We start from the raw sequence: 144,179 nt of genomic DNA on the forward strand, positions 1-144,179 counted from the left end.
ACTTTTTCATTTATAGTGTTTATGATTGAGACGATTCTGAGATGATTAAAAAAACAAGGCAGCCATTTTAAAAAAGATTTCTTGTATAACATTAGGGAAGTCACTTAAGTTCCCTGTGACTCAGGTTCCCTATTTTTAAAATGAAAAGGCTAATCAGATTTTTTTTTTCTAAAGTTCCTGTCGGTATTAATGTTGTTATAATATAATTTTTTTCTGAAAGAATTCTAAAATTCCCTTGTGATTTAGTGAGAATCAAAACTGTTGTTATGATCCTGATGAAAGGACCTGATCAAAGGGAGGAATGGAAGGAGAATAAAGATAAATTGGGGATCAGGAGCAAGAACCAGAGAATATGTTAAGGGAATCAACCCAAATGCAAAAAAAGAGGATGTAATGAATTCCAATGAAGGTCTTGTATATCCCTGAGTTGAGAGAAAAGCCCTAAATTTGGAGACTAAAATCTAGGGGTTTGATTCTACCTTTAGGGTCTACTACTTGTGTCCTTCACTTTTCAGTTTTCTCCTGTGTCAAAGTTGACGATAGATGAGTTTGCTAAGATACTTTCCAGCTCTAAATCTGTGATGCTGTGATCCTATGAGCAGAGCCTTGGGAGCTGGGAATTAATCCAAGTTTAGAGAAGAGCAAAAAGATTGTGTTGAGATATGTTGCATGATTTCACATGTATAATTGACATAATATTGCTTGATTTTTAATGAGCTGAAAAGAGACTACAGGGGAAAAGATAATTTAAAACAATTTTTTAAAAAATTAAAAATATTTAAATAAAATGATTATTAGATAAAACAAATAGTAAATAAATAAAAGATTATTCTGGCTCAAAGGGAAAGCTTTTGGTGACAAACCATTCCATTTAAAGTTATGGGTTTGCTAGGTGGGAATAAATGGAGATGAGAGAAGGAAACAGACTACAGAAATCTTTAGATTCTAGTGGACGTGGTTGGATTTTATCCTGTAGCTAGTTCACTAGAGGCAGCCCGAAGGATCCGTAAAGAGAGACTGGGTTTATTTAAGATCATAATGGAGTTAAAAAAAAAACTGTAATAAGAGCACCTGGATTCAAAGCCTGCCTCTTAGGCTTACTACTTTATTACTTTTAGTAGTTATTTAATTTAATTAATTAATCCTTTAAACTCCAAAGTCTCATTTTTCTCATCTGTAAAATAAAGGGGTCATAGCAGGTCTTTGAGATCTTTTGTATTTCGAAGACTTTATGATGTCCTCCATATTCAGAACCCCTACCAAGTTCTTACTCTTTGAATTTTCCCAGTTAATTAAGAGTTTTAATTCACTGGGCTCAGGGTAATTTCCAATAGTGGAATAAACATTTTCCCTCAATTTCAAGCAAATGGTTTGTACAATCGGTTTGCTCGAATTGTCTTTTGGTTCAGGAGTCTACGGGGCTCTTAGGGAACTCGATGAATTTACCTAGCAAATACAAATAGCACATTTTGTACGTGGAATGAAGGGGGACAGAGGGGAGGAGGTCCGATGGGTATGCATGAGAAAGCATTCTCTTGCTCCTTCTGACCCTCTGACCCACTGAAAGCTAAAGAGGTGTTGGGAAATCATGTGAGGAGAGTTCTCATTTTTTTTCCCCAGAAAATAATGATCTCTTTGGGTTAAATGCCATGGGGCAGGTCAAGTGGTAAATGCAGGCAGCCATTTCTTTGTATCTGAGTTCTCAGCGGGGCAAAGAGAGTCCTTGTCTGTGTGAATCCAAAGCCAAGCATAGAAGTGTGTGGTGAGTGAAAATGGGTAAAGACCTCTAAGGAGTGATGAGGAGACCTGTTCCTCCTTTGATGTTTAAAATATACAATTATCTTACAGGAAAGCAAAAGTAAAACATTGGTTCTTTCTTCCCCACTGGATACTAATGATGCTCTAAAAGGGACTCGGGAATAAGTACTTGGGACTGAGAACTTGGGACCAAGCACTTACAGCTTATTATGTATGAGCTCAAGTCATTGGGGATGCTCCATATCGTGGATAGAGATCTTAGTTCTCTAGCTGGACAAAACTGTTAAAAGTTACCAATAGAATGCCTGGTATTGGGATGGAGAGCTGGTTTCTATTATTCTTATATATGGATTGATCTAACTTTCTTCCCAGAGAAGTTGAAGAACAAAGTGATTTGAATGCTATCCATAGAGCCAGGAAGACCCAAGTTCAAATCCTTTGTCAGAGCATTATTGTGTAACTTTGGGAAATTTTCCATGAGACTTTGAGAAATCTCTACCAGCCTTATCTGTGTAATAGGAATTGGAAGGACGTTATCTGTGAGAAACCAGTGAGATAATACCTATTTGTAACCATTAAGGTGCTTTAGAAATGCAATCAAATGGAAAGAGCCATCTGCATCCAGAGAGAATTGTGGGCACTAAATGTGGATCACAACATAGCATTTTTACTTTGGGTATTATTTGCTTGCTTTTTTCTGATTTTTTTCCCCCTTTTTGATCTGATTTTTCTTGTGTAGCATGATAAATGTGGAAATATATTTAGAAGGATTGATCCACATTGGATTACTTGCTATCTAAGGGAGGGGATGGAGGGAAGGGAAGGAGAAAAATTTGGAACACAAGGTTTTGCAAGGGTGAACATAGAAAACTATCTTGCATATATTTTGAATATAAAGAGCTATTATTAAAAAAAAAAAAGAAATGCCATCAAAGGGGCAGCTAGACAGTGCAATGGATAGAGCACTAGCTTTGGAGTCAGGAAGACTTGAGTTCAAATGTGACCTCAGACATAACATTCACTAGCTGTGTGATCCTGGGCAATTCTTTAACCTGATTGCCTCTCAAAAACAGGAAAAGAAATGCAATTGATTGTTATGGTTTTGAATGGAAACTAGGAGTTCATTAGAGAGTTTTCAGTGGAAGGAATCCCTTCTTCCAGTGAAGATGGGCATTTCTTCTGTAACTCAGAGTTGACTTTTACCCAGTGTGGCCCAAGTATTATGCCAGAGGCAAAGCTTCCAAACTGCATTATTTTATTGTGGTAACTGTTGTTGTCATTATATGCTTATTATTTCATTCTCATCTTTTGCCAATGGAGTTTACATAGAAAGCTCTTGGCAAATTGCTCTTATTCTTACTGTTCTATGAACCATTTTGTTGTTGTTCAGTTGTTTTAGGCATGTCTGACTCTCTATGATCCCATTTGGGTCCTTCTTGGCCAGAGGTACTAGAATGATTTGCCATTTCCTTCTCCAGCTCATTTTACAAATGAGGCAACTGAGGCAAACAGGGTTAAGTGACTCAGCCAGAGTCACACAGTTAATACGTGTCTCAGGCTGAATTGGAACTCATGAAGAGATGAGTCCTCCTGATACAAAGTCCACTATTCTATCCACTTTCACCACCCAGCTGCCTGTAAGGTTATTTATTATTCATTTTTTGTTGCAAGTCCGAGAGTCCTTGGCACAAAACATTATTCCTTCCTCTTCTGTGGACTATTGCACATGTATATAAATATTATTTTTGTAGTTGAATAAAAGTATTCCCTTTAAGGACCTCCTCTGCAGGTTCACTGAAAGCACCTTTATCATGATGAGAATGATATGTACTTCAGCTTGTCTCTGTATGATTGCAATCCCCTTGACCAGGTCTCTACATTACAAAAGTAATTCATTTCATTCAACTTGGCAGGACTATTTGAGATGGGCAACATTTTTTAAAAATGTTGTTCTTGAGTTTTTATGGATCAATTTTATGTTTGGGGTAATTGTGAGCAACAGTTTGGTCTCTGTTAATAGTCTGAGTCAAGACATTTCTTAATTGAATTTTCCAACATATTTTGAGATCTGTATTTGTAGTATAGAGATATAATTATCATCAGTCTGTCCATGAAAGACCTCAGATATGTAATTTTATATTTATATAAATACACATGTATACACATATAAGTGTGCCTGTATATGTTATAATATATAACTCTCTCTCTCTCTCTCTCTCTCTCTCTCTCTCTCTCTCTCTATATATATATATATATATATATATATATAATAACATAAAAAGAGAGAGTGCTCTGATATATAATCTCAGCCCCCAGATCATGCTGTACCTGGTTTTTCAGTAGGTGCTAAGTTTACACAGCCACCAGATAATGGGTTCAACCATCTTCCCCTTTTCCTGTCATAAACGAGGTCTGAGTTCCATAAGCACAACCCGTCTGTAGTTTCTGGTGGCAATAGTTTGATCCTGAATTGCTACAATAAATTCCTCTGTATATACAAGCAAATCCAACCATTTGATGCTTGTCAAAATACTGGTGGCTGAGTTCACGTGGGTATCGCCCATGAAGGACCTTTGAATTCCTTTCCTGTATCTCGGCTCTTTTATAACTTCCATCTGGAGGAAAGCCACTTGCATTCATACTTAACAAATCAAAGGCATGTACATGTGATCAGCTTTCATTATTACTTGTTGAAACGATCTGGTTATTCCAGATTTCTGTATTTTTAAAATCTATTTGTATACATTTTTTAATATTATAGGGATGTGCTTTTTCATGGTCAGCTTTGGGTGAATGGGGGATGTTTTGCTTCCTAATGTGGGGGGGGGATGTCACAGCTAAGGATCGGGGTTCTCTGAGTGTCCACAATCTCAAAACCACCCAAAGGCACTATTTTATAAGACATCATGGTCTAGGTACAAACTTTAGTGCTGAACTAGAATATCTTGGTGTGGTTGAAGTCACAAGAAATAGCATAGAGAATGCTTGAACTAAGTGGACTTGGAACTAAGTGGACAAACATCCAGTTTGTCCCCCACCTATTGCAAATGAAAAAGCCAGCAAATAGTGTTGTGCTCAAACACAGGGCAGGGTAGGAAGGACAAACCCTGGATTTCATGAGTGCCCAAGCTGGCACTTTGTCCAGGTCCAGAATTCCTTCCACTCAAGTCCCACCTGGGTCCCTTCTTAGCTGCGTGTGATCCTGGGCGTGTGCCGAGTCCCAGGCAGTTTACTAAGATTGGAAATTACAGATGGGCTGTGAGCCGTATCAGTTGAGGGACTTTCCATTTGGAAGGATAAGATTACAGGTCTTTGAGAGATTTATATGATGATGTTTACAACTGAGCCATGCAGCCAGGGTTTATGGAATAACCTTCCCCATGATTCCCCCCTTCAGAAGGATGCTTGCGATTTTCCAGATTAAGTCTGCCTCGGTGCAGAGGAGAGGAGGCTCAGACCATCCCAGGGGGTTAGTCACTGCTCTGGACAGGATAATTCCCCACGGGTCCCGAGAGTGGGAGAGAACTTCAGAGCGAAGGGCACAGACATCCACTCACACACACAACACAGAGAGGAGACCAGACCGTGTTTGTGATAGAGATAAAACCACTTTACTATTTAGAATAAAGGACACACTATAAAAAGTGAACATTATGCCACATGACCTTACAAGACAATATACATTCACGGAATATAAAATTCATAAATAACATGGAGGAAAACTGTAAACAGTGCTACAAAATTTAGCGACAAATACATTCCTTCCAGACAAGGTTTTCTCCTGGTGGTTTCCCTCCCGTAACATGAGGACGGCAGACTGGCTACACCGAAGGGCTGGAGACAGTTTAGATGCCCATGGGTGCCATTCGGAGGGCTTGATCAGTGCCAGAGAATCTACTCCCTCTATCTCGTTCTTTTTCTCTTGACCGAGGCAGGAGAGGGGGCTCTAATTGAGAAGCTTCTGTAAAGCAGAAACAGGGCTGGATCCAGCATCAGAGGACCTGGGTTTGAATCCCTGCTTTGTCACTTTGGGGCAATCACTGAACTTTCCTCTTCTGCAAAGAGAGGATTGGACAAGATGACCTTGAAGGCTCTTTCCAGCTCTCGATTTTAGGTCTGCTCAACTCCCCCATGGCTCTGTCTTTCATTGGGCCAAAGTCCTGCACAGGTTGACTCCTGTCTCCCTTTCAGCTACCCAGAGGACCTTTTCTTTTTTCAAGAAGTAGCCAGAAGCAAAGACTCTCGGGCACTACCCTACCTGACTCCACCTTCCACCCCTGCCAGAGCTGATGGTGTCCGTGAATGAGGTGGAGAGAACGGAGGGATGACAAATCATTCCAAAGAGGCGAGACTCTCGTGTCTGTTGGGAAGTATGTTTCCAATTGGCTGTTGGCTTCTAGCTCCCCTCCCCTGGTCCAATTGGTCCTTTCCCAAGAATCAGGGAAAGTGAACAAGATGAAGCTGTGGGGATCTTGCACTGATCATCTCCAGAACCGCCATGATCGTGGTTTGGCGTTGGAGAGGAGGGAAAAGGGACATCACCCGGCCAGGTAGGATGACCGCCTCTGAAATCAAATTCCTGATCTGGCGGGATTCTGGGTATTGCTAATGGGTAGGTTGGGAGTGAAAGAGAAGGCCAGGAGAGCCAACAAACTTCTGATGCTCCTGGGAGGAAAATAGCTCAATCCAGAGCCACCCTCCTCCAGATTTATTTTTACATCCATAGGACAATATCCCATGTTTTCACCAGTCATGCAACTCTTTTTAAAGTTTTTTCTGGCCTGGATTGTTCTCTTTTTACTCTCTTCCACCAGAAAAATTCTTGCCACCCAAGGGCATCCCCAAATCAAATGTCCCTTCTCCCATGGAAGCAAAGGGTTATTTGCTCTCTGATCCTCCACATTTTTTGCCAGTCTGGCTTTCTACACTTCAAATGTTTTACTTTTCAAAATATTAATGAAATTTGGTGGAATATGGGGGGAGGGGAAGTGTCTAGTTTTGCTTTGAAAAAAAATGTGCAGATATTACAACCTACATACAACACAGAACTTAGCAAAACAAAACAAAAAAATTAACAATAATTTGAAGTACTGAGATGTCTCAGCTACATAAATGACCTTGAATTAAACATTAAGTGAACAGATATAGTCAACAAAGCTGTAGCTTATAGCAAGCTTGATAATCACCCTTAGACATCACACAAGAGACTTTTTTTTTCTTTTCTTTTGTCAAGACCCCATTGTCTCTGCCCTGGTCTGAAGCTGTCAGAGAGAGGTGGGATCCCCCCTAGTATCGTCTCCGTCTTCCCTAGAGGCCATCCAGCATTTGCTTTTTTGTTTCTTTTAGGTCTTACTGAAGTTCTCCATTACCATGATCTTTTTGAGATCACCCATGATGGCCACCAAAAAGGTGACACTCGGGTCTCGAGGAAACTAGGATTCAGGATACCCCATTTCTAGTTTGGGGGGCTACACAAAAGCTAAATACTCTAGTTTGAGGTAACAAGAAGTCTTAATTATTCGTGGGCACGCTCTGTTGTTTCCAGCAGTATGGTTATCTCCTTATCTTGATGCTCTCCAGGTCAGAAAGACAATGGCAGGGGATTATTTCAAATGGGGTTAGGGGATATAAGTGTATGTACAGGCAGAAGCATCTTGTTGGTGATTTAAAATACAAAACAAAACCAGAAAGCAGAGCAGCTCTGTTTCCTAAAGTGGAATGAACTGAAGGTTCAAAATCATTTTGATAAATAATTATAATCTTAAAAAAAAAAAGAAAAAGAAAAACTTGTGTTAAATGTCACCACCCCCAAAACTCTGTAAAATGCACATCAACCATTTTCTCAGTATCTCCTATTTATCAACATTAAAACTTAAAATAATTTTATTTAATAAGAGAATTTATATTATAGTTTTCTTTAAAAAAAAATCAAAAGACAATAAAAAGCCCTTCAGCCAACAGCAAAAATCAACCTCTCTAGCCTCTAACACCACTTGCTAGGCTGTGGGGACGGGGAAGAAGCCCACCGTGGGTCCGGCAAAGGGAAACTGGGAAAGGGGAAGCTGTACAATCCAGCCCTTGCTAGAAACAATGAGGGGAGGGACATTCCGTTAAGTGAGGAAGGCAGATTCTGTTCTCCCCACCCCTACGTCTCCCATCTCATGGCCCCAGCTGCCATATTGAGGTTACAAGCTGGGGAGGAGAGATTCTAAAGGCTCTGGAGTTGAAAATTTTACTATCAAAAGCCAACAACTTGGAATGTCAGGGTTTCCATCTTGAAACAAAAAAAAGGCAGGGAGAAAGAGGATGTCAACAGCATTGAATGTAATTCTGTGTCCTGTAAAAAACTTAGCTTATAGCTCTGTGTGGCTATAGGTATATGTGCACCTAAATACATTCCCTCCCCTCCCTCTTTGAGCTGAAAGCTAATTGGGTAATGGTGTTCTCCAAGCAACATTCTAAAAGGACTCCAGCTAAGAGCTAAGGGGATAAAGTTCTTGAATGTACATGGCGAGCTCCCTGCCAAACAGAGATCACAGAGTTTCTAGGAGCCTTTCACCTGGTCGGCTGTAAAAGGCGGGCACGTTTCCTCCTGGCTCTGCCCTGATGAAACAGGGCAGTCTAGAAGGTGGGGGGTCTGCAAGGGGCTGGGGGCTCCCCCTCACTTCACGCTCCTTGGCGTGGCCATCGTACATGCAGACAAGCGTTCCAAGAGGCTATTGGGGCTTCCAATCCCATCTCCCCCCGTGCCTCGGGATTTGCTTGCTTCCTTGTTAATCTCGGCCCATCCCATCATCCCCTCCCTTCAGAAAATGCCTTGTCTGTATATAATTTGTGCACTGGGGAAAAAGAGGGAAGGAGCAAGGGGAAGGGACAGAAGGGATTACAATGCCCAACCGGGATAGTTTTTAGATTTTTGTTTTCCTAAAAAAATATAGATTATATAGACGCTGATAAAAGAAGTTTGCTCTCCTTGTTCATTTCTGGCAAGCCATCATAGATTTCCCCAGGTGGAAACAGGTGATGTCAAAGCCAAAAAGAAGGGGGGGAGGGAAATGTGATTAAAAATAAACTCAGTATGACGGCATAGATTTTTCCTTTTAAGTGTTCGAAGTGCTAAATCTGCGAGAAAACAGGCACTAATTTCATTGTCATCGTCTGGTAAGAGTTAGTGTCCGAAGGAAGCTCAGCCGGAAGAGGGAGGGGAGGGGGAAGGGGAGAGACGGCAGCTCAGGGGTCTGTGGCGTTGATGATTGTCTTGTCCGGGGGCGCCCAGCCCCTGTACCAGCTGCAGTAGCCCCCCTTCTGCCGGATGCAGGCGTAGTGCTTCGACTGGTACCCCGGGTAGCCGAAGTTAGAGAGCATGTCTGTCCAGAGACACTCGTTCTTGGAAGTCACGAAACAGGGCAAGTAATAGCACGACTTGATCTGAAATTACAGAGACGGGGGACAGGTGAGTCACGGGAAGAGCCCTCCATGAACCCAGCCATGTTGCAGATGCGGTCCAGTAGGTTCTGGACTCGGGTCTTCCTCAGCTGGCACCTTATACGGACCAGCATCCAAAGGGGGATCACTGGGTTATCTAGAGGAAGACGGGGGTCATCCTGACTCTGAATTTGTCTAGTCCTAAATCTGAAACACAAAGTGTAAATACAACCAAGAAATCCAAAAGGGAGACCCGAATTTTAGTCTCTGCTCTGTTATTTAGTAGCTGCTAAATCCAAATCCAAGTCTAGTCCTAAATCTGACACACAAAGTGTAAACACAACCAAGAAATCCATAAAGGAGACTCAAATTTTAGGCTCTGCTCTGACACTGATTGCTCTGAGGTCTCTCTCGTTCTTGGCAAATGGTTATTGAATCATCAATTGATCCTCGGTAAGTTATTCCCTGGGCCTCAGTTTCCTACTTTGTCAAATGAGGGGGTTGGAGACGTCCTCTGAGATTTCTTCCAGTTTGGGGTCTTTAACCCTATGACATCACAATCTTTCTGGACCTTGTTCTTCATCGGTAAAACGGGGATCTAAGATTTCTACTATTTCTACCATCTTCCCCCAAGGTAGTGCAGAAGCACTTTGTCAGAACTGAGACAGAAAGAGTATGATTTTCCTCTCCAGCTGGGTTCCTGCCTCTCCCTCACCCTTGGCAGGGGATGGACGGGGCTCTGACTCAGCTTTCAGGGCGAGCCCCAAACTCCTCCTGGGAAAGGGCCCCAGCCAAGGAGCCTAAAGGGCCCTTGTTTGCCTTGGGTTGCTGAGTGGGCATAAGATACATGGAAGGATAGGTAGGATTCTTTGTATTTGGCTGAGTTCTATTTTCCATCTGAGTATGTGTCAAATCCCGGCTTCCTCCCCCCAAACACAGATGTGCAGAGAGGGGAAACTGAGGCTCAAGAAGAAAGAACTTGCCTGAGATTATTCAGGCAACAGAGCTTTTTATTTTCAAAACATATGCATGGATAATTTTTTTTAACATTGACCCTTGTAAAACCTTGTGTTCCAAATTTTCCCCCCTCCCCTGGATGGCAAATAATCCAATATATCTAACCCATTTATTTCCCACATAAAGAAACCAAGATGTCAAAGTTAGCCCAAGTCACAGAGGTAAGTGAGACACAGCTCAGATGCAAATCCCGGTCCCCTGTCATCCTGTCCCCGCCTCTTACCTTGCAGTTGCAGCCCAGGTGGTAGCGATAATTGAGCCCCTTGCGCTGGGAGAGGGTGAGCCGGTCCCACCTCTCCACAAAGTTGCACAGACCCGTATACATCTTGCCGTCATATACGCGGCCTGGGGGAGGAGAAGGAATACAGGAGCATCACCTCTCTGGTCCCTGTAACCTGGCTGACGGTCCCCAATCAGTCACCAAGCATTTATGCAGCTTTACTAGCTCTAGACACTTTAACACTTTGGGGATAAAGAACCAAAAACAGCACTAGTTCCCCTGCCTAAGAGGGAATCAGTCACTTATCTCTGGGTCCATTGAATAAGGTAGCCTCTGATGTCTCTTATCAATACTACCCATGATCCCTTTAGGATCAGACAGTATTGGAGACTGGGGAAGTCAATTGAACTCTTTTTACAGAAAAGTAAACTGAGGTCCAGAGAGAGTGACCTGCTGAACATTACACAACCAAGTTTGTGAGACAGTATTCAAGCCCAGTGCCCTCTCTGCTGTCCTGCCTTGTCAGGAGCTATTTGGGGGTGAATGGTGGAATCATGGCCCAGTTATACTCCTGAGTGGGTCCTTCCTCCTTCTTTCTCTTCCCCCTGCAGGGGCTATAACCACTCACAGGGGACGGGGTGATCGCTCCTGAATCCGGGCCCTTACCTGTTATCAGATACTGGTATTTGTTGACTTCCAGCTTCAGCCCACAGAGGCTCTCTGAAGCTTCTGTGTGGATGTACTGCACGTGGGGCATCTTGCTGAAGCCCCTGTACATCTGTGGGGAAAGGAAAAGGGGGTGTTTGTTAGGTGGTAGGGAAACTTGGAGGAAAACAGAAATCTTTGGGGAGGGTGGAGTGAGGACGGATCTTTTCTTTTACTCTTTTTAAGGGTAAAAAAAACCCTATTACCTCTTTTGCTTTTTATGTCTCCCTTATTTCCAATACACCTCTGTCCCCTTCCCCTTAAGAGTCATCCCTTGTAATTACGAATTAAAGAGAGTAATTTAGGAAAACTGATCAATAGTGTTCCTCACCAATAGTCTCCCACCTTGGAAAAGAAAAAGGAACCTTCCCCCCCCACACACACTCCAAGTAGACATTAATTAATCTCTCATTTCTCTCTACTCTATTCCTTCTAACCCAGACCCAGAAAAAAGTAGTTTTAATCCATATTAAAATAGGTATTTTTCCTTGTTCAGTGCCCAACACTGAAATGAAACAAAAATATCCCAGGATTTTAAAAGACGGCATTCTTGGTGAGTCAATGGTATGTTCAAAAGATTGCCGAAATCTGAAGCTCCCTTGAGAAGACAGAGGAAATCCCAGCCAGATCCCATGGGAGTGTACATCTACAGCTACAGAGACCAACCTGTCCAACCCCCTCATTTTACAGAGGAGCACGCTGAGGTACACCTGAAATACTGGGTTCCATTTAAAAAACAATTTAAATGAGTTTTGCCAATACCTTTTGTTTGTATATTAACAGATTGGTCCAATAACCAACCCTTTCCCTTTCAAGCTAATGGACCTTCTAGTTATTTATAATACCTAGTTATTCCCCATCATTCCCTACAATTATGTGAATTCCTTGCTGGCTAAAATAATGTTTTTGTCTCTCCAAAGGCCACAAAGAGTAAGTATCCAAATGTTTTTTGAGAAAGAAAATAGGTACCCCACTTTAGGAAGGGTTTTGGTGACCCGGATAATGAATGGAGATCTTAAGAAAATGTGTTGGGAAGAATACTTTGAGGGAAAGGGGTAATTTTTAACTGGGCAAAGACAAGACTTGGGGTGAAAGGAAAGTTCTCTTCAAATGCATAGAAGTGGGATTCGTTTTTTTTTTTTTCCTGCTTGGTTCCAGAAAACAGAATTTGAAGCAATGGATAGAAGTAGCAGAGAGGCAAATTTCAGCTTAAAGTAGGAAAAATCATCCTAACAATGAGAGCTGTCCAAAAGTGGAATCAGCTGTGTGGGAGGTGTTGGGCTCTCCATCAGTAAAGGTCTTCGGATGCAGAGTGAGGAACCAGTGGTACATTAAGGGTATTCCTATTCAGGTCCTCCAATTCAGAATCATCACTTAGTGCCTTGTATCAGTAAGGACTTATTAAATCTTTCATTCATCTATCCAGTCTAGAAAAAAGATTACTTCATTAGGCCACAAGCACCAGCCCACAGCCACCACGCTTTTCAGGTTCCCACAGTAATCCAAAAGAGAGAACAGCTGGATTTGTCAAATTCCTGTCAACACTCGATGTCTCATGGAACATGCCGATTCTTCAGGGCTGAATCATTGAGTACGTAACTCTTGGGAGCTGACACAGTAGAATGGAGAGGCAAGTGAGACAGAAAACAAAGAATTTGGGGAGTAGCATCTGAAGGCCTTACCAGATAGATGGTCAAGAGCCATTTGGGGCATCCTGCCTTTTTTTACTTAATAGTATTTAAATTTCATCATGTATGTGTAAAAATAGTTTTCAACTTTCATCTTTGCAAGATTTTGAGCTTGAAATTTTTCTCCCTCCCCAAGACAACAAGCAATCTGATATAGATTATACATGGACAATCATGTTCAACATATTTCTTCATTAGTCATGGTAGGTCACCCTCTTTTTCTGATAAACTTAAAGCCCAGAAGAGGGCGGCCAGGAAAGTCTATTCCATATGGATGTTGAAGGAACTGAGTGAGCTCAGTTGTCCTTGAGAACCTGAAAGGGTGTTACTTTGAAGAGAGATTCCATTTGTTTTTTGGGAACTCCAGAGGGAAGAACATGGAGACTTTTTGACTCACTGTTCAATGTCCCAGAGGAAGATTTCACAAACTCAGCATTAGAAAACCATTCTCTAGTCTTAGGGATATAGTTATACTGTATATACTCCCCCAAGAAGCAAACAATTGGAATTGTGCTCCAAACCCAGGCCAACTAATTCTCCCCAATGTCTCCTTCACCTCCAGAAACTAGACAACCCCATCTTTAATTTAATTTAGGTTATAGAGAGGGTCTTTGGAGGTCATGGAGTCTAGCCTCTTCATTCTGAAGATGGCAGCCTCTGGGATTAAATGCCTTTTAAAGATCACAGATGCTGAAATGGATGTTGTTCTCCCTGTACCTAATATCCATCTAGTCCAGACGAGAAATGACTTTTCACCTATTTAATGAACCCCAGTTCATTATCCACTGAGGGGCAGAGGGAAGTCAGGAGGGCACTGGGGCCGCCGGGCCAAGTTCCCAAGGGCTGAGCTGAGGAGAGCACTATGGCCATTACCCAATCCCCTTCCCTTACAGCCCATGGTGGTCTCCAGTGAACTGTTGTTTATAATAGGACAACGTCTCTATTCTGGCTTTTCTGGCAAGAGCTATTAATTTGCTTATGCTAATTAATACAAACCAGACATCACCTCATGGGTGTCTCATCAAAAGCAGCTTCATGCTCCCTCTCTGTCTGCACTCGTGGTTTCCGTGCCAGAAAGTGGGCTGGAGGGGTTTGGTCTTGATAGAGGGTCCGGGGAACTGCAGCTTTGGGCTGCAATGACCCCTTTCTACTCCTTGGGAAACGTGGCCAAATCTTGACATGTCATTTCCATGTGACATGGAATATCATTATTATTATGGGGGAAAATAATAAACCTGTATTGCAAAGAATCAGGCAGGAGTCCTCTATTTAAGCTTTAGGACTTGGAACAAGTCAAGTCAAAATGATTTAAGTGCCGACTGTGCCCTCAAGGAGTACAGGAGCTGGCAGTAAAACCATGGACTTGTTGAATTCAGCTGAAATCTTTGAACCTCGGTTGTTTCATCTGTTAAATGGAGATGATGATAATAATGCTTCTTCAACCTAACAAAAGGATTGTATGTGGAAAGTGCTTTATAGACCCTAAGGTATTGCAAATTAAATGCCAAGGGGATGGATTAGTGGATCCTGGAGACAGAGAGGATAGTTTACAATAGTCCAAGTGAGAGAAGATGAAGTGGAGAAAAGGGGATGATCTGAGGGGTGCTGTAGATATGTGGGGTTAGAGAGCCCTTACCTCAAGGATGATGCTGAGGAGACTGGGAAGGATTGGAAGAGAAGTATTTTGAGGTCCTTAATTATAAATATATATGAATATATTTATAATTCTCTCATATGTATTTTATATGTTTACATATTTTTGCTTATATATTCACACATATATATAAAATCTCTAGCTAGAGAAAGAGGAAGATACATAGAATAAAAATACTGAGATAAAAATCAATCCCACATGCATTTATTAGGCACCTACTATGCGCCCCAGATTAAACAGATGAAAAGTCATTTCTTGTCTGGACTACAAAGACCAAAAAAATCATTCAACCTCTGCCTTCAAAGAGCTTACATTTTATCAGAAGAAGTAGGTCTTACCTACTCTCCAAGGGATATGTTTACAGAGTCCCTCTCTGCAAGGGTCCCAAGGGTAGGAAAACACAAGTAGTTACCAGCACCATTTTTTTTTAGATCAGGAAAATGAGGCTGAAAGGGACAGACCAAAGCTACATCTGGAATGGGTCCAACGATGGAGCCAGTATAGGATGGGGTAGATCCCTGGCACCTGAGGGGGGGCTGCCCAGAAGGAAGGTCAAACTTTGAAAGAGATTCATTCTTATAGATATTATATATTTATTATTTATTATAATTATATGTTTGCTCAAAGAAAAGGCTGAAGGAAGGAAGCCAGCACAGTTAGAGCCAAACAGATTAGCCCAGGGGGCCTTCCTGCCCAAGGTCAGGGTGAAATGCATGAGTCAGTGTCCTGCTCCTTGGGACAGCCCCACAGTCCAGCCTGGACACATTGTCCCACACGTGCAGCCCCTCCCACAACCAAAGGCCCAGGAGACTTTTCCAGAGAACAACAGCTCCCAGCAAAGGGGACCGTTTTCTCACGGTCTTTCTGGGAGAGATAAAGGCTTGGGCAGATTAGGGCTACACCTCCTGGCAGCCATCACTCTCACCTGCCCCACGAACCCTCGGATTGAGACACAACTAATCACCAGATTGGGTTTCACAGCCAACCTGATTCCCCCCAAATTCTTGACCCTTGCCACCGAGACATCATCTGCCCTTTCCAGGATATCTGATTACAGATATTTATGGCCACTGATTTAGAGTGAAAAGGTCCCCCCCAGGCCATCTAAACCAATTTTAAAGATGAAAACACAGAGAACAAGAGATGCTACATGACTAAAGGTCTGTAACTGGAAGAGACTCTGAGCATATAGACCAACACTATGATTTTTACAAATAGGGCAACTGAGACCCAGGGAAATTGTCACTGCCTCAAGGTCCCTCCCAGATGAAGTTTTGGAAGTGGAGAAATAGTCAGAACTAGCAAAAGGGAAGCAGCAAGACTAGAAGAGATTTTCATGGAGAAAATCTCTGCTATTTCTGCTTAGGGAGATATCAAGACCACCCTCCTGCTGGAAAATATAAAGTCCCATGTTCAGACTCCATTTAATCCTGCAGGGAGGGAGCCCTTCATCACCCTTCCTAACTCTGGGGCAGACTCACTAATCCAATGGAACAAAGCGATTGCAGACAGGGCCCAAGCTCCTGCCAACACCCACATGGGACTTGTCTTTCCTCTGACAATTTTTTTTTCTGATACACCCTTGGCAAAAGTCACAGAGGAAGTGCTAAGTGGCTGGTGAGTGGACTGCAGCCAAACTCTGTTCATTCCCTATTAATATGAGAAGGGACCTTTGAGGTCATTGAGACGAACCCCTTCATTTTACAAATAGGAAAACTGAGGCTCAGAAAGGCCACCCAAGTTGCAAGACTGTGAGTGGAAGTAGTAAGATTCAAACCTAAGGTATAGATTTAGTGCCGGAAGTCATTTAAGCCCACCTACTCATTTTCTAGATGGGGAGAAAGAGGCTTTCCCACAGTCACTTAGACCCTGGATGGTTCTCAGTCAGCTAATGCCAAATTATTTCATGCTCTTTAAATGATGGTGAAATAACTCAGGAGAAGAGCAGGTGGAAACAGGATGGGGAAGAGGAAGACAGATTTTCTTTCTCTGTTGGTTCCAAATTGAGCTTCTCTAATTTGAGGGCAGTAAAAACCTTGTTATGAGAAGCTTCTGGGATCAGGCATCTAGGATAAAGTTTGCAGATAATGTACAGAAGTCTATAAAAAATAGAGGATCTTCAATGCAGGGTCCCAAAGCTAGAGAATAATAACAACAGTTGAGGCTTAAAGAGCTACAAAACTTTTTGTAAGACTTACAAAGAGTTGAACAAAGTAACAAGGTTCCCTCCCACACTTTTCACAAAATGGTAAAGTTGGTCTTAAAACCCCAAAGAACTGGATTCAAATTCTGCTCTAGACATAGACTAATGTATGAGCTTGGGCAAGTCATTTAACCTCCAAATCATCTAAGCCAGGGCTTCTTAAACTCTTTCTCCTCATAACCCCTTTTTGCCGGAGAAATTTGTATGCCATCCCAGGTACACAGGAATACATCATAATATCCTGATCCCCAGACTCAGTTATGGAATCACATACCCACAGTTTTAGAAATTTTGGTCTAAGCACCTCTCCAAAACTGAGATACAGAACAGGTGCCTACCTGCATTGATAGAAAGAGTTTGCTCTTCTGGGAGTTCTCTGCCTATGAAATCATAGGTCCAGGGTCCATTAAGTTATCTCAGGTGAGCCTCGTTATAACTCTAGGAAGTTTTAACTTTTTAAGATAGGGAAACTGAGGCAATAGAATAAAGTAACTTGACCAAGACCACAAAGCTATGAAATAATTGATAGTACTCAATCCAGGGGTTCTTGTAAACTTTTAAAAGATTTACTTTTGTTAACTGTATTTTTGGGAGGGAGGAAATCTGGATTAAGTGACTTGCCAAGAGTCACACAGCTAGTGAATCTCTGAGGATGGATTTGGACTCCAGGACGGGTCCTCTATATCCACTGTGCCCCACACTAAATGTATTTTAAGAGAATTGGTAATCCTATATATTTTGTTTTATGCATTTAAAAGTGACTCTCTGAGAAAGGGGTACAGAGACCACCCAATTCACCAAAGATGCCCATGAAACAGATTAAGAACCTCTGGTTCTACCTCTTGATGAGAAGGTGTGAGCATTCCCTCCACCTATTCATTAATCGATTTAGTAACTTTCTGGGTAGAGTTCCAAAGTATTTTCCAGAATAGGAGACCACTTCACAGCTCCAACAGTGGGCTATTTTCCCCATAGTCCCTCCAACATTTGTTGTTTCCTTGTTTTTGTCAGTTTTTTCACTGTGATGCAGGTGTGGTCATCCACAAGTATTTATTAAGAGCCACCGTGCTAGGCTATAAAAGGGTACGCCCAGCAATCTCTGAGCCGAGACTTTCCAGGGAAGATTGAAAGCACTCGACGTATGCAATGAACTCTTTCTATTATTGCTCAGATTCACTCAAAGACCAACCCATTTCCATTTCTATATGTGGTGGGAAAAGAAGCATAAGTGTCTCCCCCATCCAGGTCTCCCGAGATCACCCTCGTCCCAGGGGTTTGGGGGAGCTTTGTCCCATTCCCAACAGTTCTGCTGCTGGCTCAGAAGCACCTCATAAAAAAAGGAGATTGTTATGGGGCGGGCATTTTCTGACACTCTGCTTTGTCTAATTCATTTCAGATTTGCTATGACCATTGCCAAGGCCTTTAAAAGGGGAGAGGCGGGAGCTCTCAGTTTGTTGTTTCCCAATTCCCCACACCAGCCCCCACACCGGCACTCCCTCATCACTGCCGCCTTCTACAAAGATATAAACTAGTCTCAAGACAGGGCTGTCCGGCCAAAGGAAGCAAGCCAGGGCGGATTTTCAACATTACATAACCGGAGGTCAATGGGTATGTCCAGAAATTCAAAAAATAAGATTTGAAGAGGCAGGTTATGTGAAATCTAAACATGAGGGGAGGGATACATTCCAGAAGGGCTCCTCACCACCCCGTGGTTGCATGGACACCAGGGCATTCACAAAGACCCAACAGAGAGAAAAGAGTAGTTCTGAAAATGGCTTGCCAGCCCCCCACATCTAAATCCTTCAAGATTTAGCCAGCTCAAAGCCCAGCTCTTCCTTCCTTCATTCACCAGCTACTTGTAAACCTCCATATGAAAGGGAAGAAAGGCCGGGATGAATGGAGGGCCTGCTTTGGGGTCAAGAATCCCTGGGTTCATTACTGGCTGTGTGACCACAAAGTTACCTAATCTCTTCATGTTCCCAGACAACTGTTCATGACTAGAAGCTACAGTGAACTTGCTGATTTGAAAGGGTAAAGGCGAGTTTTAAGCTCAAAGTTCCCTACAATGATGAAATCTGAGATCCAGAATAAAAAAAAGTTTGTGTTTGCATATACATCTATATAATAATCACAATTATTTATGACTATAAGCTGCAGAGAAGTTGTTGATTTGAAAGGGTAAAGGGGAGTTTTATGCTCGGAGCTCCCTACAATGATGAAATCTGAGCTCCAGAGTAAAAAATAATTATGTGAATGTTTGTGTATGCATCTATATAATAATAACAGCTAGCAGTTAGATAGGATTTTGAGGTTTGCAAAGTTTTGTTAATTCATTTAGCATGTAAAAGTTGCTGTCACAAAAGGAATTAAGACACAGACCCGGCCCTATAGGAAACTTGTAGCTGTCCACTGAATATTTATCAACAGAGTAAGACAATACTAGGTAACTCCCTCTTAAAATGAATCAGTGCATCAGTATTTAAAAGTAAGCCTCACCTTAGCTAAGACTATTCTGGAGGACTCGTGATAAACGCTGCCCTGAGAGAATGGATGTTCATTGATGGAAAATGATCTCACTCTCCTTTTTTTTTTTTTTCTTACAACATGGTTAGTATGAAAATGTTTCACATGATTTCACACTATGAATAATATATTGTTTGTCTTCTCAATGGGTAGAAGGGAAAGATTTGAAATTCAAAGAATTTAATTAATGTTAAAAATAAATCATTTAAAGAATAAACAAAGAAAAAATAAAAACTTAGTAAGCCAAGTATATAAAATGTGGAACAAAAGCCCCTTTATGGGCAAAATCTATTTTTTTTCCTTAATGTTCCCAGCATAGATAGGATCTGGAGCAGTGATTTTAGGAAAAAAGCTCTCTAAAAGTGAAGTTAGTCCGGCACCTTCTCTGACTTTTGGTCCCAGAGAGCTGTCTAGTGATCTAAGTATCAGTCAAGAAATGCAGCAGGACTCTCACTCAGTTCCGGACCCCCAAATCCCTCCCTCTAAAGCACCCAGCTTATCTGCAGTGAATTGCACCAAGTCACACAATTCATTAGCAGCTAAGCCAGAACTATGGATTCCCAGCTGAAAACTCTTTCCATGACACCACCCTACTCTCTCTTAGTTACTGAGCCATCACTCTGGACATTATCTCTACACCTCCAGTGGGATGGAGGGTTAGAGCTATAGGTGCTTGGAGACTGAGTATAAACCAAGGCCAGGGTCAGATGCCTCTCAGAGGGCCAACCCCACTCACCTTCATCTGCTTGATGGTGTATATCAGTGTCCCAAAGGGTCCCTCCTTCACCAGCTTCTTCCCGACCACTTTGGCACGGATCACTGGAGAACGAGAGAAAAACATAGAAAAGGCTATTTACTAGAGATTTCCAATGACAAGGAAATCGACTCCACACCCCACTAGTGAGTGTTTCAGGGTGAGGTCTCCAGCCCCAAGTTTCTCTGGAATTACATTTGTATTTTTGGAGCCAACTGGAAAGATGATTTTGTTTACATGAACAAAGATTCTGAAGGGAGTGAGGAGAAAGGGAAAACTGGCATTGTCCAAGAGTATTCCACAAATAAGTCATAGCTCAGCACCTTGGCTTTCTCCCTGGATAGTCATGTACCCTTGTAGCTCTGTTTACTGTTTTGAAAAAAAAAAATTGGATCTCAGTACCACTTATCCTTCCTATGAAGCAATGCCGCGTGGATCCCTCCCTGGCTTCTGAGCTATAGCACAATGAAAACCTTTTATGGGGTCATAGGTCTAGAGCTGAAAGAGACTCCAGGGATCACTGAGTCCAAACCCCTCATTTTGCAGAGAAGGAAACTGAGGTCCAAGAAGGAAGAATGATTCTGAGGTAGGCTTTGAATGCAGGGTCTCTGATTTCAAAAGTCAGTGCTTTTCCCATTATCACCAAAAGGGATTATAATATCTGTGGTGCTTTAAAGTATACAAAACTGCTTTTCTCATAACTGAAAACAGTATGGTATTGTGGGTAGGTAGACCTCTGGATGTGGTATCCAGAAGACCAGAGTTCCAATCCCATTTCAGACACTAGTTATGTGAGCTTAAGCAAATTCATTAGACTCTTTGTGCCTCAGTTTACTTATTTATGAAAAGAGGGAATTGGACTACAAAGTAGCCTCTGTGGCCCCTTACAGCGAGCTCTGTGACATTACTATTTATCTTCATTTCCTGTAGTATATAAAGTATTACTGTATACACTAGCAGATAAAGATAAATGGTAAAGTATTACTGTATACTCTAGGGGATAAAGATAAAAAGTAAAGTATTACTATATACTTTAGGAGATAAATAGTAAAGTATTACTGACCCATTTAATAGGTAGAAAAATAGAGATCCAGGAAAGGTAGAAGCTTTGTTCATAGTAGAGAGTATCATCTAGGACTCAAACTCTGACCTAATTCCATATGATCCCACTGACCCTTCTTTCTAGTATATCTTTTTTCTTTCCAATTTTGATGTTATTTTTAACCTCTTTCCTTTACTTCCCCTCCTCCCCCCATCCCAGCCCTTCACTCATTCCCTGCTGCAGCCGGGCGACGTCTTTACTCCCAGAATAAATACTCCTTCAAATAGAGCTGTCATGACATTCTCCTACTCAGCAGCCTCAAGAGGTTTCCTGTTACCTGTCATATCATATCTAAACTGACATTCAGACTTCCCATCAAGTTGGCCCCTCTGTTTATGTAGCAGTTAAAGGCTTACAAAGTGGTTTGCAGTAAGGAAGTACCGTGGTGCTTGCTGAATAATAGGTGCTGGACTTAGAGGCTAGAAACCCTAGTTCAAAGGGGGCTACCTATGTTATATTGGGCAAGATTAAACCTTGGTCTTTTCATCTGTCAGAGGAGAAGGGGGAACTACGTGGCCTTCAGAGTCCCTTCCAATTTTAGATCAATGATCCTCTAACCTCCCCCAGCCTCAGTTTCTCACAGGAGGAGGAAGTCCTGTCTCAGGCCTTTGATTTAAGCTTCTGAACAGCCTTCTGACTTTAGAGACATCACTTCCCTGTGGGGCTCAGTTTCTTGTAAGATGGAAATGTTTTGATATTCTGTGTACCTCACAGGGTTACCGTGAGAGTCGAGAAGGATTGTGTAAAGTATAAAGAGTAACCCAGATGCAAGCCGAGCTTATGATCCTCCCCACATGCTTTGCTAATGAGGGTAAGACTTCAGGGGCTCCAAGAAAGGAGGAGTTGGCATTAGCAGTGTCGACTTGGGCAAGTAGATAGTTTCAAGGTTGAGCTGGTCAGACCACCACCCAAGACCTCCTAAACCCACCCAAGTGACCATTGGAGCACTCTAACTCGGAGTCCACAAGGATTCATCTCTGAGACGTCTGGAAGACAAGGGAAGATTGCGACAGAAAGGATGGACTTTATCAGGAAAGCTTGGCAAGTAGGGAAAGAGAAGCTAAATTCTTTTTTTTGTTTGTTTGTGTGAGTTACAGAGACAGACATTACCATCACCCCTCCTCTTCATGTAGTACTTATAACAACCATTCAACAAGCAGCCACTAAGACTTTTATACATATAAGACAGAAAAGTGAATTCAAATCCTGTCTCTGATATTGAAGCATTGGTATGACCTTGGGTAAGAGCTTAATATCTCTGGGTCTCAGTTTCCTAATCTGTAAAAAATAAAGGTGTTGAAATAGATGGCATTTGAGGTTTCTTTCAGCTCTAGACTTATAATCTCTATGTCCTATCTGGGATTCAGTTTTCTTGTTACTACAACAAAAAAATCGAAATAGATACATTTTGCTGTCTTCAATTCTATGACCTAAGACTCAGTTTCCCCATCTGTAAAATGAAACATTAGGACTAGATGGCTCTAAAATTTCCTTCCAGCTTTCGAGCATATCCTCCAATTATATTATCTTTAAAAGCTCTTACACTCTCAGTTTCCCCTCTATAAAAAGGAGGAGCCATATCAGATGACCTATGATCCCCAATGTCCCTCCAAATACAACTTACTGTACTGGGAAAGGGGGTACGTGTGATCATACAGATTAGGAAAAGCCCCACCGATGATGGGAAAAAGCACAGCCTCAGGTTTTTCTTCCCTTGCTCCCAAATTCACAAAGCCCTTCCCCAAACAATGTTTTCTTGTTCTAGAAATATTCAATGCATCACAGTGGAGGAAACACTGGCTTTCAAGTCATGAGAAACCACACCTCTGTTACCTACTAGCTTTTTGGCCATGGCCAAACTATGCTGATTCTGTTTGTTCCCAAGGAAAGACTTGAACCCAGAGCTTTAGTTCCAGCTCTGTTTCCACTTACCCTACCACCTCTCAAATTGCTATAGAAATGACAAAAATTCTGAAGTCTAGGATCTTTTTTCTCCACCAATGGCCATTTCTATATGGACAAAGAGAGATGAGAAGTAAGTACCATCTCCCCCAAACAAAACCTATTCCTCCTTGACAATTCTTGCTCTCTGACCCAGTTGAACTGGTAGCTGGAATCCAGTTCTAGAAGTCACAGCTGGAAGGTTTCATATTTAATTGTTTTTCCTAGAATTGTATGGCAGTCCTGAGAGGAACTTTGAGGTCTTATTCTAATCAGTTCTGCTGTTCTTTTTTATGTCCAGTTTCTTGACCTGGCCACCCATGAGTTGTGTGACTCTCGATAAGTCACATCACTTTGCCTTCTTCCATCATGGGTTTCCTTGTCTCTAAAAATCTTCTTGCTTTGCAAGTGAGGGAACTGAAGCTTAATTAGAAATGCCTGATAGGAATGAAATTACAAGTCCAGTCTCTGGTCCTACCTACTATAATAATCATGATAATGCTAAACAATAATAGTTCTTTATAAATATCTCATTTGATTCTCACAACAACTCAGGGAGGTAGGTGCTATTTTATTTATTTATTTATTTATTTTTGTTGAGACAATTGGGGTTAAGTGACCTGCACACAGCTAGGAGGTATTAAGAGTCTAAGGCCAGATTTGAACTCGGGTCCTCCTGACTTAAGGTCTGGTGGTAGGTGCTATTTTAATCTCTACTTTCCAGGTAAAGAAACTGAGGCTCAATTAGAGAAGTACCTCAGCACACTGAAATGGATGTAAAATTTGGAGTCACTGGACAATAATTCAAACCCTGTCAAAGCCTTTTATCCGTCACTTTACTTTAGGACTTATTTTCCCTTGTCAACACAAAGGTAAAGTGTCATACATCTACTTAGTATCTAAGGCAGGATTTAAACACAATTCTAGCCAATTGGCTACCACATATTGTTACCTCCCCAAAAGAGTGTAAGCATCTCGAGGGCAGGGAAATTTTTCTTTTATCTTTATATCCATAGCCCCCAATACAGTGCCTAGTACAGAGTCCATCCATTGAATTAAGAGAACATGCTTTTTGAGGTTATCTTAGCCCAAAGCTCTCAGGTTAGCAAAATGGAAACTGAGGCTGTGAGATCCATTCCCTAATGGATTTAGAACTTGATCATCATCTAGCTACCAAGAGGCAGAGCTGGGCTATGAATCCCAGGGGGTCCTAATTCCAAACCCAGCTCCCCCTTCTGGTTCTCAGTCCCAGCAGGAAGGGGGAAGGGGAGGCATTTCTTTGGCACTCTCCCCCTCTATAAAATCATTACTTTATTGACTTTGAATCCCCATGTGGACTGCAGGCAGCCCAGGCTTTGAACAGAAATGGAATTCTGGTGGCAAAACAGAACCCCACTGCCAATGTGCCTATTAGTCTGTTTCCAGAGGTTTTCCACATGCTACGAATTAGCATATTCAAAGGGGATACAGACGCCCAATGAGGGGCTGCATCTCCCAGCTCCCCACTCTCCTCACCCCCATCTCCTGTCAATTGAATCCAGACCTCTTTTACTAGGACATATAATTAAATTCCCGTTTCTCCAGCAGTCTAGGAGGCTAAAAGGCCAACTACTCCAACCTCCCCAATGACAGCATTTCCCCTATATGAGGACCAGGTTTGAATCTAGCTCTGATTCCATGAAAATACGCTCATCTAAAAAAGATTAAAAAAAAGAAAAAAAATACACTCCTCTAAAAAAAAACTCCAGCTTTTCTTTATCTGCTCCTATGAAGAGCATTTCCACCATCTACGCTGTGAATTAATCATGCCTTCTTACTTTTTCTTTCATCCAGCATTTCCCCAATCTACCCCCTGCCTGAAATGTCCTTCATCCTCATTTCTCGCTCTTAATATCCTTCAAGATAGACCTCCAACACCACTTTCTATATGAAGTTACTCCCATATCCCATTCCCCTCCCCATAATCACCACTAAATAAACACACATTTATTATTATTATTTTAAACCTATTTATGCATGCTATCTCCCTAAGAAAAATACAGACTTTCTGAGGGCAGGCATCTTTTCCCTTTTGTTCCTGTATGCCCCACTCCTTGTACAGTAGGCACTGAACAAATATCAAGCACCAGAAAAACAAAGGCAAGAATAAGAAGCTATTTTCTTTGAGGAGTTAACTTCTCTTGGGGGGGAAGAACTATGAGGAACAGTTTTCCTCCTATAAGGAGGAAAACAGAGTTTTCTTCTGTGCCCCAAAAACCCCTGCTTAAATAAAACCAAGATTAACCTGCATTCAGATAATTGAAAGGTATTATAAGGAAGAGACTCAGTCTTCTTGAAGAATAGGGAAGACCAGAGTCCAGCTAGGTAAGATCACTTCCCAACAATGAGCTGTCCAGCAATGAAATAAGCTACCTTGAGATTCATAAATTACCCTCTTAGGGGCATAGCATTTAAAACTTAGATGCATAGCATTTAAAACTTAGATGTAGAAAGGACCTTAGGGTTCATCTTAGGCAACCTCTTCATTTGTAAAAGAGGAAATGGAGGTCTAGAGAGGTTTAATGACTTGTTAAATATATAGATTATGTATTGGGGATTTTGCTGAGGGTATTGGTGATCTAGAGAGCTTACAAGGTTCCTTTATGTCTACTTCTAAAAAGATGTCAGATTTTGCTATAGACTCACATGATAATACTCACCAGGGAATCCTATAGGTTAAAAAATAGGATAGCAATGACAGCTGTATCCAACCCCTTTGCAATGGTGGGAAGTCCACATTGCACAAGTTTTGAGACTCTTGTCAATATTTTGATCAGTTTTGCTGATTCCCCCCCTTTCATCTTTTAAAAAAATATTCCGTGTTTTATAATCTGTATCAGATTACTTATTATTCATAAGAAGGGAAGGAAGGATAGAATTTGGTACCAAAAAACTTAAGAACTAATGTTAAAGTTCGTTTTTAAATGAAATAGGGGGAAAATAAAATATCTAAGAAAATTTTTCAATTATATAGGATGACTCTCTTGGAAAAGAGAAAGGAATACTGTGATATGAAAAAGAAAAAATTATTTTTTAAAATTAGAATAGCATTTTTAAAAGGAAGGCAGTGGGACAGAGAATTTCATTTTTGCTTCTTTTGGAAAAAGCTGAAGATATCATTCACCAAAAATATTAAAGAGCCAGTGTTCTCATTTCTTCTCCTCTTTCCAGGCTTTTTTCCCTGAAATATCAAGGCCCTTGATTGTTTCCTACCTTTCTGGATCAGTTGGTGGGCTTAGGAGATGAAGAAATTCTCCTGCCAATCTCCCCTGGACCTGGACATACTTGTGTGTTTCTACCTACCAAGCCGTTCTTTGCCAGTAGACTTGGAAGCCCCCAGAAACCAAGAGTGCCATAGAGATTTCCTGGCTGTCTAATTTTTTAATAGCTTTTGTAGAGATGTTGGGCTAAAATGACTTGCATCTCTCCAGATTTTTTTCTTTTTTGTGTATTTGGGTTTATTTTTAGCTTCCTGAGTTTTCTTCTGTGCCCAAAAAAACCCTGTTTAAATAAAACCAAGATTAATATTTGTACTTAACGGAAAGAGTTCGTCAGTGAGGTTTTGAATTTCCACGCTTATCTTTTATATACGAAATGCGTATTAAATGCCGGTCTCAGTTTTGAGATCCACAAATAAAAAAAGAGAGGGGGGAGTGCACTGTGAAACTGACAAAAAGTTTTCCTGTTAAGCTTGGATGGGATATGGCAAAATGATTGGATTTTAAACCCGTAACTCTTGCTCATGCTTCCCTCTCTCCTTCCTTTCATTAGCCTGGGTTGTTCCCTAATTTTCTGCTAGAGGATGTTTCTTAATTACAAGCCTATGTGACCTTGAGCTTGTGCCTCAGTTTTCTCACTGGGAAAAAATGAGGAAACTGGACTAAAGAGCCTCTGATGGACCTTATAGCTCAAGATCTCTGATTCTAAGAAAAACAGGCAAGTGAAGACAGCCCCAGTGTTTTACGACCCTCCTCTACCTCCCCCTTCCCAGATGATGGATCTCACCTGTTGCCTTGACTCAGAAATAAATAATCAATTTAAAAATCCAATAAACAGCCTCTCCCCGCTAGTGGGCTCCCTGCAGTGTCCCTAAAGATTTAAGTTCCAGGGGTCAGCCATCTGCAGGGACAGACCGTTTCCAATTCTGGATTTGGCTTCCTCTCCTTTTCTTTTTCTATTTCTAAATTAGGACAATTCCTTGTACAAATTAGTGCAAATTTCAAGCATTTTCTAGTTCTTCAAGTCTTTTTCTTCCAAAATCAGTCAGTTAGCATGTTATTGAGTACATAAGTAATAGATATATGTCTATAGTATAAGGGGGGAAAAAAAAGGTGGGAACAAATGTAGCAAGAAAAGTAAATACAAAGTTAATAAGGGTAGAGAAGGGTAAAAGTGGGCCACTAATAACTTAAGGAATCTCGGAAGGCTTCAAGGAGAAAGTGGGACCTGACCTGAGTCTCTGAAGGAAATTACGGATTCCAGGAAGCCCTAAATTCACTCGGTAGATGCTTGCTGAACCGAATTAAATTATCTTCTGCAGACTAAAACGCCCTCGGTTCCTAGAACATCTATATGGCATGGTTTCAAATTGTCCTTAGCATCCCAGCTTTCCTCCCCTGGAAGCGGTCCAACTTGTCAAAGTCCCTCCTAAAATATGGTGCCCAGAACTGAGCCCGAGGCTCCAGATGTGGTCTGCAGGGCTGTGATCTCATTTAGTACTACGTAATAAAAAATGGTGGACCTATCACGAGGCATTAAGGCAATGCTGTGGGGTTAGAACTAAAGAAATGATCATTAGTTTAAGAAAAAATGATTTTTATATAAATGTATATGAAATTTATTTGTTAAATAAATTACATTATATTTGTTAAATATATATATTAATTTATATGAAATAAATTGCATTTATATTTATTAAATATATTTTGTATTTATGAAATCAATTGTATTTATATTTATTTATATTAAGTAAATTATTTAGTCATAGAAATAAGTGATTTATACCAGGTTATCCATTGAGGATCTGAGACAGGATCTTCCTAAATTAAAATCTAGCACTCTGTTACTACACTAGGCTCCCTCTCTGACCTAAGTTGCTCCCCTCGAAGAGCTTACATTCTCCTGGCAAGAAAGAATATGGACACAGATCAAAAGACCATAAAGCCAGGACTCAAAGGGATTTCAGAGACCAATTCCCCCCCAACTGTGTGTCCCAAGCCAGTTCCCTCTGTATATATTTTGCTATGTCATAAGAGCAGAAAGCTCATTTAATTCCAATCTAACTTGAAGAAAAGAAGAGAAAATGGAGGCTGATGTAGGAAAAGTGAGTTTCCCTACTACTTACGTAGTATCAGCACCCAGAATGCAGATGATGTGGCAGGGACAATTATTAACTGTACGATCCCAGACGAGTGTCTTCACTTCTGCCTCAGTTTCCTTAATTGTAAGATCCCCCAAATCAATAACACAACCCACCTCAGAAATTGTTAACATCAAATGAGGTATATTTCTTTTTTTTTTAAGTGCTTAGCACACAGTAAGCATTTAATAATTGCTTATTCCTTTCCCTTCTCCAGTATTCTTTCCACTGTAACTTTACCTTAACCATCTTTAAAGTTGCCCAGATTTCTAGAAAGCTGCTGACCCGCACTCGAGTTCAGTCAGACTCAGGAGATATATGTTTACTTTCCGAAGCTCCGATTTCATCAACAACGATCCGGCAGTAAGCATCGCGGGGTGCTTGAGCCATTCCCCACCCTGCTCCCCACCCCGGTCCCTCCCTGGGCTCCCATTACAGGCCTGAGAAATTTTATCCCACACAAGTGGTCACTGAAATAGCTGCATATTTTTAAACCACAGTCCCTTTGAAGCCCTGCCCAGAAAAACACACCGTGGGGACAAGAGTTTCTCAGAACTTGGGATTTCAGGTCCCGGGTCTCTCGGTGGGACCGGGGCCGCTGGCAACGTCTCGCATGCAATGTGGCGTTTTGATTTTCTTTTTTAAACATCGTGGGGCAGCCTGCTAAATGGAAGGGCCGACTGTGATAACTAAAGCTCGTTCCATGACATCCACCAGAGGCCTCTTCTTCCTAAATTATCTCCAAATTCTCAGATGCTCATATCAGAGTATCTGTTCTTAAAACATATATTAGGGGAAGGGCAAACAGATCTTCCTGGGGTCTTAGACTCAACAAGAAAGAATTTATTTAATATGGCTACCGACGAGACAAGGAGTGACATATTAATAACTTTTACCCATGAAATATGTTGTAATATATAATATGCATATATATATATGTGAATATGTATGACATAATAGCAAATATACAATTATATATTAATTATACCATTTATTAATCATATATAATTAGTTATATAATATACAATTAATAGAGTAATTATACAATTATACTAATTAATGTATTATTTTTAATATGTTATGATAGATTAAATAATGTAATCTGTAATTAAGTTTTCTTTCAACTTTTGTGAATCTAGCCAAGGTCACGGAACTTGAAGGTGGTGCTGTCTAGACAAGACACAGCTGCTCCTTCCCCCCCTGGTTTTTGTACCTGCCACATCTCCAGGCACCAACCCAAGGCACCACTCAGCATGGGTGCTCCCCCGGGGCAAGGGTAAAAAAAACAGATGAGACTGGGAAGCCTTTTACTTGAAAACACAAGATTCTAAGAAGCCTCAACAGTCACGGCTTGGGAGTCGAAAGGGAAATTAATCATCCAATCCTAGGATTTTTAATCTAGAGTCAGGATTCCCTCTCCCCATTTGGATAACATTAATACAACTGGCTTCCTATGTAATCCTATGTATTTTATTTATGCCTTTTTTTTTTTTTTGCTGGGCAATTGGGGTTAAGTGACTTGCCCAGGGTCACACAGCTAGGAAGTGTCAAGTATCTGAGACTAGATTTGAACTCGGGTCCTCCTGATTTCAGGGCTGGTGCTCTACCCACTGCCCTTATTTTATGCATTTAAAAACATTCTGAGAAGGTTTCTTCTTCAGAGCGCACACACAAATGGTAAAGAACCCCCCAATCTAATCCAAACTTCTCATTTTACAGTTAAGGTAAACTGAGGTCCAGAGGTATTAAATAATTGGACCAAGGAACCTCCAGATCTAAAGCCATAAGACATGGAGTGATTCTGAATGATTATGCTCTTACAGACAGTGTTGGAAAACTTGGGTACAAATTCTATCTCTCACAGTTCGCAGGTATAAATAACCAGAGGCTTTCCTTACTTCAGTTTTCTCATCTGCAAAATGAGGATGATTATCCCGATAGAGCCTCACAAAGCTTCTGTGACTCAAAAATGTAATAATGGACAGGCAACATTTTGGAAATTTGAAGACACCACATGCCATTTAATACGAGTGGTGTTTTCGTTCTAATGTAATTCAGGAACTTGGAAAAGCCCCAAGGTTCACTTCATGGCTGCACTGAGGCAGTCACAGCCCTAACCTGTGTGGACATGTAGGCTGTGCTCAGGCTTGCTAGAAGCCACGGCCAGAGGGATGGCCACTGTGCCCAAGGATCTGGTTACAGTTTCTAAAGGAGGGACAGCTCCGTCAATGGTTTGCGTGCGCTTGGCTCATACCACATTCCTGGAGGGAATCATCGTCCCATCAAGCCAATTCCCACGACACAAGACATCTGGAGAACATCTGTACTCAACGCCCATCACCACAGACTCATCCACCAGCTAGTGAGCTGCCAGGATAAATGGCCCAGTGGCCTAAGGAACTGTCCCGTGTGATATCAGAGCAAGAAGGGAGCCCACCTTTGTGATCCAGTCCAACCTCTTCACTCTGAGAACCAAAGTAAAGGTCAAAGCTAAGGTCGAAGGCCAAAATTGGAAACCGTGTATTCTCTTTTTTGTTATTATTATTAAAGCTTTTTATTAAAAAAAAACATGCATGGGTAATTTTCCAACATTGACCCTTGCAAAAACTTCTGTTCCAAATTATCCCCTCCTTCTCCCCACCCCTTCCCGTAGCTGGCAGGTAGTCCAATATATGTTCAATATGTTAAAATATATGTTAAATCCAACATATGTATACATAGTTATATCTTGCTGCCCAAGAAAAATTGGAATCCATGCATTTGCATCCTAAACAATAATAGGTAATAAGAAGAGATGTCCCAGATAAAGCCCTAGATTCCAAACCAGAAGATTTTGGCTCCTGGCTCTGCTGCCTATTTGTTTGACCTTAGCTATACCATTCTGTCACCTCAGGCTCTCATTTTCTTCATTGCAAGGTAAGTAAAGATGGACTAAGTTGAATTCGATGTAAGAAACCCTTAAGAAGTAATTACTGCCATGATCAAGGGCATATGCTGGATGCTTAAGGGTACCATGACTTGCAGAAGATTCCACTCTACAGGATGGAGGAGCGACCTTTTTCCATTCTAGCTCTATAATCCTGGTTGCCCTCCTTAAGCCCATTAGATCATCTCCTTTCCAAAGGTAACTCCTGTCACTTTGAGGATTTTAGCCTATCCCAATTCAATTAATTTCCCCCTTTCGACTTGAGTTCATAAGAATTATTTAATTATATATTAGTTATTGTACCGATTTATTTTATTTTTAGATGTTATTAATAAATCATAATTTATTACTAATAGATGCTATTTTTAAAAATAAGGGTACATGAAAAACCAAAGAAATGCCAGGAAGTGAATAACCAGAGAGGTTTTCTCTTGCCTACATCATGTGGCTTAGGCTAATAATAGCTAGCATTTATATAACACTTTAAGGTTTGCAAAGAATCTTTCCGTACATTATCTCGTCTCAGACTTGTAATAATTCTGTAAGATAAGCATTGATATTATCTCTATTTTAAAAATGAGAAAGTGAAGATTCAGAGCAGATAAATCCCATTGCTAATAAGTGGGCAGAACTTGAACTTGGATCTTCCTTACTCCAAGTATTAAACTTGGAGTAAAAAACAAAAACAAACAAACAACAACAACAACAACAACAAAAAAAACCCAATAAAAAAAGCTTTATCCACGGTCACCTAACTTCCACACACTGTCCTGGATGTAGAGAACAGCACTGATTCCAAGGGAACAAAGACGATATGATTGTTTTTAGCCATATTTACATTACAACTTAAAAAATTAGTAACAGTCATAAGCATAGAAAATGCACTTGGAAATATTTACAATGTGGCTATGGAGAAAAGGGATGGGAAAACTGTTAAACTCTACTATTGCCAATTCCCAGACTCTGAGGGACTTAAAACTCCCTGCTACCCCTAATGATACAGGAATAATGGCACACAATCAATTAGAACTCTCTTTGAAGTGAACACCTGGCGGGGGAGACTTTTTGTTTAATGATAGGGACTGATTTCTGACTATCTTAGACCCTATTGGGGGGAGGGGAGAATAACCTTCAGAACCAAATCCCACAAGCAATTAAGAAAGAAAAACCAGTCTCACCATTTATCATACCTTGATTTCAATCCAAAATGGGATTTCCCAGCTTAGTCACCCTCGTCTCCTAATGACTTTTGGCTGCTTCAAAAATCAAAATAAAATAAAATTCACCTTTCAAGGATGAAACTTTGCCACCAGTGGGTTGATCCAAAGAAAGTGCTAATTCCAATAGATTTGTGATGGAAAGAGCTATCCACATCCAGAGAGAGAGCTATGGAGACTGAATGTGGATCAAAGCAGTGTTTTCACCTTTTTTGGTTATTGTTTGCTTTCTATCTTTCTGTGTTGCTTCCTTGGATTTGTATTATTTGATTCTGGCTAAGACACAACCCCCAAAGCTCAGTTTCCTTATCTGAAAGGATTGGACTAGATGGCTTCTGGGACTCTTTCGGCTCTAGAGCTATGATTCTTTGATCCTTCTCTTTTAATTCCTTAGGTCTTTCCTGTATCATCCTCTCCATCATGTCTCGCAGAACTTCATCATACTGCAAGGTCAAATCTGGCTTTGGTATCATATCTCATCAGTATCTTTGGTACTTCCAGACTGGAGAGCAGAACAATTGCCCTCCTCCCAAATCTCAATTTAAAGAGGAGGGAGGCAGGCTAGCCTCTGCTTCATCTTTCACCTGCTGCACCCTTTTGGACTTCTCCATCGTGTCCCCAGGCTGAGCACCTTATCCCCACCTATTCCTCTGGTTTTTGTGTACATCTTTCCCCATTTGACTATGAATTCCTTGAGGGAAAGGATAGTCTTTGGGTTTTTTATATTTATATTATATACAATGTATTTTTATATTTATATTATGATATTTATGTATTACATATTATATTATGTATTATATAAATTTTTATATTTATATTTTGTTTATATTTTTATATTTATCTTTGGCTTTTATGTATATTTTATATTTGTACCCTCAATGCTTAGCACAGTACCTGGTGCATAGTGCCTGCTATAATATAATAAATGTTTATTGGCCGTTTATTGGTCAAATCCTTTAATCTCCCAAATCCTTGCTGTCCTTATAATGGGAGAGGGGTATTAAGACTAAGTTTCTTCCCAGCTCTAAATCCATAATCTTGTGTTCCTTCTTTTCAGATAGCTTGGATTCACTCCCAAAAGACAAGGGAGAGACATGTGGTGAGCACACAGAAGTTGCTGTGTGTCATAAATAAATCACACACAGAAAAAACCATAATCTAGGATTGGAAAAGGAATTGGGATGGCCAAATTGGTAGAGCGAGGGACAACCAAAAGATAGTTAACATTCTCTAATGGCATCCATACATCGTCAAGGGATCCAGAGAATTTTCTCTTCCATTCTTTTCTATCCCTACATGTCACTTATGGGAGTGTACATAGACAAGAATTTTACCACAGAGGCAGGGAAGGCCATCATCCTTCCACTAATGCACAGGTTCCATACTGTTACCATCATAGAGGCACAGGAGAAATAGTGAAGAAGAAACACTCCTCTTAAAATTGTCTCTATCTTGGATTGATTGAGAAACTAGGAATTGCCCACTCCACTAGAATGGCAAAAATGGATGCTCCTACTTCAAGACCTTGGGGACAATTCCAAATATCTGTATGGGTCCCAAAGTCATCTTCCCTTAAATTTCAAAATAAAAGGTCATTAATTGCTTTTTTTGTGAGGCAACTGGAGTTTAAGTGACTTGCTTAGGGTCACACTTATTAAGAATTTGAGGACACACTTGAACTCAGGTCCTCCTGATTCCAGAGCTGGTACTCTATCCACTGCACCATTTAGCAGTCTCCATCAACTGCTTTAAAAAAAGATTTTGGAAGTCCCTAAGAAAAGACTATCGGAGCACAGAAAATGGGTCTAGTCGAGTAGACTAGAATTACAAAGTCATCAAAGTTTTTTGCATCTCTTGGCCCAGCCTTCCATCCTCTGTATCATCAGGTGCTTCTACACTGAAGAGAAGGGGCTATAATGAGAAATGGGGAGGGTCCCCCTGACTAGATGTCTTCAGGCAAAGGCAGAATAGCCATTTTCAACTCCGTGGCTACTTCAAAGTCTGCTTCAAAGCTGTGTATCCTGGGAAAGTCACCCAAACCTGCTTTAGGCAATTGTCCAACACCCCCAGTTATTGAGCAGAGACTCATCTGCTTTGATAGAGGGGATTTTTCTCAAGAGAAATTCTACCCATGAAATCCCAAGCATCTGTAATAAAGGTGAGGAGTAACTCCCACAAACTTCTGTGCACCATTCTAGGTATGGTAAAGCATTGGGGTAGGGCTCATCCATAATGCTCTCTGAGATCCTTGGAACAGAAGGCAATTTTGGATCCTTTCTCTGTCGAGTGGTGTTTCTCAGGATTCCCTTGACAAATAGGATCCGGTAGGTATTCCATTTTCCCCAGATTCTGAGTCCACCCTGTTCAGATCTAGGAACATCACTCACCTCCCAGCCCCAGAGGTTCTGCTTTTCAAACAGAAGCCTATTCAATCCTTTCACTCGGGCGGTGTTTTTTCCCTTCATCCTCCCCTTGCCTTCTCAGCCCCTCCAAAAAATGAACCAAACAAGACCGTGCCCGACCACATGCCTGCAGGAGATCCCAGTATCTGCCTGTGCAGGCTCCGTTTTGTGCCAGCTGTAACTGGTCAGTGCGATTTGCAGGCAGGAAACACCTTGAAGGACGTGGCTGAGCAAAGCCAAAAGGTTTTCAACAGGGAATTCCTCCAACTCCTGTTTCTGTTCCAAACATCCTACCCACAAGCTTTAGGAATGAGCAGCAACTTTGGGAGAACAGTCAAAGGCAAAAGAATTACTTTTTTCCTTGGGTTTGGGTGAAGGGGTTTTAGTAAATAATAGTTAAACAGGTCAATGAATGAGTTGCTTTTCTGTAAAATGGGGAGATCGAAAGACAGGGTTTCTAAGGTCCCTTCCAGCTGAAGAGTTATAAACCTGTGACTGTAAATAAGGCAAGGATTACTTTCTCTGCCAGCCACCAAGGGGGATCATGGAATCACAGTATATAGCCTGAAAGAACCTCTTCATTGGTTATTTAGTTCTGTGCAAAATTTGTGTTCATGTTCTTCTTCCCCATTTCCCAGTAAATGTAAACTCCCAGAAAGCAAGGATTTGGAGGAGATGGGGTCTGCCTATTATATGTCCTTGCCACAGTGAAGAAATAAATATTTGGTGGATTGGATAAGACAGGGATTCTGAACTCTGCTTGGGTCCAGGATCCCTCCGGCAGTCTGGAGAAGCTTATGTGGACCCCATCTCGGAATCATGTTTGTAAATAATTGAAGGAAATGCTCAATGCCGAATGGATGCTAGTAAAAATAATTTTTCACCCTCCAAGTTCATCCAAGACCCCCTGAAATCTCTCTGGAGCAGTTTAAGAACCCCTAGAATAAGTCATTGAAATCTTCCTTCATGAAGTTGACAATCGAATAAGCTGAACCACAGTAGAATTAGTGGTTCAATCAATCCCAGACAGCATCCCAATATCTTTAGAGGGAGGGAGTGATGAGAAAACCCAGCATTTCTCAGAAATACTAACAATCGCATGAACTGACCCTTCAGAAAACCTCCCTTATCCTGACAAAACTACCACCGACAAACCAAAACAGGAAGTTTGGACAGCCCTAATGTCACAGATTGATAGATGGGTGTGAGCAAATCCCACTCGCTAAACCCTCTCGCCCTTCCTCTTGGGCTTTAGCTTTCTCCTGCCAAGCCAGAATGGATCTAACGGATCTCCCCTGTTTTCAGAAGCACCCAAAAGACGGGCTTTCCATCCAGCGAGAGGCAGAGCCAGGAACGAAACCAATTAGAGGCCGATTGGAACCGGGTGTAGTTTTTTTTTTTTTTTTTAATGAGATGAGGGTCTGGTGTGGTAGGCTACATTGCCTTAGGGACACCTACTGCCTGGCGGGAAGGAGACTGGCCTGGATCACCGGCCAAGTCAGGAGGTGACAATATGGAACAGAAATCAGCTCTTACAAAGAAAAGATGGTTCTCTCACTCTGTGTCTCTATTTTAATGAAGTGCCAATTGGGAACCAGCTGTGTAAAAAAGCTTTCCTCCATCCCATTTGGAAACAATTAGAGCTTTTGTTTCCCTAGTGGTCGGGGACAGGGAGCTGTGGCATGGTTTCTTTGAACTGGCCATGGCAGTGAAAAGGGGAATGCATGCAAAAGGTAGCATCAGTCTCACATCCAATAGGGCAGAGAGCATCCAGCTCAAGGTCTGCTTTTCTCCTGTCCTCGGAGTCATCAGTGAGAGGGGCTTGGTTCTCCTCACCTTATTTGTAGCACACACAAGACCACATGGAAATGGCAGAAATTTCAGCCAGCTCTCTCCCAGTTCCAAATTCAGGCTCAGAACCAAGCCAAGAAACAAGCTGGTGGTCTCCCCCTCGTCCTACCCTCCCTCCCTGGGGTGAAGGACTGGGACTGATTTATTCTGGTCAACCCATTTCCAAACTGACATTCCCATGTGTTTCTCTTCTTTCTCTCTTCCCTCCCTTCCTCCCAGACATTTCCTCCATCCATTGACCACTTTTCCAAGGTGGTGAGAGAAGTCCTTCCTGGACCCTGAGAGAAGATGAATTTCCTACATTATTCTATTCCCCAAACCAATAAGGCAGCTAAGTGGGGCAGCAGATAGCGTGCCAGGTCTAGAGTCAGTTCAAATCCAGCCTCAGACACTTGCTAGCTACTACATAACCTAGGGCAAGTCAAGTCATGTAACTCTATTTGCCTCAGTTTCCTGTCAAATAAAAAGCAAATCACTCCAGAATCTTTGCCAAGAAAACCCCAAATAAGATCACAAAGAGTCAGAACTAAAAAACAACCAAACAATAAACTAACATTTTCTTCACTTAAATCAATGATCCCAAAATGATTTTCCTAAAGCTTATGTAAGCTCCATATCTTCCTACTCATTAAACTCCAGGAATCTCCTCTTACCAACAGGATGAAATACAAATTCCTCTAACATTTAACCCTCTTTTTTTTCATTCCTCACCACATACTAGTATCTTTTTTAAAAATAGCTTTTTATTTTTCCAAATACATGCAAAGATAGTTTTCAACATTCACCTTTGTAAAACCTCGTGTTCCAAATTTTTCTCCCTCCCCTAGACAATAAGCAATCCCATATAGGTTAAACAACATGTGCAGCTCTTCTAAATACATTTCCATATTCATCATGCTATGCAAAAAAAAAAAAAAAAATCACACCAAAAGGGGGAAAAAACTAAGCAAATAAACGACCAAAAAAAAAAAAAAAAGGTGAAAATACTCTGCTTTGATCCACTTTCAGTCTCTGTTTTCTCTCTGGATGTGGATGGCACTTTCTGTCCCAAGTCTATTGGAATTGCCTTGAACCACCCCATTGTTGAAAAGAACCAAGTCCATCCCAGTTGATCATCACATAATCTTGTTGTTGATCACACTCTAGTATTCTTGCAAGTCCTTCCCACAAAACACTTTATTTAATGCTGGAAAACTCTTCTTCCTTATTTTCCCCAGCTTCCTTCACCTTCTACAGGAGACTTTTAGAGAGATGAAGTCATTTATGCTCCTTTAGATGACTTTCTAATTATGTGTTGTTGGGTTATTTTTTAGGAAAGTCTGACTCTCTGTGATCCCATTTTGGATTTTCTTGGCAAAGATACTAGAATGGTATGTTATGTCCAGCTTATTTTACAGATGAGGAAACTGAGGCAAATAGGATTAAGTAACTTTCTCAGGGTCACACAGCTAGTAAGTATCTGAGGTCAGATTATGACCCAGGAACAGGAGTCTTTCTGATGGATAATCTCTCCACCGTGCCACCTGTGTGGGCTTGGCCAAAACACTAGGTAGGTCTATTTTCTCTTCTGAAAATGATCAGATTGGACTGGATGACCTCTGAGACTCCATTCTAGCTCTAGACCTTTTGGACTTTATGGAGTTCATAGTATAGTAAAGTACTTGTCCCATAGAACCCCTGGTAACTTATAGTTACCCTATAGTGGACTCTATAGTGGACTTTATGGAGTCCCATAGAATTCCCATAGAATTAGTCCCATAGTCCCATAGAATTAGTTATTCAATCAGACAGCATCACAATGTATTTGAGGGGGAGAGTTGGGAGAAAAAAGTCACTCAAACACATCCCCATGCTATTTGGGCCTTAATTTCCCCATCTGAAAAAATAAATGGGTTTGACTAGAAAGTCTCTTTCCAACTTTCTCTACAAATGTAGGAGCCCACATCTCTACACTACTGCTTTTTCTCAAAGTCTCTTCAGTTCTGAAGTTCTCCGACTTGGTTCTGCCTCTGATTTCTAGAGTTTACCTAAAGGGTTAATTATGTATCACTAACTACCTATAGGACTGTGAGAGATGACTTCTTGAAGCCTCAGTTTCTTCATCTGTAAATGTAGATGGCCTCCTTCTTCCAGGTCTAAGTCTATGCTCCCAAGAGCACAATTCAAGCCTACTCTGCTCACAACCTGCAACTACTGAAAAACCCCTAAATGCTGGCAAGATGTCAAAATTCCTCCAACATCCTGTATCCTAATCCTGAGGATCTCCCAGAAGCATTTTTTGCTTAAATCAACAGATACAAAGAAAATTCAGTCCTTCCTAACCAGGGACTTGGGCTAAACGCCTCCAGCATTTGCAAGAGCCGACTTCCATCTGTGTCTGCTTTGATTCCCCTCCCAGAATCTCCTAGTTCTGGTTTCATCTGTCCATAGTAACAAGTCACCGAGCCTCATTTTAAGCTCCCACCATGTGCCAGGTACGATGGTGGATCCCATCATGAGTTCTCAGTTGTTTTTCTCCCCTCAGGGACAGCAGGGTTCCCTCCCCAATTGCTCTGTGTATAGATTTCAAGGAAACAGGGCAGGATGACAAATTCCACTCTGCTGAAGATGGTAGGCAGCTGTCAGCCTGATACAAGCCACATATTCGACTGAGGGGGGCTAGAGGGAGGACCGTATCTGCTTATACTGGACATGAGAGTAAGGCAATACCATACACAGCCTTAATGTCTTCTTGGCCAGAGACAGCTTCTTCTGACTCTGGAAGGCTCCTAAGCAGGGAAAAACCCACCAGATTAAAGAAATGAAATTTCCATAAATCAGAGATTAAGTTACGCACAAGTTTTGGAATGTCAATAAATGTCCCTCCAAAAGAGAAAGAAACCAGTAAGGATTTGGTATAGATCATAAGTCGAATGCTGAAAGGGAAGTCATTTTATTCAGTCCCCTCATTAAATAGACTAGGAAACTGAGAAGCAGAGAGATTAGCTACTTACTGGGTTGAACCCCAGACTTAAAGCTAGGAAGACCAAATTTCAAAGGCTGCCTCAGTTAACCATGAACTTGTGATCTGGAGCAGGTCACTTAACTCTCAGTTTATCTATGGTATTAGAACATTGGATTCCATGACTTAGAAGGAACTTTCTGGCTCTAAGTCTATGATTCTTCAAGACTTAGCTCATCCCCACCTACAAGGTAAATCTTAGAACTTTAGGAGAGGCGGCATGTACTGTTAGAAGAGCAATGATCCACTGGCAAGTGGATCTGAATATGAAGCTCTGTTTACTGCCTCTTAAGCTTTGTGGACCTTAATTCCTCATCTGAAAAATGTGGGAGCAAATTTGGAACCTATGGCCTCTATTTAGAGCTGACCCAAATCAATGACCCCATCATCTACCAAGATGCTTATCTGTCTCCTTTGATAATTTAAAAATTTCAAAAGAGAACACTGAATTCAAGAGATCATTAAATTTAGTACCTATGGGAAGAAATCATGCCCATTCCTACAAGAAGGAACCATCCCCATTTGACAGATGAAGAAACTAAGGATCCATTGGACAACAATATATGTTCTAATTCCTACATGGAGTCATCCTCATCTGACAGATGAAGAAACTAAGGGTCCAGCAGAGCATAATACATGTTCTAGTTTCTACGAGAGGAAATCATTCCCATTTAACAGATGAAGAAACAAAAGGTCCACTAGACTATAATACATGATCTAGTTCCTATAAGAAGTATCATTCCCATTTGACAGATGGAGAAACTAAGGATCTAGTAAACCCCAATACATGTTCTAGTTCTTTCAAGAAGAAATCATCCCCATTTGACAGATGAAGAAACTAAGAGTTCAAAGAATTGGCCTAGAGTCAAGAATGGCTATGAAATGATATAAGGAGGATCATAGTTCAGATTGTCTTTATCCAAATACACTATTCTTTCCAATGCACCCAGCAGGGATTTTTTGTTTTCCAATGGCTGCCCATCTATATCTTCCATTGAAACTAGACTTTGAATAGAAAAATTACAACTAAAAATTGGGGTACCATTGCTTTTTCAATAACATGTATCTTAGCCTAGCAAACAGAAGACCATCCTGGGGGGATAGAGAGGCTGCTTTGGGGTCCGGAAGACCAGGGGATCAATTCTTCCTTCTGAAATTGCCTGTGGGAGACTGCGGAAAAGTTACTTAAAATCTCAGCATCTCACACAATCCCTTAAATCACAGACATTCATGTGTATGGAAGTGGGAGAATTTCCATCCAGGATTTGATGAAATCCTAAATCTGAAACACTTCCCCTAACTGCATTTAATGCAATAACAATAGCTAAGATTTGTATTAAGGTTTGCAATAAGCTTGACATATATTATCACAGCAGCCTTGTAAAGTAAGATAACATTATTGCTCTGAATTTAAAGACTAGGAAATGGAGGTCCAGAAAGGCGCAAGACCTTGCTCAATGTCTCTCAGTTTCTATGTACCTCAGGAAGGATTTGAACTTGGATTTTCCTAATTCCAAATTTGGTGCTCTCCTCTCTCTGTACAGGGCCATTTTGAACAAGCCACATACCCAGAGAAGGGCATAAAGCAATGACAAAGAATGGTTCTCTTTCCACTCCCTCCTCCTCCCTCCTCCTTCTGCCTCATGCAATTCAAGTTTCTATTTCAAAGTTACAAGGCCTGAATAAATAACCAAGGACAGATGAACACATGGAAAGGCTTCCCCCTGTCCTTAATCACTGATGTAGTAAAATCAGAGGCAAAGGACTGGCCTGTAAAATCCAACAAGACATACCTGGCTCTCTCCTGATCGCCATGTGCTCTTTGTAATTTATAAAGATGTCTGGGCTCTACCAGGAAATCGTAGAGAATAGGGTCAGTGTGAGTCAAAATAGGCCTGCAGACTATTCTAAGTCTCCTGAGAAAGTGAGAACTTTCTCTGCTGGAAAGGGAAGGGACTCCCTAATCCGACCCGTCTTTCCCCAATATAACAAACCCATCAAGTGTACCAAACACTGGAGATACAGGAACAAAAAAACATCCTCAAGGAGATTATATTCTTCTGATATACTCATTCATCCAGTTGAAAAAGAAATTGCTTTGGAGAGTCTGAAGAGTAGGGGGACTTCAGACCCCTTAGTCCAACCCCCTTTTTCCCCAATACAAAAAAAAAAACATCAAAAATGTACCAAACACTGGAGATACAAGAACAAAAAAAACATCCTCAAGGAGATTATATTCTAGTGATGTATTCGTTCATCCAGTTGAAAAAGAAATTGCTGTGGAGAATGAGAATGTGGGTTTGAACCCCATTTACTACCTGCGTGGGCAAGACACTTTACCCCTCCTCAACTGAAAAAGAGGGGGCAGGATAGAGACCACTTCCAGAATTGATTTTTGATGTATCTCTAATGGAACGTATTCAGATTCATTTCTGTCCCCTCTCTCTACTCTGAAAAGCTGCCAAAGGTGTTGTTATTCACATCATGCTCTACTTTCATTTTAACAAATGGCAATCAAATGCTCAAGACACGCAAAGCACTAAGGGCTTGTTTCTCTGCCCCCCCCAAAAAAGGGGAGGACAAAGGCCATTGGAATATTAGTAGGAACTGCCCCCCCTTCCAACTGGATGATTCTCTTCAACATGAAGGACTATCCAATCTTGGACAGTCATCAGTGATGTCAGACTAGAATCAGTCTACCAAAATTTATTATTTTATTAATTTATTAATTAAATCAATTAAATTAATTAATACAATATCATTTACAAATAATATAATAGAAATAAAAATAATTAATATAAATAATGTACTAGGTAATGTCACAAGATAAAAAAAATATGATCCCCTTACAATCATCAGTAAACTAACTGAAGGTAATTTGGGACCCAGAGAGCTGACAAAATCAGGGAAAACTTCCTGGAGGAGGTGTGCTTTGAACAATTTTGAACACCCCCTGAAGGAGGTGTGCTTCGGAGATTCTAAGAGATGAAGGTGAAGAGACAGGGTTGTAAGCAACAGCCTGGAGCAAAGGCATGGAAATGAGAGATTTATCTCAACCTGTAACCATAATCATTAACTCAGCAAGCCTAAGGACCACGTGGGAAGGTTTATTTTAGAAGGAAAGCTATGAATCCCATCACAGCGGAGTTGTGGGGGGAACAGGAAGGCCATTTTGGCTGGAGCAGAGAGTTTAAGGCAATGGAGAACACGAAGGGTGAAAAGTTAGAGAGATTATTCGGAGCCCATTGGAAGGGACTTCTGAGATGATAAAATCAATCCCATCCCTGCTATTTTCCTACAGAGGGGCTTTCTGGAGTGTAAGTGACCTATTCAAAGTCATCCATCTGAAAAGTAGCAGTCAGGATTCAAATTCTGCCTTCACACCCAGCATTCTTTCCAATAGATGGGTCTGTCGGAGGCCATAAAGGCCCAGTGTCTGATGGCTGAAGGCTCTTTGAGTGACTCTATCATTTTTCCATTTGTGGCTATTTCTGCTTCTCCACCCGCTCTCTGTTCTCCCCTCCCCAGGACCCCTGCTGACCATTTGTAGGCAGTAGCTGACTTCTATCACATGACCAGTTATGTAAGGCACTTTGGCAGCTGAACCAAGCGAGTCTGGCTCACAGACAACTTGTTGGGCAGCCAAGTTGAGAAGACCCCCCCCTACATGCCTTTTCTCAGCTTTCCCATCCACCAAAAGCCCCCCAGGACTGTCCAGGGGCAGATGCTGGACGCTGGACACTCCTTCCAAGTCCAGGGATGTCCCTGCCCCCAGAAAGCAGAGGGGACAGGGCTCTAAGCAATCATCTGCCCATTTTACAAGGGAGGAAATGCAGACCCGAGAAGGGAGGGATTTGCTCCAATTGACGTAGCTGGTTAGTGGAAAAGAAGCCTCCAGGCTTCCAGTCCAACTTTCCAGCACATCCTGCAGTTTGCAAAATCCTTCAGGAGGAGAGGAAATCCCACTTTATGGGCAAGCAGCACAGTCCAGCTGCAGTAATGATAGGGTCCTGGGACCGGAGACCACAACAGCTGCTTAAAACGTCCTGAAAGGAACAGGGGGAAAAAAAAAAGATTGCTCAAAAGCATGAGAAAAGGATGCCGCAGGGCCAGCTTCCAACAGTCACTCAACAAACATTTATTAAGAACCTACTCTGTGCAAGACACTATGCTGAATTTGAGGAGTAAGCCAAAAAACAGAAGCCCTACCCTCAGGAATCTGATGGGGAAAATAACATGAAAATAACTATGTACATAAAAAATATAGTCAGCTAATAAGCATTTATTGAGCACCTACTATGTGCTAGGCCATTCCCTGCTACCCTATCCCAGGTGACTGATAAGGAAACTAAGGCACAGAGAAAGTGGTTTGGGTTTTTTGTTTTCTTTTTTGGAGGGGGGATAGGCGTCTTAATATTTTCAACAACTGCATTCAGTGGGCACTTAATAATTGCTGATTGATCCACTGACAAGATCACAAAGTACAAGGACAGGATTTGAACCTGGAACTTTGTGCGAGGGCCCACTAAGGGGTTACTCTTCAGTCTGGACAGTGGGAGTCAGGGAGGGCATGGATGGGGTGCTTGTCACCTTCCTGGTTAAGTACAAACAGATGGCAATGCTGATGTCACCAAGCTATGACACATGAGCTGGGGAGGGACCCAGGAGAAGATGCTTGAATCCCTCTCTTCCTAGACCAAAGCTTCCCCCTGCTCCAGGTGAGGGTGAGCAAGTGGGGCAAGTTGGAGTTGTGAGTCAGGAAAACCCAAGTTCAAATGCCCACAGGTGAGTCATAGCTCTCTTAAACCCCAACTTCCTCACCTCTAAAATAAAGAGAAGGATCACTTTTAGGGACTCCCTGGTCAAGGAGTTTAGTATCGAAGCCATCAAAGCTTCAAACTGCATGAAAAACATTTGGGACACCATCGTCCAACCACTGGCTTGGCAAACCTTAAAATGTCAGGCAGGATACAGGGGAAACAAAACACAGGAAAAGTTTATTTTTTGAAGTGTTATCGAACTAACAGTAATGATTACAAGATAGTTGAGTTCTAGTTCCACTAATTTCCTCCAATGGTGGACACGTTACTTTCCCTCTGTCTCATTTTCCTCAAATGGAAAAATCCTGGCTAACCCTGGGCAAATCATTTGACCACCAGACCTCAGTTTCCCCACCTATAAAATGGTAATAATAGAACTTTTCTCTTAATTGGGGTTTTTTGTGAGCATCAAATGAGAAAGCATAATCAAAGCACTTTTTATTTGCTAGCTGTTATTATTAGTAATAATAATTATCATATTATAATATCAATAATATTATATTATATATTATAATATGATATATAGATGTTATTATACATAATATATAATGTTATATATAATCTATATGATATATATCATAATATTTATTATTCTAAGTAATAATAAAAGATTAGCTAATCCCACCAATTAGGAGATCCCACTCAAATCTAAAATCCTAGGGACCTATGGCTCAGAAGCCAATGGAAGGGCAGCCGGCTCTCCAATCCTTTCTAACCCTACCCATGGGGCTCCCACTCCCTCCCTCTGCAGCCCAGTCATTGGCTACAGATGCTCCCTCCAGGAATGGCCCAAGTGCCGACTTCTGCTCACTTCAAATACTCTTGTTTTCTAAGAAAAGGGGGCAGAGACAAAGTCGGAGGAGAATTATCTTTCCTGGAGAGCACAAGACACGGAGGATTTCCTACATGTGAGTCATGTTTTGTGACTTCTGCTGGGCCAACCCTTAGGCTCCACCCCAACATGGAGCCAGCTCATGACTATAATTAGAGAAGGGTTTATTCAGCATTGACAGCTAAGTGACAGAGTGGATAGAGAGTGGAGGTAGGAAGACCCAAGTTAAAATGGATCTCGGACACTCGATGGCTATGGGACCACTGCCTGCCCAAGTTTCTTTATCTGTAATATTTGGATAATAATAGCACTTCCTGCAGGGTTCTCATGAGGCTCGCCATATAAATATTTGATGATGATGATGATGATGATGACGACTCACCAAAATTGAATTCAACAATTATTTATAAAGCTTATTCAGTGACTCAAAGGGGAAAAAAAAGCATAACCTACTCTTCTCCATAAACTATAGTGGCTCCCTATTGCCCTAGGATGAAATCTAAATTCTTCTGGCTTTTTAAAGCTCTTTACCACCTGGTTCCAGTGAGCCTCATATATTACTACCCTGTTTGTGCCCTAAGGACTAATAAAATCAGCCTTCCCTCTGTTTCCTTTGTACAGGGCTCCATCTCTCATACCTTAGTCCCAGATTTCATTCATGCCTGGAATGCCTGCCTCTCCTTCAAGATGCAATTCAAATACCACCTTTTATCTGAAAGTTTCTCCTGATCCCTCCAGCCTCAAGCACCCTGCCTACTTTTTATTTGTTCAATATTTATATCCACATGCTTTATCTTCCGACAGAACATATACATGTTTTATCTTCTGTGTCTAAATAGGGGAAGAATGAAAGAAAGGGAAAAGGGACAGAATTAAGCATATATAGATACATATATGTGTGTATATACATATGCATACATTTATATTTATACATATACATTTATATACATTCACATATACACATTTTATGCACACACACACACACACACACACACACACACACACATATATGGGAGCCAAATGATGGTGGGCTAAGAAATCGCCATTAAAGTTCTCTGAGCAGAAGGAGTGATGTGGTTAGACCTGTCCTTCAGGAAGATGATTTGGGAAGCATTGGGGATACATAGGAGAATGGGGAGGAAGGGATAAACGGAATAATGAGGGTTAGATTACAAATACCCAAGTTCTGTGACTATTGCTCACTTAGAACTCAATAAGCAAGATTTACTTTATCTATGATGACAAAAAGATAGTATCCATTGCTTGCTCTTTAGCTTAATTGGGCAGAAATTAAAGAATTAGAAGGAAAAATCACTTTAAAAGTTGTTTTGGCTTGTCTGCTCAAAGAACGGCTTTTACTTGAACTAGTCATTTTCCTCCATTCGCAACCACAAGAAACTCAACTTCAGAATTAGCAAATTCAAGTGAGAGAGAAATGGAAACAGAAACAGAGCATGATGAAAGAGCAGAACCTAGAATCAGGAAGACCGGGGCTTGAAGACCACCTCTGATTCAGGACAGCAGCTGGTGCGGTGGAAATAATAGGGACTTAAAAGTCCCAGCTCCCAGGTTTAAATCTTGCCACGGCCACCAACTACTTGTGTGACCCCAACAAATCCCTCCCTCTCTGTGGTCCCGAGAGTCTAAAATGAAGGGGTGCTCTTGTTATAGAGCAATGCACAAGGTCACAGATTGAGAACTGGAAGGTATTTCAGGGGTTAATCCAAATCCTTCCATTTTATAGGTCAACATTTAAGTGACTTTCCTAAGTCACACATGAAGAAGGTAAAATAATAATAATAATAATAATAACAACTAGAATTTGAACCCAAAACTTCTGACTCCAAATCTCCAAACCTAGGACTTCCAAACCTGGGGTTCCATTTCCACAGAACCGTAATCCCCCCTCCCTCAACCTGTTACAGCTATGTGACCATAGATAACTTACTGAGCCTTTATGCCTCCTTGGGCACACCTTTATTATTTACTATTTCTCAGACTGGCCTCTGACTTCATTAGTGCAGGAAACTCCAAGAAGAAGAAATCCCCTTTATCAAGATAGGCAAACATTTTATCTGCAACTTATACATTGTTTGAGATATCAAATGATTTATGGGAAGAGAGCAGGAGGCAAACCTTGAACCCAGAACTTCATGACCCCACCATACAATATATTCATTCTCATTCCTTCTCCTTCTTTGTCTCTATCTCCGTTTTCTCTGTCTCTCTCCTTCCCTTCCTTCCTTCTCTCTCTCTCTCTCTCCCTCTCTCCTCTTCCTCCCTCCTTCTCTCTGTCTCTCTCCCTCTATGTGTGTGTCTGTCCATCTGTGTGTCCATCTCCCCCCACCCCTTCTGTAAACATCCCTGGCTCCCCAAGATCCAGTACAAACCAGCAGTGAAACTTCTGCAGTCCCAGGCCTGTTCCTTCCTCCCTTTCTATCCCTCCTCTCTGACCGTTCTCCAATCCAGCGCCCGTGGGCTGACTTTCTATTCCTCTACCACAAACCCTCACCCCCACACTCCTGAGACTTTTGCCCGGCCCTAGTCCCAGGTCTGGGATGTTCTGGCCCCTCATCTTTGCCTCAGTCGTCCAGCTTCCTTCTAGACTTGGGGCAAAGCTCCCCTTCTTCAGGAGAGACGTGCTGTCTCCCCCACTGCTTCTCTCGGCCTCCCATTTCTCTGCACTACCTGCATCTTGTATTTCCACAGTTGTTTACTTGTGCATCTTAGAAGGAAAACTCCCAGAAGGCAGGAAGTTTACTTTTGCTTTCCTTTGTATCTCTCCTACCCCGCAGTGACGGTATACAGTAGGTATTCAATAAATGTCCGTTGACTGACTGTGTAAGTATGAACAGACCTAAGTTTATTATTTATTATTATTTAATGAATTGAAGCTTAAGTCTAAGATTAGCCTGGGAAGCTCACACTTCCATACCCAAACAGATCCAGTTGTTCATGATATTCCGAGCTTGGAAAGTGATATGTTTTCCATCCAAAGGGAGGAAAGGAAAATCATGCACAAGTCACAAAGAAGAAGAAAAGTAGAAGCCAAATGCAGCCCCTCCTGGGCCCTGAAGAATCTGTCCCCTCCCAGAAGCCCCAGGGCCCATAGAATCCCAGCCAGGGAGGCGCCCTGTGGGCCTGCTCCGCTGGCTTCCAGGCTTGGCTCGGGGGCTCCGGTTTCTCAGGCCAGCAGGTGGTGGTGGTGGGGCTGCTCAGTAAGCAGGGGGTGTGCCCAAGGGAGGGGTGGGCAAAGCGCCAGGCCAGCTTCTGCCCGAATTCTTTCCTGCCCTCCTCCCTGCCTTCCCCAGTTTCCAGAGGAAACCGAAGGGGCACCGAGGGAAAGCAGCGATGATGGAGGAGGGAAGCCTGCCCTGGGCCCCTGAAACTCCCCAGCTCGGAGCCCCCTGCCCACCTCACTGCTCCAAGACCTCGTGGTCATGGGAAAGTACCTTGGACAACCTGGACCCGGAACGTGACATGATGATGCGATGCCTCAGGGACCTGGGGCTTTGTCAGGGCACAAAGCTGGGGGTTTGAATCCTGTCGATTATTATTCATTTAATCTCTCATTTATTTCCTCATCTGTAAGATTCAATTTTTTTTTTAACTCAAGAGTCTTTTTCGCTCTAAATCTGTTTCTACAAATGCCTCTTGTTGCAGACCATTCAAAGAGTCACAGATTCAAGCATCCAAACTCCCTCATTTTAGAGGTCAGCATTTGGGTGACTTCCCCAGGGTCCCACGGGCAACAGGGGACAAGACTGGAATTTGAACTCGGGACTTCACAGATTCAAGGCTAGAAGAATCCAAACGCCTTTATTTTAAGGGTCAGTATTTCCCAGGGTCACAGGGGCAGCAGGGGGCAAGACCAGAATTTGAACTCAGGACTTCTGACCCCAGACCCCAAACCTAATTCTCTTTTCCCAGAAAAGATGCCTCCTTACTGTTGGCAGTGCCCACTCTTTAGTAAAAATGGAGCCTCTTGACCCTGGTGAAGGTGAAAACGAAGGTGATCAAGGACCCTTTCCTTCCCTTACAAAGGCATTAATCTGGGGAGACCGACCACAGGCTGCGTGGCTGGGGGTGGTCTGAGCAGCCTCAGAAGCCAATGCTGATGACCTAGCAATGAAATGGCAAGGCTCCGGACTCGGATATGGATTCAAATCCTCCCCCTGATCCTAAAAAGCTGGGTGATTCTGGAAGAGTCATTTGACCTGTGTCTGCCTCACTTTCCCCATTTTATTAAATGAGAAATTTTGACTTTGGTGGTCCCCTCATCGAGCTGGAAGGGACCTTTGAGCTCATGAGAGCCAATCTCATGATTTTACAAATGGGGAAACTGAGGCTCAGGGGGAAAGTGATTCGTTTCTACTAAGTATGAGCCTGTCCTTCAGGTTCCAAGTTTAAATTGAGGATGCTGGGATGCTACCCAACATACACGGTCAAGCCTTTTCTTTTAGTGTACAAATCCATCCTTCCCTAAGTAAAAAAGACAGGGAGGAAGGGTCTTTTCTTTTCCAAAACCCCCTGAAACTCCCCCAGATCGCTCCCCAACAGCTCTAAGAGCTGGTCCTCTCATTCTCTCTCCCCTTCCCTCCCATTCACCTATACTTAGTCTAGGGGCTGGTAACAAACTATTAATAGCCATGTCAGAGGAGAAGGAGGCAGGAAATAGGAAATTATAAAGGAGGGGGCCAGGAGAGGCACTGGAAGGAACGTAGGGGCCGAGACACCCCGCCGGCCTGGAATGCCTTCCCTCCCCAAGTGGTGAGCAGAGGTCAGGACACGTGACTGAAGAAAGCTTGACCGGGTCCAAGGGCCTGGTGACCGGCGGGCTGGCCCCAGTCCTCCTTACCTGGTGCTTTCCCCCCAAGGCCGGCTGTTTCTTCCTTTTTCTGCCTGGATGGAAGCCACTTCCATCCTGTGCCCTTCCTTCCCCGCTCCCATTCTGGCTCTGTTCTTCCCCACTCCCATTTTAACCCCCCCCCCAAATTACCCAGATACCCGGCAAAGGCTACGCCACAAACCCCCCTGCCGCTTTCCAGTGTGGAGCAACCTTTGGCTGTAAAATTAGACCCGTCCTGAAAAATCCATTAGCGGGTTTCTCATTGTCTCCACTTGCGCTTGTGAGGTTTGTTTGCTTATGCCATGGAAAAAAAAAAAAAAAAGGAAGTCACCAAAATGTCTGAGCAGAAAGGGAGATTGGCAGGTCCTCTCCATCAGTGGCCCTTACTGACCCAAGGTCATGCAGAGAGTCTGGGAAGGGTATGACTTGGAAGCCAGCATTCTGTCCCCTTACCCTTCTCGAGTTCACCATTAAAAAAATGGCCATTTAAAAAATTAAATTAAAATTAAAATTAAACAATTAAAAATAAATGGCCATTTAAAAAATTTGCCATTTAATCTCGACACTGTTGAGTTTCTTTAAGTCGTTCACAAGTATTAGTTCCCAGAAGGCCACATCCAGGTGTGGAGCCTACAGTTAGGAACCCAAAACACACCTTCCATTTACCTCCTAGGAGCAGACCATCCCTCCCGCTCCCCACAAAACACTTGGGATTTCTTTTGCATTCACCTTTCTGTCTCAAAGATCCCTCCTCCCCAATTTCTCCAATGCCATAATCAACACAATACATTCCCCTTAACCACAAATACTTAAGAGCATTTGGTATGAACAGGATCAGGTTAAATGTCTTTTTTTTTTCCCCTCCTGAGACAATTAGGGTTAAGTGACTTGCCCAGGGTCACACAGACAGAAAGTGTCAAGTGTCTGAGGCCAGATTTGAACTCAAGTCCTCCTGACTTCAGAGCTGGTGTTCTATCCACTGAGCCACCTAGCTGCTCCATCAGGATATTCTTTTTTTTGGACAAGGTAATTGGGATTAAGTGATATATATATCACTTGAGATATATATCACTGTGTGTATATATATATATATATATATACACACACACACACACACACACACACACACACATATATACACATATACATATATATGGGCCCTCCTGGCCGACAAACACCCCCTCCATCTGCCAGGTGCCTTGTGGCCCCTCCAGGAAGAAGCAGGAGAAGAGGATTTCCTGCAAACTGGATGGCTCCCCTTCCCACCCCTCCCATCCCATCCCTTGGACCTTTGTGCTATTTCTCTTAATAAGAGCTGGCACTTCTCTCAGCATTATTGGGAGATGGGAATGGACGCTCCCTGCGTCACCACGGGAAAGAATTTAAAATATTCAGGGTCAACTAATTAAAAGGGAAAAAAGCCCACTGGGCAGGAGTCCTACAGAGATTTGAAGCTGAGTTTCAAATAAGTAATGGTTCCAAAGGTGTTTTGATTTAAACTCACTTAAGTGACTAGTAGAAAGAGGGCTGGATTTTGAGTCAGGAATCATGGGCTAGAATTCTGACTTTTCTTCTTTATACCTTTGTGACCTTGGGAAATCTCCCGTTTCCTCATCTGCAAAATTTCTGAGTTGGACCAGCTGGTTTCTAAGGTGTCCCCTGCCCCGGTTCTAAATGAGGACCCCAATTTTTCTAGACTGTCTACGGTATATTCATTCTCTCTCCTTTTTTCATATGGCCTCTCTTTGTCCTGTTAATAGTAACTCTGAGCTATTCCCGGAAATGTTCTCCACTCTTTATCACAACATCTCAGAAGCTCAAAATATTGTTTGTGGAGGCCATGATCCGGGGAACAACGGTTAACTCATGAAGAACGGTTAACTCATTGGACGATTGGAATCATGGACCAAAAATCTGACAATGGGCTGAATCTAATACTAATTTTTAAAAAATTTAATCAGAAAAGGCCCAGATGGGTTCCAAACCTGTGTCCCTTTCCCTGCTTGGACCCGAGTTTCTTTCTCTGTGTAATGAGGCGGTTTGAACAAGATGGCCCCTCAGACCTTTCTCGGCTCCCCCGATAGGAAGACCACTATGACTTTCCATCTGTCGGTGGGCAGCGTAAAGACCTCCCCATTTGCACTCTCCATCCACGTCCCACGAGTGGAATTCAGCCATTAGCGTATATCACTCTGGGGTGACCTTGATTCTCCTAGGAGTCAGCGGCCTTGCCCAACCTCCTGTCCACTTGACAAATGAGAGGGCCCCCAAAGGAAGTTCAGTGGTCAATTCCATCGATCGCTAGAGAAAACCAAGTCCCATTAGAGCTTTTTGGTCCTTTCGGCTTCCCTTGCCAGTTAACTCATAACAATACAATGCACTCCACTAGCCTGCTGCTAATATGGGTGTGGGTGTGTATTTTTACAAAGGGGTAGAGGATCCATACCTGTGATTTCATAGATCGATGAAACACCCAACAAATGCTTACCTGGCTTAGTAATTTACATTTAGGGTTTTTTTTTGGTATTAATTTATATTTAAATTAGTATTTAGTAATTACAAATGCTTAGTAAATCATGGCCTTGAAAGGGTTGATAGAAAGGAAATAGTTTGAACCCAGTCTATAAAGTGAACCTTAGAAACCAAATGGTTCCACTCGGTCATTTTGCAGATGAGGAAACTGAGGTGAGATTTCCCAAGGTCACAAAGGTGTTCACTTCTTTATAATCTATAAAATTCAGCATGGGCTGAATGCTGTCCAAAACCCCTCTGGAATAAGTCATGCGATGATCCAGGGCTAATCAAACTGGACACACTAGAGCCTTAGTTTACCCATCTGGAAAACAGGGATGATTTTGCTTTCTCTATATAACTTATACGTCCATCATGTGGGAAATGCTTATATATGTTCCCAGGTCATCTAGAGAGCTGAACTGGACCAGTAAAGATTATGTCCTTACAAAGAAAGAAACTGATCCCCAAGGTAAGGAATAGACTTGTCCCACACCCCAGAAACCAGGTTTCAATTCCAGATCTAAAGCTTTTATCCCTGCAGTCTACAGCTTCCCCCACCAGGCTGCAGAAATGTGAGCTGTCCTTATGACAAATTAGCCCAAGGAGCCCCAGCATTCCAGCCACACCCCCATATCTCGCTCCTCAAGGGTGATAACAGAGTCTTTAAGCCCTGATGGAAGCTGACCATGAGCTCCCTCCAACCCCTCTTCTCTATTTTCATTAGGAGGCAGCAGGAACCATTAAGACTTTCCTCTGGCAGTTAAGCTATTTGACGACCGGTCCCCTCGTTTGGAGGGGGATTAAACTGAGGGCTGCGGTTAGGGAGGAGGGGGGGAATGGCTGTGTTATTTTTAAGGTCTCTGGTTCCGGAATGGCTAACAGACACTGCTACTCTGATAAGCAGAGTCTCAAGACAGACCGGCCGGATGGATTTCCCCTTTCCTTCCCTCCCGCAAGTCAGCCCACTTGCTGATATTTCACCCGATGAACTTTAACTTCAGCTCTCAGAGACCAGCCCCGACAAAAGCCAGGGGGTGATGGGCCTAGGAAGGCCCCAAGTGTCCAATCTGGCCCGCAAATGCCACAGTTGGGCAATCGGGTCTAATTGGACATCCATCAAAAAGGCTGAGGCTGCTAGTAAGTCATCCTCAAGGTCATTCATCCCAGTCACCAAGGAATCATAGATGGAGCCGAAGGCAATCTTAGAGCTAGAAGGAAACAGTCTCTTGATCCCCATCCATGTTCATTTTAATCCTGGCTCTATTATTCTTGAAATCTGCACTAGAATCAACGAGCCCCTAAAAGTTAAGTAATGTAAAGTTAGATGACTTTTATTCATATCCAAGGGGAGATTTGAACACCGTTTCCTTTGATTTTTTTCCCCCCATAGTACCACCTGCCCAGGTCTCTCTCCCTTTACTACTGAGTATTCTCTTATATTTGAGAAGTAAAGCAAGAGACCACCTTCTTCCTCTGCCACCTTGATAATTAATCCCCTCCCCATTTTACTTCTCAAATATACTCCCTTAATAGAAGGGAAACCGGGGACCGGATACGTTGGGAAAATCACCTGCTAAGAGAACAGAGTTCCAGCTCTCAGCTCCGTTATAAATAATGTAAAAGATTTTGAAAAAGTCAAACTTTCCCCCTCTCAGAACCTCAATTTCCCCATCAGCAAGACAAGATAATTTCAAAGGCTTTTTCCTCTAATAACTTAAGTCTATAAATTTCCTCTTTCCCAAAAGGAGAATAACAAAACCTGCCTAATTCTCTTCCTATTCTCTACCACACCTACAGGTAAAATGCCATGAGAATCAAAAGGATCTTTTCAAAGTGGAAAGCAAAAGATAATTTGGCATTCAGAGTTATTTAATTATCTTTGCCAGAGAAGTGGTTTAGAATTGAAAGAGATTATGGGAGATCATCCAGTCTCCTTCCCTCCAGAGAGATAGTAAAGCATTTAATCGAGACAGAACAGCAAAACAAATAACAGAAAAATCAAGTGGGAGCTTCATTCTCTATGCCCTGAAAACAAATAAACACCATTTCCCACAAAATCTTTTGCCCATTAGCCTGGTCACTTTATAGAGGAGGAAATTGAAGAATCAATGATCCCATGCTTCCAAATCTAGGGCACTTTCCCTTACATCCCATTGATCATGCAAGCCAGTTTTTTGGGGGATGGTGAACACCTTGAGACCCTCTATGCAGATTTCTATAGGGTGTTCCCAAAATTTCTGCTGTTTTTCAGTTATTAAAGCTAAAAGTCTCACTGGGTCTCAGTTTCATCATCTGGAAAATGGTGGAGCCAGGAAATAAAGTGATCTCTATACTCCCAGTCCTGAATCTATGATGTTCTGATTTTTGACACTCCTACATACTCCCAAAAAAATCTCTCCCTTTCTTCTCTTCTTTCTTACCTCTCCCCCGTCTGTCTCTGTCTCTGTCTCTGTCTCTCTCTCTCTCTCTCTCATCTCTCTCTCTCTCTCTCTCTCACACACACACACGCAAACACACACACACACACATACACACACACACACACACACCCCTCTCTATCCCTTCTATAGGCAACATGGTTTTGCAGGAAGCAAAGCAAAGAGCCCCTGGAGGTCTTCCCAGGACATGCAAACCCAAATGAAGTGAGCTTCTCACTGTAGGCCAGTATTTTCATGAGGTAATGGGGCGATCCAAGAGGTGCCTTTCTGCTCTGAGTCTTTCAGAAGTCTCCTTCAGAGACTGGTAAACATAGTTGCCCCTCCCTTCCCTAAAGAACATTCCCTGCTACATACAGAAGTCACTTTTCATGATAGGGAATTTGTCCATGAATGCAGTTTTCAAAACGTCAGTAAAGGGAATCACCCCCCTCTGTCTCTGGCTCTCTTTTTCTTCTCCCTCTCTTTCTTTTTCCCCTCTCTCTTTCTTCTTTCTCCTTTTTCCTCTCTCTCCCTCCTTTCTTTTTTTTTTCCTTTCTCTTTTTCCTCTCTGTTTATGTGTCTCTCCCCCTCCCTATTCTCACTCCCCTTCAATAGGGTAAGACTTGAGAGCAGAGGAGAAGAGAACAGAGGTCTTTACATGCACAGGAGCTGGGAGGCAGAAGGAATGAGAGAAAGAAGGAACTCGGGGCTAACAACATCTGGTCCTGCACATCTGGGCCTCTACTGGCACGGGGGCCTCTCTACACAGTCATTTCCTGAGAGGGATCTGGTGCAGTCTCTCCAAGCATAAACCGGATAGGAGAGAAAGCCATCTGACTCAGATTATGGGCAGCTTTGGGGAAGGGAGCTTGGGGAGGGGGAGTAGTCAAGTGGAGGATATTTTACTAAGGAAAGAAAAGGGGGGGAAGGGAATTTGAAGAAGGCCCAAACACTAACTAATCTTTAGTTCCTCCTAAGCTAATTAAGCCACTGTTAGAAGAGAGAGGGCCTGGTTACTCTCTCTTCAGAACAATACATTGAGAAAAAGCCACAAGTTAGTTACAGATATATACACAGAATTTAATAAAATATCTATTGGTAATGGAGAAAGTGAGCTCCTGTTCTGGTACTATAAGAGATAAAAACCACAAAGGAATATGACCAATTCTTCTTTTAAAATCACCTAATGAATGTTTTCCCTTTAGGAGACATAATTATAATGGACTCAGAATTGGAGGGACGGAAGGGAAGCTAGGTGGTAAAGTGGATGGAGCACTGGGATTGAAATCAGAAAGGCTCATCTTCCTGAATTCAAATCCACCCTCAAACACTTACTAGCTGTGTGATCCTGAGCAAGGCACTTAACCCTGTTTGCCTCAGTTTCTCATCTGTAAAATGGGCTGGAGAAGGAACCAGCAAGCTGTTCTAGTGATCTTGCCAAGAAAACCCCAAATGGGCTCACAAAGAGTCAGTCAAGATTGAAAGGACTAGAAAACAATAACAGAGTTGGAAGGAGCCTCAGGGACTGCCTAAATCAACTGGTACTTAAGCTAGGATCCTACTTTCCCCCCTCTCCCTGTCCCATCATCCTTAGCAAGGGATTAAGACATACCTTAATAAAATCCACAAACATCCATTATGTATGGGAATACAAATACAAAAGGAAAAAAAATCTTACCCTCAAGGAGCTTCCATTCTATCAGAGAAAATAAAAAATATATATATATTATTTTATATTTTTGTAGATATATACATATACAAAAATATATACATACTACAAAAATATATACACATATATGTATATATCTACAAAAATATAAAATATCACCTCCCCCCTTTTAGGACAGGTTTCTTTAATAATAAAGGACATTTCTGCCATTCTAAGAGAGTCTAAAATTTAACCTCTCTTTCTTCCCAATTAATCACCTTCCCTAACTAATGTTTAGATGCCATTATTAAATCATCATTAACAAAGGCAGGGAAAGAAAGACCAGAAGTAAAGGAGCCAGAGAGAAGGCTCTCCTAGCCCCATGATGGATTGTCCACAGAAACCAGTTAGATGAGGGAAAGCTCAAAGGAGGCTCCACTGCAGGAAACTATGCTTCCTTACAGCTGCCCCTGAAGGCCAAGTGGGATGGCCCCTGTTTGTTTTCTCAAACATGGTGGCCCGTTCCTTTTGTTCATTGGAAACTCCCAAATCAAACAAACCAAAATACAATAAAGGCCCCATCCACAGCTTATTAGATAGGGCATAATTTATCAGGAGAGGACTTTCCCCCCCAAGTGTCAACAAACCAATTGTCAAGAGTTCCTCCCAATGATTCTCCGTCAGGTCTCTACCCAAAGTAAATAGAAACAAACCTATAACTGGGATGCATTAAATAGAAACCCTTTTCTGCAACTTGTACTCTTACATCAGGATGTAAACTCCTTGAGATCGAGGGCCAAATTTTTGGAGGGAAAATGGGGCAGGAGGACTGTTTTTTGCTTCTCCCTTCTTAATACCCCATATTTGCAAACTTCTTTATCACTTGAGAAAGAAGGGGGAAATCTAGTTGTTGCTGTTATTTTTCTTCCGTGTCCAACTTTCTGCGACCCCATTTGGGATGCTCTTTGCAGAGATACTGCAGGGGTTTGCCATTTCCTTCTCCAGTCCATTTTACAGAAGAGGAAACTGAGGCACACAGGATCAAGTGGCTTGCCCAGGGTCACACAGTTAATAAGTGTCTGAGGCCGGATTTGAACTTGGAAAATGAGTTTTCCCGTCACCTGGCCCAGCAATCTGTGCACTATGGCGCCCTCTAGCTGCCTGGGGAATTTAAATAACTGAGGAGAACAGGTAACCTTGTGGGAACCTTCCATTTACATAGGGTATATTTTATGTTTGTTGAATTTATGAGTTTTGTCTCTCACAGAAGAATGGAACCTCCTTGAGGGAGTGTGTTCGTTCGTGTTCGTTCTCTCTCTCTCTCTCTCTCTCTCTCTCTCTCTCTCTCTCTCTCTATATATATATATATATATATATATATATGTTTGTTTTTTTTTCCATTATCCTTAATAAAGGATTGTTGATTGATTAGGCCAGACAGGCCAGGTTCCCCCACCTCTGGAGTCCTCAAAGTTCCACATCCTAGAAAAGAGACTTATTAAGCATAAAAAAGTTGGTTATAGAAATAAATATATATTTTGTTTGCTAAATTGTGCTAAGCCTATAGCATCTCTTCTTAGAAGAATTATATTAAATGTAGACAATAAAACTCAGGACTACACAAGGAAACCAATTTTATTGAAATAGATTCAAAATTTGTTTTAACCCAAGTTCATGAAGCCCCCCCCCCATTCTATGCCTGGGGTACGGGTGGGTGGGAAAGGACAATACTAAGCGAGGAACCCCTGACACCTTGGAGAAGACAGACGTCCTTGCAGTTAGAGTGCAGGATTCTGCATTCAAAACTCCCTTCAAGAAGACCCAAGTTGAAATTGCATGGGATAGACTCTTCCCACACTCCTCAAATCACTTAACCACTTTCACCTGTTTTATGATCTGTAAAATGGGATTCTTCATAATATTTGATTTGCCATGAGAGAAGAAATAGCCAGCGTACCATGCTTTGTCTCAGAAAGCTACGGAAATGCTAGCTATGATTATTATGGACAAAGAATCATGAATAACTGAAAATAAGCCCAATTAAACTTAAGTTCTTTGATGGCAAAGACCATCCATAATTTATATTTATGCCACTAGTTCTGAATACTATGACACACACACACACACACAGTAAATGCTTTTTAATGTGTGGGACCAAATGAAAGCCAGGGAGAGGAAGGAAGGAGACCTTCCTTGTGTCACATGCAGACAAGGATGTCAACAGCTGTCTCAGACCGGGAGAGAGTACTTGCTTTGGGGAGGAGCTAGTCAGGCAGGGATGCTAGATTTCTCTCTCCTATTTTTCTTTTAAATGAATGCATCAATCAGCAGCTGAGCACAACAGTTCCTGATGTTTCTGAAAAGCCAAAAACAAAAAAATCCCCGTCCCAGCCACTTTCCACGGTCACTCTAGCTTTATGTTCCCTAGAATTTGGCAAAGGGCACGTGCCCTGTATCCTGCCCACGAGGAGCACGGTATCGCAGCCTAGGACTTCTCTTTCCCGAGTTTCCTCATCTATAAAACAAAGTGCTCCGATTCACTAAATGATTCTGCCGACTCCCCAGGCAGCCATGCAAATGAAAAGGAGAGAGCTTAAATCTCATTTTTGTCACTGACACTGGAGGTACACAATGGATAGAATGTTAGGCTTGGAGTCAGGAAGACTCAAATTCAGGAATATTTCAGTCAAGTCTGACTCTGTGACCCCGTGTAGGGTTTTCTGGACAGAGATACTGGAGTGATTTGCCATTTCCTTTTCCGATTAATTTTACAGATGGGGAAATTGAGGCAAACAGGATCAAGCGACTTGCCGAGGGTCACACAGCTAGTCAGCATCTGAATTCGGGAAGATGAGTCTTCCCGACTCTATAAATGGTAGCTATTATTATCGGTATTGATTTTGCAGACACCCTATAGTCAAAAGCACCAGGCTTGGGAGGCATAAGTGCTGGTGTGAATCCTGGCTCTGCCCCTTACTTGGAGCAAATGGGAGATTAGGATCGACATCTGCCCAGCAGAGCTGTGAAAAGTGGGCGGGTTCTTTGTTTTCTGTTTCAGGTGAGACCTGGGATTTCAGAACTCCCAGCTGGGAAACTGCCTCCATTGACACAGATCACCAACTGGCCTACAATCCCTTCCTGCTCTCCTAGAGGGATCCGTCCCAAAGTGGGTCTTCTGGGCAGAGGGTGTATTTCGTGCTCATGTCCATGTGCTCACAAAGGGAACTTGGTTACCTCGACATGGTTCCTTTGAAAGAACTACCATCAGTGGTGCCCATGCTAGATGCACTGCTGTCCAGACAGCTAAGGGTCCTCTTACGGGGCAGTGAATGTCCATCCTCCTCCTCACTGAGGAATGAGGGTTCAGTATGTCTCTGTCTACCTTCTGAATTTCTGAAACTGGGTCCTTACTCACATATTTTGTCACATACAATAGGCTACCACATATAACACAAGAGAGACAGACAGGAAGAGAGAGAGAGAGAGAGAGACAAGAGAGGGAGAGAGAGAGAGAGACAAGAGAGGGAGAGAGAGAGAGAGACAAGAGAGGGAGAGAGAGAGAGAGAAGAGAGGGAGAGAGAGAGAGAGACAAGAGAGGGAAAGAGAGAGAGAAGAGAGAAGAGAGAGAGAGAGAGAGAGAGAGAGAGAGAGAGAGAGAGAGAGAGAGACAGACAAGACAGGGAGAGAGAGAGAGACAGAGACAGAGACAGACAAGAAGAGTAGAGAGAGAGAGAGAGAGAGAGAGAGAGAGAGAGAGAGAGAGAGAGACAGGGAGAGAGAGAGAGATGGAGAGAGATGGAGAGAGAGATGGAGAGAGAGATGGAGAGAGAGATGGAGAGAGAGATGGAGAGAGAGATGGAGAGAGATGGAGAGAGATGGAGAGAGAGACAGACAGACAGACAAGAGACAGGGAGAGAGAGAGAGAGAGAGAGAGAGATGGAGAGAGAGAGAAGAGAGAGAGGAAAGAGGAGAGAGGAGAGAGAGAAGAGAGAGACTAGAGAGAGAGAGAGATAAGAAAGAGACCGAGACAGAGAGGAAGCTGCAGCCCGGCCTCCCTTCTTGGGTCATTTTCTCCCCACGCCAGGCCACGAGTTGCTCCGGCAGGATCTGGCCTGCTGGGCTGGCTCCGTCCTTCCCGAGCCTCACCTGCTGCCCCCCTCCCCAGTCCCCACCCAGGCCCTTCCTCCAAGACTCGGAGGAGATGACTGGGAAGCGGAGGGGAGGGACCGGGAGCCCCCCTCCCCTGGCTGCCGCCCAGCCCTTTCTTTCCGCGGGGTGTTTTATAACCCGGCATGTAGTTTATTCTTCTCCCAAACACTGCGCTCTGGGTCCAGGGCCCGGAGTTGCCATAGAAACGCCTTTTAACTCCTGCTCCCCCAGAAGTTTCCATCTCCCCGTCCCTTCCCTGCCAAGCTGGCTGCGGGAGCCTCACCTGCGGCCCCGAGCGTCGCCCGGCCGGGGGAGGGGCTCCGAGGGGGCTCTGAGGGGGCTTCCCGAACCCTCCAAGGGAGAGCGGCCCAGCCCCTGCCCCGAGGGATAAGCGGCCGGAGCCCGCCAAGCGGGGGGGAGGGGGCACTGGTGAGAGATGTGAGGAAGCCTCGGAGGAAGCAGAGAAGTGGGGGTCCCGCGCCCCGCAGCCAGACGTTTGAGCCGCCCCCCACCCCGCTAGTGCTCCCCAAGAGTGCGAAGAGATGAACCCCGGGAGAAGCGCTGCAGGGACTGCGGCCGGGGGACGGCTTCGGCACCGGGACCCGAGGGGCGGCGCCTTTGGGAGGGGGGGAGTTTTCCCCTTGGCCACTGTTAGCTGAAACACGGAGGCGGCGGATTAGATGGATGGAGACAGTGGAGAGCGATGATGATGGCGGGAGGTTTAGGTCACAAGGCTTGGGTGCGAGTTCTGCTCCCAAGAAATATGTGTGTGTACCCATATGTGGGGGGGAGTCGGTGGGTGTGTATGCGTGTCTGGGGGGGATCTGGGTGTCCGTCTGTCTGTCTGGGGGGGGCACGTCTCTAGCTGTGCGAGATCTCTCGGATCCCAGGATCCTGGATCGCTCCTGAAGCCCCGTAAGCCCGTGATTGGATGGATCCTCTTATCTCCAAGAATCTCCAGAGCATCCTGGTGCTGTCCCGTTTGGCGCCAGGCCCCTGGGTTAAACCCTGCTCCTTGCCATTAGTGCCCGTGTGGCTCTGGAACAGACTCTCCCTCCTGAGCCTCCAGTGCGGTTCATATAAATCAGGGGGAAGGAGATAGAGTGGGGTCCAAAGGCCCGATTTCTAATCCTGCCTCTAGCAAGTCACTGGGGGAGGGGGAAAGGGAGTTTGTCGGCTGGAAAAGGGTCTGGGACGCCGGTCCCCACTCTCAGGCCATCATCCTATGACAACAAGAGCTTCTATTGTATCAACGGAAAGATCAAACGAGATAAAGAAAGTCTCTGCAAATCCCCTCATGGCTCTTAGGATGTCCCAGGGTCCCCCTTTGCATAAAGGGCCAACTCTACCGATAGTCACTGGGGAGTTTAAGCTTCCTTCCAGGGAGTGGTTTATCGTTGCCATTCAAACCACGGTTAAAGAGTTTCCCAGAAGCCCCCGCGGAGCGGTGGAGGTAGCCGAGGGCCGAAGAAACTCCCATGGGAAGCTAGATCCACCTGCTGCTTGAGGCCAGACCCAGGGCTTCCCACTGGAACCCAAACTGCCCCTTTGCGATCTCTCCCGTATACTGGCCTCCGTTTCTCCTCGGCCGGACCTCCCGGGGTCTTTCAAAAGTCCAGAAGCAAAGGATTGGGGGCGGGAAACATTCTTTTTTAAATTAAAATAAATAAAAGAAACAAATAAATAAATAAGCAAGCAAACTCCCCATTTTTAGCCCCTAAGGGATTCGGGAAGCCTAATTCCCTAATTTCTTCCTCACTAACATCAGTTGGGCTTCTCTCCATTTTACAAACCACGGGCACCTCCCCACGTACACACACACACACACACAATCTCCTCTTATGTTAAGAGGTCTTGGGAGTGGCGCCGATTCCTCTGGAAGCTAGGAGGAAGGAAGAGAGTCCCTGGTGGTTTGATTTCCCTGCCAAAAAGGATCTGACGAATGATCTGGTACCTGGAGACCAGAGTACAAATCCTGCCTCCGCTAGAACCCTGGAACAAGCCCCTTGCCTCAGTTTCCCCACCTGTAAAATGAATAGGTAGAGCTAAATGGCCCCCTAGAACGCCTCTGCCTCCGATCTAGCAAGAATTTAATAAAGACAGTCCTGGAAATACAAAATAAATAAAAATTCACTCCCCACTCACAGGGAATTGACATTCTATCCGATCACAAGAACCTGGATTTAAAGCTGAAAAAAAAATAAAGGCTGCAGAGGCCATCGGATCCAACTCCCTCCATTTTACAGAGGGAGAAACGGAGGCAAGGGGCGCGCAGACCCGCCTAAGGTCACACAGAGCCGCGAGCCTGCTTACCCTTGGCGCCGGGGAGCGTCAGTCTGGGGCCCCATGATGCCGGCGGCCGCTCTGCCAGAGCCGGGACCAGCCCACTCGTGGGCCGCCCCCCGCCACGCCGGCTCCGGGCAGGAAGCGCACCGGGAGTCTCTCTCCCCCGCTCCCTCCAGCCGCACAGCCCCTCTCTTCGGAAGCGAGGCCGGGAGAGAAGGGGTCGGGCGAGGCCCCGGGCTGCGGCTTCTCGGGCTCGGGACCCCTTGGCGAGATGCCCTTAGCCAGGACCTTTAACCCCGCGGGAGCCCGGCCCGCTGGGCCACAGACAGTACAATAACCCGGTTTCCGACGGCACTTATAAGGGGGTTGGGGGGGGCACTCACGCCATTTGGCCCTCGAAGCGCTTGGAAGCCAGGGGCCGCGATGGGGGATTATTAGTAGTAGTAGTAGTATTCATCTCCCCACTTGCTAGATGGGGAAACTGAGGCTCGGGTGGCCACGCCCCCTTCTGCGCCCCGCCCACCGTGACGCTGCCGGAGACTTTCGCGATTCCCCAGCGGCCGGTGACTCCCGAAGTCCGCCCGCTGCAGAGCGCCGGGACGCGGCCCTCCCCCCGGAAGCGGGGTCCCCCCCCCCCGGCCCCGCGCTCCCGCCGCTCGAAGTTTGGGGAACTCTCCCCGTCTCCCCGCGGGGGGCACTTCCCAGGCGGCAGCGGGGCCCGGGAGGGGGGCCGCAAGTGCCAGCGCTCGGGGCCCGCCCCCGCGCTCCCTCCCGCCCCGCTCTCCGTCCCCCGCGCTCTGAGGGAGAGCGGCGCCCCCCCCCCTCGGCCCCGCCCCCCCCCCCCCCCGGCCCGGGCCGCGGCGGAGGCTGGGAGCCCGCCCGCAGGGGGAGCACTCACCGATGTCCGAGTTGCAGAAGGCGTCCTGAGGGTGGCTCGGGGAACAAGTGCACGCGTCCGCCCCCAGGTCCCTCAGGCTCCAGCTGCAGAGAAGCACCACGAGACCGAGCCACGGGCTCATCGCTGCCGCCGGGTTCCCAACGGGCTGCGGCCGGGGCGCGGGCTGGGGCTGCCCCTGCGGCGGCTGCTGCTGCGGACGCTCCCGCCTTCCCTTCTGCCGCCAAGTTGCTCGCAAACTTCTCCCCACGCTGCGGGGCCGCGGGCCGGGCCGGGGGGAGAGCGGGCCGGGGGGAGAGCGAGCGGGAGAACGAGCGAGCGCCGGGGCTCTCTGGGCTGAGACTCCCGCCGCGTCCGTCCCGAGGCTCCGGGGCCGCCGGCCCGGCCTCCGCCTTATATAGCCCGCCAGGCTCCGCGAGCCCCCCTCCGGCGGCCCGAGGCCCGCCCCCCCCGACCAATCGGCGCGCCGCATTACCTCATCGCCCCCCCGCGGGAGAGGGGGCGGGGCCCCGGGGACGCTTCCGAGCCTTTTAGGGAGTGCGGGAGCGCGCTGGCTGCCGGCGGGGGCCCGAGCGAGCCCCGCTCTCCCTCCCGCGCCGGGCCCCCCCTCCGCCGCCCCCGGCGGCCCCCGGGGAGCGCGAGAAGCGGCTGCCGTCCCCGCCTTCTCCGGGGGCGCGGCCGGGCCCTCACCTGCGGCGGCCCCGCAGGGGAGCGGGAGGGGCGCTCGGGAACCTCCGCCTTACGGCCAGGACCGGACCCTAGCCCCGAGCCGGAAGGGACCCTCCCTCAGTTTAAAGAGCAGGAAACCGAGTTGCCCGCTGATTTCTCACCCCCCCCCCCCCTCCAAAACAAGCTCCCGCCTCAGCCTGGGACGGCGAGTGCGCCCTCAGGGTGCGGAGTCGGGAAGAGCCGAGTTCAGATCCCGCCTCGGACGCTTGCGTCCGTCTCCCGGAGCTCGGCTCCCCTCGTCTGCGGAAGGGGGGGGGGGGTCGGGAAGGCAACGGCAAAGCGCTTCAGAGAGCCCCCAGTGGGGTCAGGGAGACTCGGACAGGAAGGAAAACGGCGAAAGGAAAATTAGCGACAGCAACAGCGCCTATTTCCAAGCACGGCGCCGCCGAAAGTCTGTGATGGCTTTTGCAAACTTCAGTTACTTAAAGGCTACTCAAGCGACAAGCATCTACCTAGCATCTACTACCTAGCGGCCTCTGCGTCACAGAGACAAAAAATCATGTGTTTGTGAAATCAAACCCTGCCCCCCCCCCCCCCCCGCTCGCCTTTTTTAATGATACGCAGACACACAACCAGACCCCAAAGATGCTCGCAGAGATGCTAGGTTCCCAGAAGGAAAGGGCCCACCTTTTACAAAAGAGGAAACGGAGGCACTAGCTGGCGTGCCCACTCCCGGTTTGCCGTCAGCTCAGATCTCATCAATCAGCCAAGCTTTGGTCAAGTCCTTGGTGACGGCGAACGTACGCACGTTCAGGCAAAGTACAAACCAAGCAAGCACAAAGCGACCTTGGATTGAGGAAGCAGGAGGAGACGCTTCCTTTTAGGATGAAGGAAACATTTGGTGTCACGACCAAGGAGGAACGATTTCTGGGCGTGAGAGACTTCATAGATGGGCGTCTGGAAGAGATCTTAAAGACCACCCAGGCCCACTCTTGTGATTTGCAGTCCAGGATTAGTGATTGACTTACCCAACATCATACATGGAACAAGGATTTGCTTCAACATTCACTCCTGGGTCCAGTTCTGCGTTTTAGGGGAAATAGATTTTAAACGGGGAAAATAACTCAAAAACAGGGTAGAGAACCTCGTCAAACTAGACCCAGGTCTTCCTCTCTTGTTGAAGAATTAAAAGAGAATTTAATTCATCATTACAGTCACCGGCAAATGACAGGAGACCTGGAATTGGAATCACTTGACAGGCTCTAATACTATGTTCTTTAGTGCATTATTTCTGCGGGTCACAGTTGCCTTATTTGAAAAATGAGAGGATTGAGCTGATCTTATAGCATCCCTTCTAACTCTGACACTCTGTGAACCCAAATCTGGTTTCACATAGACCTTACACCGAGTGAACCAGCCAAGCTCCATTCAGGATGGAAGATAGATCAGCTGGTCCCAGCTAATGAGGAAAAACTAGAGGTTCAGCATCTGATTAGGATGGGGAAGGTCTGTATCTTTCCATTCCCTTGCTCCTTTGGGAAATGACACAAACTTCTTCTGGATGAAGAAATTACTAGAGAAATGATTCCTTCATACCCTTCCTTCCTCCCTTCAAAGGGAAAAAAAATCTTCAAAAAAAACTTTTTTTTGTCCTATTCCTGAATTATTCATCTGTGTGACCTTGAAAAAAATCATCTCATCTCCCTGGGACTCACTTTGCTTATCTGTACGCAGTGTCCCTTTAGGCTACCCCCAACTTTCAGGTGGATTCTCTAGGTCATGGTTACCCCATGTTCTAGAGACTCTGTAGGTCTGTACTCCTAAATCTATGGGAGCTCATGAGCCCTCACTGATATGCTGCATTTCAGTAGTCAGCCAAAAGACACATTTAGTTCAAAACAAAGACGTTTATTTAAATAAGACAGTAGAGCATTACTATCCCCCCCAAAAAATTTGGGGGGACTCTCTGTGGTCCCATTTTGTCTTTTCTTGACAAAAATCTTAGAGTGATTTTCCATTTCCTTCTCTAGCTCTTTCTACAGATGAGGAAACGGAGACAAAACTGAGTCCCTGCATATGGTAGTTATTTAATCAATGCTACTTGATAGACTGAAAAAAATATTATCATCATCATCATTAATATCATTAGAAAAGAAGTATGGTACACTGGAAAGTATGTCATATTTGGAGTCAAAGGCCTTGGGTTCGATTCCTGATAGCTTAGTGATTTGAGGAAATCATTTAATCTCTTTGAGCTTCTGTATCCTTCTCTGCAAAATAAAGGGGTTGCTCAGCTTCTAAGGTCCCTTCCAGCTCCAAATCTATGACCTCTCCATCTCTCCATCCCAGAAGTGTGAAATCTTGAGGAAAAAAAACCCAGAAAATTTCAAAAAATCAATTTCTGTTCATTTTTGGGATCCTCTTTTCATTCCTGATTTATTTATTTATTTATTTCCCCCAGAGGCAATTGGGGTTAAGTGACTTGCCCAGGGTCACACAGCTAGGAAGTGTCAAGTGCCTGAATTCAGATTTGAACTCAGGTCCTCCTGACTTCAGGGCTGGTGCTAATTTATTTACTTTTAATGGAGGGAGGGAGAATAAGTATGTTTCCGGAGTAATTTTTATTTGTTCTTCCTCTTCCTCCAAAGTTGCTTCTTATCCAAAGTTTAGCTTAACTCCAGCTAGAATCCAGTTAATTTGCCTTCCATAGCAGAGTTTATCACCTAATTATTCTCTGGTGAGTTCATATATTTTTCTTTCCCCAAAGAAATTGAAAACACTTTGAAGAGAGGAATTAGGGCAGTTGTGAATTTTGTGTTTCCCATAGAACTCCAAACAATGTTCTAGCCATATGTGTGTATATATATATAAGCATATGTATGTATATACATATGTACAAATGCACACATATATACACATACTGCAGAGCCCATCCATGTATTTATGTGAACATGCATATACTTGTGTGTATGTGTGTATATATGTATGGGGCAGCTAGGTGGCGCAATGAATAGAATAGAGTGGAATCAGAAAGACATCATTTTGAGTTGAAAGAGGCCCTTAGATTTCTGTTAGACTTAAGACACTTAACCCTGTTTGCCTGGAGAAAAAAATGGCAAATCACCCCAGTATCTTTGTCAAAAAAACCCCAAATGGTCATGAAAAGTCAGACAATTAAACTATATATATATATATATATATATATATATATATATATTTATTTTTAAGTATATTTACACATATACACACTTGTATATGTATGTGTCAGTATATACACATGTATATGAATGTGTATGTGAAGGCATACAGTTGTATATACATATGTGTGCAAATGCATACAGTTATACATACATATGCGTGCGGATGCATAGAGTTGTACATACATATGCGTGCAGATGCATACAGTTGTACATACATATGCGCGTGGATGCATACAGTTGTACATACATATATGCGCGGATGCATACAGTTGTACATACATATGTGCGTGGATGAATACAGTTGTACATACATATGTGCACAGATGCATACAGTTGTACATACATGTGTGTGTGGATGCATACAGTTGTATATACAGATGTGTGTGGATGAATACAGTTGTATGTACTGAATGGTACAGATACACACGTATGTGTGTGATATGTTTCAGTATTACAGAAGCAGATGGATTAAGAGTCAGCCCAGACACGGATTCAAATCCCACCACCTACTCTCTACTATACCACCCAGCTCTTCATGAATAAAACATCAATAAGCATTTATTTCTTCATCTATAAAAAAAGGCAGGGTTTGGAAAATAAGCTTCCTCACAGTTATAAAAAGTGCTATAAGTCCTTGAAGAATAATAGCCCAGATATTAATATAAATGCCAGTCACTCTCATTCCTGAAACCAGAGCTTCCTGCAGATGTGTGCATTCCCTGTCTGGAAGCAGATCTGACCCCTGTCCATCCTAGTAAATGGTTTTTAACGAGCACCTCAGACAACAGACATAGTACCTGTTACTGGGCCTCGACCACTCAGAGCCACGATAAACCTTTTCAGAGCTTGTGTTCCGCTGGCTATTGACTTTTTAAAAAACCCACGATCACCTTCGTGTCAAGAAGAATCCGAGCAGAAGGTCTTTAATAGATGTTTTTGTATACAGCAGCAGTCCAATAAATGCTTAACAAAGCTCAGCCATGAAGAAGAAATAGGAGGGAAAATGTATCTCTTTCCCTTCTTTACAGGGGTGGATTACCATTGGCGTGGAACATGACATGTATTATCAGACAGCAAATTAGATTTGCATTTTTCCTTCCTTGTTTCTTCAATAATAACAATAGCAAGCATTTATATGAGCTTTCAGGTTTGCAAAGCGCTTTAGAAACACTTTATTTGATTCTCATAGCAATTTTTTGAGGTAGAAAATAAGCACTTATATAGCACCTACTATATACCAGGCACTATGCAAAGTTGTGGGGCTACAAAAAGGGGGGAGGGCAAAAGATAGTCTCTGCCCTTAAGGAATTCCCAGGCTAAGGGGGGAAGGTTGCAACCACGTACAAAGTTGCTCAGGCTCTGAGGAAATGCTTGTCGAATGAACCAAATCAATACTTGGATGAATGGCCCAAGATTGTGGGAGGCTGATCTTTCTACATTTGAGGTCACAGCAGAATTTGCAAGGTTTTAAAGGCTAATCCACTTAGTGCAAATCTCTTAAGTGATTTGTCACCCCCTTCCCATTTATTCCTTTCTTCTTTATCTGACAATCTTGCCCAGAAGACAAAATGAAAACTTGACAGTTTTTCCAAGGAACAACCTGGCTTGGAAGATAAGTCTCAGGCAGGTGATTTCTGCTGGAGATAACTTCAGGGCTGTAATTTAAGTAGTGGGGTTCCTGAAAGAAAGCCTCCGATTTAAGGCCACCTCTTAATTATGCAATCTGGGGTGTAATCTGATTGCTTTGCCACTAAAAGGTAATGAAAATGTATTTCCTGTTATTTTTGTTCTCTTTGTGACCTAAGGGGAGAGGGAGGAGGAGAGGGGGTGAAGAGAAAGGGAGGAAAGGAAGGAGGGAAGAAGGGAGAGGGAGGGAGGGAGGATGGGAGAGACAGAGAGGGAGAAGGAGAGAGAGACAGAAAGGGAGGGAGAGAGACAGAGAGGGAGGGAGACAGAGACAGAGGAGAAAGGAGATACAGAACAGAGACAGTGACAAAGAGAAGGAGAGATAAAAAGAGAGAGGGAGGCAGAGAGAGACAGAGACAAATACACACCCAGAGTCAGAAAAGAGAGATAGAAACAGAAAAGAGAGACAGACAGAGAGAGAGAGAGAGAGAGAGAGAGAGAGAGAGAGAGAAGGCAGAGACACAGAGAGAGGGAAAAGTTCTCAAGAATTCAAACTTCTCAACTAGAAAGTTATCTATAATATCTACAATACTAAAGAACCAGGTTCACAACCCCCTTTAAACATGTACTAGCTGTGGCACTCTAGACAATTTCCTTAACCTCTTGCAGCCTCAGTTTCCTCATTTGTAAAACAGCGATTAAAAATATTGCCTGCTTCACAGAATTTGTTGGGAAACTCAAATGAGAAAATATATGAACCATCTTACCAAACTATATAAAGGTAAATTATTATAAAATACCTGTGAAATGGAAGAGGTCGAGACAGATTGCTTGGAAAGTCCTTTCCCAGCTTAAATTCATGATTCTACAAATGCAAATACCTTGAGCAAAGGGACTGTTTTGTCTTTGCATCCCCAGGACCTTGAACACAGTAGGAGCTTAATAAATGGTTATTCAATTGAGTTCATGGAAGACTGAAAGAGTCTTCTCAGGAGTTACAGGAACTTGTAACAGGAGTTACAGAATCTCAACAAATTGGAGCTGGATGCAAGCCAACTGTTACAATCTCCAGGATTTGAATGAGTTCCTTAATCTACACCATTCCTGACAAGTAGCCTTCAGATCTCTACTCACTGGCTTCCAGCAACCTCCCGAGGCAGTTCATTTCACTTTTAGGTGGGTCTCATTGTTTGTGTGTTTTTTTTTAAGTTTGTTTGTTTTCCTTTCAATCTACCTGAAATCTACCCCTCTCCAAGAGGAGCTGCCTCCAATGGATTCTGCCCTCTGGGGTCAAGCAGATCAAGTCTGAGCCCCCTCATCCATCAGCAAGCTCCAGCCTCCAGCCTATGTTGAGGAACATACAAGTAAACAATCGCTTTAGGAGACACACAGTGGGGTCCTGCCCCTAAGTAGGGGAAGGGAGAGATAGCTTCATTGACAGCTGGACAATGACATGTTTATGGGCACTTGGGAGATAGTGTCCATTCTCCTGTGCTGGAAACATCCCTGGCTGATCCCAGTGCCACGAAAACATCACCAGAGAAAATAATCACCTGGCTCCATCCCCCCAACATTGTCTTTGGTCACAATTCTCCCAGACATTTAAACTAAATTCTTTCTTCTATGTCTATAGGAGACAGCTTACGGGACCCAGACACTCACTGATCCTGCAATTTGAGACTCTAGAAATAAGTCAGTAAACATTTATTAGGCGCCTACTGCATGCTAAATATTATGTTAAGGGAGGAGGGTACAAACAAAAGCAGAAGGCCCGTCGGTCTTGCTGTTTGAACACAGAGTGCCCAGCCTTCAGAGAAGACCACACAAGCGACCCCTGACTGAACATTTTTGTCCTTTGAAGCTCACAGAGGGATGCCGTTCTACATCTTCCGAAAATACTTATCTCTTGTCTATTTTTTCTTCTTATTGTAGGCATTTACAAAAGTTTATTGAATAGCTCTTTTTTTTAAAAAAAATGTTCTCTCAGGAAAAACATATCTACTGAAGGAGGTAAATGATAGGTTTTCTTCTCAAAGAAAGAGAATTGGGAATTAAATTCGAGCAACTTTTAGTAGGGAAAGAAGGAAACGGCATGCACACAGATGAGGAACATGAAAAATAATTGTGTGGTCGCAGATCTGAGATCTGAGTTCAAATCCTAGTTTCTGTCACCAATTGTCTGGGTATCACTGGGCAAGACATCTCTCTCTGGTTCTGTTTCCTCATCCATTAATTAATGGAGTAGGCTTAGATCAGGGGTTCTTCATAGGATGGGGAATTTAAAAATATTTTGAGAACGTCATTCCAGCTCTTATGTGTTGTGTACTTTTAAAAACCTTATTTTGCAAAAGACTTAGTTACTCTAATCCAGCTCTTAGGTGTTTTGTACATTTAAAAATTTTATTCTGTATTATTGTTCTATAAGAAATGATCAGCAGGAGGATTTTAGAAAGGCCTGGAGAGACTAGCATGAACTGATGCTGAGTGAAATGAGCAGAACTAGGAGATCATAAGACTATATGATGATCAGTTCTGATGGATGTGGCTCTCGTCAACAATGAGATGATTCAGACCAGTTCCAATGTTCTTGTGAGGGAGAGAGCCATCTATACCCAGAGAGAGGACTGTGGGAACTGAGTATGGATCGCAACATAATATTTTCACTCTTTTTGTTATAGTTTGCTTGCATTTTATTTTCTTCCTCATTTCCCCCCCCCCCTTTTTGATCCAACTTTTCTCGTGCAGCAGGATAACTGTGGAAATACATATAGAAGAATGGAACATGTTTAACATATATTGGATCACTGGCCGACTGGGGGAAGGGATGGGGAGAAGAGAGGGGAAAAAATTAGAACACAGGGTTTTGTAGGGGTGAATGTTGAAAATTAGCCATGTACCTATTTTAAAAATAAAAAGCCTTAATTAAAAAAAGAGATTAAAAAATCTTATTCTGCAAAAGATTTAGCTACTCTAATCAATGCAATGATCCAAGACAATTCCAAAGGAGCCTTGATGCAAAATGCTACCCACCCCCAAAGAGAGAACAGAGGAACTCTAAATGCAGATTGAAGCATACTTTAAAAAAAAACTTTCTTTGTGTTTCTTGCTTTTTATTTTTTTATAACATAGTTAATATGGAAATATGTTTTGCATGGCTCCACATGTATAATTGATATCATATTGCTTGCCTCCTCAGTGGATGCGGAGAGGAGGGATGGAAGGAGAGAAATTGAAACTCAGATTTTTAAAAAAGGCAATAATATTGTGATAAAGGTAATGTGTAAAATGTAATAATATTGTAATCAATACAAAATAAAAAAGAAAAAATTGCCATACATATATAGAAGATAATAATAATCACTCTCATTTACCGAGTACCTTATCTCTTGGCCTTCGCAACAACCTTAGGCAGCAGGAGCTATTATTAACTTTATTTTATGGAGGCCAAGGGAGGTTATGGCTTGTCCTGAGTAAAACACCTTTTAGATAGGATATGAGCCAAATCTCACCTGTAGGGAGAGGTCACAAAGAGTTAGACACAGCTCACCTGCCTGCCTGCAGCCCTTGGCTCTACCCACCCTCCTCCTGCTCTCAATCCTCAGCCCCACCTGGAAACTCCTGTTTCCCAGAGCTCCAAAGGCTCTGTCCCATCAGCAGGTGTCTAGTGTCCTGAGGACTTCCCAAGTCCAATCCCAGCATCCAGTGCTAGGGGGCACTGTGCAGCTAGAGAACCCTCCATCGCCTCAGAACCAGCCCATTCTCCCTGGATGGTCTCCTGGGGAAGCCGAGGCAGGGCGTCCCTCCCTGGTGGAGGAGTTGGCCATGGTTCTTAACCCCTAGCAGAGATGATGGCTCCCCAGCCAATTCTAGCTGTCCCTTCCCCTCCCTGACAGGAAGATGGCCAGGTTCCTCCTTGGAGCCGACTGGATTTTGGCCACCGTGACTTCTAGCTGGTGGATTATTAGTCTAAGATGGGGAAGAGGCAGAGGATTGAGAGATGAAAAGCAGGGGGAGAGCAAAGATGCCCCTCATTTACTACTCCAAAACTAGCCAGCTTAATCCCTTGGAAATTATTTTTGGGGGTGAGTGGATTGGGGGGCAGAGAGAAAATAAGGTATCGGGAAGACAGTGTGAAAGAGAATTGTCAACACTCCCCTCTACAAGCCCCAGCCCTCACTCCCTCCCTAAACCCACAGCCATCTGAAAGTAATTATTATTAAAAATAGCCTTCTCCAAATAACAGGCAGCCTTGGTCCACACTGGGGCATGTGCTCCTGGAAGGGGGCCCTAGCAGCACCTAAACCTGGTGGCTGGTCTCCTTCTTATGCTCCGTAATGAGGAACAGAGAGAGACGGGCCTTCTCCCAGCCTCTGACCTCCTGGATTTTCTCCGTACCTGGGAATCGGCAGGGAGTAAACACCTTTTTTCTCTTCCATATGGAGCCAATTTCAAAGCTCTTATAAATTAAACCAAAAATGTGCAAGACAGCTCTTGCCCCAGCTATCTCCTAGGCTGAGAGCAGGACCTGCCCATTGACACTGGAGCTTAATATTGCTGGCCACTGGGTGGGTCCAACATCAGCCGACACTTATTTTCTTGTTTTTAGTTTGTTAACAGGTTTTTCTTCAGGAAAATTCTGTGGGCCTACTGGGAAATTTTTATGCAATCCCTTTTTTCTTTTTTCTTTTTTTTTGAGGGGAGGGAGACTGGCTCATAGCTACAAAGGATCTTAGAAGCCATCTGGTCCCTCATCTTACAGGTAAGAAAAACTGGGATGGGGAGAATGTTCCTAACTAATCCCACAGCCAAGTCATAAAGTGAAAGAGGGAGAGATTTAGATCCAGTCTCTCTTTGTTTTCTATTCCATCACCCCATCACAGCTATTCACTCTGCTCTTAACAGGGGGTGCTAGGAACCTCTCTGGGTCTCAGTTTCCTCATCTGTTAAATAAGAGCGTCGGATTATATAGTCTCCCAGGTCCCCTCCAATGGCAAATCCATGGATCTGATGATCCTAAGACCATTTTTCTTCAAAACAAAAAAAGGATAAAGCATATTTCTGTGAAGGGTAATGGGGTGGGGAGCGAAGAAAAAAGGGGAGGGGACAGATTGTTCCCCTTCTAATGCCTTCCTTATGCCAATAGTCTTCATGTGTTTCTCCCGAAAACAAAAGTAAGCGGCTTCTTTGTGGTGTCTCTGAAGGCTCTGCCCTGGACCGGGGGCAGACGGCATCCTGCCCATACTGGGTCTCTCCCAGCTCTTCCGGGCTGGGGCACAAGGAGACCCAACTCGCTAGACTCAGGTCAGGCCAGATTTCAAATTCCAGTGATTCCATTCCTGCTAAGACATCGGATGTCTCCCTGCCCTGAGCTCCGACAGCCTGGGGAGTCTGGGCTGCCCAACCCTGTGGGAGCTGGCTTTCTGATGATCCTAGCTTGCTGATTCTTTCCTAGTCTTGTCGGACCCTCCCACCCACCCAGGAAAATGGAAGCCCCTTGTGGGCAGAGACCATGTCTTAATATCCTAGAATAAAAACTATCTGTACATGTAATTGGGGGGAAATTAAATACAAAGTGCAAAAAAGTGTAGGATGCTTAAAATTTATTTTAATTTTTACTGATTTATCTAGCTTTGCCTTGAAGATTAATTGAATGAAGGTTATTTCATTCCCATATGTATCCCTCCATACCTTCCCTTATCCAGAGAATCTTTTCTTTTTTTCTCTCTTTCTTTCCTTCCTTCCTTCTCTCTCTTTCTCTCTCTCTCCCCTTGTTTCTCTCTCTCTTTCGTCCTCTTTTTTCTCTTTCTTTTTTCTTTCCTTCCTTCCTTTCTTCTTTCCTTCCTTCCTTCTTTCTTTCTCTCTTTCTTTCTTTCTCTTTCCTTCCTTCCTTCTCTCTCTCCTTCCTTTTTTCCTTCTTTCTCTCTCTTTCTTTCTTCCTCTTTTTTCTCTTTTTTCTTTCTTTCCTTCTTTTCTTCCTTCCCTCCTTCCATCCCTCCTTTCCATCCCTCCCTCCCTCCCTTTTTTCCTTTCTCCCTTTCTCTCTTTCCTTCCTTCCTTTTTTCCTTCTCTCTCTTTCTCTTTCCTTCCTTTCTTCCTTCCTTCCTTCCTTCCTTTCTTCCTTCCTTCTTTCCTTCCTTCCTTCCTTCCTTCCTTCCCTCCTTCCTTCCTTCCTTCCTTCCTTCCTTCCCTTCCTTCCTTCCCTTCCTTCCCTTCTCCTTCCTTCCTTCCTTCCTTCCTTCCTTCCTTCCTTCCTTCCTTCCTTCCTTCCTTCCCTCTCTCTCTTTCTCTTTCCTTCCTTCCTTCCTTCTCTCTCTCTCTCTCTCTCTCTCTCTCTCTCTCTCTCTCTCTCTCTCTCCTGACACAATTGGGGTTAAGTGACTTGCCCAGGGTCACACAGCTAGGAAGAGAGTCATTTTTAAGAGCAAAAAATAAACAATCAATTGGTTAAAACTAAACCAAATATCAACTGAATTTGACAGTAAATGCAGTGTTCCTTACCCATAGCTCCCTACAAGAAGAGAAGGAGACATGTTTTCTCTTTAATTCTTCAGGACCAAACTGATATGATTTCTCAGGTTATAATTTTATTGTTGTTTTTATTTACATACTTATAGCCAACGTGCATGCTGTGTTCCACGTGCTGCTGACTTATGATTTTTTATCAGTTAATATAAATCCATCTGGAATTCTCGGTTTTCTTCATAATCACAGCAATAGAATCCTAGAAAATCAAGGCTAGAGGGTGAAGTTTTTTTTCACCTCCAATTTACAAGTATGTATATGGAAGCCCACTGAGGGCAGGTAACTTAGGATCAAGCCACCTTCTCATTTAACAGATAGAGATGCTAAGAAAGTTGAGACTTTTTCAAGTCAAACTTCTCATTTAACAGATAGAGATGCTAAAGTCCAAGGAAATTAAGAGATTTTTTTCAAGTCCACCCTATTATTTAACAGATAGAGATGCTAAGGTACAAGGAAATAAAGGACTTTTTCAAGCCAACCTTCTCATTTAACAGATAGAGATGCTTAAAGTACAAGGAAATTAAGAGACTTTTTTCAGGTTCACACTCTCCTTTAACAGATATACTAAGGAATGTAGAAATTAAGAGATTTTTTCAAAGACATGCAATTGATACAGATCTACGTACCAAGGTTAAGTCATTTCCCCCTAGAGCTGCAAAGGAACCTCAGAAGCCATAGGCAAAATTCTTTCATTTGAGCCAGATGGAAGCTAAGTGACTTGAGTCTCCCAGGTTCAGAATCTCAGCATCCATCCTGGATGTGGCTGCTAGATCTCGCCATTTCTTCCTCCACTCATTCCCCTGCCATCTTGGTTCGGATTGTTGTAGCAGTTATGGATCTGACCATAAGGCTCTCCTACTCAGTTGATCCCTATGGCTATCTAGGAATAATATAATGACCCTTCTGCTTAATTTTTAAGGTCTGTACAACCTGTCCTCAATCTACCTTTCCAGTCCTGCTGGCCATCACCTCCCTTTGATTCAGGACACTGGCTTTCTCCTAAGTGGAGGAGAGAGTCTTTGCCCTCCCTCTCCCCCAGAATGCTCTCTGTTCTCCGTTCCTATCAGAGACCCTCTCAGCCCTGAAGATACTGCTCTGGCTGGACACGTGGTGCATCCCTGTAATCCTTGCTTGAGATTTGGGATTATTTGAGCTGACGTGGGCTAAAGAGGATGATCCCCTATCTGCATTCCGGCAATCCCCAGGTGGAGCAAGGAGCCATCAGCTGCCTAACGAGGGCAGAATCAGCCCCAGTCAGGAATGAGGCAGATCAAACCTCCGGAGCAGATCACAGGAGGATGGGAACAATGGGGAGGAAGATGAGAAGGGATGGAGATCCTTGGTTTTCAAGACTCTGTTACTAGTTATGTGAGGGGAGACAAACTAAGTGCCCTCAACAGGCTCAGGCAGTCAACTATTAAGTGCCTACTATTTACCTGTCACTTGTGCTACATACTAGAAATACAAAGAAAATAAATAAAAATAAAGTATAAATAAATATAAGGCAAACTTCTAGGAAGAAAACAATAGAAACTGGGAGTGGATAGAGTAAAGAAAAATTAGAGATATTGGCACTTTGATTGGGTATTGATTCTAAGAGATAGGGGCGAGGAGGGAGGGCACTCTGGGAAGGGGCCACAGCTTGTCCAAAGGCACAGAAATATGTGTAAGGTATAGAAATATTGAATCATGTGATTAATTTACAAGGAACTTACTAAGTGCCGGGCACTAAAGAAAGTTAATTTTACTGCACATGAAGAGGAAAAGTACATAATAAAGCTGGGGAAGTTGGAGGGATCCGGATCGTGAAAGGACATTAAAATGCCAAACAATCCATTGTAATTGATCCTAGAGGAAAGAGGGAGCCATTGTGGTTTGTTGAGGGGAGGAGGGACACAGACTGATGCATTAGAAAAGTCACTTTGGTGGTTATGTGTAAAAGAAAGGGGAGGGAGAGGAGAGATTTGAGGCAGGGAGGGTGACCCCATGAAGAAAGGCAAGTGAAACCCCAAAACATCACAGGGGCAATAAATGATTGGGAGAAGAAGCCGGGATGCCTCTCATTCTTTATGGGATATAATGTGGGATAGAAATTGGATCTGTCCCTTAACTAACTGAAATAAGGAAATCCCAGAGGAAGAAACTCCTTCACCAAAACTAGAGAAGTGAGAGATTGCTAATCCCATGGAGAAATCCACTCAGTAATGATGACACTGTATAACAAGACCTTTAAAGTCCCCTCTCTTCTTAAAGGATATATCCATCTGTGCCTCAGTGGGCTCATCTGTAAAATGGAGGAGGTTTCCTCAGACAACCTCTGATGTCCCTTTTGTTATAAAGAGTAGTCATTTGGGACTCAGTTTCCTCACCTCCGAGTTGATTTCTGAGACCCCTTTCAGCTGCCAATGGCCAGCTGTATCTGGCTACTCTCGGGGTGGCTGTAGCTGCTTCTAACTCGAGTATTTGGTGATTAAAAACCAAGGCCTCAAAGGTCCACCCGCAAATAGCCGAGGAGCTTCTGAGGTCACCAGGACCGGGGGTGCGGGAGGAAAGGGGGGCGAGGAGGAGGAGACGAGGGGGAGAGGGCGCTGGAAAACTCCTTTTTCTGTCTGTTGCTCCTTTGTGTGAAGCAGTCTCTGGTGTGTGCACCACCCAGTAATTAAAATGACTGGAATACTTTGCATTTTTAAGGCCGCTCGGTGTCCAGGCAGCATCGCCAGTCAGAGGGGAGCCGGGGAGATCCCAGCCAGATCTGGCTGGCAGAGCCGCTGGCACCTGGCCCCCGGGGGGAAGGGGGAAACGGGCGGCCAGGTGAGATCCTGGCAGGTGGCGCGCTCCTCGCCCTCCCACCCCCACCCTCCTCCTCCCATCTCTCCCCAGGCAGTGCCAGGAGTCTGGCCCCATCTGGGAGCGAGGGCAGGAGCAGAACAGAGGCCTCTGGGGGCCATTAACCATCGGGATCTTGGAGGGAATTGCTCTGAAAGGGGGGGACCGGATCTCCTGATGGGACCCTTCCCTTCCTCCCGGGGAAATCCCGGGCTCTCTGCCATCCCCTCACTGTATACAGATGGAGCCACTCACAAGTTCGGAAGATTTAGAGCTGGCCTAAAATGTAAAGATTATCCAGGATCGTGGTTTGAAAGGAACCCCAGAGGCTTCCTAATTCAGTTTTACAAAGGGGGAAACTGAGGCTGAAAGAGAGAAGCAAGGACAGATAGAGAATCAGCCCCGGAATCAGAAAGACCTGAGTTCAAATCCAGCCTCAGATATGAGAAGGGGGGGAAGGAAGAAGGGAAGGAGGAAGTGAGGGAGGAAGAGAGACAGACAGTGACAGAGGAGACAGAGAGAGAAACAGACAAGAGACAGAGAGACAGAAAGACAGAGAGAGACAAGACAGACACAGAGAAACAAAACAGGAAGAGAGACAGAGACAAAGAGACACAGAGAGAGATAGAGAGGAGAGAAACAGGCAAGAAGGGGACAGACAGAGACAGATAAAGACAGAGAGAGGAGAGAGACAAAGAAAGAGACATACAGAGAGAGAGAGAGAGAGAAAGAGACAGACAGAGAGACAAAGAGAAGAGAGAGACAGTGAGGCACAGAGAGAGAGACAGAGACAGAGAGAAAGACAGAGACAGAGAGACAGAGACAGAGACAGAGAGACAGAGACAGAGACAGAGACAGAGACAGGAGGGAGGGAAAGAGGAGAGAAGGAAGTTGTTTAAGTTCATATGGCTGAAAAGTAACAGATCTGGGGCTCAAACTCAGGGTCAATGATCCCAAAGCTACTTTACCATCTGTTTGTTTGCGGGGTTTTTTTTTAAATAGGGAATATTCTGGGAAGGAACTAGAGCATGCTTGACTCTACAAGTGGTTGGACCAGAGCGGTAAGGAGGTGTTCACACCTGTAAGGAAAGATGACTAAGAGAACAGGACTGTGTTTAAGAGTTTCCATGTAAACCCTCTAAGAGGGTGAAAATCTTTATTTAAATGGAGGGTATGGATCATCTCTACTGTTATTATTGTTTCTCAAAGGCTAATGGAATTAAGTCCAAACATCTAAGCCTGACATTTAAGGTGCTCCTCTTAATGGATTTGGCCTTTTAACATCCTGCTGAGAGCTGACATTCTCTGCTTTAGGGTTCCTCCCAGCTCTGACATTCCATGGTTTAAGGATCCATGATGTAGTTCCTTTTATTCTGTGTTCTAAGGCCCCACCCAGCTCTGAGATTCCATATTCTAAGAAATCTCTCAACTCTGACATTCCATGTTCCAAGGAACCTCCCAGCTCTGACATTACACGTTCTAAGGTTCCATGTGGCTCATATAGTCACTATTCCATCTGGGACAGTTCTAGCTGTTCCAAAACCCTCCTGACAGTCTCTGTTCTAAGGGCCTTCCCAGCTCTGACTTTCTCTTCCAAGGTCTAAGTTTCCTTCCATCTCTCTCTAATATTTCTATCTGTTTTAAGATCCCTCCTAACTCTGATCCTCTACGAGTCTATAAATATGCTTTTCTAGTCACATTTCCCACTGTTCTCTAAAGCCAAACCTAAGCTTCAATCTGTCTAGAAGACCTGACATTTCCATGTCATAAGTCTCTGGGTCTTTTTTTCTTGCTGCTCCCTCTCTTGGCCTACTGAAGTTCCCCCTGTCTTTCAAGGTTTATCTCAAATGCTTCCTTCCTGCTAAAAGATGACTTTCCTGATAATAGGAGATTCATGATCCTAGTTTGGGGGATGGTTTGTTTTGTGGACACCTAGGAAAAATCAGGATGAGAATCATCAAAGTTTAGTGGGAAAATCTAGATCCAAAAAGTTCTTCTTAGGTTAGAATGATGGATGAAACTGAACAAGAGGAAATATTAATACAAATGTAAAGTTCAACAGTGGTGCAAAAAATCAACAGTATAAGCACAGGGTTGATGAGATAATTAGACGACTATTCCTTTGAGAAAGACCTGTTGGTCTTAGTGGACTGCAAGGTGACATGGTAGACAAAAATGGGTAATGTTGTATTAGGATATATATATATATATATATATATATATATATATACATATAATATATATATTATACACATATAATATATATATACATATATATATTATACACATATAATATATACATATATATATATATATATCATGATATCCAGGGCTAGCTCTGATCAGAACACATCTGGAGTCCCGTGTTTACCACATTTGAAATAAGTGTCTAGACAAGAGAGAGTTGGTCTAGAAGAGTGATGAGGGAGCTTGAGACTATGACTTGAAGTGACTGAAGAAACAGGATACCTCGCTTGCTGAAAAGAAGACTTAGAGGGGAGGACGTGATAGTGGTTCTCAAGTATCTCCCCTGAAAAGGGGGACGTACATAGGCTCTCTTGGTCCCTGTGGAAAGAAGTTGGAGCAGCCAGTGGAAGGGTCCAAATGGGGCAAATGAAGGTTTAATGTCCTAACAGGTGGGGCTGTCTCAAAGTGGGAGGGGCTGCAACAGGAGAAGGAGAGAGCCCCAGCCCTGGAAGGTTTCAGCCTAGCTTAGAGCATCCAAGAGGATGGGTGGGGATGAAGGAGCTTTGATTTCTTTTCCCACTCAGAGAAGCGATCTCCCCTGCCCCATACAGGATTCTTCCTTTCTTCCTTCCTCTACATGCTGGTGATCATTTGTACCTTGGTTGTCCCCCTTGTGAAGGACTTGGCACACACGGCCCTGTTGTACTGCCATTCTGGCCAGAGGATATGGCTTATATAATTCTAATCCATAGCATCTAGCATAAGGGATTGTGAAGGAGGGGAAGGAAGGAAGGAAGGAAGGAAGGAAGGAGGGAAGGAAGGAAGGAAGGAAGGAAGGAAGGAAGGAAGGAAGGAAGGAAGGAAAAAAGGAAGGAAGGAAGGAAGGAAAAAAGGAAGGGAGGAAGAAAGGAAGGGAGGAGGGAAGGAGGGAAGAAGGAAGGAAGGAAGGAAGGAAGGAAGGAAGGAAGGAAGGAAGGAAGGAAGGAAGGAAGGAAGAAAGGAGGAAGGAAGGGAGGAAGGAAGGGAGGAGGGAAGGAGGGAGGAAGGAAGAAAGGAGGAAGGAGGAAGGAAGGAGGAAGGAAGGAAGGAAGAAAGGGAGGAAGGAAGGGAGGAAGGAAGGGAGGAGGGAAGGAGGGAGGAAGGAAGAAAGGAGGGAAGGAGGAAGGAAGGAGGGAAGGAAGGAAGGAAGGAAGGAAGGAAGGAGGGAAGGAAGGAAGGAAGGAAGGAAGGAAGGAAGGAAGGAAGGAAGGAAGGAAAAAAGGAAGGAAGGAAGGAAGGAAAAAAGGAAGGGAGGAAGAAAGGAAGGGAGGAGGGAAGGAGGGAAGGAGGGAGGGAAGGAGGGAGGAAGGAAAAAAGGCGTTTTAAAAACGAAGGAGTATAACTTACTAGATCATATAGCTTTGTCATTCACTCAAGCCTGGGAGAAACAGAAAATAAGAGGCCGGAGTCTGCCTGGGTTAATTAAGCCATGAGGTCTAAGCTGCTGATAGATTTGATTTGGGGATAAAGGCTTGGCAGCCAACACAAACTGAATCCTATTTTCCAGGCCTGACCAAGCCAAGGATTTGGAGGGGAGGAGCCTTCTTTCTGTTGCCCCTGAGGGTGCCCCAGCTGGTCCCAAAAGTCAGCTCCTGGAGGCTCCATAGTTTAAGAATCTGTATTTTCTCCCTTAATTGGTGCTGTCTCTGGCTGGCAGGACACGCACAGAAAATAGCTAATATGTGTCTTTTACCTGTCTTGTCATCAAACAGCATGGTGTGTATGAGGGCGGAGGTTAAGGGTTGTATTGAAAATCGGGAAGGGCTGGGTTCAAATCCCCCCACAAAGCTTTCAGAGCTGTATGATCCCAGACAAATGTCACCTATGTCTGCCTCCGTGTCCTCCTTTATAATATGGGATGAATGACCAGCTAGCACTTGGCTTTCTGGGTTGTGGAGGCCCTGGGTCAAAGAAGAAAGGGACACAAAGTACTTTGTACACTTCAAAGTGCTCTGCAGTCGAGGTTGTTGTTTGTACTATCTAGTGTCCTGCCAGCAGCCCCCCCATGGGCCTCCCCGGGGCCAGCTGCCAAGACAGAGGGGAACAGGCGCTTGTCTCAAGATATTTCCTGACCACTCAGCACCTTCTTGATGAGAGGGGGTCCGACCGAGGCCCAGCTACTGCTGGAACACAGAACAAATGTCTGGATCGAGCTCCGCTTCCTAACCAGCCCTGAACGATGCTGAGAAAAACCTAAGGCAGATGTGTCCGTTTTACATCCAATTCTGGACCAGCCTGGAGAAACGGCCCATCCTCTTGGCCAAGATGAGACCGTTCTGCTTCAATTCTGGCCCATCCTCCTCTAGCCCCGTCCCGGGAGAACTGCCCCGACTCCATCCATGACTCCTGAGGGTCTGGCAGCTGCCGTGGCCTTGCCCAGAACCCAGTCTGGATCTAGGAAACCAGGAACCCACGATGAAGTGTCTTATTCTGTGCTAAGTACTGCAAGAAGGGCTGGGGACGGTACGAATGCAAGAGAGCATCCCCATCACTCCCCAGATCCAACTCCCTCATCTCTGTCCCATTAAACCCATAGCCTCCCTATGAGATCAAAACAGTAAATAGTAGGTAACAGAGTGCCAAGAAAGGAAGCAAAGAAGAAGGAGGGAAGGAGGGAAAGAAGAAAAGAGAAAGGAAGGAAGGAAGGGAGGAAGGAAGGAAGGAAGGAAGGAAGGAAGGAAGGAAGGAAAGAAGGAAGGAAGGAAGAGAGGGAGGAAGGAAGGAAAAGAGGGAGGAAGGAAGGAAGAGAGGGAGGAAGGAAGGAAGAGAAGGAGGGAGGAAGGGAGGGAGGGAGGAAGGAAGGAAGGGAGGGAGGGAGGAAGGAAGGAAGGAAGAGAAAAAGGGTATTATGGAAATAAAGGTAGTAAAGTCAAGAGTAGTAAATAAGAAGCAAGAGATCTATTGTTGAGGTCTAGCTCTTGCTAACTGGTCTTGTGAGTAGGGAAAATTCTTTAGTTTCTTTGAAACCCAATTTTTCCTCATCTATAAAAGGGGTACAATAATGAATGAATGAAAATTAATTAAATACTTGGCATATGCAAAACAATGTCCTAAACTCTGTGACTCTGAGCATAAAAAGCAAGCAATTTCTGGAGTTTATATTTAATAAAAAAAAGAAAGAAAGAAAGAAAAAAAGAAAGAAAACACATATAGAGGAGCAATGACTGAGGAGGAGTCTTTTCGGTCCCTGAAGTTGGAAGGATGAGTGGAACCCTGGAGCAATGGATTAGTACATCCCATGAGTAGATAAGATTATTGTTCTCAGGGGATTAGATTACTATTCTCTGGGGGTAGAATCAGAAATTTGGGAAATAAGAAAGGAGGGAGAGAAGGAAGCAGAGAGCAAGAAATATAACCAGAGGGCTTCAGAGTAGGCCTGAACCTAAATATGGATAGTACTTACTTCAACTGCTTCACAGAGAGTTTGTAAGTAGCAGACATTTGAGTAATTATCGTCATTTCCATGTTCCCATTTTACATGTAGGGAAACTACCTCCTCCAAGTAAAATTACTCTTCCCAAGATTGCACATCATATTAGTGATAAAACCAAATTTAGAGGCAGGAGCTCCACACTCCCTTCCCAGAATTCATTCCATTTAACCATAGTTACGTGTGGTTTCAATGCCTTTCATAGATGATAATCAGAGGCTTCCTTTATCTGTTACTAAATAGTGAATATATATATTGTTTTTGATTCAGTTCTGTGATTTCATTGGTATTAGGGATTTTCATCGCGAAAAGTACCAATTGGCAACTCATTTGCAATTTATAATCATAAAAAATTGGCTGAGCTTGATTAGCTGGGCTTTATCCTCTATCTTGTTTGTACATAGTTGTTGGTATTTTGTCTCTCGAAGTAATAAATAATAAGCAATTTTGTCTCCCCAAAGAAATAAGCTTCTTGAAACCAGGGACAAATTTTCTTTGTATCTTTAACACTTAGCACAGTCTCTGGCACAGCAAAGGTTCTTAATAAGTGCTAGTTGAGGTGTCTTGTTGACTTGCTCCTTTGCCCATGGTTACACACTTAATATAGCAGAGACAGGATCTGAAACTATGGCTTCCAATATCAAAACTTGAGTTCCTGTTATTGTGCCATGTCTTCTTCAAGTTTATGACAACAATAACAACTACATCTGCAGCAGCTTATATATATATATATATATATATATATATATATATATACTATATATATTATATGTAAATATATATAGTATTATATACTATTATATAGTAATAACATAGTATTTATTATATATAAATACTACTATTATAGATATATATTATAATATATTAATAGTATATCAATAATAATATATAATACTATGTTATTATACACATTATATTAATAGTATATCAATAATAATATATACTATGTTATTATAGATATATTTTATAATATATTAACAGTGTATTAATAATAATATATATAATACTATTATTATAGATATTATACATTATAATATATGTTAATAATACATACTATTTTATAGATATTATGCATTATAATACAATATATTAATAGTATATCAATAATATTATCTATAATGTGATAATGATAATAATAAGTAAATATAAATAACTCTATAAGCTTTAAGCTTTACCAAGAGGTGAGGATATTGGTCTGAAGAATTACTCTCTCCATGTACAGCTGGGAGAACTGAGACTCAGGGAATTGATTAAACTTGGCCAAGTTCCCACAGTTAAAAAGTCGAAAATTAATGAACAACTTCCCTTAGCCTTAGTACATGGAAGAGCTAAAGTCACTTCACTGGGTTTCTATCAGTAGTAGAATTAGAATAAATTCACCCTGAAGTTTTTTATTGACCAGAAAGAAATCCTTTGGCGGCATCCACAAAAGAGCAAGTCAGTACATTTTGAAGCTAATTGCTTTCAATTACATTAAATTCAATAAACATTTATTAAATGCCTACTCTGGGAAAATCACAGTACTATGGGGCTGTGAAATCGGAGGATGGAGTTTAAATCTCACCTCTGTGACCTTGGGCAGCAGATCGATCACTTTATCTCTGAAAGTCTCTGTCGAATAAGAAGGCTAGATTAAAATTTTATGAGGACCTTTCTCACCCTAGTTCTGTCATTCTTTGTGAACGGATCTAGGAGACATGTGGGAGAAGCAAAGGCAATTGGGAAATAGTCCCTTCTTTCACAGAGGGAGAAGGGCTGTAGAATGCCATATTATACAAATCAGTAAATACAGAATAGCTGATTTCCAGTGGAGTCTAATGACAGAGGAGCTTGAGGAAAGTCCCATATCAGAGATAGCACCTGAGCTATGTTTTGAAGGTTACTAGGGATTTCCTCTGTAGGTGAGTTTTTCTACTCTACCACAGCAGAGACCTCACAAGCTGAATTTCAAAGCAGTCCCTTAAGCCTAGGAAGCAGCAGCCCCTTTGTCCATCACCACAAATAAGACACACCCTTGCAGGGAAACTGGAAAGGGGATGGGCCAGCTTTTGACTCCTTTTGCTGATCTGAACAAAGTTTTTGATGACTGACTCAAAATTGTTTGAATTCCTTGGGCTTTTCTTTTTTTAAATACCAAAGACACAGTTTAGAAGCAAATTCTCCTACATTGGGGGAAGTAGGAGCTGAGGGGCGGGTAATATCCACAGGTGGCCTGAACTGGATCCCCAATAACTTTGGGGTTTTTCAAATCTGGATTGATTAATTTTGTTTTACAGTACCTTAATTTCTCATTGTAGCCCTTCCCATCCCCCATTTCCAAGAGTCATCCATTATAACAAAGAATAAAAGAGAGGAAAAATGTAATCCAGAGGAAGGAAGCCAACCTATCAATCAAATAAGACAATAGATGCCAGGTTCCACCTTCTGTGTTCCCTCACCTCTGCAGAGAAGTTCCCTAGATCACTGGAATCACTGATCCATTCCTTATCCCTCTCCCCAGCACTTACCACTTTGCCTAGCACATAGGAAGCAAAAAACTTTAATAAATGTTGTTCAGGATTATGTGGATCCACTGTGATGGACTTGGCTCTTTTCAATAATGAGGTGATTCAGACCAATTCCAACAGACTTGTGATGGAGAGAGCCACCTGCATCCAGAGAGAGGACTATAGGACTGAATGTGGCTCACAACATAGTATTTTCTCCTTGCTGTTGTTGTTTACTTGCTTTTTTTTTCTTTCTCATTTTTTTCCCTTTTTGATCTGATTTTTCTTGTGCAACATGATAAATGTGGAAATATGTATAGAAGAATTGAGCATATTTAACCTATATTGGATTAATTGCTGTCTAGGGGTGGGGATGGGGAGAGGAAGGGATAAAAATTTGGAAGACAAGGTTTTGTGAGGGGGAATGTTGAAAATTATCTTTGCATGTATTTTGAAAATAAAAACTATTATTTATAAATAAATAAATAGATGTTGTTGCTAATCCATCAAATATTCTATTATGTAAATCTTCTCTATAGAAATAAAGGAATACAGAAGTCCAACAGCAAAGGAGGAGGTTTTTGTTTTGTTTTATTTGGGGGGGGGTAACAATTGGTTATTGTTGTATTATATATATTTACATATAGTTATATAAATACATAACTATATACCTACCACAATAGGTATTATATATAGTTATGTATTTATGTATTATATATATGTTGTAGATATTATATATAATACATATATATTTACCTATATATATAATTCTCCTGGTTCTGCTCACTTTATATCACTTCATAGAAGTTTTAAGCATTAATTCACTTCCTACTGTATACCAGGTGCTGTGAATAAAGACAAAAACTGAAGCTGTAATTTCACTAATCAGGAGATCTCCTGGATGGGGTTCTTATGCAGTGGTTCTCAAACTTTTGTTTTCAGTATCTTTATCCTATTAAAAATGATTGAGGATCTCTCCAAAGCATTTTTGTTTATCTGGATTATATTTATAGACATTTACCATATTGGAAATAAAAACTATTTTTGAATTTGTAGACCCTCTAAAAGGGTTTCAGAGATCCCCAGGATTCTTTAGACCATACTTTGAGAACCACTGTGGGAATTCACAAGGTAACTTTAGAGAGGAGGAGGGAGCTTTGGTTGTTCTGAGTGCAGGGTGGTCCCCAAAATCCACAGCAGAAACAGGAGGGATATAGAGAATAGGCTTTGACAACTGTTGGGATTTTGTAGGCAGAAGAGGAGTCCTTCACAAAACTAGTGAAGGTTCCAAACCGTCATTCTCCATTGTTAGGAGACTAATCATTCGTGGTATAGGGTCTCCATCTGCTCTTCCTACCTCCTGCTCCTGCCTCATAGATTCCACATCTGCTACGACCCGATGACACACCAACTATGAAAATAGACAAGATAAGGTCAAAGATGTGATTATCTGATGCTATTTCACTGCTCCTCCAAGTATGTGAAAACTTTCCCCCGTGGAATGGGTAGATAAGAACAATCTGTTGTTCCGGCAGCTACAAAGGCGGCTGATGCTGTGGAAAGCATAGAGCTTGTTCAGACATCAAGGAGGACACATTCATCTGCTGCATCCTGGGCCGTCATCCAAAAGTCATCTTGACTTTTATCCTGCCACTTGATGACTCAGGAAGAGAGAGTGAAGCTGTAGACTTTGTGTACCTCCGTCTTGCTTCAATCCAATCCACAAATCCATTGATTCTCTGATCAACAACATCGGATCACCCAGATCTTCAGTGTCCCCAGTGCCTAAGACAGGCAGCTCACTGCACAATCCAGGGGATAAAACTTCCCAATTCACAGGGAATAGGGAAAACAAACACAACAAATAGGGATTTAAATATATGCCCCAGAACTCCCAGTTTCTGCCTCTTATTGTCCCTTTGAGTCAACACACTCAGGCTTTTTAACCTTAGCTGGAGAACTATTTAGAGATGATCTAAGCCCCAAGGCTTAGGTTATCTCCCATCTTTTGTTGTTGTTTGTTTTTGAGCCTTCTCAATCACATATGACTCTCTGTGACCCCACTGGGAATTTCTTGATAAAGATAGTTGAGTGGTTTGCCATTTCCTTCTCCAGACATCCTACCTTTAGGCAGATTCAAATTAGAAAAGAAGTTAATGCTATTGTTAGCTATCTTCCTGCTCTTAAAGCTCAACTTTCTTGCTTTCCCCAGTAAAGAAACAGATACTTACTTCTTGTTAAACTTAATAAATACTTGTTCTTTCTTTCATTCATTCATTTATTCGTATCTCCTTTAGGAGCAAAAGAAAAGAGATTCCATTGGTTTTTTTTTAAATTTTTTTATTATAGCTTTTTATTTACAAGATATATGTGTGGGTAATTTTACAGCATTGACAATTGCCAAACCTTTTGTTCCAATTTTTCCCCTCCTTCCTCCCATTCCCTCCCCCAGATATCAGGTTGACCAATACATGTTAAATATGTTAAAGTATAAATTAAATACAATATAAGTATACATGTCCAGACCGTTATTTTGCTGTACAAAAAGCCTAGAACTTTGAGATAGTGTACAATTAGCCTGTGAAGGAAATCCAAAATGCAGGCAGATAAAAATAGAGGGATTGGGAATTCTGTGTAGTGGTTCTTAGTTATCTCCCAGAGTTCTTTCTCTGGGCGTAGCTGGTTCAGTTCATTACTGCTCCATTGGAACTGATTTGGTTCATCTCATTGCTGGAGATGGCCACGTCCATCAGAATTAATCAGCATATAGTATTGTTGTTGAAGTATATAATGATCTCCTGGTCCTGCTCATTTCACTCAGCATCAGTTCATGTAAGTCAGAGATTCCATTGTTTAGCACTTTCCAGTGATTCCTATTAGCTCCTAAATAGTGTCTGAAATTTTCAGCCAATTTATGCATCCAGCCATCTACACTCACTACTCCCCTACCCATTCCTATCACCCACAGTTAAATAAAACCATTAGATTTTAGATTTTATAGCCTGAAAAAAGTTCTCTCATCCATGTTCTCTCCTTCTGGAATGAACCCAATCTCATCCTGACCTAGTATTCTATTGAAATCTCACATGCTTTTAAAACACAACTTATATGCTACCTTCTCTGAGCAGCTTTCCTGGATCCTCCAGAAGAACTGCATCATACAACTTAAGACATTTTTCTGTATATTTATGACCATTTCTTTATCGAAATCATAAGCTTCTTAAGTCTAGCGACTATGTCTTACATGTCTTTGTGTCTGGTTCAGTATCCAACATAGAATTGCTCCTCAAGCAACACTGTATTCATCTTTGGACCTGACTAGGAGTATAGACAGGGAAAAGTCATCAGAATGGAGACATGTGTGAAAATGTGGATCCCGGCACCTAATAGATGCTTAATAAATACTTGCTGATTGATTAATTGAATAGTTGAAGGAACCAGGAATATTTAACCTAAAGAAGATTTAAGTGGGGGATGAGGAGAGATATGACATAATTTTTAAATATTTGAAAGGGTGTTTAGGTAGAAGAGAGAGTTGTTTTGGGCTTCAAAGGGCCAAATCATGACCAGAAGGGCTGGTAGTTGGAGAGGCAGTATGGTACCATGGAGACAATGTTAGTTCTGGAGTCCGGTACCTGGGTTCAAATCCTGTCTCCACCACTTTCATTTGGTATCCTGAGATGAGCCATATGACCTTGGTCTCAGGCTTCTCATCTGCAAAACTGAGGGATGGGACTAGATGACCTCAAAGTTTCTTTTTGGCTCTGTCCCTAAGAGCCTACCAAGAAGTAGAATTAGGTGTCAGTTGAACATGAGAAATCACATTTTTTTGTTCATGTTTTGGACACAATGGTGTCCTTGTTGCTGCTGTTGTTATTAAAACAACATGAATCATCTGAAAATGAACCAGACTGTCCCATGAGCTAATGATCTCCCTGTTCCTGAAAGTATTCAAGCAAAGGCTGGGATCTGTTGAGGATGCTGTGGAATGTGCATTGAGAAAGAACAAATGAACTCCAATGTTCCTTTCAGTTAAGATCCTCGGACACTATCTGGGTTAAGTCAAATGGCTCAGTTGGCATTCAGTGTAGAGAAGATCTTGGATTCATTTGTTATATGAGGCAGCAAGCTTCATACTGTAAAGACTTCTGTTCCAGACTGGACCCCTAATTTTTGGACTAATCCTCTAGCCAATGTTTTTTCTTGATCCCATTTGAGGTTTTCTTGGCAAAAATATTAAAATGGTTTGCCTTTTTTTTCTCCAGCTCATTTTACAGATGAGAAAACTGAGGCAAACAGGAATAAGTGACTTGCACAAGGTCACACATCTAAAGCTAGATTCGAATTCACAAAGGTGACTCCAAGCCCAGTGATCTATCCATTATGGTACCACCTAGCTGCCCAATGATGTGGTGGTGATGGCAGTGGGAGCAATAGAATGATGGTCATCATTTATAAAGTTCTTTAAGATTTACAAAGTCCAACATGGAAATATGTTTTCCATGACTGCACAGGTACAACCTTGCTTGCCTTCCCAATGTCAGGGAGAAGGAGGAAAGGGAAAAAGGGAGAGAATTTGGAACTCAATTTTTTTTAATAATAAAATTTTTTTACATATAATTAGGGGAAATAAAATATTAAATAAAAAAATTTACAAAGAACCTACCATGTGCCAATCACTGTACTACTTGCTGGGAATACAAAGGGAGGGAAGGGATAGGTTTTACATCTGTTATCTCATTTGATCTGAATAGAGTCTGGGAGAAAGTATGTAGCTGACTCATCCAAAACCATTTCCACAACTAGAAAAATGACTCAAAGCCCATGTTCTGGAAATTCCAGGAAAATAGCATCCTAGGTAAGGTCCAACATCTTTATAAGGAGAGACTTTTTTTAAAAAAGAAGCATAGCAGGAGGATGTGCAGCGAATCAAATGCTGAATCTGGAGTTAGGAAGACCCAAGTTCAAATCTAGCCATAGAAGCTTAGTAGGTGTGTGACCCTGGGCAAGTCACTTAATCGTTGTCTGCCTCAGTTTCCTCAACTATGAAGTAGGGATAATAATATCACCTTCCCTTCCAGGATTGTTGAGACGATCAAATGAGATGTTTTTAAAGTGATTTGTGAACTTTAAAGCACTATATAAATGCTAATTATTATTATTATTTCTCATATATGCCATTGGTGTGACTTTGGGAACTGATTTAAACTGCTTGGGTTTCAGCTGCCTGACCTATTAAAGGGGGATAATAATCCTCCTAAACAAAAGCCCCTCAAAAATTTGTCATGAGATCCAGAGCCACAGACTTGACTAGAATGAGATTAGGGTTGAAATCCTAGTTCAGTTGCTCTCGGGGGCAAGTAACTTCTCATTGGGTCTCAGTTTCCTCATCTGTAAAATGAGGAAGCTGGCCTAAAAGACCTTTCTATTTGATGCTCCTACAGTTGAAGATTTGTATAAAAATAAGGTGAGAAATTATAGTCAATCACAAAATTCAGGGAAAAACAGAGCTTCTGATGGAGAAAAGACTCTAAAAGCTTCTAAGAAGCTTCCTAGAACTTCTAATGGAGAGAGGATATTTCCTTGATGTGGAATTTTCCTTCAAATATAGGTTTGAGGAAAAACAAAACTCTCTAAGAAATTAGGAGGGGGTGGTAGATCACAAGGGAGAATATTGCACTGAGAAGAAAAGCATCTTTGCCTGCTGTTAGTTCTTTCTGTATTAAGAAAATAATAACGCTTAGGAGAAAAGACAAAGAGAGAGAAAATACTCTGCCCACTTCCCCAGTGCCCACCTCTCTCAGCAACCCTTTCTTTCAAGGGCTATGCCTGTGATTGCTGCTTAAACCTGAGCAAAACCCAGATTCTGACTACCTGCTGCCTTCTACATCCCACTCTCAGGTTAAAGAGAAAATTGGTTCCCAGTAGAATGACAGGAAATTTATGCCCTAAATGCCAAATACTATTTTGAATTTGAAGGGACTTTATAGGACATCGACTCCTACTGTCTCATTTTACAGATGAGAAACTCCAAAGAAAAGTGATTTAATCAAACTCACCTTAGTGTAAGTGGCAAAAATAAGATTTGAATTCAGGTCCTTTGATCTCAAATCTAGTGCTTTTGCTACTAAACCCAAGCTACAGGTTCATGCTTTTTTTTTTTTTTTCTTTTTTTTAACTAGAAAGCCATGGTCCAAAAAAGCATTTAAAAAAGCAGAGATCCGTCACCTCTGGGGAAGCAGACAAGGTCATTTCCTAGGTAACAACCCTGGGAGGCCACTTTTCTAACTGGACATTCACAGTTATAGATGGGAGTACCTAGAGGTCTGTTCTCCCTCAGGGTACTAGTCTAAACCCTGAGGAATTGTGGATTCTTCCCCAAGAGATTAGGTGATACATCAGATAATTATTAACTGTTATAAGTCATTAAAACAGGGATAATAATAGCACCTTCCTCTCAGTATTGTTGTTAAGTGTTTAATCCAGAAGATGCTTCATAAATTCTTGTTCTCTTGCTAATTATCATTATAGCTCAAGAGCTCACCATGGTATATTCCCTATTATCAATCAATAGGTTGAACTCGATTATCTTTTAGAAAAAGGATATATTCGTTTAACATATATTGGATGACTTGCTGTCTAGGTGAGGAGACAGAGAGGAAGGGAAGGAGAAAAACAATTTCGGAACACGATGTTTTTGCAAGGTTTTGAATTTTGAAAACTATTGATGCATGTGTTTTGAAAAGAAAAAGCTTTATATAAAAAAAAGAAAGTTTTGAAAAAAGAAAAAGGATGTATTGAGAAAGTATAGCATGAACAGTTGGTACAAAATATAACCTGGGAGGCAAACACATACTCTTCAAGGAGAGTGGATTCAAACTTAAGAGTATAAAATTAGGGAAAAGCAAAAGCATCCAACTGCCTCTCTCCAAATTCAATGAATCTCTTTCCTCTCTAATACACAAGCTCTCCATTCAACAAAAGTCTCGTTAGGACTTGTTATTTGCAAAGCCTTGTGTTCTGAGGACATGAAGAGTTTAGATGAGACATACAGTCCATGTTCTCTTAGAATTTAAGATCTAGTAAGAAGAATTCCACCAAATAAAGGACAAAAATAGAGCATTACTAAATGTCTCCCCTCCATTCTTTCATCATATCCCTAGATCTGAATGTGAGAATGTGGTGTTGGAGGTAAGAGGGGATTTAGGACATAGACTATCCTAGTTGGGAGGGAATTTAGAATATTGAATTTTAGATCTGGGCAAGAGATTGGAGAATGTCAGAGCCAGGAGGGATCTTGGAAGATGGAGGGTCAAAACTGGGAACGTCTTTACCATGTAGAATACCAGAATTGGAATCTAGAAAAGAGATCAGAACTAGGAAGGACCTCAGAACAAGAGGAGAATAAAAGATGTCCTACATCAGTGGTGAGACCTAGAGATATCTAATCCAAAGTGGACATTTTTCAGGGAAGAAAAGTGAGAGAATAAATTTGTCCAAGACTCTAAGCTAGCATTGAGCAGAGCTGGGATTCAACCTCAAGGTCCTCCAACTACAAATACTAAATTTTCCTACACTAAACTTGGTTCTACCTACAACTATTTACCAGTCACATCTATGATCATTATAATAATACCATTGACTGCAACATTGCACTTTGGGGGGTTTTCAAAGCCCCTTATCTTCCTCATCACTATTGAATCTCTCATGAATCTTACATCAGGCTGAAGGAATAATTCTAATTTAGAGAGAAAGGTGACTTTCTTATTCTTGGTCACAGAGTGTCAGATTTTTGAGTCCAGCACTCGCTGGACTTATTATCTTTATTTTGGGACAGCTAGGGGATGCCATATTGTATAAAACCCCTGGAATAGAGTGAGGAAGATTCACCTTCCTGAGTTCATCTTCCTCACTTCAGACACATCCTAGTTGTGAGACTCTGAATAAGTCATTTAGCCCTGTGTGCCTCAATTTACTCATCTGTAAAATGAACTGGAGAGGTAAATGGCAAACCAATATTTCTGCCAAGAAAATCCCAAATGAGGTCTTGGAGAGTCAAGTATGGCTGGAAAAAACTGAATAACCATAATTTTTATTTGTCAGACATAAAAACTGAGACACAGTTTGGCTTCCCTCAAGGAGTTTAAATTCTAATTGAGAGATATGAGTCCAATCCATTGTCCTTCTTTGTGTCCTTGGTACTTAGCACATGTCTGGCACACAGTAGGTTCTTGATGAATATTTATTGACTGATGCATATAAAACAGATAAGGCTGGGTATTAGGGAAAGAGATAAGGGAAGGGGGGAAAGTATCAAGAATTTATTATGTGCAAAGTGCTTTAAAAATATGAGATAATCAGCAGGATGACTTCAGAGAAGTCTGGAGAGACATGCTAAGTGAAGTGAGTAGAACACAGAGAACATTGTACATAGCAACCACAAGATTATACGATAATCAATTTTGATGGACATGGCTCTTTTCAACACTGAGGTAATTCAGGTCAATTCCAATAGGTCTGCGATGGAGAGCCATCTGCTCCCAGAGAAAGAATAATGGGGACTGAATAGAGATCACAACATGGTATTTTCAACTTTTTGTTGTTTCTTTTTGTTTTTTGATCTGATTTTTCTTGTGCAGCATGATAAATGTAGAAATATATTTAGAAGACTTGCACATGTTTAACATATTGGATTGTTTACTATCTAGGGGATGGAGGGAGAGAGAAAAAACTGGAATACAAGGTTTTGCAAGGGTGAATGTTGAAAACTATTTTTGCATGTATTTTGAAAATAAAAAGCTATAAAATAAAAAACAAAACAAAAATATATATGATCCAATTTGATGCTCACAGACACCTTGAGAAGTAGGTGCTAGTATTATCCCCTTTTAGACAAAGGTTAAATGACCTACTCAGGTGACACAACTGTTTGAGGAAGGATTTGAAGTCAGGTCTTTCTTTCAGCACTATATTCACCCGGCTGACTCAACTAGATTTCAAGGAGGGGAAAAAGTTGTGATCTCTAGAGTCCCTTTAGTTTAGAATCCTAGGAATCCTAAATCCATTAGAGCTAGTGTTCCCAAAGGTAGCTCCCCAATTAGGACCCCAAAGGAGGGTGAATAAAATATAAGAAGAGGAAGGTAAAGTTCCTCTTGGAAGGAGTGTAGAATGAGAACCTTTCCATAGTGTTGGGTGTTGTTGTGATTTCCTGGGTCCTAGAGTCTAGCCAAATCTCAGTTAACACTTGAGTGGAAAATACCAAGACTAAGAAAGATATAGAATTAAAAAGAGGGCAATTTCCAGGGTACTTATCACAAAGCCTAGGATCCTGTTTCAAGGCTGGCTCTGGTGTGCTGATAAGCTTTGGGGCAGGAGGGGCTGCTCACTGATCGGTCTTTCTGGGACAGCATCCTGCGATACCCATCATATCTACTTCCAGAGCCCGTTGGGAATAAGAGAGATTCCATTTCACTCAAATCCAAACAAAACAACGAGTGCAGTATTGGCTGGTGACAATTTAATCTGCAACCTGGCTGGGTGGCAAAGGGGAGGCAAGAACCCTATCATTTGAAAATAATTTCAGAGAGATTTGAGAGCTCTGGGCCATTTTCCTGTGTTTTAGCAAAGCTGTGTTATGATAAAACTAGCCTCCTCTCCATGGGTGGGATAGCTGGAATCTCTTGTGTTTCAAGGTTTGCAAAATTACTCCACAAGCATGACTTCATCTGATGTTTAGGACAATTCTGTGAGTTGAGGACTTAAGGTATTATTTTTTGAGATAACATAAACATGGATAAACATGGTCAAGTAGATAGAGCTTGGGGAATGGAGTCAGGAAGACATGTTCTTGAGTTCAAATATGGCCTTAGATGCTCACTAGCTGTGAGTCCCTTAATCCACTTGCCTCAGTTTCCTTCTCAGTAAAATGAGCCGGAGAAGACTATGACAAGTCAATCCAGCATCTTTTGCCAAGAAAACCCCAAATGGGGTCACAAAAAATTGGGTGTGACTGAAAAGGCTGAACAACCAACTTTATACATGGGTTAAGGGATTTACGGGATGGCTAACGGCTCAGTAAGAGATGGTAAAGAATTCAGATTGAGGTCTCTTCATGTTCTGAATCCATTATGATCTGTTAGATCTCACAGATAATACTCAGGAGATCCAAGGCTAGTTAACTCAGCACTCTTGGGCTCAGGGTCCTTCCCACTATACATGCAACTTCCTAATGCTGAAAAACTTGTGGTAGAATGGATCTGAAGTGAGGAAGAACTGGATTCAGGTCTTATCTCCAGCTCACATTGGATGGGTAACTCTGGCCAGATCAGTTGATCTTTTGGCTCCCCAGGCAACTAAGACTTTAGAGAAGGAGCCAGAAAATAAAATTCTCCTTTTGACCCAACTGGGAAGATTTTTTTAAGTCACAAGGATTCACCAAATAGCCCGTTCAGAACCAAATCAGGAAGACTACAGCCTCCCTCTTCAATAATGAGTTGGCGACATTCCCCATCCCAGGGCAAGACCCCATCCTTTCCTGGATCATTTCTGTTGAAATTTTCTTTTTTCTTTCTTTTTTTGGGGGGGGAGGGAGGTAGGAGGAAAGAAACAATCGGGATTAAGTAACTTGCTAGTAAGTATTCGGGATCACTGACTGTAGTACCACCCAGCTGCCCCTTAAATTATTCTTAATGTTGTTGATAAGAGGTTGATGTTCAAAGACCAGAACCTGTTCGTCAGGAAACACCCACTTCAAGAGAATGGAACTGAAGCAGGGGCCCTCAAGGCAGGTGCTCTTTGGAGATCAGTGGGATCAGGAGAGGTCTTGTGTAAGAAGCTGATTCCGAGAATCAGAGTGGCCGTGGGAGTTCAAAGCCTGGGGGCACAGCCTGGGCAAAGGGTCGGAGGCTTGACCATAGTTATGTGGCAGAGCCAGGATTTGCTTGTTTTCAGATTTTTTAGGATACAAGTCAAAACCAGTCCTCCCTAAGAGTGAGTGATAAGTATAAGGAATCTTCAAAATAGGAAATAGAGGGGGAACCAAAACCAACTGTGTCTGCTTCGCCACCCTCCCATTTGCTAGTTCTGTTCAATGTTAATATCCCACATATTTGGAGAATTTACGTACCACCGAATCTTGCCTCACTGTGAGGGGACCAGTGCAAAGAGCATCATTCCCATTTCTGGACATTTCAAATGACTTCATCAGCATGAGGGGACTCTCAGTTTGGAAACTCCCTTCCTTGGTGCACATCAGCCTCTCATTTCTGATTTAAATGCATAGAAAGTCAGACCCTTAACACTTCCTGGCTGTGTGACCCTGGGCAAGCCACTTAACCCCAATTGCCTCAGCAAAAAAATAAAGTTGGGCTGGACCACTCAGCTTATCTCAGATGGGACTTGACCCTTGGGGGCCATGACTTCAAGACTGAATCTATCCCCCTAAAAATGGGTGCTCCCATGCCCATTTTACAAATAAAGAAAATGAGCATGAGTGGTCACAGGTTGGTGAGGTCATGGGTCCTCCCTCTTTACTCCCTTCCTGATGCCCAAGCTCGAATCCCCGACTCCATGGGCCAGAGCCTCCTCATTGTCTCAGCGAAATTCCTAAAAACCAAAACCCACCATCTGGAAAAGAGGGAAAAGGAGGTGGCTCGGGGCTGGGAGAGGAAGATTCCAAGGCCTTCTAGAAAAGCAGGGGCCTGTTTGTAAGGGATAGCTCCCTGTGGGCTGCTTCTCTCAGACCCTTGGCTCCCTGCCCCTCATTCACAGGGAACTTTTTTGGTGACTTCCACTGCTTACACGTGTTTGCTTCACATGGACCCTTCAGCGCTGTGAGTCCTGAACTGAGGGAAAAACCAAAAGGGGGAGGAAGAACCCTGAGATTAATGGGAGATGGTGGGGTCCTGAATTAGGGGAGTAAGAACCTTGTGCTTTACGGGAGATAGTGGGGTCCTGAATTGGGGAGAACAAAGGGAGAAGCTTGTGCTTCATGGGAGATTATAGAGTCTTAAACTGGGGGAAGAGAGGGAGAATCCTGTGCTTTATGGGAAATGGTGGGGTCTTGAATTGGGAGATAAGAAAAGAAGAACCTTGTGCTTAATGGGAACTAGTAGAGTCCTAAACTGGGGGAAAGAAAGGGAGAATCCTGTGCTTTATGGAAGATGGTGAGGTCTTGAATTGGAGGGAAGAAGGGGAGAAGCTTGTTACTTTAAGGGTTTATTGGGGTCCTGAATTGGTGAGGTTAAAATAGGGAGAAATTTGTGCTTCATGGGAGAGTCCTAAACTGGAAGAGCACAAAGGGAGAATCCTGTGCTTTATGGGAGATGGTGGAAGTCCTGAATTGGAAGGGGGGAGAAAGGGAGAACCCCAGGATTCCAGGGAGATGGTGAGGGCTTGCCTTTGACCGGCACTCCTTCCCTATCTCCCCTCATGCATCCCACGCCCTCTCGGAGGCCTCACGTGTCCCATTTTCCAAAGGGACGGTTCCCATGTGCTCCACGTGAGGCCCCCAGGCCCCGGTCCCCCAGCCTGGGCAGGAGTGTGATTTTCTCTCTCCCCTCAGAGCCTGAGGTCTGGCTTCCCTTTTCCTGTTTCCAATTAGAACCTTGTCCTTCCACAAGGATCCTGGGTCCCACTGGCATGCGGTTAACGGGGAAGATGACGCCAGCCATGGGTGGGCAGGGAGTGGGGAGAAGGATTCCTGCTGGCCAGCCTCGGGGGCCTGGCCCGGTCTGAGGGGCCTCAGGGGCGGGCCGAGGGACAGTGCTAGAAGTGCTCCTCCAGACCCGAGCATTCCCATTCCAGAGCTAATTTTAGAGTGGGCCCTCCATGACCCTGAGCCCTGCTTTCCCCTTTCTCCCCCTGCCCGATCCGCTCTCTCCAGGGTGGATCTGTGTGTGTCTCACACACATATTCTCTGGGAGACACGTGAACGGAGGGGAGGCTCCAAGCCCCAGTCGTGTGCAAGCTTCCAGACAAATCCAAAAGGCACATGGTTCCAGGGACCAGCCAGCAGGAAATGAGGGGAGGGGGAGCCTCGCAGACAAGGGGGGCACTTCCTGCAGCCCAAAAAAGGAAAGCCAGTTCCTATCTGCTTTGGTTTGCTCCAGCCAGAACAGAGCTCGTATAATATGTCCTCAGAAGCCGATTCTCTTGCTCTCAAAGTGGGCTGTCAGCAGCCAGTTTATTAGTTCAGAGAATTGCTTTTATTGTTGGATTTTTTAAGGATGAAGGGATAGGAGGAAGAAGGAAGGGGGGAGCTACCTTTAAAACCCATGTTTGCAAGAGCAATTTAGAGTCAGAACATGATGGGTCAAGTCAGTAGGTTGTGGAGGGGCAGTCAGAAAGACAGGTAGGAGAGCAGAATAAAGCACCTCTTTTCATTTTGTCCCTTTTGGAAGAGGGAAATATTTCTATGATTCTTATTTTCATAGGTTTTATAAGGGATACAAAGGGCTTCCCTGGGAGTTAACTAAGGCTGGACCATTAGAATAGTGCCTCAGGGTGTCAAAATTTAAAAGACTTCAACAGCTAAGAAGAAATGAGTTTAGTGCCTATTTAGCAAACATCATTACTAAAATTAGGAAGCTACCAAATGATTGACTCTTCCCCTAAACCCCCTCCAAAAGCTGGAAAGTCTACGCCACCTTGCCCTTCTTCCCTCTTCCTTTGAGGCTTCCAGATGTCTCAGGATCTGTCTTCCAGATGCCCCAGATCGATGTTTTAAATGTATTTTTATATCTGGGTGTGATGCCATACACCTGTGATCCCTTTTATTGGGGAGGCTGAGGCTGGTGAATCGATTGAGTTGAGTCCTGGAGTCTCTGGGCAGCAGCGGGGTCAGGCCAATGAAATGTCTATGTTAAGTCTGGCATCAATATGGCAGGTCCCAGAGATGGGAGAGGCGAACCACTGGGCTACTAAGGAGGTAGCTTATTTCTCAAACAAGGGTCAGTTAAATGGTTTAAATTGACTTAATTAAGCTTCTGTTAAATGGACAGTTAAATGGTTTAAATTGTGATTCCTTCACAGGTTCATTGGTAGGAAAGTATAGAACTGTAACAAATGGTTTTTGCATCTGAAGTGAGTAGTACAAAACTCACCTTCAAATCAACCTTGAAAAATACATCTATTAAATAAATAAAAAAATTTTTAAAAGAAAAATACATTTCTTTTGAGCCTGGGTTGGGTTTTTTGGGTATTTTGGGGTTTTTTGTCTTACTCAAAGTGGAAGTATCATAGCCTATAGTTTATTATTTAACTGCCCCTTGTTTGAGAAATTTTTACATAACCCCAGGTATATAGATATATAAAATAGATATGCAAATCAAACATTTACTGATAATAAAGCACAATTTTGCAACCCTCCATATTCATTATGAGACTCCATGTGGGGTTAGGATCCACAATTTAAGAAACCAGGATTTAGATTCAAACCAGTTCCAATGGTTTTATGATTGAGAGAGCCATCTGCACCCAGAGAGACTGTGGGGACAGAGTGTGAATCACAACAGAGTATTTTCACTCTTCTTCTTGTTGTTTACTTGCATTTTGTTTTCTTTTTCATTTTTTTTTCTTTTTGATCTGATTTTTGTTGTGCAGCAAGATAATTGTGGAAATATCTATAGAAGAATTGCACATGTTTAACATATTGGCTCACTTGCTGCCTAGAGGAAGCATTGGGGGGAAGAAAGGGAGAAAAAGATTTTGCAAGGGTAAACACTATCTATGCATATGTTTTGAAAATAAAAAGCTTTACAAAAGAAAAGAAAAAGAAACTAGGATCTAAACAATAAGTTGAAGAGCAGGTGATCATTTGCACTGGTTTTAAAAAACTCATTGCTGAGAGTTGGATCTCAAAGCCCTTTCTTAATTTTTTCCATCCTTCCCTGCCTTCCCTATCCACGTGTGTTCCACTCTGGCCTTCACATATTGTGATTATTTTAAATCAAGCTTCCCAGAGAGAAAACCCACAGAAGTCCTTTTTTTTTTTTTTTTTTTTTTTTTTAAAGGGTTTGGTCCTTCCTGTCTCCAGCCTCCCTTTGGAGATAGATTTTGAGGTGATTTCGCTGAATCATTTGACTGGAAGTAAATAAATAAATGAAGAAAGAAAACGTTGCTTAAAAGGAATTTTGCAAGTGGCTCCAAAGAACCAAAATATGTGTCATCACTTAAAAGGGATTCCTTCTATCTGGGGTTACTCTTGGAAGTCCAGGTGACTGGCCTTCTAACGGGGAGACCCCATCCAGCACAAGGCCATCGCCCAGATGCTCGGCCCACAGACAGGTGACCACCCTCCTGGGGAGGAGCCCCCACCCAGTGCAAAGTCACTGCCCTGTCCAGGCTGAAAAGGCAGAATGACCCCAGGGGTAGTCTGACCCTGGCTTGCTACTGTGTCAAGCAACCTCCTAGTTTCAGGACTTTTTATTGGTTTATTTGGGATTCAAATCCACTGAGTTATCAGTTATTATTATTATTATATTTATTAAGTTATATTCAATTATTAAGCAATCTCACTGTGCTAGATTCCAAGGGAGATACAAAGTTCAGGTAACACTGGATCCATTTCCATCATCGAAAAACCTGGGTTCGAATCCTGGCATTTTTCCTGACTTGCCTCTTGGGACATCCATCTATCCTTTCAACCTTCTCACCCAGATACATCCCTCTTCCAGTTGTCTCCTTTCTCACCAATGGCCAACCTTCCCTACCAACTAGCCAGACTTTGTTGGGTCCCTTTTTGAACCTTTTTTTTTGGTGTTATCTTCCCTTATTAGAATGCAAGTTTCTTGAAAGCAAGAATTTTCTTTCTTTTTGCTTCTTCTTCTATCCCCAGTATTCAGCACAGTGCCTGGCATACAGTAGTCACTCAATTAATGCATGTTATCTTGTGGACTGGCTCTGTCACTTAATTATGTACCTGAGACAAGTCATTTAATCTCTGTGGATCCTTCACTAGAAATGAAAGATTGATTAGATGGTCTCTGAGGTCCCTTCCAGTTAGCTCCAAAACTATGGCTCCATAATCTTAAATCTTTAGAAAAATGTATACTCAGAGAAGAAATGGCCCATTTGTGGCACAAGAACAAGGAAAGATCATTGGATCGCTGTCCCTGCAATGGCAAGATCTCTGGAGGAACACTCAGCATCCCGGGTGGACCCCCACCCAAGGACCCCCACCGGACCCCTGCACCAGATTTACAAGAGAGCACAAACAAGATTCATATGCACGCGGAAATGGCTACGTCAGAACCTGCATTGATGAGTTCCTTCGCTGAGATCCATGGCAGAATCCTAGAACTCGTTCCCAAGGCCATTTTGGTTTGTGATTGTCCCTTCCAAGTCTCCAAGCGCCTCTGGACATCACGGCCTTGATATCCCACAGTTTCCTCAGGCTCAATATGTCTCAAACTCAGCTTACTGTCTTTCCCCTTAAACCTAGTCCCTTTCATCCTTAACTCTTCCTGGTCTCCCACGTGGAAGATTTTGGAGATTATTCTGGATGCTACTCTCCCTTTATCCAGCTTCCAAGGTTCTCTGGATTCTACTTTCAAAGTGGTTAAGTCCTCCCAGCCCACAAGATTATTTACATTTTGTCTTTTCCATCAGAATGTGAGCACTGAGGGTTTTTTTGTTGTTGTTGTTGTTTTTTAACTTTCTTGGTATCCCCAGGGCTTAGCTCAGTACCTGTCAAGATCTCTGGCTCTCAGTTTGCTCAAGGGTCAAACTGGACCAGATGGCCTCCTGGCTCTACATCCCTGTGCCTCAGTTTCCTCAAATCTCAAACTGGACTAGGTGGACACTAGGATCCCTGCCTCTACATCCCTGTGCCTCAGTTTCCTCAAGTGTCAAACTGGATCAGATGGTCCAGCTCTAAGTCTCTAACCCTAAGTTGGGAGAGAGCACGAGAGAACACATGGCTAACAGCAGGGAAAAGTCTCTTTGGTCTTTCCCACTGACCGATCACCAGCTGACTCCTCTCCCACCCCTTCCTTCCTTTCCCATTCCCATTTATCCCCAAAGCAGACTTGGGGACAAAGGAGTCCTTGACCTTGCTCAGGCTCTGCATTATCCTAACTCGGAAAAAAACAAAGGTTCAAAGTCCCAGCCTCAGCCCCTTCCTACACAAGGGTGTTTCCCGCCTCCCTCTCATCCAGCTGCGGATTCCAGGGAGAGCAGAGTGACTAAGACAGTGGGAATTCTGGAGGCCAGGCCGGCCCAGGGCCAGCGCCAGCCCACTGGGACCGTCAGCCCAGAGCCAGCCAGCATGAAACCCTTGTGAACACTCTTAGCATGGACTAGAGATGAAGAAAAGCAACTTGTCCCCTGATATTAGCTCCCAGAGAGTCTGACCCTGCAGGACTTAATTGGGAAAAGGGAAACCAGCCACGGTCTGTTTTATCTCCAAGCCGTGTAGGGTGATGAGTCTTCCCCCCGTCCAGTCTCAAGCTGCTCTGGGTAACGGAGAGTGGACTTGGGGACACGGCCATGAGAAGCGTCTCCCAAATAAGCCCATCTTCTGCCTTCAGAGGAAGCTTGTGAGCTTCATTAACCCTCCACCTCCCAATGACTTAGAGCAGAAAATGTAAGTAAGCTCTGAATTCAGCTCCCCCTCGGACATATATTAGCTGTGCAATCCTGGACATCGCCCTCTCTGGGCCTCCGAAAATGGGTGGGCTGGACGGACCCTCCTCCATCTGCCACATTATGTTGCCCTGAGCCTCCCACCGGGTGACCTTGCATCCATGCCCAGCCGGCGCGGTTTCCATGCAAAATCCACTATTATAACATTGCCCAGACCCTTAATCAATCAGCTGTCATTAAATAAATGGCTGCTATCCACAAGGTGCCGGACTATGTGGTCAGTCCCAGAAGCCGTCAGACCCTTCCCTCAAGGGGATTTACATGTTTTACGGGTTCGTGGGTAAGTAAATGTAGAAATGTATATTTAAACTAAGGATAATCTTGGATATCATAAAAATACAAATTAAATATTTGCAATAATAATACATCTAGGCGGCACAGTGAATAGAGACTCTAGAGGAAGAAAAGCAACTTGTCCCCTAATATTAGCTCCCAGATAGTTTGACCCTGCGGGACCTAAATGGGGAAAAGGGAAACCAGCCAGAGTCTGGAGTCTTGGAGTCAGGAAGATTTGAATTCAAAGGCTCTTACTAGCTGGATGAGTCACTTTAACTTCTGCCTCAGTTTCTCTAGGGTTAGGGAATATATATATATATAATACATATTATATTATCTATAATATGATATATGATATAATATTATATTATTAATATATTATATATAATTATTATGAGATAATAATTATAAAATATTTAGCCCATACTAAGTGCTATATAAATATTACCTGGCAGCTATTATTTGGGGATTCTGGAATTGGGATTTCTCCTATCCTTGTTACCCACATTTTCACGCTTCCCATAACTATCATAAGACTGACATTCATACAAAATTTCTGAATTACAGTCTTGGCTTCCCTCAACACAAATTGCAAAATCCCATTTATAAGAGATCAGCAGAAGCAGCCCAGAGGTATTGATGGGTAAGTGGCAGAAGAAGGAATAGAACCCAGGAGTTCATAGACTTGGTAGCTAGTATCCTGAGGACACTGACAGAGTAGAAAGAACACTGCTCTAGGATTTCTAAACTCAAGATTCAAGTAAGGGTTCTGATACTGATCACTAAAACCCTGAGCCTCAGTTTTCTCATCCACAAAATGGGTCCAATAATACTTTGATAGAAATCAGTTAAGTTCTTTCTCTGAACCTGTTTTCTCCAATAATACTTTAACAGTCTCCTAGGGTTGCTGGGAGATAAGAACCCCAGGAGAGGAAGCATGGCTCCCTAGACAGAATGCAGGAGGACCAGGGTTAAATTTCCCTCTATCAACAAGCATTTACTGATTGCCTGCTGTGTACTGGCTGCTGTGCTAACAATACAAGACAAACATGGAGTAACCTGGGCTCCATCTGTATATCCTTCTGGCTCTCAAGCCATAATCTTACAATTTTAAATGGGGAGACTTCAGTAAATGGAGGAGTACATATAGGGTACCAAAAGGCAAATGAGAAAATTAAAAAAAAAAACTTTAGACGAGACTGAGATTCAGAAAGAATTCCCTCCCAAGTACATGAGACTCCTTGCTAGGATTTATACCAGGTCTCCAGATTCTAAATCCCAGGCTCTCCTGTGTCCTGGGGGGCTTAATCCTTTCTTTGTTCTGTTTTGAGCAGTCTCTGAGTCCTGCCACAGCTCAGAGCCATCCAAGGCAGCAGCCAGAACTTTTATGAAGGACCCCCACTCTCCCCAGCCCCTGGATCCAAGCAACATCTGGAGTCGACAAAGTTGTTGTTCTTCTTTGACGGGAAGGTGGGTGGGTGCTTCGGGGGGGGGGTGGAATGGGGAGCTCCCCTGATCTTTCCTCCCACACATGATTTTCTGAATTGGGGGCAGAGGGGTTAATTCTTTTCTTGGGCTCAGTTTGGCTCTCATGTCAATGGCTGGATGAAGTAGGCATTGGTAGGGATTTAATTTCCTAGCAATCTCAGAGAAAACACACTTCCCATAGCTGAAGCTTACTCCCTCCCACAACCTCCCCTCTCCATCTACCTTAGTTAGAACTGATGGAGTTCTCCGTCCATCAGTCCTGTCTCTTTACCCTTGACCCTAGAGATCAGTCAACCAAACACCCATAGTTCTAGATCTAGGAGGGAACTCAAAAGACCAATTAATTCAACCACTTCATTTTACAGAGTAGGAAACTGAGGCCTGAAGAATTTCATTGACTTGCCTAAGGCCATACAAATAATAACAGATCCAGGCGCTTCCTTTTGCACCATTCCCTTCTTTCTAGACCCATATCTTGCTTCTATTACTTACCAGCTGTTCCATCTCAAAAAAGCCACTTGCCCATCCTGAATGTTGGTCTTATGAGCAAGAAGAGGAGGGTTGGATTAGGTGGTCTCTGAGAACCTCCTACCTCTGTATCAGCCTCTGATCCTGTCCACGGGATGTGCATGGAGCAAATTTAGTCCATTGGTCTCAATTTCTTCCTCTTTAAAATGCTCTAGAGGAGTCTTGGATGTTATCTTATCTTGGATAAGATCTATAATAAACCCGTGTTTTCAAACCATTTTTGTTCTGATTTTATCTACAACAGAATTTCAGTGATGCATAAAACACCATAGAAACATGAGACTCATTGTGAAATTTTGACCTAAGAGCCTGATGACAATGATGACAATGGTGATAGGTAGCACTTATAAAGAGCCTTTTAAATTTTATAATGTGTTTTATATGTTACCTCATGAGGTAGGGGCTGTTATCCCCATTTTACAGATAGAGAAACTGAGGCTAACTGGTTAAATCACTTGCCCAAGATCACACAGTAAATTGAAGTAGGGTTTGAACTCAGGTCTTTCTCACTCCAAATGCCATTGACTTGCCTATAAATGAGTTTAAGATCAAAACAAACAGTTTTGGTATTTCCCCAGACACCAGAGCTTTTGTCTGTTACGATAAGTGGACCCTTCAAGGAGGGACCAAGCTTTTAGCAAGTGCTCAATAAAGGCCATTTCCTAGAATTTCTGCCCCATTTCTTCTTGCCTAGGGTCACACAGCTAGGAAGAATTAAGTATCTCAGACCAGATTTGAGGCTATAATTAATTTTTTTTAAAAAAAAGCCCTCTTCCCTGACCTTCCCAACTGAGCATGCGTTCCCCCTCAATGGATTTATTAGCACTCAGTCCTCTTAGGGTTAGACCATTTAAACCTGGAACCAATACAGATGTCCTCAAGTTCTAAGACCTCTTTTGGTGGAACAGTGTTAAACTTGGAATCCAGAAAATCTAAATTCAAATCTGGCCTCAGGCACATACTAGTTATATGACCCTGAACAAGCCACTTTGTCTTGTCTGCTTTGGTTTCCTCATCTGTAAAATGGGCTGGAGAAGGACATAGCAAACCACTGTAGTATCTCTGCCAAGAAAACCCTAAATGGGGTCACAAAGAGTCAGACATGAAAAATGATTTAATGACAACAACTTGAGACCTTGGGAGAGAGAGAGAGCCCATTTTCTACTCTGGACTTTGCTTTTCTCATCAGAAAATATTTAAAAACTGGATTGTATTACTTCTAAGGTCTATGAAATATTGAGAAATATTGGATTGAGAGCTATGTGGAGGAGACTGAACTCAGCCATTTACTTGCCCCACTTTCTGGTAGATAAGAAGGAGCTACATGACCTCTGTCCCCATGATCTCTCTGTCTTGGAAGGGTCCAGAGTGGGGGATGAGCAAGCCAGCTTCGAATCCTACCTGGGTCAGAAATGTGCACCAGTTCTGTCCCACACTCCTGGGCATCTTTGGAGAGTCACTACATTTTGAAGTTCAGCTGTTTTCTGTCCAGTGAGAGTTTTCATAGATCCTATTGTGGAAGATCAAATGATAATATTTAGTAGAAAACACTCCATAAACCATACACCTTGGACTATTATCTCCCCTCCATGGGCTTCAACTCTGTCATTTGGGAAATGTGGTCAGATTAGTCAACCTCTTTAAGGGGGCCTCTCTGGCCCGCAGCTAGTCTGATGAAGTCTATGGATCCCTCAGAATTATGTTTTTAAGTTCACAAAACAAAATGCAAATTATTGCAAAAGAAACCAAGTATATGGAAATGTCCATAAATGAATATTTATTAAATACCTACTATGTGCCAAGCAGGGGCAGCAAGGTAGCACAATGGATGGGGTGTCTGCTATAAGAGTCAGGAAGGCTCATCTTCCCGGGGTTCAAATTCAGCCTCAGACATTTACTAGCTGGGTGACCCCGAACAACTCACTTAACTCTGCCTCAATTCCCTTTCCCGTCAAATGAGCTGGAGAAGGAAATGGAAAACCACTCCAGTATCTTTGCCAAGAAAATCTGAACTGTGGTCACCAAAAGTTGGACACGATTGAAAAATGACTGATCGACAAATGTGCCAGGGGCTATGCTAAATGCCAGGAATACAAAATGAGACAGAAGACAGAACCTGTCTTTAAGGAGCTTACAATGGAATGATTACCAATTTCTTTAAACAAATGAACTGACCCTAGATCAAGAAGTCTTACAGTAAGGTTGTATCCAATTCTCATATTTTCTGAATCTAGGGTCACTGGATTCTAAAATTATCATCTATGCGAAATTACAGTCAAGTTCAGTTAGTTACATTAACTGATCAACTAATAAGTATTTAATAAGTGCTTGCTGTGTGCCAGGCACTGGGGATACCAGTACAAAGACTTAAACAATTCCAAGGAGGCAAACTATTATGCAGTTGAAGCTGAAGACTTGGTTCAATCTCCATGGTACCATTTGATTTCCTTTGTGTGTGTGTGTGTGTTTTGATTTGTAGCTGTAATCCTGTAGATTATTTCCGTATGTCAAGAGGTGGGCTAGATGAGAAGATGGGTCTAGACCAGCAAAAATCTGTCACTATATCCCTAAAAAAAAAACCTACAAGTCAATTCCCTCCTGATAAAAGCTCCATAGCACAATCTTTATGTCTAAAAGGCAGCTAGTTCCAACCACCCTGTAACGAGTTGATGCCACTGGTATGGCGCCAACCGAGAATTCAGAAGACCATTCCCAAGGTTACAGATGTTGAATCATTGGTCCATTCAGAAAGGCTGAGTGATGACATAGGCTCATCAAACAGAGTGGGAAATTAGAGTCAGGCTACATCTGGACTGTGGTGTTTCCTTTCTGGGACAATGACAAAAATAGGATACGGCAGCACAGAGAGACCAGGCTGTGAGGACTCTGAAACTGTACCAGTGGAAGGAAAGCTGAAATAGTACTGGGGAGCCTTGGGGAGAAGAACGGAGGTTCAAAGTAATCATGATTTGGAAGAAATTATCCTGGATTTGGAGGCAGAGAAACTGGATTCAAATCTTGATTTTTATTGAGTAATGTTGTACAAGACATTCCCTGGACTTCTGTTTTCTCTTCTGTAAAATGAGGAGAGTGGCTGGATAAACCTCTAAAGTCTCATGAGCTCCAGACTTAGGATTCTTTGGTTCAAATCCTCATTGAATCACTCACTACCTAATTGGTCTTTTTCTGTCACATCTAAAATGAGGGGTATAATTGGTGATTTGTAAAGTCCCGTGAGCCCCAAAATTCTATATTTGAGGAAATGTTAGAATAAGTATGATGGCAAAGAGTGATCTGATTCACTTTGCAAATAATCTCCATAGGGCAGAGCTGGAAATCACAGATATAAAATTCAGTTCTATATTAGGAATAACTTTCTGAGGTCTGGAAAGATTTACATGAATTGATGCTGAGTGAAATAAGCAGAACTGGGAAAACATTGTATACAGTAACAGCAAAAATGTGCAGTGATCAACTAGGAAAGACTTGGTTCTCCTCAGTGGTTCAGTGATCCAAAGCCATCTCAACAGACTTTGAACTAAAATGCCATCTACAACCAGCAAAAGAACTTAGGAGACTGAATATAAATCAATACTTGCTGTGTTCACTTCTTTTTTTCTGTTTTTTTTCTCTCTCCCATGGTTTTTCCCTTTTGCTCTAATTTTTCTCTCCCAACATGATCCATAAAGCAGTGTGTATTAAAAATAAATAAATTTTAAAACAATTTGACCTTCTAATGAAAAGCCTAAAAAAGGAATAACCTTCTAAATAATTAAATCTTTTCAACAATGGGATGAAATTCTTTATAAAGTAATGAGTTTCCTGTCACTGGAGGAATCCAAGTATGGGTTGGATAAACTCTCTTGACCAGAATTCACTATTCGGGCAGAGAATTAGACCTCTAAAGACTCTTCCAATCCTTAGGTTCTATGATTCTAAGGAAATCCAGCATCTTCTTTTCCCTTCCCCCTTTTCCATAACTGTTCTCATCCCTCATTCAGCTGATAAGCCCTCTTTTCTTGGTATACTGTAATCTTGTTTTAGAGATCCCATAGAGAAAGAGGGTTCATCACCTAAATGACTCCCCCCTGCTATGGAAATTATTGCCCTCCACATGCCTGCAGATCCTTCCCAAACACCCCACCCTTGATGTACATGCCTATGGGAAACAGGTGGATCCTCAGAACTAGCCAGAACCAAAATATGAATCACACAATAAATACTTTTACAACCTCCAGCTGTGCAGCATCTCCCAACTAGACATGGACAGCAATGATTGTGCTGAAATGTAAAGAATTGTGGGGTTCAAAATCCTGGACTCAAATCCTGTTACTTCACTTCTGTCTGCCTCAGTTTCCTTATCTATAAAATGGGGGTAATAGCCCCTACTTCCCAGGGTTGTGAGTATTAAATGAGATAAGATTTATAAAATATTATAAAGGCCCTTAGTTAGCACAGGGGCTGCCTCATAGTAAGTACTACTTAAATTATTATTACCTCTCTAGCCTCAGTTTTCTCCTATGTAAAAATATGGGAGATGGATCATATGATTTCTAGCTTTAACTTTCAATGCTCCTTCTCCTCCCCCTGAAGAGATATTCAGGAGTGATTAAGTTGGGCAGACAAATATGCCCGATGCCTGGGATGAACTTTTATTTTTCTGTTCCTCTCTTTTCCCTTTTCTTTCTTCCTCGGTGCCCATTCCAAAGATATTTTCCTCAGGCAACAGGATCTGTCATTTCTGGGTCAGGCCTGAGGGACTGCACTGGAACCCCCTGAGGGGTGGTCCCCTTCCTTCCCCCCTCCCTTTCATTTCATGGGGCAGAAAGAAGCTTGCTGAGGCTAAGAAATAAATCTAAAAGGAGGAAGTGAACCAGCACCCATTCCCCAGAAGGGAGAGAAAACTGAATTCTGCAAATGGAAAATGGGAGGGTTTGGTTACTGACCAGCAGCCCCCTCTCCTATACTCAGACGAGCCCCTCCTTCCCAAAACATCTGTTTGGATTAAGGGTGGGGCCCACGGCATCCTAGACATGCTGACTGAGCGGACAGCAATTTCCAGGAGACAAAAGCAGTGACTTCACTGCTAAGCAATAGGGGAGATGGATGTCTGGGAAATTAAGCTAAAATTGGGAATAGGACTGACTTTCCATCTGCATTTTTCAGAGAATTGGCATTTTGTGGCCTGGGGTAGAGAACAGGACATTCTTCTGGGTCAAAGGAGACAAGAGAAAGATAATTTCTAAGAGGATATGAAGAGCACCCCCCAAAATACATTTATTATTAAGTGTTAACTATGTTCAAAGAGCTGGGGGTACTAATATAAAGAATGCAACATTTTCTATTTCCAAGAAACTCACATTCTAATGGGAGAGAGAAGTATATTTTAAAATATATGCTATATGAATATGATATGAATAAATGCAAATGACATGTGGTAGTTTGGGAGAGGAAGTAATAGCCCATGGAGGGCACCAGGAAAGCTTTCATTTAGAAAATGAGGAGTGAGCTGTGTCTTCAAGGAAGATGGAATCTCTAGGAGGCAGAGGTGATTGGCCATGGATTCCAAGCACAAGAAACAGCCTGGATAGAGGTGCAAAGATGCTCAGTACAAGCAAAGGGAGGTATAATGGACCAGAACTATGGAGAAATATACTTGAGGTAACAAGTACAACAAGATGTTAACTCAGTAGAATTGATAATACAATGGTCATCTAGTTTAGCATGGTGATTAATAGTTCTCTAGTTCAGTATGATTGATTTAATCTTACAATAAATAATGGTTCCCTAGTGATATAATGATTGGCTTATACTCGGTAGGATGAATTGATTTAATTGTAATAGAGTATATAAACTGGGGACAAACTCAGCCACAAGAGAAAAGACTTGACCAGCTGGTGGCTCTCCTGCCTTCATCACTTCTCCACTAAGACCAAGGATTTGAGTTGGTCCTGAGATCCTCCAGAGAGCTAGTCTGGATACTCTATTTTAATCCACCCCAGTGTGGGGGCTCTAGAAAGCAATGGTATGTTTTGTCACCCCAACTTGGGGCTCTAGAAACCAGAACATTTTATTTGGATGTGCAGACTGCTGACTGACTGAGACTGCTGGAGCGGACTGGGAGACTGAAGGAGACAATAAAGACTTTGGACGTCATACCTGACTATTCTTGTGGTGATTATTCTGCTGTGACCAAGGCTAATCCAAAGGCCTTCCAGAAAGCTAACCAGAATGTTACATTTTGGCACCCAATGTGGGTCTAAGGACCTTCGCTCGATTGACACAATCATGAGTTCAGTGGAGAAGTCCCCATGATCCGGAAACAGAGTGAGTACCAAAATAGTCAAGCAGAAAATTTTGGTAAGAGCTAAATTAGTGTTTCAGCTGAAATGGGACAAATGCTTAGAAAAGAACTTTCCCCACCCCAAGGAAAGTATGTAGAATACATAGTTAAGCTAATAAAGAACCAAGGTTGATTGTAACTTGGAAGCAGATCATTGAGCTCTTTGAAACATTAAAATACACATCTCCTTGGTTTTCTAAGGAAGACAAATTAGAGTCAGATAAGTGGAAACTAGTGGGAGAGCAACTAATTGAATATTACAATGATAATGGTTCTGATTCAATTCCTAAAGAAACATTCCATATATATAACATAATATAATTGACTTTAGGGAATTACATAAGTTTTAGAATAAGGGAAAAGAAGGAAGAGGAGGAGGGAGATGATACTGAAAAAATAGCTAAAGCATGAAGAATTAGAGGAGAAAGGAGTTGAGTACATGCTGATGAAATTAAAAAGAGAGATGGTACTGACAAAGTAGCTGAAAAACATGAAGAATTAGACAAGGAAGCAGTTAAGTACAGTGGTACTTCACAGCAGGAGCCATTAGGGCATTCCTCATCTCATCACCATCCCTCCTCAACTTCCACTTTGTGGGTGGAGGGAGGAGAGGGGGAGGGGGAAGGACAGTGACACAATCAGCACCACCCATGCAGCAGTTTTGTCCATCCTCTATGACACGATTAGAAAAGGTATGACATGATCACCTCCTTTTTGGTGTTTTCACCTCCCCTCCTTTCTGAGAAGTCTGGAAGGGCATGACCACCTGTGTTCTAAAACAAAAGAAAGTGGGATTTGTAATGGGCTAGAATTCTGGAGTAATATACTTGAGGCAAGGATTCTTATAACAAGGTGCTAATTCAGTGGAATTGATAAGACAATGATTATCTAGTTTAGCATGGTGATTAATAGTTCTCTAATTCGTATGATTGATTTAATCTTACAACAAATAATGGTTCCCTAGTGATATAATAATTGGTTTATACTCAGTATGATGAATTGATTTAATTGTAATAGAGTATATAAACTGGGGATAAACTCAACCACAAGAGAGAAGACTTGACCAGCCTCATGGTGGCTCTCCTGCCTTCATCACTTCTCCACTAAGACCAAGGATTTGAGTTGGTCCTAAGATCCTCCAGAGAGCTAGTCTGGATACTATATTTTAATCCACCCCAGTGTGGGGGCTCTAGAAAGCAATGGTATGTTTTGTCACCCCAACTTGGGGGCTCTAGAAAGCAGGACATTACATTGAGATATGCAGATTACTCACTGGCTGACTGGCTGAGACTGCTGAAGCAGACTGAGAGATTGAAGGAGACAATATAGACTTTGGACTTTATCCCTGACTATTCTCACCATGATTATTCTGCTGAGACCAAGGCTGGTCCGAAGGGCCTCCAAAAAGATAGCCAAGACATTACAGGAAGTTTCCTACTTACAAGAGATTTGTTTCCATTCCCCTCCTGCTTCCTTTCCCTTTTCCTCCTCTCCCCCTCTTAATTTTTTTCCCTCCTCTCTCCTCTCTCCCTTCATTCTTCTTGACACTTGAAGACAATCCCTGTGTCCCATGTATCCTTGAGTCTTCTCTTCTCTAAGCTAAACATGCCCAGTTCCTTCAACTGATGTTCAGGAACCCAGGGCCTTTCACCAATCTGGCTGAGCTCCTCTAAACACTTGTCCAGTTTATCAATGTTTTTATTAAATCATGGTTCCCAGAATGGAAGATACTATTCCAAATAAAGTCTGATGAGGGCAGAGGGACAATGACTTTTCTAATTTGTCCTTCTTAACATAGTCCAAGATTTCATTAGACTTCTTGACTCCTATTTCATAATGGGCTTATATTCCACTAAAATCTCGCACGTATTTTTCAGAACAATTGCTTCCTCTTCCTCATTACACTTGTGAAATTAATTTTTTGAACCCAAGTGCCAGAGTTTACATTTATTCCTGCCATATTTCATCTTATAATATTTAAGCCCATGCTTTAACTGGTCTGGGTTCCTTGGGATCCAGTGCATTAGCTAGCCATCCCAGCTTGGCTTCAGTATGCAAAGTTGATCTTCATGCTCTCTGTGTCTTTATCTAAATCACTGATAAAAAGCTATGGCTCAATAGTCTCTCCTATATTCTCACCAGCCAACTCCAGTTCCTCGATTCATCCTTTGAACCAAGATACAGAAGAAGCACTGGGGGCCCGGGATAGGAGATGTACCAATTTCAGCATCATTGATTGTCCGATGATGTCAACCACCCACTGTTCCCCACAGTCAAAAAAGTACCGACCCAGAATGTCTGGACACTTAAGCTTCAGAAATGCTGCTGACCATGATTCACTCCCAAGAGGAGTGGGTGACTAAAACATACAGAGGCTGACCCTTTCTTTCCCAAACATTAGCACCAAGGTAGGAGACACACTATGTCTCCTAGCAGGCTCCCACTCTCAAGCTGGATCCAGCTCAGGGCAATCAATACTTCCTCCTATCTTGAATCAAATAGCCTCTTTAGGGAGGGAGTCTGTGCAGGCAATTTTTGATTAATAAATTCAGGGTGGTATTGAATGAAAAGGAGTTGGATTTATAGTCAGAAAACTGAATTCACAATTCTAACTCTACTATGGATATCATTTGATCTTTTACTGGTTTCTCTAATAAAAATGAAGGACTCTGATTAAATGATCTTTAAGGTCCCTCTAGAACTAAATCTATAATCTTATTAGCTCTCTGGGCCTCAGTTTCCCTATCTGTACAATGAGAGGGTTCAGACTACATGACCCCCTGAAGTCTTTTCCAGCTTTTAATCAAGAATCTTTTTAATCTCTTTAGGCCTCAGTTTCCCCATCTGCAAAAGTAAAATGAGGAAGATCCATTCCAATTCTAAATTGATGATCCTCTAAGACACTTTGCTTCCCTGGCCTTGGTTTCCTTCCCTGAGAAATGAGAAAGTCAGACTTAATGACCTCTGCAGCCTCTTCTGGCTATGGATCTAGGGCATCATGACTTTATATTGAATTTAAGTCCCTGTTATCCAGGGAAATTGTCGTTCCAGTTTGTGGATTATCCAGGCCATTATCTCCCACAAAGAATCTCTGCTATGGTAGATCAGATAAGCGGCAGTCTAGCTTTCATTTAGAGTACCCACAATTCTGCTAATGCCCTCCAAGGTTGTTGAGTGACTCGGATGAGATAATGTGTGTGGATTGGCTTTGTAATCACAAAGTCCTCTGTACGGTAAACGCCAGCGCTACTTATTCAGTTATCCCACAATCCCTGTCCCTCATGACTTTGGGTCATTAAGGCTGAGCTCATGCCTTCTCCCAGAAGGGAGAAAACCACAGATGTAAAGAAAACTCTGTGGCCTTGAGAAGGGAGCTCCCAATGCCCACACTCTCGAGGCCTCCCTGCCCGCTTTTAATATATGTAATCTTTTCCTTCAGTTTTGTGAAAGGCCAGCATGTTCATGTGGCCACCAGTGGTTTGAGAGGCAGTTTCGAGAATGGGGAGAGGGTGGAGAAGGAGGGGCTGGGCCCTTAGACCCTGCATGCCAGGAAATGGAAAATGAACATCCACGTGTCCTCGTTGCTCTTGGTTGTCAGTCATCAGGGATCCGAGTTAGAGAATCACAGGGGAGCCTGGGCCTGGAATCAAAGCCCTGGGTTCGAGTACTAGGCCTGCCACTGGCCAGCTACAATCCCTGTGGACTCTTCTCTTGCACTCACTCCACATATTCAATTTGTTATCGAGTCTTGTCATTTCTGCTTTCATCCCCTTCTCTCTACTTACATAGTCGCTCTGGTCCAGGTTCCCTTCATCTTCCATCTATTACAACAGGCTTCTGGTTGTACTCCCACCAAGAATCTCCTCCCTCTTGTCCATCCTCAAATCAGTTGTCAAAGTGATCTTCCTGCATGACAGATCTGGCTATGTCATATCCTACTTCCTTACTCTATAAACTCCACTGGTTCCCTATTACCTCCAAGATCCAACGTAAAATCCTCTGGGTTCAAAGTCCCCCACAACCTGGCCCCTCCCTACCTTTCCATTTTCTTCTACTTAACTCATTTCCATCGACTTTCCAGTCCAGCCATATTCTTTCTTTCTTTCTTTCTTTCTTTCTTTCTTTCTTTCTTTCTTTCTTTCTTCCAGCCACACTTTTTCTTTCTTTTTTCTCTCTTTCTTTCTTTCTTTCTTTCTTTCTTTCTTTCTTTCTTTCTTTCTTTCTTTCTTTCTTTCTTTCTTTCCTTCTCTTTCTTTCTTTCTTCCAGCCACACTCTTTCTTTCTTTTTTTCCTCTCTCTTTCTTTCTTTCTTTTCTTCTTTTTCTTTCCTTCTTTCTCTTTCTTTCTTTCTTTCTTCCAGCCACACTCTTTCTTTCTTTTCTTTCTTTCTTTCTTTCTTTCTTTCTTTCTTTCTTTCTTTCTTTCTTTCTTTCTCTCTTTCTCTCTTTCTCTCTCTCTCTCTCTCTCTCTCTCTTTCTTTCTTTCTTTCTTTTTTTCTTTCTTTTTCCTGAGGCAGTTGGGGTTAAATGACTTGCACAGGGTCACACAGCCAGCCACACTGACTTTCTTACTGTGTCTCATACACCATGTTCTATTTTTTGATTCCATATTTTTCATTGATTATGCTCCATGACCTTCTTCCTTACCTTCACCTCCTTCAAGACTCGGCTTCAGGGACAGCTAGATGGCACAGTGGATACAGCACCAGGTCTTGGAGTCAGCAGGGCCTGAGTTCAACTCCAACCTCAGACACTTAATACTTACTTGCTGTGGTGACTGTGGGCAAGTCACTGAATCCCAATTGCCTCACCAAAAACCCCCCAAAATAAAAAAAAAAACTCAGCTCCAGTCTCACCTTCTGCTAAAATTCTTCCCCTTGCCCCCTCATTGCTATACATTGAGATCACCTTCCATTGGCACTATATATTTCTTGTGTATAGACTTTTGTAGATACAAGAATTAGAATGTAAGTTCTTTGAGGGCAGGCAATATATTTTTGCATTTTTTTTTAAATCAGCAGTGGTTGGCACAGAGTAATCACTTGATAAATGCTTGTTGATTAACTTAGATTAACCAGATGACCTTAATCATTTATCTTTTGTTACTTGCCTCACACGATTCAATTCCATTCAGAAAAGCAAATATTTTTTTTTTGGTAGTTGTTGAGGCAATTGGGCTTAAGTGACTTGCCCAGGGTCACACAGCCAGGAAATGTTAAGTGTCTAACATCAGATTTGAACTCGGGTCCTCCTGACTCCAGGACCCGGTGCTCTATCCACTGTACCAACTAGCTGCCCCTATTTATTTATTTAATATTTCTTTAAATATTTTCTATTCTTTTATTTAAATATTTATTTTAAAGGACCAGTTTCTGGGCCGACTCCTTTGATCTCTTGAAGGAGCTGTAAAGATAGAATAGATCCTGCCCTCAAGGAGTTTACAATCTACCACTGAAATAAAGCAAGTACACAAATTGTTGTGGTTTAATCATTTGTCAGAAATGTCTGATTCTTCCTGATCCCAATTGAGGTTTTCTTAGCAGAGATACTAGAGTAGCTTGCCATTTTGTCATTTCCTTCTTCGACTCATTTACAGATCAGGAAACTGAGGCAGAGTTAGGTGACTTGCTCAGGGTCACACAACTAGTCTGAAGCCATATTTGAAATCAGATCTTTCTAATTCCAAGTCCAGCACTCTCTCCATTGTGCCTCCAAACTGCCCCAAATACACAAGCACAATAACCCAAAATGCTACAGGGCGAAAGACCCTTGCTATCAGGAGGGATTAGTAAACATTCCTAAGGTCATGTACAGGAACTAAGTGAAAGCTCTTTATAAATCTTAAAGCAGAGTTGTCAAAACCCCAAATTTTATGAAAAAGAAACCTGAGTCCAGGAGTGTTAAAATCCCTTGTTACAAAATTAAGCTTGAATCAGAGGATCTAGAACTAGGAGGAATCTAAGACACCATCAAATAATGATCATAGACCTGGTGCTGGAAGCATCTGAATTTTACAGATTGGGAAACTGAGGCTGGGTCAGAGATGGGGCTCGATCCAAGGTCTCAGACCTCAGAGCCTCCTTTCTCCCCCTCCCTTTCATTTTACTTGATCATTAAGAGCTGACACTCCCTTACCACTTTAAGGTTTGCAATGAGTTTTGCACACTTTATCCCATTACTGAAGACTGAAGTCAGGTTTTGGATCCAAGTCATTGGCCCCCTGACTCCCAATTTAGGCTATTTTTCATAGGTTATTAATAAGCTCCCAATTCCAATGTAGTCTGGTCCTTCTCCCTTCATTCTCTTCAACATAGGGTGGAACTCAAGCTGAAATTCCCCTTTCTCTCTTGTTAAAAAATTTTGTCAAATATTTCCCAATTATATAAAAAAATTAACATTCATTTTTGAAACTTGAGTTCCAAATTCATTCTCTCCCACCCACCCTTCCCCCACCTATTGAGAAGGCAATATGAAATCAATTATACATGTGAAGTCATAGAAAACATATTTCCATATTCGCCATGTTGCAAAATTAAACACACATATACAAATAAGGAAAACGAAGTTCTAAAAATCGGCTTCAGTCTGCATTCCGAGTTCATCCATCCTTTTTCTGGAGAGGGAACGCATTGTTCAGCTTGAGCCCTTTGGAGTCATCTTGAATCATTATTTTAATCCCAGTAAACTGAAATTTTCTTAATGGGATCTCAAAATTCCCTCCCTGCCCTGAAGATCAAGGGACCAAGTCACAGGGAGACAGGGTGAACTTGTGCATATTTGGGACTTAACTCAGTGGAAAGAAGAGGAAGTTGACTCCCGGGAACACGGTACATAGTAATAACAACATTGTATGGTCATGAACTGGGAATTGTTTAGTTCTTCTCAGTAGTACAACCATCCAAGACAATTCTGATGAAAAATGCTGTCCATCTTCAGAGAAAGAACCGATGGAGTCTTAAGGCAGATCAAAGCAGACTTGCAAAACTTGACTTTTTTCATGTTTTTCCCTTTTGAGTCTGTCTTCTTTCACAACATGACTAATATGGAAATATGTTTTGCATGATTGCACAAGCATAACTTATATCAAATTGCTTACCATCTCGAGGAAGGGAGAGGGGGCGGAAGGGAGAGGAAAAAGAGGGAGGGAGAAAATTTGAAACTTAAATTTTTTTAAATGAATGTGAATGCATAATCTATATCAAATTGCTTGCCTTTTCAATAAGGGGGGAGGGAATGTGGAGATCAAACGTTTTTTAAAATAAATGTTATAAATTATTTTTGACATATAATTGGGGGAAATCAAATATTAAATTTAAAGCAAAAATGAATGTTTAAAATTGTATATGGAATTTGGGGAAAATAAAATATCATTAAAATAAAATCTCTTCTAGTTCTGAAAAATAAGCAGAAGCAGAAGGAGAAGGAGAAGAAGGATGAGAAGAAGAAGGAGAAGAAATAGAAAAAGGAGAGGGAAAAGAAAGAGGAGGAGGAGGAATTGTCTAGTTACTGAGAGAGCAATGTGGCTCTGTGGAAAGCATTCTGTCTTTGCATCAGGGGATTAAGGTTCTAGTTCTGATTCTTATGTTTGTTTCTTTCTTTGTTCTTTTTTTTTTCAGTCATATCCCCCATTTGGGGTTTTCTTAGAAAAGGTCCTGGAGTGGTTTGCTATTTCCTTTTCAGTTTTATAGATCAAGAAACAGGCAAACAAGGTTAAGTGACTTACCCAGGATCATACAGCTAGTTTGTGTCTGAAGCCAGATTTGAATTCAGGTCTTTCCAGCTCCATGCTCAACACTATTCATTGAACTATCTAGCTGGCCAGTTCACATGCAGACATAGGCAAAGTGCATAATATCTCTGGGACTTAGTTTTCTCATCTGTATAATGGTAGGATCTGATGAGATAATAACGATGAGAACAATTCTTCAGTGACATGGCTACACTGTCTCATACCTGGCATAGTATTATATACCTGGTATATAATAAGAATTTAATAAATGCTTATTGACTTTGGACATCAGTTTTATAGAATCATAAAATCTCGGGGTTGGGAGGAAAAGGACCATAAACATCATATCTAGTCTAACCTCTTGCCCAGTGAATATTTTTTCATGTGTAAAGTGGACATAACAATTTAGGTTCTTAATCTGACATCCCTTAAATAATTTGATTATGGAATTTCAATATAATTGATTTCCTTTTTAATCCTATGTATTTTTCTTTATGAATGAATTTGAGCTTGCCACAGGAGTCTAGGATACACAAAATGTTGCCTAGGATCAATAATCAATACTTAACAGAAAAGGGATCTTCCTGGATTTCAGCAGTCCCATAATGACCTGCTGTAGAAATACTTAAATTCCAAAAAGAGAAAATGGACAAGTGAAGACATCGACCCCATCACCATCTTCTAGAAAATTTTAGTTGCCACAACAAGGAGGTCAAAAGAGCTCCAAAGTTGCTTAAGCCATGGTGCATCCAAAGACCAGAAATTTCATTTTATAAACAATTTTGTTGACTTTTTTTGTTCATTATTCATTTTTGTTCATCTTTTCTTAAAATGCTCATGATAAATACATATAAGAAAAGAACCATGGGAAAAAAATGGCAGCTTGAACCCAATATTTGGATAAAGATAATTTTTTTTCTTATTAACTATTTACTTTAACCATTTGGATTGGACACTCCAACCTAAATAGCCAAGGGGTGGAGGGATTGCAACATTCTGAAGGGAAGCCAGAACCAAACTAAAATGTAACCAGGAAATATTATCAAAAGGAATAAAAATACAACAAAACATAGATAAAGTTATTTTGTGGTTTCTAAGTCAATATGCAGCCCACAAGGATCCCCATGTATAGTTGGATGACTGCTGATCTGGAAATATGGCTCTATCTGTAACTAATGTTTTCCTGTCTCTTAAGAGATAGTTTTATTTTTTTGGTGATATTGTTGGCATGATTGTGCTCACCACATTCAGTGGTTTCCATTCCTCTTCTGGAGAAAAAGAAGGATTTGTGATGTACTAGCATAAATCTTCTGAGTGGTCTAAAAGCTCTTGGGTTATTTCATTACTGGACTCCAAACCATAATTTTCACCATACTCTATTAAAACATAAAAGTAAATATTCTGTAAATATGAAAAAATAGTAAAATATAATAATAAAACATAATGACTTCACTTTGAAGTCATGAAGTATCTAGGTGTAGACCGACGTAGTTTTAAATATCTCATATCAAACTCTTATTGTGTTTTTCCTGCTTAATAAATGCTTCTTCATTCATTCATTTATCCATTCATCCTCTGCAAGTGTATAAAAATGTTTCAGATAAGACGTCAACCTACATTAATAAAGGGAATTTCTTTGTACAACATTTCTCTATATCAATAAAATCCAGTTCCTATCTCTTTATCCTCCACACCAAATATTGGGTCCATGCTGCCATTTTTTTCTCCAGAGGACATTCTTTATGTATACTTATCGTGAGTATCTCAAGAAAAAAATGAACAAAACGAACAATGAACAAAAAAATGAATAAAATTATTTATAAAAATAAAACTTCTTCTGATCTTCAGTTTCATTGTGAAATTAATTCCTTCATTCACCTCTGAGCTCTAATTTAACTATGGCCTCTCAATGTCTTCTGGTTTCATTTTTGGCAGCAAACCATCCCTTTGGATGATAGTAACTCATGTTTATGTGATGTGATTAAATTTAAAGACGTTTTCCCTTCAACAGCCATTTGAGACAGGTAGTAAAAATGTGATTATTCCCATTTTAGGACCTAGATAGGGAGGACGTCTGAGATTTCATTGGCATAAGAAACTTCCAGGAGAGGAAATGCTCTCTATTAATATAGATCAGCATCTTCTTAGTAACTTATGGTCTTAGAGAATTACCTCAAACACTGAGAAGTCATGTTATTCTTGTTTTACAAAGGAGCACACTAGTTCAGAGAAGCAATTGGGCTAATCCAGGATCACATTGCTGATAAGTGTTACAGCCAGATTCAAATTGGAATTATTTAATTTCAGATTTAGAGTCTTAATGGCCAGAGATGTCATTTGATTCCTCAGCTAATATGATGGCTTTGGTCACTGGACAACGGCTCCAGATTAAGAATGCCTATTAAATGAGTGTTTACAGATTGATAACCATGTGAATCTGCTTTCCAAAGTCCAGTCCAGCTAAGGGACAAGTGGCTTTTCCCCAAGAGGTTGGCCACAGTGATCCATGAAATGGACCAAAAATGCAGATCACTCATCAGTTCCCTGTTTGAGGTAGTATCAGTGTTTAGAAGTCCTACTTGGTCTTTCCCTTGATGAAAGCTTGTAGTCTTTCTAAACTGTTTTCCTTTATCTCCGTGATTCTAATATAAATTGTTTTCCCCAGTTCTGTTCTTTTCACTCTGTATTAAATTATTCTTTCCCCATGATTCTCTAGTTCATTCATACTCTTCATTTCTTAGTACTTATACCTTTATATTTACATAAGAAGCTGTCCTGCTTCAGTTTCCTCATCTGTAAAAATAGGAATAAAATAGCACCTACTTCCTAGTAGAATAAAATGATAATATTTATAAAGCGTTTTGCAAACCTGAAAACATCATATATAAATGCTACATATTATTATTGTTACTGTACATTATTATAATTTATCATTGAACCAACATTAGTAATAATAGTTAAAATAAAAAATAAATTTAATAATAGCATTTATATAATGCTTCAAAGTTTACAAAGCACTTTATAAATATCATTTCTTTTGATCATTTTAACAACCCTGGAAGCTAAGTTCTATAATCCCACCCATTTTTTCAGATAAGGAAAACTGCAGCAGGCAGAAGTTATGACTTGACCAGACTCAACCAGAGCTAGAAAGTGTCTGAAACTGGATTTGAACTCAGTTCTTCTTGATTCCAACTTCAGAATTCTTATCTTCTGTGCCATCTCCTGAGCCAAAAGAGTTGATCAATTAAACCTGAAAAGAGTCCACTTTTAGACCCTAAGCTAAGGCTTAGAATGAAGTGAGAGCCCTAGGGCAACTACAAGGGTCACTAATAGTTGGGCCGAGGAAAATAGGCAGCTCGGCCAAGTCCCAGAGTGTCCATGGAAGTCGTGGTATCACCCTCAGATGTCTGGCAGATAAGGAGTCTTTGTGAGGTCCTCCCTGTGGGTACAATGAGGTATTCATTGGGTTCCCCCATGGGACCTCAGATGCAGGAGACATTTTAGACCCAAGAAAGGACTTTACCTCATAACTATTGTACAACAGGAATTGGAGGGACCTCTTGCTCTTTCACTTCTCCCTAAATAGCATCTGGACAGGATGATATTTAATGGGTGTGAATTCAAGAATTCAAGTCTTAGTAAGGGCACTGACAAGCTAGAAAGATTCACCACAAAATGGAGAAGGATCTGTAGATCACTCCATATAAAATCACCCGGAGGAATCAGGAGTATTAATTCTGGAGGAAAAAAAAATTTAGAGAGAATTTTCAAGTATTTGAAAGGACATCATATGGTATATGGATTGGATGTAGTCTCTTTAGTCCTAGGGAAAAGAATTAAATGGTAGAAGTTGCAAAGGGGTTGTTTAGATTTAATAAAAATAACAATTAGAGCTATCTCAGAGTGCAGTGGGATGCCTTGGGAAGTAGAGAGTCCCCCACCATTTTTTGAGTGTGTGATAGAGGGGATTTCTGCCCATGGATAGAGTGGCCCTTTCCATCTCTGAGATTATATCATCCTACAGACCTATATAGGTAAGACATGGTCCTACCTTCAGGGATTTTACACTTTGTGGGGAAGAAGGGGATGAGACATCCAGACATAAACCATTTACATCTCATTTAAAAGCAGGGCTGAATGTTATAGCAAGAGATCACTGAATGATTGTACAGTCAGGAACAGCTTCATGAAGGTGGTAGGATTTGAGTAATGTCCTGTAGGTTTCCATATGGAACTTTGTGGAGTTCCCTGAAACTCTACAAAAAGTACACATTTCTTATGGAGGCTGTCATATAATAATCTCATGAGTGATGAACAAAGAATACATGAAGTCACCTTAATATCCGCATCTCCTGGTTGACATTGATCTCCTACACCCAGCATTCCATTCTGTCTCAGTGTCTCATTTTGGTGTTCCAGAGAAATCCAGTTTCCCAACCCAACCTGACCTTTGGGTCCATACTCAATTATTTTCTCCAATTCCAATTTCCTCTTTTTTCATCCAAAAACACCAATCCTGAGCCGAGTCATTATTACCAGCACATGTCAGCTCTTGTAAGGAATACAATCTCATGTTCACTACTCCTTCCCCCAACCATGTGTTTTTTTTTGTGGTTATTATTCATTTATTAATCATCCCCAAAAATAATTTACTAAACAGAGAATACCCCAAAAAGGAAAATTATCTCAAATGGTGAACTTGTCTTATGTACCCTTCACTTTTAACAATGTCTATTAATTTTTAGCAAGGTAGTAACAAAATTGCCCTGTTTGTGGGTATCCCCCCTTTTTTTCCCCTCTGCATTTTAAGTATTTTAGTGCAGCTCTGTTTTTTGTTTCCTATCATGGATCCCTAATTTACTTCTTCCCATATGAGACAAAATATATCCACACATTAATTCTCTGAAAAATCTATTTCCTTTGGTATTTTAAGTCTGTTTACAATGACTTTATTTTTCTCATTACCACATACCTTCTTATCAGATATTATTTTCTCTTATCCATTAATGTTAAGGTGTTGTCAGTCCCTTCCTCAAAGGTACCGTGAACATAAACAGAGACTGTATATGTCAAAATGAGTTTTTTCTCTGAAAAAGCACCGGCCCAAATCCAGGACATCATTATCACCAGTGTTTTCACTACTGCCTTACTATGAAATTTTCAAAGCTCACAGAAACTTAGGAAAAGGACCTGTCCTCCTTAACTCTGGAAGTCTCACCCACAAGTCTCTCTCCTCTGGACGAGACCAGATGTGTGCTATCCGTGACCTGGGCCCACATTCAGCAGAAAGACCTTTGGCTGAAATGTTTCAAGGGTAATGAAATAGCAGGTATTTTCTAGGTCATAAAATGCGGCGATTACATCACCGTCAATGGGCAAGCCAAAAACTCCATCGTGTCCTGAATTTGATCACTTTACGATCCCATGCCATTGATAAATCTTGGCATTTAGGAAGCATATCTTTAAGAGGCTTCCCTGGACATTAGCTCATTCGCCCTCTTAAAATCCTCCATGATATGGGTCCATTCTCTCCTTGGAGACATCTTAAACCTTGATCAAGGTCCAATTTGAAGGACATCTCTTCCTTGACAATCTCCGAGACTCTTTCCAATTCTGTGACTTCCTCCATCTCCTACTGCCCACCCTGTATCCATCTCTGATGGATACGACAATCCAAGCGATGGATTTGAATCCATATGGGTCGATTCCATTCTTAACCTTAGCTAGAAAACTCAGGGAAGAAGGGTTGAGGATATAGATGATCTAGTACCAGTCCATCCCCAGTCCTAGAAAAGGAGTTTAAAGAAGATGGCCTGCTAAGAGTGGATGGCTAAGCAGAGAAATTGATAAAGTAATGGCCCTAGAGCAGCTGGGAGATAGAGCACTGGAGGACTCATCTTCCTGAGTTCAAATACGACCTCCGACATTAGCTGGAAAAATTTTCTGAATTTTCACTCATTCCCTAATTATGGCCAAAATGTAGCCTGAAGAGGCCTTTATAATCCACTACCGATCCCCCTGTAAAGCTAAGGGATTTAATGGATAGAAGGCATAGGCTTGGGAAAACCTGAATTCAATCTACAGACACTTCCTAGCAAGTCATATAATTCTGTTTGCCTCAGTTTCCTCATCAATAAAATGGGCTGGAGAAGGAAATGGCAAACCAGTCCAGCGTCTCTGCTAAGAAAATGCCAAATGGGGTTCTTCTTCTCTTTGGAATGGTTTTCGAGCAAATACTGATGACCAATTAATTACTGGGTATATTACACAGGAGATTCCTTTTCAGGTACAGGCTGGACTAGAATATAGTCCAAATATGATTTAAATACAATAAAAATCTTATTTTAAAATGTAAAAGTCATTCTTGGCTCATGGATCTTACAAAAATAGGCTAGATTTGGCCCGAGGGCAAGAGTTGGCCAAGCCTCAACCGCTGAGGTCCCTTCCCAACTCTGTGATTCTGGGAAATCATGATTCCTTTGATAAATGACCTCAGTTTCTTCATCAGTAAAATGGGAATGTAAGCACTCGTGAGATCTATGTGACCCTGTGATTAAGTAGATGGTGGGAGGTCAGCTGACCACTTTTAGAGGGGAAAATGTTCAGATTCAAGTCAAAGATTGTAAGTTGATAAGCTTTGATCTGGAGGCCCAGGATTTTCAGTCCTCCGGACAGTGGAGCCACAGATGACCCTCATCCCAGCGGGCCCGAGATCCTCAGGTACCTTCCTGGGGTGAGAGACACCATCCTTCCAAGTTCTCCCTCGGCGCCTCCCCGGGAACCGAGGCAGCAGCCGCCGCAAACATGTGCACTCTCTGTGGCTTCTACTTATAATAATTTCCTGTTGTAGCCTGCCAGTTCCTTAAAAGCACTGAGTTGAGGTTTTGCCGAATAACTGTTCTGTTTTCATAAAGGGGCGGAGGGTCTTCTCTCTCCAGGGCTGAGACGAGGGGAGAAATTCCACATGAATTAAGGGTATTTGGGGATTGGAACAGAGTCTCCTGGAAGAGAAGACAGTATGGCTGGAAACTGCTTCCAACGGGCAGTGGGGACTGCCCTGGGAGCCAGATTTCTCCTTCCCCCCCCTTATTGGTTCTCAGAACCACAGAACCTCTGAGCTGGAAGGGATCTTTGAGATCATTTGGTCCAAATGCCCTCCAGAACCCATCCCCTCTCCTTCCACTGAGCCTCAGGGAGAGCAAGAGATTGCCCCACCTCCCACAGGCAGCAATGATAGACCCGGATCTCAAAGCCAGATCTTTTGTTGCCCATCCAGGATTCTCTCCATCACCCCACAGGGCACACGGAAATAGAATTCTACAGAGTATCAACTCCCTGAGGTCAGGAAAGATTTCAGATTATTTTTCCTTATATCTTCATGCTTCACCAAATACTTTGTACCCAGTAAATATTTCCTTAAGATCTGTCAAGCTGAAGTCATAATTTCCCTGAATTGTATTTGAAGCCCCTTCCAAAGGCCCCCACCCAGATTGTTACCAGCTTTGGATCTGAGCAAGTAACGTCTGATCCAAAGCACATATTCCTTTAGTCTTTTAAGAAGTTCCAGCAGGATCTGAGAGGGGGCAATAAGTAAATCGTTTTGTTTCATTTTATTCAATTCATTCAACATTTATTACACGCTTACTGTATAGAGCATGAGGCTGGGGGGAGATAGCAAATTTAAACAATATCATTTATAATATTTTATTGAAACTATTCTCTTTTTAAAATTAAAGCCTTTTATTTTCAAAATATATAAATGGATAATTTTCTTTTTTGTTATATTTATTTATTTTTATTACAACTTTTTATTTTCAAGACATATGCATAGATAATTTTTCAACACTGACCCTTGAAAAACCTCATATTCCAAAATTTTCCCTCCCTTCTCTTCCACCCCCATTTATAATATAATAGAAGCTATTCTTTTTTTTTAATTAAAGCTTCTTTTTTTCAAAATATATACATGGATAATTTTCTTTTTTGTTATATTTATTTATTTTTATTACAACTTTTTATTTTCAAGACATATGAATGGATAACTTTTCAACACTGACCCTTGAAAAACCTTATATTCCAAATTTTTCCCTCCCTTCCCTTCCACCCCCATTTATAATATAATAGAAGCTATTCTCTTTTTTCTTTGTTTTAATTAAAACTTCTTATTTTCAAAATATATACATGGATAATTTTCTTTTTTGTTATACATATTTATTTTTTATTACAGCTTTTGATTTTCAAAACATACGCATGGAGAATTTTTCAGCATTGACCTTTGCAAAACCTTGTGTTCTAAATTTTTCCCTCCCTTTCCCCCTTAGATGGTAAGTAATCCAATATTACATGGATAATTTTCAGCATTCACCCTTACAAAATTTTGTGTTCTAAATTTTTCTCCCTCCCTTTCCCCTAGATGGCAAGTAATCCAATATATGTCAAACATGTTCACTTCTTCTATACATATTTCCACGAAGATCATGAGATGCTCTAGGGGGAAGTTAGAACACAAGAACTAGTCATTGAAACACAAAATTATTCTTGACAAGTGCATACAGAGAAGGCTATCAGAGAAAGTTTCCTGGAAGAGACAGTATGGATGGCATTGTGGAAGGCTACTGGATCTGGCTCTGTGACACTGTGTTGGCTGAGTCCTTTTCACTTTCTGGACCTCAGTTTCCTCATCTGTCGAATGAGGGGGTTCAATAACAATCTCTAAGGTCCTTTCTCTATAAAATCTATTGCCCCATCTATCTTGGTTTCCCCACTTGTAAAAAAAAAGGGAGGGGAGAATAGATAAACAAAATGCTGAGAAAAATCTCCTGCTAGCTCTGATATCTGAAGGTTTTCTTTGATTACTTTTAGAGTTTTCTCTGCTAGTTCTGATACCTGAAAGTTTTCTTTGATTATTTTTAGAGTTTTCTCTGTTAGTTCTCTGAAATTTTTCTTTGATTATTTTTAGAACTTTCTATATGTTCCCATAGAAATGAATTTAAAAGCTCGTAGGAGGCAAGGGACCACACCTGCCCAGGTGTTCCCTTTGTGATGGAGAAAATATATAGATGCCAAGTGATTATGCTGACGAAAAGAGTGGGGGATGTCTAGAGATCTCAGCCAAAGAGCTCCTTCTCACTCCCGGGAGAGGGGGAGCTTTCCAGATTCCAAAGGGGCTGATGGGACAAGAGCATCACTTTGACCTCCTCCTAAGAGCAGCAGCAGCAGCAGCCTCCCAGCACTCAGCAGGGCCTTGCCCAAGGGGATGAGGGGAGCTGAAGGAATGTGCTGGCTGGGGCTGGGTCCCTGTTCTGTCAGGGCTTTAACGGGTTTCCTGCTCCTACAGGTTCAAAGAACGATTCAGTCTCCGGGAAAAGTACAGCTAATGGAAACCAGATTCCTTGGCTCCTGCTGCCAGGCTAAGAGCCCAAGAAGAGAAAAAGGACCCCCCAAAATCTGATTTGGAATGACTGAAGGGAAAGGAAGGACATTTTCCTTCCCCTCACCTCTACATGGGGGCCTCCAGGGGACAGGATAGAAGCTGCTTAGTGGTGGAAGGAGGGAAAGAAGGAGGGGAGAGCTGCAGGAAAGGGGGGGCAGTGTCAAGGCAGGAGATGCCACAGCATCCAATTTGCAAGGAGAAGGTAGGGAAATGAATGTTCTTGCCTTTTTTGTACCCCCGACATTTATCCCAGGGCTTGGCAAATAGTAAGTGCTTAATAAATGCTCATTGATTAACTGACTGGTAACTATCAAAGAGGCTTCCTGGATTACAGGATCATTGACACAGAACCAGCACAGCACTTTGGGGCCTCCTACCCATTTTACAGAAAAGAATACTTCTTGCTACTTGTTTGACCTACCTATATCCCCTCGATAGGTCTCAGTTTCCTTTTCTGTAAAAAGAAAAGGCTGGAGATGACCTCTAAGTTCTTCTCATTTTTGAATCCCACCATCTTTTAAAAGAGCCTGAGAGATGATTTTGTCTTTCTTAGTCTCTCAGACCACACAGAGTCATTAGCTGATTAAGGTTTAGCTGGGTTTTTTCCTTCTAAGAGACAGACTTATCTATTTCCTAGTCAGTGGAGTATTGGACTTAAGAATCAGAAAGATTCTACCTTGGATACTCATTATATGTGGATTATTTTACATATATATATATATATATATATGTGTGTGTGTGTGTGTGTATATATATATATATATATATATATATATATATATCCATTATATATGGATACTTATTAGGTATGTGAGACAAGCCACTTAGTTTTCTCTTCATTTCCTCACCTATAAAATGGGGAGGGAAGTGATAATAGCACTTTCCTTGAAGAATTGTTGCAAGGATCAAATGATATAAAATAAATTGCTTTGCAAACTCTAAAGCTCTATGTAAATGCTGGCTGTTTATTCTTTTAATGAAAGGAGAAAAGTCTTCAAAACCCAAATGAGTGAATACATTATAGGTAAAATTTTAAGCAAAGTGTATTAAAGGGGCCACTGAGAGAGAGAGAGAGAGAGAGAGAGAGAGAGAGAGAGAGAGAGTGAGAAGAAATTCTTTGTCTCATCCATGGATCAATATTTAATAATGATGACTAATAATTATTTATTCTTGGAAGGTACTTGGTAGGTTACATTATCAAACACTCTTATATCAGGGATGGAAAACCTGAGGCCCCAGAAATAGAAATGGAGTTCTCCTCATCTGTTTATTCTAACAGATCATCTGACTTTGCTTTTCTTTTCATTTGTATTTAGAATGAAGAAAAACAAATGAATTAAAAATACAAATTTTATTATAATCACCAAAATGCCTTTAATTGACATTAGTCCTAAGAAATAGTAAAAATGGGGCAAAAATGTAATAGTAAATAATAAGTAATAACAAATGTAATAGTAAATGTTATAATAATAATAGTAAATGTAATAGTAAATAGAAATAGTAAAAATGGGGTGGTACAATGGATAGAGCTCTGGCCCTGAAGTCAGAAGAATCTGAGTTCAAATCCTGCCTCAATCACTTAACACCTGACAGCTGTATGATTGTGGGCAAGTCATTTATCCCAATTGCCTCATTAAAAAAAAAGAAAAAAGAAAAAAACAGTGAAAATCTAGTCCTTTTCTCCTGCTATATCCCCTTATCTGGGCTACCCTTCTCCACTCTCCATAGCATCTCATAAGCCCTCAGTTCTCATGGCCTAACTTGCATTCTATTTCCCTTCACTTCTGAAGGGAAGTCTTCCTTCACTTCTCTAGCTCTCTTGGACATCTCACTTCTCTGAACTCCAACATCCCAAGTCTCATGACCTCCCCTCCAGGACTCCTTCCCTCCATCGCACCTTATTCTATATGTTACTTGTGCAGATCTTGCCAGTAGGTGAGAGAGCAGGTTTGAGCGCTTTGAACTATTGATGAATGAATGATTGAGATCCTAACCCCTCCAGAAACCCTCCCTAACCCCTCTTTATTCCAGTGCCTTCACTCTGTTATTTCCTATGTATCCCACATATTGTTTGGTTTTAATAGTATTTTATTTTTCCAAATACATGTATAGTTTTCAACATTCATTTTTGTAAAACTTTGTGCTCTACATTTTTCTCCCTCCTTTCCTTACCTCTCTTTTCTCCCCAAAACAACAATCTGATATAAGTTAAATAGATGCAATTCTTTTAAATACATTTCCATATTTGTCATATTGTACAAGAAAAATCAGATCAAAGGGGGAAAAACTATGAGAAAAACTATTGATTGTTATATATATATATATATATATATATATATATATGCATGTTTCCTCACTCACTGAATTGTAAGCTCCTTGTAATAATGTTTATTGAATTGAATCACCTACTATGTGCCGTTCATTGTGTTGAATGCTAGGGATAAGAATGGAAAAGCTCTTAGGGAGCTCACAAAAGGGAGCCGGGAAGAATGTTTGATTACAAGCTGGATCACACTGAGATTGAGCCGGGGAATGGGGGGCAATAGGAAAGAGACAAAAGCCAGCTGCAACATGGGATAAGTCCCACCTGATGGTGATCCTACCTTCCAGGGTCCCATGATGACAGAAGTCATTGGGGGGCAGACCATTGGTACCCCTCTCCTAACTCGGGAAGCTTGGGAGGTCAAACTCTTTTAAGACAGCCCTTGGAGAGTGAGACATAGGACAGATAGGCTGGGCTTGAGGTTGGGAGACCCTAGAGCAGGAAACCTCCCCAGAAGGTGATGTCTGAGGGCCAGAAGAAGAGGGAGGTGGGTGCTTAAGACAAACTTTGCCTCCTTTTTCATTCCGGAGGGTTTATCCTGGCCCCGGTCCTTAGAGATCTCTTACTGCCCAGTCCTGCATCAAGAGAGAATGAAAAGTTCCTTTTCCCATTCCATTTCCCTTCAGCTGGAAAAAGAATCCTGTCTGTGGAACTGAACTTGTCAGCCCAATTTAAAGAGGGATTTTGGAATTTGACAGGAAATAACCCAGACCAGTCCCTTCAGATCTCTGTCTGTACATGACTTGATTGGACCAGAAAAAGGTACAAAAACACTCTTTATTAAGCCATCTGAAAACCCACGTGGGGAGCTCGATGGGCCAGGCAGGCAGGAGACGGGCTGATGTCATGCAAGCCCTCACCCCGCCTGGAGACCCGTGTTCCGATTTCTTGCCAGGTCACCAGCCAGAAGACATCACCCAAACAGCCCGAGCGCCTGGCCCAAGCACACCTGCCAGCAGCGCCAGCAGGAGGGCGTCTCTCTTGCAGCTGCTCTGGGTCCGGCCCTCAAGGACAACAATTTCCCCTTTTCTCCCCACTAAAAATAAATAAAACTAAAATAAAACTTCATTCATTAGGGATACCAGACGCTAGCCTTTAACACCATTTCTACCGGACCTTTCTTAGCTTTGCCATCCATCAATCAATCGGAACACATTTATTAAGCGCCAAGTACATACCAAATACTGTGCTAGGTGTTGACACTTTAAAGAAATATAACACAAAAATAAGCCACTTGCTACCCTCAGAGAGCTTCCATTCAACTGGAGGAAGACGGTCTGTTTTACCCAATTGTATTTTTGCTGTTTCTATTTAACTGTTTTCCTTTCCATCTCTTGACTTCCTTAAAGGCTCAACTTAAATTTCAGTTTCTACAAGAGTCTTTCCTGGTCCTCCCTACTGTTAGTGCCTTTCCTCTGAGAATAGATCTTGTAGACATACACACACACACGTACATACACATATATATGTATATATTCCTATATATAAAACTGGTCCTCCCTATTATTAGTGCCTTTCCTCCAAGAACAGATCTTGTATGTATGTATATATATATAAATATAGCTATATAGATGTATATACGTGCACATATATATACACACACACATATATATACATATAAATGTATATATAGCTATATATATACACACATATGTATATATACTTTTATATAAAACTATGTATATCTATAGATATATATAACTATATATATATATATATGTAATTATATATATATAGTTGTTTGTTTGCATGTTTGCCTTCCAGATTAGAATATAAACCTCTTGAGGGAATGATCAGTTCATATATTTCTTTGCTTCTCTAGCATGGTCTGGTTCAAAGTAGGGGCTTAATAAGTGCTTGTTGCTGCTGAAAGCTGTGATTTATTCACAAAGGGAACTCCTTTACTTGCCCTTAGAGCACTGTCTCAGACCTGATATTAAGTGACTTGTCCAGGATCACACAATCAGCAGAGCTTGAACCAGCTCTTATAGATTTCAGAAAACTGCTCTTTATCCATGTCTCTACAAGGGTCTCTCCTACTGTAACCTTGAGTTACCATCCCTGGGCCTCAGTTTCCCTCATCTGTAAAATAAATAATTGGGCTGAATGGCCTCTGAATTCCTAGATCCATAATTCCATGATTGTAGTACTTAAGTATTTATGAAATAAATTCAAGGTCATTTGGAAGGGAAGTATCTTAGACGGCTTAATCTCTCTGGATCTCATTTTGTTCCCTATAAAACGACAGGATTGAACCACCCAGTCTCTGGGGACCAAATTCTGTGAGTCCTAGTGGACTCACTCACTTTCCTCAGTCTTCCTGGCTACCTCAGTGGCCCTTTGCTGAGGCTCCAGTACCTAATGGAGTGGAGGGAAACGAGAAGGGGCCAGGAAGAGTACCAAACCACATGAATCTCCTCCTCTCTCAACCCAGCTCTAACGGGATTTCCTTTGAAAAGCCACCATTCTCATCTTGGATTTCCTTTTCTTCAGCATTCAGGAGCCTTTCCTGGCTTAAGCTGGTATTTGAACTCTTCCCATGGGAGTATCTCAGAACCTTAAAGTTATGGGCTTTTTCCTCGTCATTTAAGGAGAGTCCCGTCCGTCGGAGGGAACTTAGATCAGCTGAGATGAAATAAGTTTCTTTTGTTCCACCCAAGAATTTTCGGCATTATGTCATCTGGACATAGACTTTCAGTTCAATTAAATAAATACTGACGATGTTCCAGGTCTTCACTCTAAAAGTTGGCTGGAAACATTGCCGAGTCTCTTCACCTCCGTTTGCCTCGATTTCCTCATTTGTCAAAGAAGGCAAGCAGACTGGATGGCTTCTGAGGGCCCTTTCTGCTGAAACAGATCTCTGAAACAGGACCTGGCCCCAAGGAGCTTAGAATTTGCTGCATGGGAAATATCACACCTCCATCTCTGGATAAGTAAACAAGGCCATCTCCTACTCCACAGGGTTATCACAGAGTCATTCATCTCCTGGAGGCAGACCAGATTACCTGATATCAATCAATCAATCAATAAATAAACATTCATTAAGTACCAATTGTGCTCCAGGTTCAGTGATAAGCACCTTTCCACAAATACAATCTCATTCTCAAGGATGTTACAGATAAGGATGTTTATCATCAGATACCCACTGGACCTCTGAGGTTCATTCCCCCTATAAATCTCTGATTCTGTGATCTCAAACATTGAACAGATAGCTTCTTCTTTCTGGGTTTCATTTTCCCCTCTCTAAAATGTGAGGGTTGGGCTAGACGAGTTCTGAGATTCCGTCTGACTCCAAATCTCATGACCCCTATAAGAAGAAATAAAAATGTCAAGCTCTATGGTAATTGATGGCTACTTTACACCATAAGGAAACCTTTACCTTCTAGGAGACAGCCTCTTCTGGGTGAGTCTTTCCTTCCTATGCAACATTTTGATGCCATTGGCCCTTCTGAACAATGTTCTTCCTACCCCACATCCTGACCTTGGGGGCAGCATCCTTAGTGATCAGGGAGGGTGGGTTCAGGCTGGCTCTTCCGTGGGAAGGTCATTCGGAATGGATTTTTCCAACGGCATTATGTCTTCTGTGTATATGACGTATCCTGACATTTATACAGGCTTTGGACGCTCCCCGGGGTCTGTGGGGACATCCCTGCATTGTACGACTTATCCTGCCTATGGCACATACATAGGTTTTTTCAAATACACAGTTATGGGAATGACTTCTTCTCCAGTTCTTTAGTACAAAGGAAGAAAATAACCAACTCCTTGGCTCTATTTCTTCAACGGGCAAATTCAGCAATCATGCATTAAATGTCTATTATATATCAGGCACTGTGCTAAGCTAGGTGCTGGGTATAGAGACAAAAAAATGAGACAATTGCTATCTTCTGGGAGTTTACTAGGAGGAATATACATGATTAAATATGTAAATATAGAGAAAAAGAAGTAAGAAACAGAAATGGCATCTAAGACATGATTTGAAGGGAGCAGAGGATTCTAAAAACCTACCCTATATTTTATTAAATATAATATATTTATAATATATAATATTATATATAATTAATATAATATATTATATAATAATATAATAAATATTAAATTAATAAAAATACAATATAGCATAGATAATATTAACATGTGATTTTTAAGTCAATATGTGGCTTATAGGGATCCTTTATATATATATATATATATATATTTAATTAGTTAGTTAGTAGCCCATATTTTTATTTGAGTTGACTACCACTACATTACCCATTTGCCGCCTCAAATGCTTCTACAGATTTGTGATCTCCTATATATAGATACTCTCCACTAGGGTAGATTGCAGCCCTTTCACATCCCTTGCATCCTGAGCTGTTCTTATTCAACTTTACAAGTTGAACAATCCCTTCCATAAAGGGATTACCCCCTGAGCTAGAAGTTTCCTTCTAAGTCTCAATATTCCTTGGGTACCAAGCTCATACCTTTACTTTCCCCTCCGACCAGTCCATCTTCTTTTTCAACAATACATTTCCTAGTTTTTGTCCTTAACATCACATCGTTTTTGGAATCACGCCACCGATGACAACCCCACCAGACATTCTCAGCCATTAGTTCACACCGTTTTGATTCTCTGAGGTCACGAAGCTCCATGATTTACATCCATGGTATCTCACCAAGAGATTTTTTAGCATAAAACAAGGTAGACGTTAAGTGTCAGGGAGCAGCTGGAGACCACGGACAGCCCTGTAGCCCTGATGCAATCCAGGCTACCCTCGTGTTCCCATTCACTTCTGGACCATACTCCTACCCATGTGCGACCTAAGATTCAGGATGCCCCAACAGCACAGGTTTAAGCTATTAAAGTTGATTTGCTTACATTATTAAAGCTTAAACCAGCACTAAGACTTTGGGGGCAGCTTTAAGAGTTTACAATTTTGATGGAATTTTTGGGATGCTTGATGTATAGATCCACTAACTCAATGGGTGATCCATCCCATTATTTGGAAAATATGAATATTACATAAAAAATGAGCAGATCAAAAGATTTTAGGGTAAAAAATTACCCTAAATTTGCATCCACCAAACTAAGTCCAAGAAAAGAATCTTTGAGACAGAGGGAGCTGAGAAATTTGAGGAACAAGTCTATATTCATAATTTCCAGCCCATTTAAGACATGGAGACTTTGCTTACATAATGATTGTATATTAATCATTAAAGGATTTGGCTAAAATATGTCCTGTGAATCACAGAATCTCATCCAAGCCTAGTACTTTATAGCTGTGGAAAGTGAGGCTTGAAGGAGGAGGAGGAAGAAGAGGAGGAAGACATTAACTTGGAGTCATTCAAATAATACAAGACAAAGCTGCAGCTACAATCCAAATTTCCAGGTTTTTAAATTCTCTAACAGAGCTTTATCTGTAAATTATATAATTAAACATAACTGATGTTAAACAAATACTTTAAGGTTTCCAAAGGCTTCTCTCATTTAATCTTCACAACAACCCGGAGAGGTAGGTACTATTATTATTATTATTTTTTTTTACAGATGAGAAAACTGAGGCTGAGAGAATTTAAGTGACTAAAATGGGATTCAAACTAATGTTTTCTTGATTCCAATTTAACCTACTTAATCCACTAGGAAGTGTAGATACCTCCTCCTACAAATGTTCCTGGAGATTGAGAGATAAAAGGGATCTCAGATTCCATCTAGTCCTAGTCCCATCTGAAAACTGAGGCCCAGAGAGGGTTAGGGAGTAAGGTAACATCACCCAGATAGGATCCTACATCAGGAGGTAGAAGCACTTTACAGTATGTCTGATGTCAGCTAGGAGGCACCATAAAGGATAGAGCACTGGACCACAGAGCATGGAGCACTTGTCTGAAAGACTCATCTTCCAGAGTTCAAATCCAGCTTCATACACTTCCTAACAGTGGTACTCTGGGAAAGTTAGTTAGCCTCTCTGAAAAATGGCTTCCAACAATCATATCCTCCCTTTACAAATAAGGAGACAAACTCAGAGAGGTAAGTTAAGTGATTTATCCCAAGTGACACAGGTAAAACAAACAGAACTTAGATGAGTTAGAAAATCGCTGTCATCTAGGGAAGAAGAACTGAGAGTTTGAATTAAGACAGTGATTGTAGAGAATGCAAAGAAGGGCATGATTTTTTTTTTGAGAGGTGGGGAAAGAAGGAAGGAAGGAAGGAAGGAAGGAAGGAAGGAAGGAAGGAAGGAAGGAAGGAAGGAAGGAAGGAAGGAAAGGGAAGGGAAGAAGGGAAGGAGGAAGGGAGATAGGGAGGGAGGGAGGGACGGAAGGAGGGAGGGAAGAAAAAAGGAAGGGAGGGAGGGAGAAAGGGAGGGATGGAAGGAAGAAAAAGAACAAGAGGAAAAAAGAAAAGAAAGACTAGGGACAACTTTGCTGCCTTCACATTCACTGATGGTCCTTTCCCATCAGTTCAAGTGCATTATTTAAGGCCCAATACAGCACAATGGGCATATAGGGTTTTGGATTTTCTATCTGAACATCACCCCCTCGCCTGCTTTTCCTTTATAGTTCTCACTGCTTGCCCTCCTAGTCTAGAGCCTCCCCTCCTCACTGTATGAGCCTTCATCTTTGCTCTTCTACTTGGGAGGGAGGAGGAGGAAGAGGGAGGGAGAGAGGGAGAAATAGAGAGAGGGAAAGATAGAGAGAGGGGGGAGAGAGAGAAGTGGGAGGAAGGAAAATGGAAAGAAGGAAGAAATGAGAGAAAGAAATAAAGGAAAAAAGAAGTTAAATAAAGTATACAAGAGAGTCCCTGATTAGATAAAGAGGATGATGGACAGAGATTTGAAGGACTTCCAATCCATTGATTACCCTGCTACTCTGATGGAAACCGAGCAAGCTTACATCGAGTGAGTCTTAGTAAAATAGAAGGTGAGGTCAATTATTGACAGTGAGTCAATCAACAAGCTTTTATTAAAAACTCACTGCGCCAGTCATTGTGCTAAGTACTGAGGAATCAAAGGAAGACAAATTTGAACCCAAAGGGTGAGGTTTGGGATAAGAGGAGACCGAGAAAAGATTAGAACCATTGTGGGCAATGTTGGCCCCTCCCTTGGCTGTGGAGCCCCGACTTCAGAGCCCCACTTTCCAGAGGACTTCTAATGGGTTGCAGGCAGCCTCCTCTCTGCCCCTGGGTCTGACCACAAGCTGGCCAGGAGCCAGGGTCTCCAAATCCCTGAGCCTCAGCCCTGCCGCTGAGTCATTGGGAGGCTCTAGGGTGAAACTATTTAGCTGACCTTAGCTCAGTACCATGGGTCATGCTTTCCATAGTCCCCACGCAGGTATGGGATGGATGCCCTCCTTTCCACTGCACAAAGTCAGCTCTTGTCCCCAGGAGTCCCAGCCCAGCTACCTCTGGGTTTCTCTTTCCCTGAAGGAAATGCCTCTGGCACAAAGACAGCCTTTAGCAGACATGTGCATGTGAGCAATCTGCCCGAGCATTGTGGGAACAGACCACTGGCCACTCCCTGGCTCATCAAAGCCCCAAATCTCCCCTTTCCTCCACAAAAATGTCTACCTTCTCTTTTATCCCAAGGGTAAGTTACAAACCCACTGCACCTGTCACAAAAACATCAACATTTGCCTAGCGCGATGCTGGATGGAGGGATGGAAGGAACCTGATAGGCTGTCTAGTCTGCCCCCTTCACTTTACAGAGAGGGAAACTGAGGCACAGGGAAGGCAAATAATATAAGCTAGAAAGTCACCAAATCCACTTACTTATAATTGAATAAATCATGTATTTGAGACTCAGTTTCTTTACCTTTTAAATGAAGCTGTTGGATTAGGTAGTCTCCGAAATCCTTGATAAGTAACTTTAGATTTAGGCTCCTATGACCTAACTTTACACATGGCAGTTAAGCCTTCTGGGTCTGTTTCTTCATCTGTAAAGTGAGGCTGTGGGATTGGATGATTTTTGAGGTCCTTTCCAGTTGTAAGTCTATGGCCCATGGAACCTCTTGTCAGATGGAAGAAAAGTATACTAAAAGGATGGAGGAATGGATGAAATGAAATGAATGAAAAAGTTGGGGGCACCATGGTGGATAGAATGTAGGACCTGGAGTCAGGAAGACAACTTTCCAAGTTCAGATCTGGCCTCAGACACTTACCAGCTAAGTGTCTGGTACTGACTGACTGAGCAAGTCATTTACCCTTGATTGCCTTAGTTTCCTTGTCTGTAAAATGAGCTAGAGAAGGAAATGGCAAAATGCTCCAGTGTCTTTGCCAAGAAAACCCCTAAATGGGGTCATAAATTGACTGAATGACTGAACAATAACCTCTTGTGCCCAGGAGTCCCAGCCCAGATACCTCTAGATGTCCCTTTCTCTGAAGGAAATGCCTCTGGCATGAAGACAGCCTTCAGCAGACATGTGCATGTGAGCAATTTGCCCAAGCATTGTGAGAACAGACCACTGGCCACTCCCTGGCTCATCCAGCTCCCAAATCTCTCCCTTCCTTCACAAAGATGTCTACCTTCCCTTTTATCCCAAAGATAAGTTACAGCCCCCTGCCACAAAAACATCAATATATTTGCTTAGCTTTGTATAAAATTATAGACTAAATCAATGAGCTGCCTTTGTAGCTATAAGTTACAAACTAAACAAAAGTGATTCTTCATCCTTTCTGCCTTGAATGATCATGCCCAAATGACTCTAACTGTCCCTTCTGTGCCCCCACACTGGACCCCTTACTATATGCTTCTTCCGAGTGGCTACCCAATACAACTGCACTTGACCAACACAGATTTTCTTCTACATGACCTTACATAAGCAATGAAATTTATCTCATTTTTATTTTTAGTTCTATATGTTCAAGTGAATGAATGCATAAATACATGAATAGCATTTCATTCTGTGTACAGAAGATGGTGATTGGGATGATGGGAGCTCTTATGTCATATAAGGATTTGATATGACTTTAAAAACATTAACTTGAAAAGGGATTTGTAGGGCGAAGACATCAAAGGCCTTCATGATACAAAAAAAGGTTAAGAACCTCTGATCTAACTGGATTCTAGCCCAAATCCCTTATTTCCTTGAGAAGGAAACTGAGGTCCATAAAGATAAAATAATTTGCACAAATTCCCAGGGGTCTCTCCAATGTTTTTCTCATGATTATAGAGAGCCACAGATAGTGGGGAATTCTGGGTAAGACCCTTCAGTCCAGAGTTCCCCCATTTATCTGTGACCCTCTACATGTGGTGACCATTGTTATTCAGAGTTTTGCCTCATATATAATTGGGCAGTAAAGGGCTGACTAAGGTCATCAGCCTGCTCCCCAGCTTTCCCAGGTTTCAATGAGGCACCAGTCTACATGGAAAAACTCCAAGACATCTAGAACCCCTGACAGGTGCATTGTAAAAGCCGCTTCTCTCATTCGGGCCACCTCAGGGCAAAGCTAGCAATGGTCGCCTTAAAGGGAGGCAGGAGGACGGATCATCGGGGTCTCTCCCATTAGGGGAGGAAGCTTGGAGTTCAGGAATGCCCACCCAACTGGAGGAACTCGGGGCAGGAACAGAGAGAGGAAATGATTCTGGAGGCAAGAACTGAAGGCATCCGGCTGCCGAACAATGACTCAGGGTGGGGAAGGAGGCGAGGTATGCTAGTTGTCCACTAGAGACTCGAGCCAAAATCTTGGGGGGAAGAAACAGACAGCAGCAAAAGGGTTACAGAGCCAAAAATGACCTCAATCCCAAAGTCAGGCCACATTGAGGCAAAACCTAGGGCACTGGAGGCCGCCAACCAACGGGAGCTTCCCTAGGGAGGCAGGTGCCTACTTCCATCTAAAGGCCAACTGAACCAAGCCCTAGTGACTGAGTCCCTCTGGGATGTGACCTAATGAGCTGGGTACTCGGAAGGCAGTTCAGCCCTTTCTGAGTTAACTCCTAATTGTGTATCTAATCAAGCACTAAAATAGCAACCAAAGTGATGGAAAGAGCCCCAAATGGGAGGCAGAGGACATAGTTTCAGACCCATCTCTGTGAAACCTTGCTTAACCTGTCTAAACCTCAGTTCAAATGAATGTATTTATATAAATGATATTTGGGATGAGAGATTGCTGTCAATGGATGGGGAAGACATTGTCTTCCTACCCTGTGTTGTTATCCAGTCATTTCAGTCATGTCCAACTCTTCATGACCCTATTTGGGGTTTTCTTGGCAGAGATACTGGAGTGGTTAGCTATTTCCTTCTCCAGATAATTTTACAGATGTGTAAACTGAGGCAGAGTGCAGTGACTTGCCCAGAGGCACAAGCTAGTAACTATTGCTATTTCCTTTGCCGGCTCATTTTATAGATGAAGAAACGGAGACAAACAGGGTTAAGTGACTTATCTAGGTTGACACAGCTAGGAAGTGTCTGAGGTCACATTTGAACTCAGATCTTCCTGACTCCAGCCTCCATTCACACATAAAAATATCAACTACACACATATACATACAATCTCATATATACATTCTTGTCATTATAACAGAAAAAGTATGATGCAGTATATGTCAAACAGAATAGGAGGGAGGGAGAGAGGGAAAGAGGAAGGAAAGAAGGAAGGAAGGGAGGAAGGGAGGAAGGAAGGAAGGAAGGAAGGAAGGAAGGAAGGAAGGAAGGAAGGAAGGAAGGAAGGAAGGAAGGAAAGAAGGAAGGAAGGAAGGAAGGAGGGATAGAGGGAGAAAGGAAGGAAGGAAGGAAAGAGGGAAGGAGACAAGGGAGGGGAAGGGAAATAGGGAAGGGAAGGGAAATAGGGAAGGGAAGGAAAATCATCCCTACAGATAAAAAGGGAGAGTGACTTAGGGAGGAAAGGGCAAGAGATTTTGGGTCCTGACAACTTCCACAGTCTTCCACATCATAGTGAGGCAAAGGAAGGGTGTGAATCCAGTTTCTGCTGAGTTTAAGACCCATGCTCTAGCTCTTGACCCAATTCAGGCTCCCTACCATCTAGAGATGTAAGGAAAGCCCTCCAGTCTCTCTAAATGAGTACAGGCAGCTGGAAATCAGTGAATCCACAATGGGGTTAATGATCATCCCCCCAATACCCAGCCCCTCACTGTGAATAGGACACCACCTTCTTTACAGTCAAACACACTGGAAGTCGAAGTCATTCTCAGTCCTCTGCTCTCCATCTTCCTCCATATCTGGTCACTCTCCACATCTTGCCATTTCAAGCCACTGGTGGTACCTCCCAGTCGCCCCCCTCCTCTGCACTCAGTGAGCCACCA

The 144,179-nt window shown here is 42.3% G+C and overlaps 1 protein-coding gene across 1 annotated transcript; it reads right to left on the bottom strand.

Moving 5' to 3' along the window:
- Nucleotides 1-5,346: 5,346 nt before the first annotated feature.
- TIMP3 (TIMP metallopeptidase inhibitor 3) lies at nucleotides 5,347-64,583 on the bottom strand. The gene is made up of 5 exons (XM_031938643.1): nucleotides 64,199-64,583; nucleotides 19,930-20,012; nucleotides 11,087-11,198; nucleotides 10,424-10,545; nucleotides 5,347-9,186 (listed from the first exon to the last, which is right to left on the bottom strand). The coding sequence occupies exons 1-5, from the start codon at nucleotides 64,317-64,319 to the stop codon at nucleotides 8,989-8,991; spliced, it is 636 nt and encodes a 211-aa protein (XP_031794503.1). The 5' UTR covers nucleotides 64,320-64,583; the 3' UTR covers nucleotides 5,347-8,988.
- Nucleotides 64,584-144,179: the final 79,596 nt, after the last annotated feature.

This window comes from Sarcophilus harrisii, chromosome 5 (assembly GCF_902635505.1).
Source record: "Sarcophilus harrisii chromosome 5, mSarHar1.11, whole genome shotgun sequence".
Taxonomy (NCBI): Eukaryota; Metazoa; Chordata; class Mammalia; order Dasyuromorphia; family Dasyuridae; genus Sarcophilus; species Sarcophilus harrisii.

What these genes read in the sequence shown, in the direction of transcription:
- TIMP3 (XM_031938643.1), bottom strand. Translation starts at nt 64,319, where the DNA reads ATGAGCCCGTGGCTCGGTCTCGTGGTGCTTCTCTGCAGCTGGAGCCTG. An exon ending in CTTCTGCAACTCGGACATCG is followed by an intron (nt 20,013 to 64,198) that starts GTGAGTGCTCCC and finishes CTCGTTCTCCAG; the next exon opens with TGATCCGTGCCAAAGTGGTC. An exon ending in ACACCATCAAGCAGATGAAG is followed by an intron (nt 11,199 to 19,929) that starts GTGAGTGGGGTT and finishes CTTTCCCCACAG; the next exon opens with ATGTACAGGGGCTTCAGCAA.